The sequence below is a fragment of the Heterodontus francisci genome, chromosome 15 (assembly GCF_036365525.1).
Source record: "Heterodontus francisci isolate sHetFra1 chromosome 15, sHetFra1.hap1, whole genome shotgun sequence".
Taxonomy (NCBI): domain Eukaryota; kingdom Metazoa; phylum Chordata; class Chondrichthyes; order Heterodontiformes; family Heterodontidae; genus Heterodontus; species Heterodontus francisci.
In genome coordinates this window covers 42236028-42344530 of record NC_090385.1, presented here as the reverse complement: position 1 = coordinate 42344530, position 108503 = coordinate 42236028, and the positions used below count along the sequence as shown (strand labels likewise).

Sequence of the window (108503 nt, the reverse complement as noted above, 5' to 3'; positions counted from 1 at the left end):
CATTTGGCCCATCATGTCTGTGTCTGCTTTTTGGTAGAGCTATTCAATTCATCCTACTCCCCTGCACTTCCCCCATAGCCCTGCAAATGTTTTCCCTTCAACAATTTATCCAATTTTCTTTTGAATGTTGCTATTAAATCTGCTTCCACCATCCTTTCAGGCAGTGCATTCCAGATCACAACAACTTGCTGAGTAAAACATTTTTTCCTCATGTTGCCTCTGGTTCTTCTGTAAATCACCTTAAATCTGTGTCCTCTGGCTACTGACCCTTCTGCCATTGTAAACAGATTCTCCTTCTTTACTCAGTCAAAACCCTTCATGATTTTGAACGCCTTTATCAAATCTCCTTTGATTCTTCAAAATCTCTAAATTTCCTGTTGATACCAAATGATTGATTATATTTTTTTCAATATGTATACCATTCTATGATTCTATGTAAGAAATCCAAAACAGCAAAAACACACCAATGAGGAATGAGTAACCAGTCAAAAACCGATGAATCAAATCCCTCAATTGTTTTTCAAAATCACTTTTCACAAACCAGCAAGTATCACACTATCAATAGTGTCTCGACAACGACACGTTTGCATTTGAGAAGACAAAGGCTGGCTGAGAGACAGAAGTAAACTACCTAGTCTAACTGGAACAATGGGGGTGCTCACTGATTCAATTAGCAAGATTGGTTTTGCCAATAATGATGATCAAAAGACGTCAACACCCTTTGACTTTGAAAGAGCCATCCCCCTCCTCCCCCCGGCCCCACCCCTGGCCAAGTATGTTTGAAAGACCCTGAAGTTCAAATAACCCTCCAGGAACTGCTGTTTCAAACAAAGAGATGGTCACAAGACATACCTGCTGGTGTAACTGAGGTTTTTGAATTGTGCCTCAGAGAGTGAAAGAGACTGCAACTGAACTCCAAGAGAAAAGCACCTCCCTTTCTCTGTCTCTCTCCAGCAAAGTCCCAGGGAAACTGCAGAGGCAGCTGCTATGCCTCAAGACTACAGAGCTTTACAGGTGACCACCAAGAAGACAGATAAACCCTCTCTTTGACCTTCGGGAACCAGAGAAGCAAGCCTGCAATTGTGCACGGGGCCCCAATGAGGACTCCAAAACTTTAACTTCAATTAAGGACATTACAATCCAGTGTCTGAATTCCATTTAATTACAAACTTTACTTCAACCTCCCAACTTTTTCTTACCCTCTGTATCTATTTGTGTGTGTGTGCCTCTCGTGGATGCGTTGTGTATTTTAGTAATTTTAACCAGTTTAGAATGATAAGGTTAATAAACTTATATCTTTCTTGTTTAAACTCAAGAAAACCTATTTGATTGGTTCATTTGTATTTATATTCGAGGAACAGTGAGCAAGGGCTCACTGAGGTGGTAAGCTAAAATCACTGTGTTAAAAGAATAAACTCTGTTACGGCCAAACCAGAGAAGGGTCAAGAGGGGAGCCTGAGACCCCTTCCTCACCTGGTCGTAACAACTGCAAGAAATAATATTAACATTTTTTAAAAGACACAATTGCGAAAAGGTCAATAAAATCGTACATTTGTTATTTAATGGTGGAACTGCCAAGAAATGTTCCCAAAATACTGGACATAAAGAGCATGTCAATCAGCATTGGTAGGGCAAAAAGGCAAGTTTTGATTCAGAGTACGTATCCTTTATCAGAATTGAAGAATTAAACAGGTATTTTAGTAAGGTTAGAAAATTGAAGAGGGGAGAAAACCAACAAATACACCAATCATAGAGAGGGAGTTAATAAAAGCAAAATACTGCGGATGCTGGAAATCTGAAATACAAACAAGAAATGCTGGAACCACTCAGCAGGTCTGGCAGCATCTGTGGAAAGAGAAGCAGAGTTAACGTTTCGGGTCAGTTCCGAAGAAGGGTCACTGACCCGAAACGTTAACTCTGCTTCTCTTTCCACAGATGCTGCCAGACCTGCTGAGTGGTTCCAGCATTTCTTGTTTTTATTATAGAGAGGGAGTTAATGGGTTAAATGGCCTGCAACCTGATGAACAGAAAACAGTAGGTAGTAAAGACAACAATGCAAACATATAGAATTCATAAATGCCTATGTAAATAATGAGGGATGGCGGAATTCAAAGATATGGGAGAGGTCTGTACAATAAAAAACATGAGAAATAAAAACTGAAGAAAGAAAAGCCTGCAGAAGCAGAAAATATAAAATAAAAGTAATAAATGCAAGAGAAACACAGAGGCTCTTCCAATTGTGAGGAAAGAGAAAGAATGGGATCACATCAAGGGCTCAGACACCCTTCAGAATTGTGCTTTGATGAGGGTCTCCAATCTAAATGTCGCCTTGCCTCCCTCCACCCTAAACTGTGGCGGGACTATCAACAAATCGGAAGTGCAAATGATCCTAGTGGAAAGCCCTGTATTTGGGGATCCAACTGGGGACTTAAGGTGGAAGGTTGCATGGTGTCAGTTAAAACTTGACATATCAGGAGATATTAGGCCAGATGAGCAAAAGCTTGGTCACAGAGGTAGGTTTTAAAGAGCACGATAAAGGAGGATAGCGAGGCAGAGAGATTTAGGAAGAGAATTCCAGAGCTTAGGGCCTTGGCAGCTGAAAGCATAGCCACAATGGTGGAGCGCTCAGAGTCAGGAATGTTCAAGAGGCCAGAATTAGTGGAGTGCAGAGATCTTGAGAAGCTGGAAGACTGGAGGAGATTACAGAAATAGGGAGGAGAAGAGGTCATGGAGGTATTAGAAAACAAGGATGAGATTTTTTAAGTCGAAGCATTGTTTAACTGTGAGCCAATGTAGGTCAGCGGTCAAAGGAAGATGGGTGAGCAAGATTTGGTGCGAGTTTGGACATGGGCAGCATAATTTTGGATGACCTTAAGTTTATGGAGGGCAGAACTAGGGAGGCTGATCAGGATTGTGTTGGAATAGTCAAGTCTAGAAGTAACAAAGGTGTGGATGAGGGTTTCAACAGCAAATAAAATGAGGCTAGGGCTGAGTTGGGTGATGTTAGAGAGGTGGAAATAGACAGTCTTAGATCTAAATCAGGGGACACAATCACTGACCAAGGCAAGCAAATGGACCGCTGGGTGGAGCACGACCTAGAACTGTACTCCAGGGAAAATGTTGTCACTGAGACCGCCCTCAATGCAGGCCAGTCTCTGCCAGTCATGGATGAGCTGGATGTACAGCCAACAAAATCGGAACTCAGTGATGCCATTGATTCTCTAGCCAGTGGAAAAGCCCCTGGGAAGGACGGCATTACCCCTGAAATAATCAAGAGTGCCAAGCCTGCTATACTTTCAGCACTGTACAAACTGCTTTGCCTGTGCTGGGACAAGGGAGCAGTACCACAGGACATGCGCGAAGGCAATATCATCACTCTCTATAAGAACAAGGGTGACCGCGGTGACTGCAACTACTACTGTGGAATCTCCCTGCTTAGCATAGTGGGGAAAGTCTTCGCTCAAGTCGCTTTAAACAGGCTCCAGAAGCTGGCTGAGCGTGTCTACCCTGAGGCATAGTGTGGCTTTCGAGCAGAGAGATCCACCATTGACATGCTGTTCTCCCTTCGCCAGCTACAGGAGAAATGCCATGAACAACAGATGCTCCTCTACATTGCTTTCATTGATCTCACCAAAGCCCTTGACCTTGTCAGCAGAAAAGATCAGATGTCCACCAAAGCGACTAAGTATCATCACCTCCTTCCATGACAATATGAAAGGCACAATTCAGCAGAGCGGCACCTCTTCAGACCCCTTTCCTATCCTGAGTGGCGTGAAACAGGGCTGTGTTCTCGCACCTACACTGGGATCTTCTTCTCCCTGCTGCTCTCACATGCGTTCAAGTCTTGAGAAGAAGGAATTTTCCTCCACACAAGATCAGGTGGCAGGTTGTTCAACCTTGCCCGTCTCAGAGCGAAGACCAAAGTATGGAAAGTCTTCATCAGGGAACTCCACTTTGCTGACGATGCTGCATTATTTCACACTGAAGAGTGTCTGCAGAGACTCATTGACAGGATTGCGGCTGCCTGCAACAAATTTGGCCGAACCATCAGCCTCAAGAAAACGAACATCATGGGACAGGACGTCAGAAATGCTCCATCCATCAATAATGGCGACCACGCTCTGGAAGTGGTTCAAGAGTTCACCTACCTAGGCTCAACTATCACCAGTAACTTGTCTCACGATGCAGAAATCAACAAGCGCATGGGAAAGGCGTCCGCTGCTATGTCCAGACTGGCCAAGAGAGTGTGGGAAAATGGCGCACTGACACGGAACTTAAAAGTCCGAGTGTATCAAGCCTGTGTCCTCAGTACCTTGCTCTATGGCAGCGAGGCCTGGACAATGTATGTCAGCCAAGAGCGACGTCTCAATTCATTCCATCTTAGCTGCCTCCGGAGAATCCTTGGCATCAGGTGGCAGGACCATATCTCCAACACAGAAGTCCTCGAGGCGGCCAACATCCCCAGCAATTCTGGGTACTGCCTGTGTGGAGTTTGCAAGTTCTCCCTGTGTCTGTGGGTTTCCTCCGGGTGCTCCGGTTTCTTCCCACATGCCAAAGACTTGCAGGTTGATAGGTAAATTGGCCGTTATAAATTGCCCCTAGTATAGGTAGGTGGTAGGGAAATATAGGGACAGGTGGGGATGTGGTAGGAATAGGGAATTAGTGTAGGATTAGTATAAATGGGTGGTTGATGGTCGGCGCAGACTCGGTGGGTCGAAGGGCCTGTTTCAGTGCTGTATCTCTAAAAATAAAATTAAAAATATACACCCTACTGAGCCAGTGGCGCTTGAGATGGCTTGGCCATGTGAGCCGCATGGAAGATGGCAGGATCCCCAAGGACACATTGTACAGCGAGCTCGTCACTGGTATCAGACCCACCGGCCGTCCATGTCTCCACTTTAAAGACGTCTGCAAACGCAACATGAAGTCCTGTGACATTGATCATAAGTCATGGGAGTCAGTTGCCAGCTATCGCCAGAGCTGGCGGGCAGCCATAAAGGCGGGGCTAAAGTGTGGCAAGTCGAAGAGACTTAGCAGTTGGCAAGAAAAAAGACAGAAGTGCAAGGAGAGAGCCAACTGTGTAACAGCCCCGACAACCAATTTTATCTGTAGCACCTGTGGAAGAGTCTGTCACTCTGGAATTGGCCTTTATAGCCACTCCAGTTGCTGCTTCACTAACCACTGACCACCTCCAGGCGCTTACCCATTGTCTCTCGAGACAAGGAGACCAAAGAAGAAGAAGAAGAATGATGGTGTGAATATGTAGTAGGAAACTCATTTGGGGTCAAATATGCAAATGATCTGCTTCAACCTCAGACAGTTGCCAGGGAGAAGGATGGAGTTGTGGTTTAGAAATGAGGTTTGTGACGGGGACAGAAGACAATGATCTTCCCAATATTTAGATTATTAGCAGCAAAGAAGAATGTGTTTTCTCCATGTAAGCAGAGCGCTGAAGGTTGCAGCTGCTTTTCCACTTTTCGAAGGGGCTGTTCTTAAAACTCTGCTTGCATTTCCACCCCACCCCCCCATCCGCTCAATTTTTATCTTTGGTCACCTAGGTCAGGATTGTATGTATGGGCTTAAGTATTAGAGACTATCTGGTACTTGGAAGAGACACTGAAAGTAACTTTGTGTTTTGAGGAAAACACCAGACCTGGGGGTTGTTGTAAGGTCAGTTAGGCATATGCAGCAGCAGTGAACTGAAGTCTTTATTAAACACTTATTAACTCTTTGTTAAAGTTAAACCTGTGACTTCAAGTGTGATTCTTTGAGCCTGAGATGTGACAACCTAGTGCACGGGGGTTGGGGGGGGTGCAGTGATGGTCGGGGTGCAAGCAAGTCAGAGAGCCTCCTGGCCGTTTTGCTGCTGGTCCTGGCATAAATCAGCATCCACACATACAGGGAGCACAAGATCGATGGGATGGGATGGGATGCTCTGACCTTTAGTTCTGGGTGACTCTGGAACGGAATAATGCAATGTCCATGGGCTACCCTCAAGCTTTTTAAGAATGGTGGGCATTGCAATGATACAGGTTATGTTTTGATGATGGGAATGTCACATCTTCACTGGATACATGTGGTTTTAGTTTGTTGCTGCCGGTTATTTTTATGGTGCTCCTCTGGGTGGGGCGGAGTTGGGGTAGAGGGTGGGGGTAGTCACTTGTTGGAAACTGGTCATTTTTCTGGAATTTCTTCAGTGGTTCAGACAAAGTCGACTCTGCATCCTGGACATGTGCAGATTCTCCCCAAATTGCAAGTGTCCATTGTTGTGAAGAAAATGTGCGGGGGTTGCTAAGTTCTGGCATTACTGAAGTCATTGTTAAAACCAAAGGGCTGCAGTGCATCCAGCTATCAAGCGGCACTTGCATAGCAATAACCTGCTCAGTGACACTCAGTTTGTGTTCTGCCAGGGCCACTCAGCTCCTGAACTCATTACAGCCTTGGTTCAAACATGGACAAAAGAGTTGAACTCAAGCGGTGAGAGTGACTGCCTTTGACATCAAGACAGCATTTGACCGAGTTTGGTATCGAGGAGCCCTAGCAAAACTGAAGTCAATGGGAATCAGGGGGAAAACTCTCCGCTGGTTGGAGTCATACCTAGCGCAAAGGAAGATGGTTGTGGTTGTTGGAGATCAATCATCTCAGCTCCAGGACATCATTGCAAGAGTTCCTCAGGGTAGTGTCTTGGCCCAACCATTTTCAACTACTTCATCAATGACCTTCCTTCAATCATAAGGTCAGAAATGGGGATGTTCGCTGATGATTGCACAATGTTCAGCACCATTCGTGACTTCTCAGATACTGCAAGAGTCTATATAGAAATGCAGCAAGACCTGGACAATATCCAGGCTTGGGCTGATAAGTGGCAAGTAACATTCGTGCCACACAAGTGCCAGGCAATGACCATCTCCAACAAGAGAGAATGTAACTATCTCCCTTGACATTCAATGGCATTACAATCACTGAATTCCCCCACTATCAACATCCTAGAGGCTACCATTGACCAGAAACTGAACTGGAATAGGCATATAAATACCATGGCTACAAGAGCAGGTCAGAGGCTAGGAATCCAGCAGTGAGTACTCACTTCCTGACTCCCCAAAACCTGTCCACCATCTACAAAGCACAAGTCAGGAGACTGATGGAATACTCTTCACTTGCCTGGATGGGTGCAGCTCCAACAACACTCAAGAAGCTCAACACCATTCAGGACAAAGCAACCCGCTTGATTGGCACCCCATCCACAAATATTCACTCCCTCCACCACCGATGCACAGTGGCAGCAGTGTGTACCATCTACAAGATGCACTGCAGCAACACACCAAGGCTCCTTAAACAGCACCTTCCAAACCCGTAACCTCTACCAACTAGAAGGACAAGGGCAGCAAATGCATGGGAACACCACCACCTGCAAGTTCCCCTCCAAGTCACACACCATCCTGACTTGGAACTATATTGCCGTTCTGTCACTGTCGCTGGGTCAAAATCCTGGAACTCCCTTCCTAACAGCACTGTGTGTGTCCCTACCCCACATGGACTGCAGCGGTTCAAGAAGGCATCTCACCACCACCTTCTCAAGGGCTATTAGTGATGGGCAATAAACGCTGGCCTAACCAGCGATGCCCACATCCCATGAATAAATAAAAAAAGAGATATTACCATTGACGTTTGTTTTGAGCTTAATTGAAACTGTGTAGGATTCCAACGATGCAGAAGTCAGAGTAGGAATGGAAGTGATAAGCCACAGTTGCACTTCCAAACAGAATGGAGATGTTCAGAAAAGCATCACCTAATTTGCATTTGATCTCCCCACTGTAGAAAAGGCACATCATGGCCAGTTAATACAATATGCTAGATTGGAGGAAGTGCAGGTGAATTGTTGTTTCACATGGTTGTAGTGTTTGGGGCCCTGGACAGTGGTGTGGGAGAAGATGAAATCAGCAATGGTCTGTGACATGATGGCTTGGTGTTCAGTAGTGGGGCTATGGTCTGACGGAGATAGGAGTCATCAGAAAGTTGGTGTTCAACCTCAGCCATACACCTCCTTTATCAGCTGATTTAATAATGAACCTAGGTTGGAGCTCAGAGTTTGAAACTGATAAAGTGATATTAAAGAGTTAGTGTACATGGGAGGAAAATATTTTTTGCAAACATTTTTATGAGAAAAACATTTTGTGGAAAGAGTGAAGTGTACACAAGTAAATGACATAGAACTTACAGCACAGAAACAGGCCACTTAGTCTCTGCACCCGTGCTTATGCTCCACATGAGGCTCCTCCCACACTATTTACTTCATCTCACCCTATCAACATCTTCTCTTCCTCCAGTACTTATCTAGCTTCCCTTTCTGTGCTATTTGCCTCAACCATATTGCTATGTTTATGCCGTAGTAGAACTTTAGTAACTGCAGGTCCTGAACTCCTCCTGTGCAACATCGGGAGAGATCAAAGTTTTTTTTAAATAAACTCCCTGCTTAGGCTCCATACATGTTTATTTAACAATCACTTACCCAGAAAGTTGATAATCAAGTGCCCAGTCACATGTGTAACTGCTGCAGACAATTAAACCTCTAAGAGACTTGCCCAAGGGATAGAGTTGATAGGATGAAGACATTGCCCTTTTAATTTTTTTTTGCCGGGCCCGGAGGGGGCTTAAGACGCAGGAGGAAAGATACAAATACTCAATAGAGAGCATGCGTGGAAATTAGTAGTGGGTAAAGTTAGTTTGGAGAGTTTGAAACGGATTAAAGCGGAGGATATTTAAAGAGAGCGAGTGTTAGGAGGAAGAGCTGAGGGGTATAGGTTGGTGCATCAATGGAGAAAACACAGAAAGAATATTTGTTCAAGGTTTTAGTGATTGGAGACCTGGGTGTTGGAAAAACCAGCATCATCAAGCGGTACGTTCATCAGATTTTCTCCCAACATTACAGAGCAACCATCGGGGTGGACTTCGCCCTCAAAGTCTTAAATTGGGAAGAAGATACTATTGTTCGGCTACAACTTTGGGATATAGCAGGTAAAGATAATGCGGTTTCTCAATGTGCGAACCTATATGCTAAATTGGCTTTTTTAAGCATTAACGAATTTGGTGACTTTCTCCTGAGTGAACTCATTAAGGAGTGGTTGATAGAATTAAGCGTTTTTTTTTTCAAAATTGCTGTAGACTGATCCATAATCAAGTCAATTTGTGTTTTGTGAACAGACTAGTCACTTATTGGAAGTGACATTCACCATCCGAAAGTTAGCGGTGAGTGAATCATGCCAACTCATCCCGCTGCACATTCCCAAACTCGTACCAACACCTCTCGCTCTCTCAATCTGAAGGGAGGATCGATAACTGAGGTTGCTCAAGATTTTGGTTTATTGTAGCCGCCTCAGTAAACGGTTACCGCAGACTTGCGACTGGCTGCGAAATTTCACGAGTCTTTAACTATTTTAGGCGTCTGCCTGTTTATTTGAGGCGGGTGCGTCTCAGTGTAACGTGTACCGTGTAACTCGGATCCAGTTGAGCACTGGGAATAAGTAAGGCTCTCGGGGCTGGATGAGTGTTGCTGTGCTCTGGAACTTTACCTCCTTCAGGTCAGGGAAGGAGACAGGGGCAGACCAGAGCACCCTTGATGCTCAATGTTGCTGGTTTCACCTCTAATATAGAAGCAAGTCTAGCTGCACTAGTCCGTGGTCTATAGATTCAGATAATGTCACCAATCCTGGTACATGAGAACAGATCATTGGATGTGTGAGAGAATGTGGGGAGGTCTGTGTAGCTGGGTCAAAATCCTGGAACACTCTCCCTAAAGTATTGTGGGTGTACATAACTCATGGACTGCAGCTCACCACCACCTTCTCAACGGCAATTAAGGATGGGCAATAAATGCTGGCGTAGCTACCCATGACTCACCCCCCCCCCCCCCCCCATGAATGAATTTTTAAAAAGCTGTAAGGTTGGAACTAATGGATCTGATCAGTGCTCTTTGGCTCAGGAATGGTACCATGCCCTGAAGATAGCACATGTATGTGTATACAGCACGTTCTGAAGCTGTGAAACAAGGACCTGCGACTGGACCCGATGGCTCATGTGTCATGGACAATGGAACTCATGAGCTTGGAGATTTTCCTTTTTTAACATGGAAACCTATTCAGTTTGGCTTATGCTGTTCTCAAATGAAACTTTCAACTCTTGATACCATAAATATCCCTTGTATTTTACTATCTTCTGAGAAAGTTGGGATTCCTGAAGATTTTTATGCAGAGAGTGGTTAGGATCTGGAATGCACTGGGGTGTGGTAGAGGCAGGTTCAATAGAGGACTTCAAGAGGGAATTGGATTTTTATCTGAAAAGGAAGAATGTGCAGGGTTAAGGGGAGAAGCTGGGGAGAGTGGCACTAGGTAAATGGCTCTTTTGGAGAACCAGTGCATATATGATGAGCTGAATGGTGGCCTCCTGTGCTGTAACAATTGTGATTTTTGTGCACTTCAGTTTTTCAAGCTTCAAGTTTCTTGGAGCGGGGTTATGCGCACATTGAAGTGTCACAGATGACTGATTTAATAACTAGATAATGTTTGCTTTGGGGGATAAATGTTCAGGATATTGAATGTCCTTGCTCTTATAGTGCCTAGAAAGGAAGACTCTGATAAGAGATCAGAGCAGTGCTGAGTTTCCCCTCCAACCCAAAGATGAGGCAGTTACACAACTGTCCTTTTCCGACTGGGCATCTGGATCTTCGAGTCTGCATAGTCAAAACAAGATTGTGCATTTACCAGTGAACAATTGGAGTTTAGAAACTTAGTTCAACTTTGCAGTCAGTCAGTCTGACTCCAGTCTCCAGCCTTTTTAAAAGTAAAAGGACTGCAGACTCTTTCCCTGTTCCCATAGCCCCTCCCCTCTTCTACTGATTCAAAAGAAACTGATGTAGAAGTTATTTAAAGATTATTTGTCCAAATAAGCAAGTGATATTTAAGGCCTCAAGAACCAATGCTGAAAATATCCCCTTCATTTCAAATACATATTTTGATGAGCAGACAGTGCTAAAGACTAGAGGGCTGATGTTGTTTAGCTGTACGGGCAAAAACAGGCCTGTGGAATTACTGGTGACCACAGATTTTAAAAATGACTTCTAAAATGATAAATAGAATTAACAACACTCAAATTTGTCCTGCATTTTCATCTTGTTACTGAGGGATCACATGATTTTGGGCAAGCTGTAGTGTAAATATTCTGATGTGCAAAGTAGTCCAATTGTATGGGAAAGGCTGGATGGAGCAGAGAATCTTTATTTTTCTAATTTTTGTAGGACTCCATTTTGGTAGAGGAAAAAGTTCTCTAACCCCTGTAAATACAGTTTCCAATCTCTACATTTCAGGTATAGGTCAATTTTATGGTACTTTTTTTTTTAAACACTATCTATTTTAATGTCTGGTGTGACTCACTACCTTGTCACCCCTGGAATACAATATTTCATGGTAAACACCTTTTTAAAAAAAAAAAAAAATAATTTAACCTGTACACTTAAGTCATGTACCACAGCTGTGTCTTTTTATTTTGTTCTCCAATCCTGGCAATTTCATAAGTGCAGTGACTAGAATGTCACTTAAATGAATCTTCTACTTGTAGCAAAAGAACCATGAATTGTACAACGCAAAGGCCTTTCAATGCATTGTCTTTTCAAAGAGCAATCTAGTTAGTCCCACGCTTTTGTTTTCTCTCCAATATCCCTGCAATTTTTTTTTTCTCTAAGTATGTATCCAGTTCCTTTTTTTTTTTTTTGTTTTGCAAAGTGGCTGGAACTTGAGAACAAACCTTCACTTAGAAACTGTCTGAAGTCAGCTAGTTCTAATCCAGGAAAATGATTTATTTGATGTAAGCTTTAAAATATGTTTTTAAAAAAAAAAATATATGTATCCTCTGGCACTAGCCTACATAATGGGAACTGAGCTCACCAGAAGTTACTTCTGCCTGAGTTCCTACTTTTTTTCCACTGTAACATGGTGCTGCTTGTAACTACTTAACAGTTCCAACATTCAACTGATCGGGTAAATTTGGTCTTGTCTAATTCTGGAGGAGGTGTTTAAACCCTCTCTTGTAAAACACTGACAGTCAGCTTTAAAGGCTGTATGTAAATTGTATCTGCTAGTCATGATTTGTAGAGCTTGCCATCTCTACTAGTGTGCAAGTAGACTCCTTCCATATCTGCAGGTAAGGTGAAGGTCGGGAGCATGGAGAAGATGCCAAACAGAGTGGAGGCTAGGACGTAACCCTACTTGAACACTAGGTCAGACAGCAAACTCTATGATCATCATGGCTGAAAGTAAAGACAAAAACACATCAAATCCTGATCAGAGAGCTCCTCTATGCTAGTGCTGTGCTAGTTGCTCACATGGAAACTTGGCTACAAAGACTCATGGACTGTCTCTTCCATGCCTGTAACTTGTTCTCCTTGACTATGTGTCAAGAAAATAGAGGTGATGGGACAAGGAGTTGCATCTCTGCCTTGATTTACACTAAATAGCACCCCACTGGAAGTGGTTAGTAAATTCAATTTTGGGTCCATGATGACAGACAATCTGTTCCTTGATGCAGAGCTCAATTTGTGCATGGGATTACACCAAGCCTGTGTTCTCACCACCTTGCTGTATGGCTGTGAAATATGGGTGACTTGCAGCTACCAGGGAAAGAAGCTCCATAATTTCCATCTTGGCACACTAGGCCGGACGACCAGTGGGACACTCAAAACTCCACTTCAAAGATGCTTGCAAATGTGACATGAAGGCCCTAAATGTTGATTATCGCACTTTTAGATGTCACGAGCTGCTGAAAGAGGGAAATGGCAACACATCCTGTGGACTGGAGTGCACTACAACACCCAGTGGCTACAGCAGCTTGGCAACAGGCACCAATGTCAAAACAACCCACAGCTTTATGTGCGGCAATTGCGGTAGAACCTGCCTCAAGGATTGGCCTTCAGTCATCAGCAAAAGTGCCTCCCTTTTTTTTTTTTTTTTCCCCCCCCCACAAAATGGATTGCTTGCTGATTGTCCATCATCCTTCATAAATGAATGGATGCCAACACTGTCTCTGACAAGGGCATTCATTTAAGAATTAAGTAGAGAAAGGTCTACAGGTTCTCTAGGCTTTAGAAGTTATGATGGAGAAATCCAGGAATTCCTGGGGAAATTTTACCTTTTATACCCACACGCTTAAGTTGTGTGCAAAAATGTGATTCTTTGCTCAAAACTATTGAAGTTTTAAATTCATTGAAAAGGAATTAATTATGGTTAACAAAACTATAAATTACCCTTCATCTCCAGTTGCAAATTAAATCTGACATTTTGCTCTGGTAATATTGATTTTTTTTTTTTTGTCAAAGATTTGGTTACTGCTGAGGGGTGAAATTGATCTTTTTCTTCAGCTGTTGCTACACAATTTTTGCTTAATGTAGAGTTTGGGGGCAATTAAAAGATTACTTAATGTAGCTTTAGGCCCCCTGAATGAACATTTTCTAGGCTATGCCCAGCCATTGTTAGATGGAAGATAATTTTACAATACTTGCAGTCCATTTTTGAGATGAAATGGCTATTCTCGAACAAAATACAACTGGCATTATTTCTACATTTGCGTCATACTCTTGTAGAATTGCCAGTGTTTGGAAATACAATGGAGGGGTGTCTCATTAAAATTTGTAAAAGTGTGCTTGTGGCGTTTCCTTGTCGAGCTGTACTGCAGAGACATCTAAATTGTGGGCTACGTACAGCTACCATCCTTCAACCTAGTCTTTGCACTTGTATTCCTTGTTGGGTTGAACTTCATGTACCTGGATCTTTTAGAAAAGGGTGTTGGTGCTGTTAATCAATATTTGATCCTAAATCTACACATTAAGATTTATCAGCAACATGGGCTATATGCAAATTAATGCAAAAATAGATGTTGAACTTTGTATGCAGCTGTCAGTGATTGCACTCCTATATGGCTCATCAAGACAACATTGGATACCCTTGTTTGCTTTTAATTGAGCTTTATGTATAATAACCAGTGATACTTTGCACCAGCGTTCATTTGGGGGAACTTAAGAGTGGCTCATCACTTAGTATGGTAGATTGTAAGCATCAGACTAGAGGCAATGTGCTGTCTCTCTCCCAACTTGCCTTGCCACAGCAATGCATACCTTTTAATTGGGAATCATGCCTTTTATTTTTCTTTCCCTTCCAGTGAGAAAAGAATCCTGTTCAGAGCAGTAAAGATTAGAATGTTTAAGTAAAAATAAAACATGTTCTTGATCTCTACTTTTACTGCAGGTACTTTCCAGTTTTAAAATAGGCATTTTTTGTTCATGGAATGTGGGCATCACTGGTAAGGCCAGCATTTGTTGCCCATCCCTAGTTACCCTTGGCGGTGAGCTTCCTCCTTTGCATCACGGCAGTCCACCTGGTGCAGGTATACACCCACACGTTTGTTGGAGTTCCAGGATTTTGATCTAGTGACAGTGAAGGAACGGTGATATTTCCAAGTCAGGATGGTGTATGCTTTTGGAGGGGAGCTTGTAGATGGTGTTCCCATGTTTTGTTGCCCTTGTCCTTCTAAGTGGAAGAGGTCATGGGTTTGGAACGTGCTGCAGTGCATCTTGTGGACGGTACACATGCTGCCATTGTACGTCGGTAGTGGAGGGGGTGCCAATCAAGCAGGCGGCTTTTCACGGATGGTGTCAAGCTTCTTGAGTGGTGTTGGAGCTGCACTCCTCCAGAGAAGTAGAAAGTATTCCATCACACTCCTGACTTCTACCTCCTGTAGATGGACAGGTTCTGGGGAGGTCAGGAGGTAGGTTACTTGCTGCAGAATTCCCAGCCTCTGACCTCCCTTGTAGCCATTGTATTTGTGGCTCCAGTTCAGTTTCTGATCAGTGATGACCCTCAGGATATTAGTGGGAGATTCAGTGATGCTAATGTTGAATGTCCAGGGGAGATGGTTAGATTCTCTCGTTGGAGATTCATTGGTGCTTAAGTGGCAAGTAACATTCATGCCACACATCAGCCCAGGTTTTGTTGCATATGGACTGGTTCAGTATCTGAGGAATTGCGAATGCTGAAGAACACTGAACATCCCCACGTCTGACCTTTTTTTTAATGATGGAGGGAAGGTCATTGAAGCAGCTGAAGATGGTTGGGCCTAGGACACTACCCTGTGGCTGAGATGATTGGCTTCCTAACTTTCTTTGTGCTAGGTATAACTCCAACCAGTAGAGAGTTGCCCCCTGATTCCCATTGACTTCAATTTGGTTAGGGCTCTGAGGCCCCACTCAGTCAAATGCTTGCTTTATTCATTCATGGGCTGTGGGTGTCACTGGTTAGGCCAGCATTTATTACCCATCCCAAATTGCCCTTGAAGGTGTTGGTGTGCTGCCTTCTGGAACTGCTGCAATCCTTGGGGTGTAGGTACACCCACAGTACTGTTGGGACGCAAGTTCCAGGATTTTGACCCAGCTGCCTTTATTGGGGGGCAATCACACTCACTCTTATCTCGTTCAGCTCTTTACACCCTTGGTCCAAACCTGAACTAATAAGGTCAGGGGTCAAGTGACTGAATTCCAACTGAGCCGGCCAAAGACTGAAATGTTGGCATGAGTGAGAAGTGTTGAAATGGTAAGCAACTTGGAAGTTCAGGTCATACTTTTGCACTGAGTAGAGGTTTTCCGCAAAGCAGTCACCCAATCTGCGTTTGGTCTCCCCATTGTAGAGGTGACTGCATTGTGAGCAGCAAATACAATACACTAAATTGAAGGAAGTACAAGTACATCGTTCCTTCACCTGGAAGGAGTGTTTGGGGCCTTGGATGGTGAGAGGTAAAAGGACAGGTATTACAACTCCTGCAATTGTGTGGTAAGGGGACAAGGTGTGGGGGTGATGGAGGAGTGGACTAGGGTGTCGGAGGGAACGAACCCTTTGGAATGTTAACAGGAGGGGAACGGAAGTGTTTGGTGGTTTCCTGCTGGAGGTGACGGAGGATGATCCTTTGGATCTGTAGGCTGGTGGGGTGGAAAGTGAGGACAAGGGGGAACCCTGTCGTGGTTCTGAGGGGAAGGGGTGAAGCAGAAGTGCGGGAAATGGGTTGGACACAGTTGAGGGCATTGCCAACCACGGAGTGGGGTGGAATCCTCAATTAAGGAAAAAGGAAGATATGTCAGATGGTCTAATATGCATAAGCCCACTATCTCTAGAGATTAAGTCAAGGATGGGAAATGTCACAAATGGACCATTTTAAAAGCGAGAACGGTGGAAATTGGAAGCAAGTTGAGGTTTTCCAGTTTGGGGCGAGAGCAGGAAGTGGCACCAAAACAGTCATCAATTCACCAGAAAGAGGTGAGTAGGACTGGAACAAGGAATGTTCAACATATCCCACAAAAAGACAGGCATAACTAGGACCCATGTGAGTACCCATAGCAACACCGTTTACTTGAAGGGAGTGAGTGGAGTTGAAGGAGAAGTTGTTCAATGTGAGAACAAGTTCAGCCAGGTGGTGGATGGGGACTGGTTGGGCTTCTCCAAGGAAGAAGTGGAGAGCTCTCATTATTCTGGTGGGGGATGGAGGCCTAGGGAAATTGGATGTCCATAGTAGAGGTGGTTCCTTTTTTTTTTATATATTATAGATACAGCACTGAAACAGGCCCTTCGGCCCACCGAGTCTGTGCTGACCACCAACCACCCATTTATACTAATCCTACATCATTAATCCCATTCCCCTCTCACATCCCCACCTTCCTTCAATTCCCCTACCACCTACCTATACTAGGGGCAATTTATAATGGCCAATTTACCTATCGACCTGCAAGTCTTTGGCTGTGGGAGGAAACTGGAGCACCTGGCAGAAACCCACGTGGTTACGGGAAGAACTTACAAACTCCGCACAGGCAGTACCCAGAATAGAACCCAGGTTGCTGGAGCTGTGAGGCTGCGGAGCTAACCACTGCGCCACTGTGCTGCACTATTAATGGTTTGCAGGGGGTGGGGGCTGGCAGGAATATAGGGGCAAGTTTGCTTCAAGATCATAGAGTAGATGAGTAAAAACCCTTTTTTTGTTTTTAAATGAGGCTTTCATGAAACTGGAAACAAAAAACTAGCTAAATTTTGATTTTTTTTTTCAGGATGATTATGCTAGCTCCACATCCATGCAAGAGTAACCACCTCTTTAGGATGCAGTAACTGTAAACCTATTTTATTAGAATGAACAGTCCAAGTATCCTTTTCCAAGAGTGCAGTGTCCTAATAATTAGGATGTTGGTAGCCTCATCCAGGGAATCCAATGCAATTTCTTGATTAGCTAATTGGGATTAGAATGATTTGTGCTTTTGGCATTATGGCTGGTGCTGCTTGCAGGGAATTTGGGCTATTAATTGAAAGACTTGAGTGTCCTGGCAGGTTTATTTTAATAGCCTGGATACAGTCCTTTAGTACTATTTTTCTGTCATTGGAGTGGGGGAAATGAGTTTCACTGGGTGAAATGCTTTGTTTCTATGTATTTAGACTTCCCTTCTTTCCTCTGCTCTTCTGCATGATCCAGGACCAATTAGTTGTTACATCAGCCAGTTATGCTATACTTGTACCTGTAGATCTGTACTTTATATTTGGCATATAAATTGTATTTTATTTTCAATGGAAAATGCTGAGAAGTACCAAAACTTGGTTTGATTGCCTAGGAAAGGAATGTTTCTTCATCCCTCCCCATTTAGGAAGTTGATCTACACACATTTCTAAATTCGCCATGTCAAAAGTACTTGCTTTTCCCTAAAATGCAAGTGACGTGATGAATACGTCTTGTTTAACTTGTAATAAGTTTTTTTTCTTCTTTTTGAATTTTTTTTTCAAGCATTGTAATGGGCAAAGCCCTTGGGTTTCAGAGTTTAAACAAGACCATGAGAATATTTAAATGCCCCACCCCAAGAATATCCTCAAATTTCAGGTAATAGAATTGAGTTTTTAAACTTTGTCAAAGAGCTATGACTTTGTATTTGAGCCATTTCTTAGGCTGGCTGTTGGCATTGCTGCTTTCAGTTTTCTAGGTTGGTATGTCTAGAGTAAAGTGTATGTACATTGCTATAAAATGGAAGAGAAGGAATTTGTCATGTTAAGCTAGGGCAATTTTTTTTCTTGGCTTGTCTAGGGCAGCTATTTGACTCAGACTGAAGTGTTTTAGTGTTGCCTTCTATAGCATGCCTTGTGTTCTATCAAGTAGAATTTGGTTAATCTTATTTAGATCTCCGTCCCATGATCTGAGATCCTATGATGAGGCCACTGCCTGTTTTCAATGGGGGACAACCAAGTTTCTTTAGATTTTGTGAATGCCTTTAAAAGGGCAATGACCAGATTGCAATAAATGCAGCTTTGGCCTGAAGGCTATCTGGTTTATTTTTGAGGTTTTGAATGATCTGAACAGTACCCTGTCCAGCTTTTGTGAATCTAGGTAGACTGCCTGAAATTCAGGAACTTGCTTAGTTTTTGTGCTGCTGTTTCTGCCCTACCCCAAAGTTTGGTATCCATGTAAAGTGGGAGTTGTGCAGTTTTTTGTTGTCCACATGTCTGCAAACTCGCCACAAATATCTGGTGTGACACCAGGTCTTGTTAATGACTGGTGCATTTTTGCTTATCTGTAAAATGAACAGCTGTGCACTTTTCATTAAATTGAACTGTTCTGTTCTAAGCCAGTTTGTACCAAGTTCAGATGCAATAATATTGCAGTGGAAACTGGTGCGCATCTTGTATGCTGGTTGGGAGGTGGAATTGACTCCAATGCAGAAAACCTGGATTAACAAAATGGTAGGCTGAGCAAAAGTTTTTTTTTTTTTTTTGAGCCTGACTCTAGGAAGCTGGAATATTGTCCACCTGGTTCTGAATTGTATCCTCTGCAATACTTGTCACTTTTTTTTGTGTGTGCTCACATTCACCCTCTAATTCCATGGGCTTGGGTGGGAAAAAATCAGAGGTGAAACTGATCTTGTCTTTGTCCCCCAACAGCTACACGCCCACTTCTAGCAAGAACATTGGCTATTTGAGACTTTCTTGCACTTTCTTTCCCATATGTTCAATGCCATAGTTTGGGGGAAGAAAAGTCCTAATAATTGAAGTACAGGAAAGTGTATTTGAGGGTTGGAATGGAGTTGGTACTCTGGCCTTAACTGAGCTACGATTAGCACCAGCAGCTGGCTGCCACAGCTTGGGGTGGTGACTATCCTGGCCTTTCCTAGTAATGACTGCTGAAACTGAAAGCTAATGTGCAAAAATTTGGTTTGGCTTTCAATAAGCTGAGCCAAGATGCTACAGTGCAGTCACCCTCTCTCCTTGTGAGTGTTATTTCTGTCCTGACTTTTTTTTTTGGTCCCAATGCATGCATGACTGTTCAATATCTTGCAACCTCTTTCCTTCATCATTTTTAATTCCCATTTTCCATGTTAAAAGAAAAATACGTTGGGGTGGATTCAAAATCTGGTCTCTAAGCTGAAGGGTTAGTTTGCTATCTCTCATGCACAATTTAATTGTCATGTTTTTGTGGGGTGAGGAGGGAGGAAAATACAATTCTCAAACTTTTTTTTCCAGGGCAGGAACGTTTTGGTAACATGACTAGAGTGTACTACCGGGAGGCAGTGGGAGCCTTTATAGTCTTTGATGTATCCAGGGCATCAACTTTTGAAGCTGTTTCAAAATGGAAAAATGATCTTGACAGTAAAGTAAGGTTGCAGAATGGTAACCCGGTACCTGCAATCTTGTTGGCAAACAAATGTGACCAGACGAAGGAGGGACTTGGCAATACTTTGCCCAAGCTGGATCAATACTGCAAAGAGAATGGCTTCATTGCCTGGTTTGAGACATCAGCAAAGGTAAGAAGGTTTTTGTTTGGGGTTAGGGGAAGGGTTGCTTAATAATGGGGTAAAAGTTGTTCCTTTTTTAATTCTGGGGTCCGGTTTCCCCAGACTGATAGTCTACAGCTGTAAATTCTCTTGAAATGAGTCTAGGCAAACTTTTCAGACATGTACACATAATATGGTTTGGCACTGAAATTGTTTTTTTTTTACCTGGGTACTACACAGCTGGCTGGTGTAAGACATTGAAATGCCGTACTAGGTTGGCCGTGATTGCTGTTTTAACTTTTTTTGGGATCGGGGTGGGGTGGGGGGGGGGGGGGGTGGTTGCGTGTGTGCGTGCGTGCGCGTGTAGTACTTGACACATCGGTGGAGCCTTACTGTCCGGTACTACATCGGACCTGGGAGTCCGTCGCTGGGTCACAATCCTGGAACTCAGTTGCTAATGGCACTGTGGGGGTACCTACGCAGTGGTGCAAGACGTCAGCTCACCACTTGAGGGCAATTGGGGATGGGGAACAAATACTGGCCTTGCCAGCAATGCTCATCGCATGAACAGATTTCAAAATAAAAAAAATTCTTCAGTTGCATTCAATGAAGCTCATGTTCCATAGCTGTGACTTTTTGAATTGAATTATTGGCTTAATCATTAAAATAAAAGCAAAATACTGTGGATGCTGGAAATCTCAAATAAAAACAAGAAATGCTGGAAATACTCAGCAGGTCTGGCAGCATCTGTGGAAAGAGAAGCAGAGTTAACGTTTCGGGTGACTGATATGTTCGGAACAAGGGTTACTGACCCGCTACGTTAACTCTGCTTCTCTTTCCACAGATGCTACCAGACCTGCTGAGTATTTCCACCATTTCTTTTTATTGGCTTAATCATTTCAGGTTGGGGAAAATATGAATCAATTGTATTTTTTAATTCACTTGTCTGATCAGCTAGTTCAGTACAGACCAGAGTCAGATGAATTTCGAGGCTCTGGACACTAAACATCTGGGGCCCCTTTGCACATCCTTGCGATTTCCTTCACCAATCCATTTAAAACTCACTACAATGGTAACCGCCCAGACAACCAATTTTATCTGCAGCACCTGTGGAAGAGTCTGTCACTCGAGAATTGGCCTTTATAGCCACTCCAGGCGCTGCTTCACAAACCACTGACCACCTCTAGGCGCGTACCCACTCTCTCGAGACAAGGAGGCCAAAGAAAAAAATGTTAAGTGTCTTTATTGTAACTCTCTGCCTTGCCACTTGCTGGCAGTATTTTTTAAATCCAGTAGTTTTTGTATTTAATGTTAGGGGCTCATATTTGGCTGGGCCCCCATACTAATGCACCTGCCAAGGAACTTGGAACCCTCTTGATCCTGATAGTTCAGTTCAGTATTGTACAGTGAGACTTTGCTGTTGGAAGAATATACTGAGTAAAATGCAGGAGGAGCTGAATTCATGTGCTTAGTTATAGCTGAAATTCCTTTTTTGGCCAATAGCTGCAATATCCCCAGTCTTCATTTTGACATGTTTAATAGTTTTTAAACCTACAGTCTGAACTAGTTCAATGTTTGCAACATTGTTGCAAGGGGGAGGAGGGAATAGAGACCTGGATGGATGCAACTGCAATAACATGGAAGCTGGACACCATCTAGCAAAGAAATGTTGCGCTTGCTGCCACTGCGCCCCCCCCCCCCACCCCAAACCATCACTGGACTCTACCCAAGCACACTGGCTATAGGAGGCATTGCAGCAATTTTCCAAGGTTACTTTGGCACCCCTTTTACCACTAAGTAGGACAAGAGCAGCATGCTTTTTTTGGAATGCTATATATTGCCTGTCTCACAGACATATTCCCTCAGTTGCTGTCAATATCCTGGAATAACTGACTTCCAGTGTTCCCTGAAAGCTATCTGCACAAGGGCTGCAATGCAAGATGGTGGTCGAACACCTTGACAAATGTAATTTTATCAGTATTGATCAGGCACCCCAACAACTTGTATTTTTTATGTAACATCTTTAACATAATAAAATGGTGAAGACTTTTCCTAGTGTCCCAAATTAAAATTTGACACCAAGCCACTTAAGGAAATAAGAAGACAGAAGACCAAAAACGTAGTCAAAGTAGTAGGTTTTAAGGAGCATCTTGGAGGAAAGTGTAGTAGAGGTTTAGGGAGGGAATTCCAGAGCTTGAGGTCTTGGAGTTGAAGGCACTGTTGGCAATGGTGGAGTGACCTTAAAAATCAGGGGTGCTCAAGAGGCCAGAATTAGAAAAGCATAGAGATCTTGGAGGGTTGTGGGGCTCTAAACGAGGATCATAATTTTAAAATGGGAGTTGCTTAACTGGGAGCCATTGTAGGTCAGCAAAAAGGGTGATGGATGAACAGGTCTTTGTGCAAGTAAGGGTATGAGCAACAGAAATTTAGATGATCTGAAGTTTGTAGAGGGTGGAATGTTGGATGCTGGTGAAGTGTATTGCAATGGTCAAATCTAGAGTTAACAAAGGCATGATGGGATTTCAGCTGCAGATGAGCTGAGGTGGGGTGAAGTCAGGATGTTACAGAAGTGAAAATAGTCCATCTTGATTCCAGTCAGTGGTCCGAAAAAGACACTAATTTTCTCTGTTACACAATGGAGGAAGGCTTTATTTGATATGAATGGAAGTTCAGGAAGATAATTCACACATTGCTAATAACCTTGAGCCAAATATAAATTTGACAACATTCCTTCCTCCCAGAAAGTATTGGAACAGATGTTTGACGTGGTAATAACAGTTTCACTGGTATGCTATCATTACTCCACAAACTGATGGCAACTTCAGGAGTCTGCATATGTGCAGAATAACTCAAATTCCAAAAATAGTGTCGAGGTCTACACTTGCATAAGTGCACTATAGGAGCTCCCGCAGACTGCAATCTCTATTGCAATCATTTGACAATTTTCACTTCTACACAGTTGGTCTCGCTGTAAAAACACTTAAGTTGCATCTTGAAAGGTGCAACTGGGTTTTTAATGGCTTACTAACCAGAATGACTGCTAATTTTGTTTTTGGAGTGAGAAATTTCTCAGTCAACATAACTGAAAAACATTTCATTTTAGATCTTCTACCTTTAATCTAAATTTTCAGATAGTGAAATAATTGGATTAGGTGAAGGATATTTGATTTGCTGAGTTTGAATAATTCAATATGATTGGCTGCTTGCTGAATGTTAAGACATCCCCATGTTTTGGTGCCGGATTTAAATTGCAATCAGGACTGGACAAAATTGCTCAATTACTAGTTTTTTTTTTGTGGGCAGATTTCTTCAAGGTCAGTGGCAAGTACCCTTGCTTGGCCACAGACTGCAAAATCTGGGCCATTACCCTGGATACTCTTCTGCATTAAATTGCATCTGCCCATTCTACTAACCTGAATCTTTTTTCAAATGGCAGAGCTTGCTATTTGGCAAGCTGTGCACTTTTTTTGAGAGAATTTTCAATATTTTCCTTTTTTGCCCAAGATCAAATCATCCCAAAATGGATCCAGCACTAATCCTTTGGGTACACCCATTTCCAAGACATCCAATCTGAGCAACACCCATTTGCCCTAAATTGTCCAAATTTTTTTTTTAAAATAATGCTCCTGAGGAGAAACTTTATTGAATGCTGCCTTAAACCTATTCAACCCACCCCCACTCCCCTCCTCCATTCAGTTACTTCAAAGACTCTTGTAAAATGCAGTTTGCCTTTTTTAAAAATCCATGCTGTCTGTCCTTGAGTTATCTCTGACACTAAATGCTTACAAATTTTAATCATTGTCCACAAATTGATTAGCTAATAGCTTTACTAAATTTATCAGGTAGATGGCAGTATTATTGGCTGCCTCCCATCCAGTCCTCCAGCACAATTTTAATATAAAGCATCATTGAAAAGTTGACCAATTTCCTCCTTCTGACACAGCGAAGGGTGTAGCCATCCAGGCCGAGTGAATTATCCAATTTATTCAAACCAGTCCAAGTTATTGCTAATTGTTCCACAAACATTGTTCACCATTTATCTCCATTGTAATATCATCCAAACTTGACTTTGCCTCTTTTTTTGTTCCTGTTAAAATACAAATGTTATAATGCTTAAAGCCCTTGCTATTTGCAATACCCTTTTCATAGATTAAGGCAAGAGTGATGGCCCTTGACATCAAGGTGGCATCAAGGGGCCTGAGTAAAATTGAAATCCAGGTGGGAGTGGTGAAAGCTCTCCATTGGCTGGCTGGAGTCATGCATAATGCAAAAGAAAATGGTTGATTATTGGAGGCCAATCATCTCTGCCTCAGGCCCAAGCATTTTCGATTGCTTCATCACTGCCCTACATCTGTGGAGTCCGAAGTGATTGATTGATTGCAGTGTTCAATTCAGTTTGTAATTCATGCTAAAGCAGTCCATGCTTGCATGCAGCAAGATCTAGACAGCATTCAGGCATGGACTGATGTGTCAAGTAACATTGCATGGAATTTGTGTTGCATGAATGATCACCTACCAAGGAGAGTCTAATAACCACCCCTTGATATTCAATGACATTACCTTTGAAATTCCCTTACTGTAAACATCCTGAGGGTTATGATTGACCAACTTAACTGGACTAGCTGCATAAATACTTGGCTGCAAGAGCAGCTCCGAAGCTGGACATTCCACTGTGTAACTCCAGACTCCCCAATACCTGTCTGCCATCTACAAGGCTGAAGTTGGGAGTATGTTCCACTTGCCTGGATGAGTGGAGCTCCAACAGCACAAGAAGCTTGACACCATCCAAAACCAAGCAACCAACTTGATTGGCACATCATCCCACCACCTCTATCTAAAAACTCACCAAAGTTTCTTTGATAGCACCTTCCAAACCTGTGTTCTCTACCATCCAGAAGGGTGGTACCACCCATGGGAACAGCACCTGCAAGCTTCCCTCTAAATTGTACACCATTCTGACTTGGAAATCTGTTACTGGGTCAAAATGCTGGAACTCTCTCCTTTCACCACTGACCACAGACACCACACTATAGCAATTACTGAAGATGGCTCACTGGGGATAGGCAATAAATGCTGGCCTTGCCAGTACTGCCCACAAAGGAAAATGAGACTGGCAGTCAACATAAAAGGGCACCCAAAAATCATCTCTACTGGCATATAAATAGTAAGAGGCAGGGTGGGTCCTACTGGGGACAGAGGGTGATTTTATGCTGAAAGGCACAGTGCAAGGCTAGAATACTTGTAGTTTTTCAGTGTTTACTAACCATAAGAACACTAACAATATTGGTAGAGGAAATGGATGGGGTGAAAATTGATGGGCAGTACTAAAGGTTGACTGTACTTAAAAGTGGATAAGTTACCTGGTCTGATGGCTTGCACCCCAGGTTGCTAAAGGGTGTAAGGATATTCCTAGGAATTAAAGGCTGGTCAGTTAACATCTGTGGTGGGTAAAGTTTTTAAACAAATCAGCAGGCACTTGGTGAGGTTTGAATTAAGCAGCGCCAACACTGATTTGTGAAAACATCCTGTTTGACTAAGCTAATTGAATTTTTTTGAAGGGATGTTGTATGGATTGAGTGATTGTTGCGAATGGAAAGCAGTTTCCACGGGCATTCCACAGGGCTCAGTGTTGGGTCCCTTGCTGTTTGTGGTGTGAATAAATATTAATGATTTGGAATTAAACATGGGAGGCATGATTGGGAAATTTGCAGGTGACACAAAAATTGGCCATGTAGTTCAGTGAAGAGGATAGCTGTCGACTCTAGAATTATATGAATGGTCTGGTTGAGTACAAAGAACAGTATAGCACAGGAACAGGCCATTCGATCCTCCAAGCCCGCGCCGATCTTGATGCCTGCCTAAACTAACACCTTCTGCACTTCCGGGACCCATATCCCTCTATTCCTTTCCTATTCATATATTTGTCGATGTCTCTTAAACGTCGTTATCGTATCTGCTTCCACCACCTCCCCTGGCAGCAAGTTCCAGGCACTCGCCACCCTCTATATTTTAAAAAAAAAACTTGCCTCGCACATCCCCTCTAAACTTTGCCCCTCTCACCTTAAACCTATGTCCCCCAGTAACTGACTTTTCCACCCTGGGAAAAAGCTTCTGACTATCCACTCTGTCCATGCCGCTTATAACTTTGCAAACCTCTATCATGTTGCCCCTCCACCTCCGTCGTTCCAGTGAAAACAATCCGAGTTTATCCAACCTCTCCTAGCTAATGCCCTCCAGACCAGGCAACATCCTGGTAAACCTTCTCTGTACCCTCTCCAAAGCCTCCACGTCCTTCTGGTAGTGTGGCGACCAGAATTGCACGCAATATTCTAAGTGTGGCCTAACTAAAGTTCTGTACAGCTGCAACATGACTTGCCAATTTTTATACTCTATGCCCTGACCGATGAAGGCAAGCATGCTGTATGCCTTGACTACCTTATCCACCTGCGTTGCCACTTTCAGTGACCTGTGGACCTGTACGCCCAGATCTCTGCCTGTAAATACTCCGAAGGGTTCTGCCACTTACTGTATATCTCCCACCTGCATTAGACCTTCCAAAATGCATTACCTCACATTTGTCTGGATTAAACACCATCTGCCATTTCTCCGCCCAAGTCTCCAACCGATCTGTATCCTCTGACAATCCTCATCATTATCCGCAACTCCACCAACCTTTGTCGTCCGCAAACTTACTAATCAGACCAGCTACACTTTCCTCCAAATCATTTATATATACTACAAAGAGCAAAGGTCCCAGCACTGATCCCTGCAGAACACCACTAGTCACATTCCTCCATTCAGAAAAACACCCATCCACTGGTACCCTCTGTCTTCTATGACCAAGCCAGTTCTGTATCCATCTTGCCAGCTCACCTCTGATCCTGTGTGACTTCACCTTTTGTACCAGTCTGCCATGCGGGACCTTGTCAAAGGCTTTACTAAAGTCCATATAGATAACATCCACTGCCCTTCCTTCATCAATCATCTTTGTCACTTCCTCAAAAAACTCAATCAAGTTAGTGAGACATGACCTCCCCTTCACAAAACCATGCTCTGTCTCGCTAATTTTGTTTCCAAATGGGAGTAAATCCTCTCTAATAATTTCCCTATCACTGACGTAAGGCTCACCGGCCTATAATTTCCTGGATTATCCTTGCCACCCTTCTTAAACAAAGGAACAACATTGGCTATTCTCCAGTCCTCTGGGACCTCACCTGTAGCCAATGAGGATGCAAAGATTTCTGCCAAGGCTCCAGCAATTTCTTCCTTGCCTCCCACAGTATTCTGGGGTAGATCCCATCAGGCCCTGGGGGCTTATCTACCTTGATGCTTTGCAAGACACTCAACACCACCACCTTTTTGATAATGAGATGATGGAGACTATCAGCACTCCCTTCCCTAGGCTCATCATCCACCAAGTCCTTCTCTTTGGTGAATACTGATGCAAAGTACTCATTTAGCACCTCGCCCATTTCCTCTGGCTCCACACATGGATTCCCATCTCTGTCCTTGAGTGGGCCAACCCTTTCCCTGGTTACCCTCTTGCTCTTTATATATAAAAAGTCTTGGGATTTTCCTTAATCCTGTTTGCCAATGACTTTTCATGACCCCTTTTAGCCCTCCTGACTCCTTGCTTAAGTTCCTTCCTACTGTCTTTATATTCCTCAAGTGCTTCATCTGTTCCTAGCCTTCCAGCCCTTACAAATGCTTCCTTTTTTGTTTGACTAGGCTCACAATATCCTGTGTTATCCAAGCTTCCTGAAACTTGCCAAACTTGTCTTTCTTCCTCACAGGAACATGCTGGTCCTGGATTCTAATCAGCTGACGTTTGAAAGACTCCCACATGTCAGATGTTGATTTACCCTCAAACAGTCTCCCCCAATCTAAATTCTTCAGTTCCTGCCTAATATTATAATTAGCCTTCCCCCAATTTAGCACCTTCACCCGAGGACTACTCTTATCCTTATCTACAAGTACCTTAAAACTTATGGAATTATGGTCACTGTTCCCCAAATACTCCCCTACTGAAACTTCGACCACCTGGCTGGGCTCATTCCCCCAATACCAGGTCCAGAATGGCCCAATCCCTAGTTGGACTATCTGCATACTGTATCAAGAAGCCCTCCTGGATGCTCCTCACAAATTCTGCCCCATCCAAGCCCCTAGCACTGAGTCCCAGTCAATATAGGGGAAGTTAAAATCACCGACCACCACAACCCTGTTACCTTTACATCTTTCCAAAATCTGTCTACATATCTGCTCCTCTACCTCCTGCTGGCTGTTGGGAGGCCTGTAGTAAACCCCCAACATCGTGACTGCACCCTTCCTATTCCTGAGCTCCACCCATATTGCCTCGCTGCATGACCCCTCTGGTGTCCTCCCACAGTGCAGCTGTGATATTCTCCTTAACCAGTAATGCAACTCCCCCATCCCTTTTACATCCCTTTTACATCCCCCTCTATCCTGCCTGAAGCTTCTAAAGCCTGGAACATTTAGATGCCAATCCTGCCCTTCCCTCAACCTAGTCTCTGTAATGGCAACAACATCATAGTTCCAAGTACTAATCCAAGCTCTAAGTTCATCTGCCTTACCTGTTATACTTCTCGCATTGAAACAAATGCACTTCAGACCACCAGTCCTGCTGTGCTGAGCAACATCTCCCTGCCTGCTCTTCCTCTGAGTTCTGCTGGCCTTATTTACTATGTCGTCATTTATTTCACTAGCTGTCCTACTGCTCTGGTTCCCACCCCCCTGCCACACTAATTTAAACCCTCCCGAGTGACGCTAGCAAACCTTGCAGCGAGGATATTAGTGCCCCCCCAGTTGAGATGCAACCCATCCTTTTTGTACAGGTCCCATCTGTCCCTGAAGAGAGCCCAATGGTCCAGATATCTGAAGCCCTCCCTTCTACACCAGCTGCTCAGCCACATGTTTAGCTGCACTATCTTCCTATTTCTAGCCTCACTGGCACATGGCACAGGGAGTAATCCAGAGATTACAACCCTAGAGGTCCTGTTTTTTAACTTACTACCTAACTCCCCCTGCAGGACCTAGTCACTCTTCCTGCCTATGTCATTGGTACCGATGTGTACCACAACCTCTGGCTGTTCACCCTCCCCCCACCCCCTTCAGAATGCCCCCTGTCTGTTCAGAGACATTCTTGACCCTGGCACCAGGGAGGCAACACACCATCCTGGAGTCTTTCATGTCCACAGAAGTGCCTATCTGTGCCCCTGACTATAGAGTCCCCTATAACTATTGCTGTTCTGTGCTTTGTTCCTCCCTGCTGAACAGTGCCAGCTGTGGTGCCACTTCTCTGGCTGCTGCTGTTTTCCCCTGGCGAGCCATCTCTCTCTCATCCTCCCCCCCCCCCCCCCCCCCCCACCCACCCCCACCCCCAAAAAGTATCCACGGTATACTTGTCAGAGGGGGGATAGCCACAGGGGATTCCTGCACTGACTGCCTGCCCCTTCTAGCGGTCACCCATCTATCTGCCAGTAGGTGGATAAGTGGCAAATGGAGTTCAATCCACAGAAGTAAGGTAATGCATTTGGGGAGGACAAACAAAGCAAGGAATACACAATAAAAAGGAGGATATTGAGGGGTAGAAGTGAGTAACCTTGAAGTGCATGTTCACAAGTCTGAAGGTGGCAGGACTGGTAGATCTTGGTTAAGAAGGCATATGGAATGTTTTCCTTTATTGGCCAAGGTATAGAATACAAAAGCAGGGATGTAATACTGGAACTGTATAAAACACTGGTTAGGCCACAGTTGGAGTATTGTGTGCTGTTCTGGTCACCACATTATAGGAAGGACATAATTGCTCTGCAGAGAGTACAGAGGAGATTTAGAAAAATGTTGCCAGGGCTTTAAAGTTGCAGCTATGAGGAAAGATTGGATCAGTTAGGGTTGTTTTCCTTCGAACAGAGGAGGCTGAGGGGTGGCTTAATTGAGGGGCTAGATAGAGTAGATAGGAAGGACCTGTTTCCCCAGCAGAGAGGTCAGTTACCGGGGGCATGGCTTTAAGGTGATTGGTAGAAGGATTAGAGGGGACATGAGGGAAAAACCTTTTCACTGAGGGTGGTGGGTGTCTGGAATTTACTGCCCAGTCCAGTGGTGGAGGCAGAAACTCTCAACTCATTTAAAAGGTACTTGGATCTGCACCTGAAGTGCTGTAACCTGCAAGGCTTCAGACAAGGTGCTGGAAGGTGAGATTCGATTGGGCAGCTAGTTTTCTTTTTTCAGCCAGTGCAGACACTGGGCTGAATGGCCTTCTGTGCTGTTACTTTTTCTGATTTTAGATTTTTTTTTTTTTCTTTAGAGGCTAGTTAACAAAATTAACTCACGGAATAGGAAAGTTGGTGTTGGCTTGTTTTTTTAAAAAATGTCTTGACAGAACAGCGAATTTGTGGCATAGTTTTTTTTTTTCAGAATTGAGGGTGGTAGACAGGGGTGTTCCCCAAGGGTCAGTGCTAGGACTGCTGCAGTGGCAAATTGAAAATTTTACTATGCAACCAAAATTGGAGGTGTGGCAGTGTGGATGATTGACTCCAGCATGACCTAGTCTAGCAGAATGGGCAGACAGGTGGCAGATTGCATTTAATGCAGTCAAGTGTGAGGTGATGCATTTTGGCAAAAGTGATGGGGAAGGGTCATATGGACATAATGGCACAGATACGAAGAGTGTACAAGGACAGAGGGACCTGGGGGTTCATGTGCATAGATCTTTTTGAAGTTGGCAGGACATAGTGAGAGGAGTTGGGGAAACATCTGGTATCTTGGGCTTCATAAATCAAGGAATTGAGTACAAAATCTGTGAAGTTATGCTGAGCCTGTACAAAACGTTAGTTAGGCTATAACTACACAATTGTCCAGTACTGGTGGTCATGCTTTAGGAAGGATTGAGGGTGCAGAGGACATTTACCAGAATGGTTCCAAGGATGAGGGATTTTAGCTGCAAGGTTAGATTGGAGAAGCTGTTTCCTTGAAGCAAAGGAGATTGAAGGGAGAGTTGGTAAGCATACAAAATTCTGACCGATTTAGATAAGGTAGACAAATCAATCCCATTAGCTGGCACAAGGATGAGGACACAGATTTAAGGTTTTAGTCAAGATGTTTGAGATGGATGGTAGGTAGAACTTTTTTATGCAGCCAGTGGTAATGGCCTGGAACTTGCTGCCTACAAGTAGTGGAAGCAGATGGAAGATTCCAAAAGGAAATTGGATGGTCTCAGGAAATAAACTTGCATGGCTATGGGGATAGCAAGGAGTGGGACTGATTGCTGTATGGGGAGCTGGCATCGACTCGATAAGCCAAAGAACCTCCTGTGCCGTTGTGACTGACAAATCCAAGGATTCTGTTTCAACTTGCGCAAATGTGCTGCCACTTTTTAAAATCCATACATGTGCACACCACCATACCTCTTCTGCTCTTCCATTTGAAGTCTTGCTAGGTGCTTGAAATACCAGTATCCAAAGCGGTCCTCGTCCTTTTTTTCCTGCCCCATATGACAATGGGGACATGTCTCCAAGTGAAAGCTTTCTCTCGTGTAGAATAGCCCCAATTGGCCAGAATGGTCCAAGGTTCACCTATCTGCATCAGCAGAAATCACTGGATAGCAATCAGAAGCAGCAACCCTGTGTTTTTTTTTTTGTAGCTAACCCAAAGGGGTTAAATAAAGAAGGAATCTTGGGATGAAAACAAATACTGGAAATACTCAGCAGGTCTGGCAGCATCTGTGGAGAGAGAAGCAGAGTTAACGTTTTCTTCTTCGGAACAGGCAAATATTAGAAATGTCAAAGGTTATAAGCAAAGTGGTGGGGCAAGAGATAACAAAGGAGGTGGTGTAGATTGGACAAGGTCACAGAATAACTGACCAGAAGGTCATGGAGCAAAGGCAAACAATATATTAATGGTGTGTTGAATGACAAAGTATTAGTACAGATAGGATGTTAACGGACTGAAGATTGAACAGCAACAAGCACCAACATGAAAAAACGTTGGTTAAGCAAACTGAACAAACTAAGATGAAATGAAATAAACATAACAAACGTAAAAAAGAAAAAATAACTAAAATAAAAGTAAAATGGGGAGCCTGTCCTGTTCTGAATTTATTGAACTCTATGTTCAGTCCGGCAGGCTGCAGTGTAAATGAGATACTGTTCCTCAAGCTTGTGTTGATGTTCACTGGAACACTGCAGCAAGCCCAGGATAGAGATGAGAGTAGGGGGAAATGTTGATATGGCAAGCAACCGGAAGCTCAGGGTCCTGCTTGCGGACTGAGTGGAGGTGTTCCGCAAAATGGTCTCCCCAATGTAGAGGAGACCACATTGTGAGCAGCGAATACAGTATACTATGTTGAAAGTACAAATAAATCACTGCTTCACCTGAAAGGAGTGTTTGGGGCCTGGGATAGTGAGGAGAGAGGAGGTAAATGGACAGGTATTACCCCTCTTGCAATTTTGAAGGGGACGAGGTGGTGGGGGTAATGGAGGAGTGGACCAGGGTGTCGTGGAGGGAACGATCCCTTTGGAATGCTGATGGGAAGGGAGAGGAAGATGCGTTTGTAGTGGCATCACGCTGGAGATGGTGGAGGATGATCCTTTGGATATGGAGGCTGATGGGGTGGAAAGCGAGGGCAAGGGGAACCCTGTCATGGTTCTGGGAGGGGAAGGGGTGAGGGTAGAGGTGCAGGAAATGGGCTGGACATGGTTGAGGGCTGTGTCAACAACAGTGGGGAGGGGAATCCTCGGTTGAGGAAAAAGGAAGACCTATCAGAAGCGCTGTCATGGAAGGTAGCATCAGAGCAGATGCGTTGGAGACTGAGGAACTGCGAGAATGGAATGGAGTCCTTACAGGAGGCAGGGTGTGAAGAAGTGTAGTCGAGGTAGCTGTGGGAGTTGGGCTTATAATGGATCTCTGTAAATAACCTATCCCCAGAGATGGAGACCGAAGCCGAGGAAGGGAAATGTCAGAGATGGACCGTGTAAAAGTGAGAAGGGTGGAAATTGGAAGCAAAGTTGATAGTTTTCCAGTTCGGGGCGGGAACAGGAAACTGCACCGATACAGTCATCAATGTGCTAGAAAGAGTTGGGGGAGGGGGCCTGAGTAGAACTGGAACAAAGAATGCTTGACATAACCCACAAAGACAGGCATAACTAGGACTCATGCGGGTACCCATAGTGACACCTTTTACTTGTAGGAAGTATTTTTTGTTTGTTTCATTTCATCTTTAGTTCAGTTTGCTTGCCCTCTTTTTTTTTTCATGTTTGTGCTTGCTGTTGTTCAATCTTCAGTCCGTTAACTCCCTATTTGTACTAATGCTTTGTCTTTCAACACACCATTAACATATTTGCTTTTGCTCCATGACCTGGTCAGCTATTCTGTGGCCTTGTCCTGAAAGGTTAACTCTAATTTTCTCTCCACAGATGCTGCCGGACCTACTGAGTATTTCCAGCATTTGTTTTTATTTCAGATTTCCAGAATCTGCAGTATTTTTTGCTTTTAATTTAGTGCTTAATTCACTGGCACTTCTCCTCTTCCAGGAATGCCTACCTTGAAGTTCTGGGATTTTCGTTTTTTTACTTGCCTTATTCACCTTCATTGCTTTCTATTTCCCTCCTGGTGTTTGATCGTGTCTACCAAAACTCATTTTCACAGCCACATCTCCTTCCTCAGTGTCTTCGGCTCGAACTTATTCCACGTGGACTCCAACTGCAGTTTCACCCATGTTTTGAATCCACCCGGGAATACAGGTATCTCCGAGAAATACAACGTTCCTCGGACTGCTGTGCTCGCCGCATCCTGAGATCCACACTCAGTGCTATGCACTGCCACATGTACACACTGGACCTCTCTCCAGCAGCACTGTCTCTCCTTATCTCCGAGCGATTCTACTCTGCAGTTTCATTTCATCCTTCATCTCATCCAGTGCATTAACAACTTTTTTTTTTTTTGGTTTCCTTTTTTCAGATGTCAAGGAACGCAAGCTCCAGCAGCTTTTAGATTTAGAGATATAACACTGAAACAGGCCCTTCAGCCCACCGAGTCTGCTGACCATTAACCACCCATTTATACTAATCCTACACTAATCCCATATTTCTACCACATCCTCACCTGTCCCTATATTCCCCTACCACCTACCTAGGTAAGTTGGCCATTATAAATTGCCCCTAGCATATCAACCTGCAAGTCTTTTGGCTGTGGGGGGAAACCAGAGCACCCGGAGGAAACCCACGCAGACACAGAGAACTTGCACACTCCACACAGGCAGTACCCAGAATTGACCCCGGGTCGCTGGAGCTGTGAGGCTGCGGTGCTTGCCACTGTGCCCCCCTTACGGACGAATGCTCCTCCAGATCCTCCTTCCCCTTCACTGCCCTCTGAACCCACCCCTTCTGATCTGACCCCTTGCCTTGTATTCACTATACGCTCTGACCTCCCCTTCTCTGCTGCTGAACGTTCTGTACTCAGCAAAGGTCCCCTTGCATCCCCATCTCAATGAATTTTGTGCTCGGCACAATGTTGAGCTCCTCCGCCTCCAGGCTCTCTTCTTTGACCAGGAGTCCTCCCCCTGACCAGCAGACCCATTCACCCACCTCCAGCATTCTCCCTCTATCTGGACCCCTCCCCCTGGCCTCTTACCCACTCTTGATCTCTTCATTGAAAACTGTCTGCGAGACATTGGTCATCTCAATTTCTCTGCCCCCCCCTCACTCACTCTAACCTGTCCCCCTCTGAACTTGAGGCACTCTGTTTTCTCAGGTCTAACCCTGACATGGTCATCAAACCTGCAGACAAGGATGGTGCTGTTGTATGGCGTATTGACCTCCTACCTTGCAGAGGCTCAATGCCAACTCAGACACTTCTTCCTACCTCCCCCTGGACCATGACCCCACCACCGAACATCAAGTGACTGTCCACAGGACTGTCACTGACCTCATCTCCTCTGGAGATCTTCCCTCTACAGCTTCCAACCTCATAATCCCGCAACCCCGGATAGCCTGCTTCTACCTCCTTCCTAAAATCCACAAACTGGACTGTCCCGGCAGACCCACTGTCAGCCTGCTCCTGCCCCACTGAACTTATTTCTTCCTATCTTGACTCTATCTTTTCTCCACTGGTCCAGTCTCTTCCCACCTACATCCATGACTCTTCTGATGCCCTGCGTCATTTTGACAATTTCCAGTTTTCTGGCCCTAACCGCTGCCTCTTCACTATAGACGTACAATCTGTCCACCTCCATCCCCCACCAGGACGGTTTTAGGGCTCTCTGCTTCTTCCTTGAACAGAGGCCCAACCAGTCCCCATCCACCACCACCTTCCTCCTCCTGGCTGAACTTGTTCTCACTTTGAACAACTTCTCCTTCAACGCCCCTCACTTCCTTCAAGTAAATGGTGTTGCTATGGGTACCCGCATGGATCCTAGTTATGTCTGTCTTTTTGTGGGATATGTCAAGCATTCTTTGTTCCAGTTCTATTCAGGCCCCCTTCCCCAACTATTTTTTTCCCGGTACATTGATGACTGTATCGGTGCCGTTTCCTGCTTCCGCCCCGAAATAGAAAACTTTATCTACTTTGCTTCTAATTCCCACCCTTCTCTCCTTTTTACATGGTCCATTTCCGACACTTCCATTCCCTTCCTCGACTTCTGTCTCCATCCCTGGGGATAGGTTGTCTACTAATATCCATTTATAAGCCCACTGACTCCCACAGCTACCTTGACTACACTTCACGCCCTGCCTCCTGTAAGGATTCCATTCTCCCAGTTTCTCCATCTCCGACACATCTGCTCTGATGCTACCTTCCATGACAGTGCTTCTGATGTCTTACTTTTTCCTCAACCGAGGATTCTTCCCTGCGCCCCCCACTCCCACTCCCACTGTTGACAGAGCCCTCAACTGTGTCCAGCCCATTTCCTGCACCTCTACCCTCACCCCTTCCCCTCCCTCTCAGAACAGTGACAGGGTTCCCCTTGTCCTCGTTTTCCACCCCATCAGCCTCCATATCCAAAGGATCCTCTGCCATTTCCACCACCTCCAGCGTGATGCCACTACCAAACGCATCTTCCCCTCCCTTCCCCTGTCAGCATTCTGAAGGATCGTTCCCTCCGCGACACCCTGGTCCACTCCTCCATTACACCCACCACTTCGTCCCCGTCCCATGGCACCTTCCCCTGCAATTGCAGGAGGTGTAATACCTGCCCATTTACCTCCCCTCTCCTCACTATCCCAGACCCCAAACACTCCTTTCAGGTGAAGCAGCAATTTACTTGTACTTCTTTCAATGTAGTGTACTGTATTTGCTGCTGACAATGTGGTCTCCTGTACATTGGGGAGACCAAACGCAGACTGGGTGACCACTTTGCGGAACACCTCCGCTCAGTCTGCAAGCAGGACCCTGAGCTTCCGGTTGCTTGCCATTTCAACACTTTTTTTTTTTTCTCCCCCCCCCCCCCCCCCCCCTTGCTCTCATGCTCACATCTCTGTCCTGGGCTTGCTGCAGTGTTCCAGTGAACATCAACGCAAGCTCGAGGAACAGCATCTCATTTACCGATTAGGCACACTATAGCCTGTGGGACTGAACATTGAGTTCAATAACTTCAGAGCATGACGGGGCCCCCCATTTTACTTTCATTTTTAGTTTTTTTTCACTTTTTTTTTTATTTTCATAGTTTTGTTCAGTTTGCTCACCCACTCTTTTCATGTTTGTGCTTGCTGTTCAATCTTCAGTCCATTAACACCCTATCTGTACTAATGCTTTGTCTTTCAACACACCATTAACATATTGTTTGCCTTTGTTCCATGACCTGGTCAGCTATTCTGTGGCCTTGTCCAATCTATACCACCTCCTTTGTTATCTCTTGCCCCACCCCTGCTTTACTTGCTTATAACCTTTGACATTTCTAATATTTGCCAGTTCCGAAGAAGGGTCACTGACCTGAAACGTTAACTCTGCTTCTCTCTGCACAGATGCTGCCAGACCTGAGTATTTCCAGCATTTCTTGTGTTTATTTCAGATTTCCAGCATCTGCAGTATTTTGCTTTTATTTTAGAAGGCATTTTGGGGTTGTGGGTGGGGGGGTGGGGTGGTGAACAAAATGCTGGAAAAATAGATCAGTCACATCACTTATTGAAACTAATACTTTTGAGTGGTACCTCTTCTACTAGAGTTGCACTTAATCAATTGTCATTTCTGATCAACTAACTCCCAACTCTGCTCCTTTTCCTGTCTCTGGATCAGTTACTACTCAGTGTATAAATTTGAGTCAATGTTATGAATTTGGCTACTTAAGATCAAGAGGAATGTTTTCTGTTGAAATTGTGATCTGCCCTTTCTACACTTAATTTTTTAAACTGACAAGCAACTGGCATCTATAACTTTCTAGGTGCTTATCTGGAGGCAGTTTACTGTATTTCTAACCATTGATACAATTTTCCTCTTCTCCAGGACAATATCCATATTGAGGAATCTGCTCGCCTCCTGGTGGAGAACATCCTCAATGCTGAAGATGTTGACATTGCTCCTGCAGACCCTGACATTATCTCATCCCAGCAACTCTCGCAACAAAGTAATAATATCAGCTGTTCAGCTTGTACAAAGTAAAAAGCAATAATTGGATCAAGGACACCTTATTGGAAAGGGGTGGGAGGCTGTGGTTGGAGAATATCACTTAAAGATTGAAGGACAAACAGGTTTTCTGGGCCAGGAGCTGGAAGGGTGACCACTGCATGTGCTCAATGACTTGTACATGGTTTGAGAAATACTGGATTAGTGAAGGCCATTCTGGCTCCTTTAAAAGTTCAATATAAATTTCCCTAATTACACACATTCTGTTGTCTTCCACCCCCTCTGAATATTGAGCCTCCCCTTTTTTTGTTAAATTGAAATCCCTTTGCCAGGCTCTTTTCTACACCTGAGACCACCAGGGCTTTAAATTTCAGATGGTGTTGGTTTTATAAATTGATCGTTTTGCATTTTCCTGACTACAAGTGCATAATGTGTATAAATGCCCAGTCCAGCTGTCCGTTCAAACAACTTCTGGTTTGACTTGGCATTTTTTTTGAGGTGGGGGAAGAATAAATATAGAAAGATAAGTGGAAGAATGCTGTACAGCTGGGCTATGTCACTTATCCCCCCCCCCCCCCCTTCCCCTATTCTATCCAGACCTCTCCTTCTCACGACATGCTGTGACCTTTCTCTTAATGACCACCCACTTTTCCAGTGATGGGCAGATTCCAGCAGTGGGTTCCACATCAGGGTGTGTTCACCCAATAAACTGCATCCAGGAACTCTAACATTAGTGGAAAGCATTCCAATGTATGATCCATTTTCCCTATAATTTAGAGGTGATTACAGCCCTGTTGCAATTGAAGTATTGCTCACTTGCTGTGAATCTGAGTAATGCTCTGTTCAGCTTCTAAAGTTGACTCCATTGCACATAAACAAGCATTTATGGATAACCTTCCTGTATGCTAATTTGTTATAATAAAGTATCCAGTCACAGAAAATTAAGAAGTTTCTTTTTTGAAAGTAGGCAGTCTGATTTAGGTGAAGTGGAGAAAGGAACCTGTGCTGCTAATCAGTCCTAACTTCATGTGCTGTAGCTGAACTGCAATATATTTTTTTTTCTATTTTTGTTAGCCTGTGATCAGTTGGGTGGATTATGATTTTTTTTTTTACAACCTTGCCATTTGGGCATTCTTGTCCATGTTTGTACTGAATTAGAGGAGCAAACAGTAATGGAAATCCCAGTGGAATTTTGTGCCTGAGATATTTGCCTTGTTTCACAAGTTACTTTAGAGTGAAATGCTAAAGATACAAACATAAAATGTAATGTGACATGGGGAAGGATGCAAGTGGAGAGGGCTTGTACACCAGTATAAGATGTAAATTTGCATCCTATTAACCTTTTTTGCTTGACCCAATAATGGACATCTACACCACATTTGTTGGGAACTTAAATCTGTATGGTTTGATTTTCTCTTTGACATCTTTTTAATCAAGTGTTATCTTAAATATTATGAATCTTTCCATTTAATATTGGTTGAACAGAAGAGTATCTTTTTTTTTTGCTGTTGAAGTTGTCATCTCCTTGCTTCCCAACTAGAAATCTTCAGCTGACAATGCACATCTTGAATGATCTTGGCCTTTCCCTTCTCCACCACACCTGTCTTATTTTAGACTATTCAGGACTGCCTTTTGAAGTGATGTACCTGCATAATTTTTTTCCAGGGGTGAGAATTTTGAAATTTAACAATTTTCTGTGATAGTGCAGGAAGCTGACTTTGTATTGTTGCTATTTATTTATTAAACCTAGACTGCCTACCTGAAATCCAAATGGTTCTGTTTTTTTTAAAAAAAGTAGTTGGTTCACCATTAGCATCAAATATTGAATGAAGAGCATGCCAGGGACAGCACCACGCATAACATTTTTTTTGAAAAGTGTGAAGCTGCACCATAGCACTGCAGGTATAATCTAAAACACAGCTAAGCAATCCTACAACCAACAGATGAGATCAAAGCTCTACAGTCTAGGTGGATTCATTATGAATGAACGATACAGCCTCTTCCCTTAGTTGTATAAATGGTGTATGAATATCCCCATCCTCAATGGCAGAGCTCACCATGTGCAAAAAAAAAAAAGTAAGCATTTGTGACCATCTTCAGCCAAAAGTGTTAAGTGAAAGACCCATGTCCTCTTCCTCTTGAGATCCCAACATCACATGCCAGTGTTCAGCCAATTTGATTCACTGCACTTGATAGCAAGACACAGATGAGTGCACCAGATATAGTAAAGGCTATGGGTTCTGGTAATGTCTGAACACTTGTGCTCCAGAACTAGCTGCATTCAGTACAACTACACTGCTGAGATTTACAGGATGACTGTGGAAAATCTATGCCCAAATATGTCATGTCTAACCAAAAAAAAAGGACTCTGTTGTGTTGATAAGGTAAGCTTTTTTTATTTAAGAAGTTCTGTCCATTGGATTGCTAACCTAACAAGTTTTGACTTTTTTTTTGGTTTTTCAGTAGATTTGTTGGGAATTTAGAATAGAGGGAATGGAAGTTAAGGCAGTTGTATGTTCCTCCTGCAGAATGTGGGAGGTAAGGGTCACCAAGAGTGTCCCTGCTGACTGCATCTGCGGGAAGTGCACCCAACTCCAGCTCCTCGAGAACCGCGTTAGGGAGCTGGATGAACTTCGGATCATTCGGGAGGCGGAGGGGGTTATTGAGAGGAGTTATGGGGAGGTAGTCCTACCTCCTGGTAAAAGAAGTAGGTAGATGGGTTACTGTCAGGGGAAGGAGAGGGAACCAGCAGGCAGTGCAGGGATCCCCTGTAGCAGTTTCCCTCAACAGGTATACAGTTTTGGATACTGTTGCGGGGGATGACTTACCGGGGTAAGCAATGGGGTACAGGTATCTGGCACAGAGTCTGTCCCTGTTGCTCAGAAGGGAAGGGGGAAGAGGAGCAGAGCATTAGTCATTGGGGACTCCATAGTTAGGGGAACAGATAGGAGGTTCTGTGGGAATGAGAGAGAATCACGGTTGGTATGTTGCCTCCCAGTTGCCAGGGTTCGTGATGTCTCTGATCGTGTTTTTGGGATCCTTAAGGGGGAGGGGGAGCAGCCCCAAGTCGTGGTCCACATAGGCACCAACGACATAGGTAGGAAGAGAGATGGGGATTTAAGGCAGAAATTCAGGGAGCTAGGGTGGAAGCTTGGAGTGAGAACAAACAGAGTTGTTATCTCTGGGTTGTTGCCCGTGCTACATGATAGCGAAGCAAGGAATAGGGAGAGAGGAGTTGAACATGTGGCTGCAGGGATGGTGCAGGAGGGAGGGTTTTGGTTTCCTGGATAATTGGGGCTCTTTCTGGGGTAGGTGGGACCTCTACAAACAGGATAGTCTTCACCTGAACCAGAGGGGTACCAATATCCTGGGGGGGGAGATTTGCTAGTGCTCTTCGGGGGGGGGGGGGGGGTTTAAACTAATTCAGCAGGGGAATGGGAACCTAAAATGTAGTGCCTGTGTACAGGATGTTGAGTAGTGAGGTCGGGGATAAGGTTACAAGGACGCAAGAGGGCACTGGCAAGAAAGAACCTGGTTTAAAGTGTGTCTACTTCAACGCCAGGAGCATCCGGAATAAGGTCGGTGAGCTTGCAGCATGGGTTGGTACCTGGGATCTCGATTTAGTGGCCATTTCAGAGACATGGGTAGAGCAGGGGCAGGAATGGATGTTGCAGGTTCTGGGATTTAGATGTTTCAGTAAGAGGGGGGGGGGTGTGGCATTGTTAATCAAGGAGAGTAGTACAGCGACAGAAAGGACGTTTGAGGACTCGTCTACTGAGGTAGTATGGGCAGAGGTTAGAAACAGGAGAGGTGAGGTCACCCTGTTGGGAGTCTTCTATAGACCTCTGGAACTATTCTGAGATGTAGAGGAAAGGATAGCGAAGATGATTCTCGACCGGGGCAAGAGTAACAGGGTAGTTGTTATGGGGGACTTTAACTTTCCAAATATCGACTGGAAATACTATAGTTCGAGTACTTTAGATGGGTCAGTTTTTGTCCAGTGTGTGCAGGAGGGTTTTCTGACACAGTATGTAGACAGGCCAACCAGGGGCGATGCCACATTGGATTTGGTACTGGGTAATGAACCTGGCCAGGTGTTGGATTTAGATGTAGGTGAGCACTTTGGTGATAGTGATCACAATTCGGTTAAGTTTACCTTGGCGATGGGCAGGGACAGGTATATACCGCAGGGCAAAAATTATAGCTGGGGGAAAGGAAATTATGATGCGATTAGGCAAGATTTAGGATGGGGAAGGAAACTGCAGGGGATGGGCACAATCGAAATGCAGAGCTTATTCAAGGAGCAGCTAGTGAGTGTCCTTGATAAGTATGTACCTGTCAGGCAGGGAGGAAGTTGTCGAGCGAGGGAGCCGTGGCTTACTAAAGAAGTTGAAGCGCTTGTCAAAAGGATGGCGGCGGCTTATGTTAGGATGAGACGTGAAGGCTCAGTTAGGGTGCTTGAGTGTTACAAGCTAGCCAGGAAGGATCTAAAGGGAGAGCTAAGAGGAGCAAGGAGAGGACACGAGAAGTCATTGGCGGATAGGATCAGGGAAAACCCTAAGGCTTTCTATAGGTATATCAGGAATAAAAGAATGACTAGAGTTAGATTAGGGCCAATCAAGGATAGTAGTGGGAAGTTGTGTGTGGAATCAGAGGAGATGAGGGAAGTGTTAAATGAATATTTTGTGTCAGTATTTACAGTAGAAAGAAAATGTTGTTGAGAATACTGAGATTCAGGCTACTAGGCTAGATGGGATTGAGGTTCACAAGGAGGAGGTGTTATCTATTTTCACACTTTCCAAAATTGCTAAGTCCCCTGGGCCAGATGGGATTTATCCTAGGATTCTCTGGGAAGCCAGGGAGGAGATTGCAGAGCCTTTGTCCTTGATCTTTGTCGTCATTGTCGACAGGAATAGTGCTAGAAGACTGGAGGATAGCAAATGTTGTCCCCTTGTTCAAGAAGGGGAGTAGAGACAGCCCTAGTAATTATAGACCTGTGAGCCTTACTTCGGTTGTGGGTAAAATGTTGGAAAAGGTTATAAGAGACAGGATTTATAATCATCTTGAAAAGAATAAGTTCATTAGCGATAGTCAGCACGGTTTTGTGAAGGGTAGGTCGTGCCTCAAACCTTATTGAGTTTTTCGAGAAGGTGACCAAACAGGTGGATGTGGTGTATATGGATTTCAGTAAGGCGTTTGATAAGGTTCCCCACGGTAGGCTATTGCAGAAAATACAGAAGTATGGGGTTGAAGGTGATTTAGAGCTTTGGATCAGAAATTGGCTAGCTGAAAGAAGACAGAGGGTGGTGGTTGATGGCAAATGTTCACCCTGGAGTTTAGTTACTAGTGGTGTACCGCAAGGATCTGTTTTGGGGCCACTGCTGTTGGTCATTTTTATAAATGACCTGGAGGAGGGTGTAGAAGGGTGGGTTAGTAAATTTGCGGATGACACTAAGGTCGGTGGAGTTGTGGATAGTGCTGAAGGATGTTTTAGGGTACAGAGGGACAAAGATAGGCTGCAGAGCTGGGCTGAGATGGCAAATGGAGTTTAATGCGGAAAAGTGTGAGGTGATTCACTTTGGAAGGAGTAACAGGAATGCAGAGTACTGGGCTAATGGGAAGATTCTTGGTAGTGTAGATGAACAGAGAGATCTTGGTGTCCAGGTGCATAAATCCCTGAAGGTTGCTACCCAGGTTAATAGAGCTGTTAAGAAGGCATATGGTGTGTTAGCTTTTATTAGTAGGGGGATTGAGTTTCGGAGCCACTAGGTCATGCTGCAGCTGTACAAAACTCTGGTGAGACCGCACCTGGAGTATTGCGTGCAGTTCTGGTCACCGCATTATAGGAAGGATGTGGAAGCTATGGAAAGGGTGCAGAGGAGATTTACTAGGATGTTGCCTGGTATGGAGGGAAGGTCTTACGAGGAAAGGCTGAGGGACTTGAGGTTGTTTTCATTGGAGAGAAGGAGGAGGAGAGGTGACTTAATAGAGACATATAAGATAATCAGAGGGTTAGATAGGGTGGATAGTGAGAGTCTTTTTCCTCGGATGGTGATGGCAAACACGAGGGGACATGGCTTTAAGTTGAGGGGTGATAAATATAGGATAGATGTCAGAGGCAGTTTCTTTACTCAGTAGTAGGGGTGTGGAACGCCCTGCCTGCAATGGTAGTAGACTCGCCAACTTTAAGGGCATTTAAGTGGTCATTGGATAGATATATGGATGAAAATGGAATAGTGTAGGTCAGATGGTTTCACAGGTCGGCGCAACATCGAGGGCTGAAGGGCCTGTACTGCGCTGTAATATTCTAATTCTAATTATAAAAAAATAAATAAATTTAATTACCATACTATCTAAAGAACAGGCCATTCGGCCCTCCAATTCTGCACCGATCTTGATGCCTGCCTAAACTAAAACCTTCTGCACTTCCAGGGACCATATCCCTCTATTTCCATCCTATTCATGTTATTTGTCAAGATGCCTCTTAAACGTCGCTATCGTACCTGCTTCCACCACCTCCCCCGGCAGCAAGTTCCAGGCACTTACCACTCTCTGTGTAAAGACCTTGCCTCGCACATCCCCTCTAAACTCTGCCCCTCTCACCTTCAACCTATGTCCCCTAGTAACTGACTCTTCCACCCTGGGAAAAAGCTTCCGACTATCCACTCTGTCCATGCTGCTCATAACTTTATAAACCTCTATCATGTCGCCCCTCCACCTCCATCGTTCCAGTGCAAACTACCCGAGTTTATCCAACCTCTCCTCATAGCTAATGCCCACCAGACCAGGCAACATCCTGGTAAACCTCTTCTGTACCCTCTCCAAAGCCTCCACGTCCTTCTGGTAGTGTGGCGAACAGAATTGCATGCAATATTCTAAGTGTGGCCTAACCAAGGTTCTGTACAGCTGCAGCATGACTTGCCAATTTTTATACTCTATGCCCCGATCGATGAAGGCTAGCATGCCGTATACCTTCTTGACAATCTTATCCACCTGCGTTGCCACTTTCAGTGACCTGTGGACCTGTACGCCCAGATCTCTCTGCCTGTCAATACTCCTAAGGGTTCTGCCATTTACTGTATACTTCTCACCTGCAGGAGACCTTCCAAAATGCATTACCTCACATTTATCCAGATTAAACTCCATCTGCCATTTCTCCGCCCAAGTACACCACTAGTCACATCTCTCCATTCAAAAAAGCACCCTTCCACTGCTGCCCTCTGTCTTCTATGACCGAGCCAGTTCTGTATCCATCTTGCCAGCTCACCTCTGATCCCGTGTGACTTCACCTTTTGTACCAGTCTGCCATGAGAAACCTTGTCAAAGGCTTTACTAAAGTCCATATAGATAACATCCACTGCCCTTCCTTCATCAATCATCTTCGTCACTTCCTCAAAAAACTCAATCAAGTTAGTGAGACACGACCTCCCCTTCACAACACCATGCTGCCTCTTGCTAATAAGTTTGTTTATTTCTGAATGGGAGTAAATCCTGTCCCAATGAATCCTCTCCAGTAATTTCCCTACCACTGAAGTAAGTCTCACCAGCCTATAGTTTCCTGGATTATCCTTGCTACCCTTCTTAAACAAAGGAACAACATTGGCTATTCTCCAGTCCTCTGGGACCTCACCTGTAGCCAGTGAGGATGCAAAGATTTCTGTCAAGGCCCCAGCAATTTCTTCCCTTGCCTCCCTCAGTATTCTGGGGTAGATCCCATCAGGCCCTGGGGACTTATCTACCTTAATGCTTTGCAAGACACCCAACACCACTTCATTTTTGATAAGATGATGGAGACTATCTACAATCCCTTCCCTCGGCTCATCATCCACCAAGTCCTTCTCTTTGGTGAATACTGATGCAAAGTACTCATTTAGTACCTCGCCCATTTTCCTCTGGCTCCACACATAGATTCCCTTCTCTGTCCTTGAGTGGGCCAACCATTTCTCTAGTTACCCTCTTGCTCTTTATATACGTATAAAAAGCCTTGGGATTTTCCTTAATCCTGTTTGCCAATGACTTTTCATGACCCTTTTTAGCCCTCCTGACTCCTTGCTTAAGTTCCTTCCTACTGTCTTTATATTCCTCAAGGGATTCGTCTGTTCCTCGCCTTCCAGCCCTTATAAATGCTTCCTTTTTCTTTTTGACTATGCTCCCAATATCACGCGTTATCCAAGGTTCCTGAAACTTGCCAAAGTTATCCTTCTTCCTCACAGGAACATGCTGGTCCTGGATTCTAATCAACTGACGTTTGAAAGACTCCCACATGTCAGATGTTGATTTACCCTCAAACGGCTGCCCCAATCTACTCTCAATCATCAGCAAAATGATGGAAGGTGTCATTGTGCTATCAAGAGGCACAGAATCACTGCTTGGTTTGAGTTCTGTCAGGGTCATTTGGCTGCAGCTTCCTTCACAACCTTAGTCTAAACATGTACCAGAGGTGACAGTGGATGGCCTGCACATCAAAGCAGCATTGGACTGTTTCATAAAGGATCCTTATTAAAATTGAAGTCAATGGAAATTGGCGAAAATTCTCCACGGGCTGGAGTCCTACCTAGCACAAACGAAAATAATTGTGGTTGTTGGAGGCCAGTTATCTCAGTCCTATGACAGTGCAGAAGGAGTTCCTCAGGCCCAACCATCTCCATCTACTTTATTAATGACCTTCCCGCCAACAAAGTCAGTAGTGGGTGTGTTTGCAAGTGTTTAGTTCCATTTGTAATTCGATGAAGCAGTGTGTCTGCATGTAGCAAAACCTGGATAACACTGAGGTTTGGATGAAGAAGTGGCAGTAATATGTGACATGTGCCAGGTACTAATCCTCTCTGAGAATAACCATTTTCCCCTTGACATTCACCAGCATTACTGTTTGTTTATTTATTTAGAGATACAGCACTGAAACAGGCCCTTCAGCCCACCAAGTCTGTGCTGACCATCAACCACCCATTTATACTAATCCTGCATTAATCCCATTACCCTCTCTCATCCCCACCTTCCCTCAATTCCCCTACCACCTACCTATACTAGGGGCAGATTGATAGGTAAATTGGCCATTATAAATTGCAAGTCTTTGGCGGTGGGAGGAAACCGGAGCACCCGGCGAAAACCCATGCGGTCACAGAGAGAACTTGCAAACTCCGCACAGGCAGTACCCAGAATAGAACCCGGGTCGCTGGAGCTGTGAGGCTGCGATGCTAACCACTGTGCCACGGTTGCCAAATGCCCACCATCAACTTTGCAGGGGTCAAAATTCACTGGAAACATGACTAGCCACGTAAATACTATGCCTACAAGGTTAGGTCAGAGATGCTGAGTATTCTGTGGCAAGTGATTTCATCATCGCACTGTGCACAGAAGTTGCTTATTTCTGTCAGATATTGGGAGCCTTACAGCAGATGAGTTAACATTGGGCAATATACTGCTGCATCACAATGTCCTGATGGGACCTGGCAGAAGTCTGTGAGTGAGAAAGATACATGCCTCAGGAGCATGTATGAGGACAAGTGAAAGTTTTCAAAAGCCACTTATTTGTATGGAGATATGTGTAGTGTAGTACCATATTTGATGCAGCTTTCTAATTCCAGCCCTGCAAACTCTTGTTGACATTTTGTGTAATTAGAATATTATTGGGCTTGAATTGAGTATTTGCAGCTCTTTAAATGTGATCATACATTCACAAAGCAACATAATCACTTTATTTTCATTTTGCATAATTGTGGGCCACTGCTGAGGTATGAAAGTGGTTTGAAGCATTAATTTCGGGTTTGAAATTAGTCTGAACATATTGTGATGTCATGTATTTACAAAACAATGATTTTTAAATATCAGCATATGATCCTCTCTTCCTTCAGGAGTTGGTTTTCAAGGTACTGGCTTGGTAACTGAAAACAACACTAGGGAATAAGTGAAAGGCAGTAAGGGACATCAAAATGTGTAGCTTAGTTATTTTGTATTCTACAAATACTGTTTCTGCAAGTGAGGACACTCGACTATACAAGATTGAATCATTCAAGTAAATGCTGTGATATTTGTAAACTCTGATCGAATGCTCTGGAATATAGCCAGACCAAAGTTTTATAACAGGCTTTGGTCCTACCCATGCCTGACTTGCTTTCACATTTCTATTTCTGGTTGAGATGATCTGATTCTGCAGCTGACTCGTGACTGAAAATCTCATAACTCGGATTTGTCCATGAATTACTTGTGGGCCTTTTCCCTCTACTGGATGAATTTGGCATTTTGCGTTGTATAAATGGGTCATAAGATACAAGAATAAAGGGCTTCTGTGTTATAAACATCTATGATTCTAAATTGTAATATGTTATTGGATCATTAGCTGGAACAGGCATTCTGGTTACAATCCTTGCCCCTCAGCTAGTCCAGGCCATGAAGGCTGCTTTTTAGCACTGCTACCACTACTGGTTTAAAATTAGCAAGGTAGTTTTGTCCTAATCTATTTTGTTCAACTACTTACTGCAAAAACTGTGTCATAGGCTGAGCTCAACAGCTGATTTTTTTTAAAATCCAGTTTTTCTTAATGAGCTGTTTTTTTTTAAAAAAAAGCTTCTCATTGCATGTTCTAATCAGATGTTTCAAAGTGATTCCTACTTCTTTTAAAAAAAGTTGTATTTACTTCCCAATGATCTATCATTGTACAAAACCATATTTAAAGAGATGGTGCTTACTTTACCAACAACTTATATTTATATAGCACCTTTAACGTAATAAAACATCCCAAGGTGCTTCACAGGAGCATTATAAAACAAAATATGACACTGAGCCATGTAAGGAGATATTAGGTCAAATGACAAAAGCTTGGTCAAAGAGGTAGGTTTTAAGGAGTGTCTTAAAGGAGGAAAGTGAAGTAGAGAGGTTTAGGGAGAGAATTCCAAGGCTTAGGGCCTAGACAACTGTAGGCACAGCCACCAATGGTGGAGTGATTAAAATCGGGGATACTCGAAGTCAGCTTCAAATGAGTGGATATCTCAGGGTTGTGAGAGTGGGGGAGATTCTTAACATATGAACATATGCATTAGGAACAGGAGTAGGCTTTTTGAGCCTGCCCAGCCATTCAATAAGATCGTGGCTGATATGATTGTAACCTCAACTCCACATTCCTGCCTAGCCCTGATAATCTATCACCCCCTTATCAGGAATCTATCTACCTCTGCCTTAAAAACATTCAAAAAAATCAGCTTCCACTGCCTTTTGAGGAAGAGAGTGCCAAAGACTCCTAACCCTAGGAGAAAAAAATTCTCCTCATCTCTGTCTTAAATGGGTGACCCCTTATTTTTAAACAGTGATCCCTAGTTCTAGATTCTCCCACAAGGGGAAGCATCCTTTCCACATCCACCCTGTCAAGACCCCTCAGGATCTTATATGTTTCAATCAAATCACCTCTTACTCTTCTAAACTCCAGCAGGTACAAGTCTAGCCTGTCCAACCTTTCTTCATAAGACAACCCATCCATTCCAGGTATTGGTCTAGTAAACCTTCTCTGAACTGCTTCCAATGCATTTACATCCTTCCTTAAATAAGGAGACCAATACTGTATACAGTATTCCAGATGTGGTCTCACCAATGCCCTGTATAACTGAAGCATAACCTTCCTACTTTTGTATACAATTCCCATCACAATAAATGATAACATTCTATTAGCTTTCCTAATTACTTGCTGTATCTGCATACGAACTTTTTGTGATTAATGCACTAGGACACCCAGATCCCTCTGCATCTCAGAGCTCTGCAATCTCTCACCATTTAGAAAATATGCTTTTTTTATTCTTCCTGCCAATGTAGACAATTTCATATTTTCTCATATACTCCATTTGCCAGATCTTTGTCCACTCACTTAACCTATCTATATCCCTTTGTAGCCTCCTTTTGTTCTCTTTGCAACTTACCTATCTTTGTGTCATCAGCAAATTAAGCAACCATCCTTTGGTCCCTTCATCCAAGTCATTTATGATCCTAGGATGAAGTCCATCAGGACTCGAGGACTTGTCAGCCTGCAGTCCAACAATTTGCTCAGTACCACTTCCCTGGTGATGTCATTTTCTTGAGTTCCTCCCTTTCATTTCCTGATTTACAGAGATAAGGAGGGGCAAGGCCATGGAGGGATTTGAAAACAAGGATGAGAACTTTAAATTTAAGGTGTTACTTGACTGGGAACCAATGAGGAATTGGGAGTGGATGCCTTTTCTTTACAGAAATTCAAAGACCAGAGTTAATAGGCCATTTCTGCAGCGTCTTACTTTTTTCTGCTGCCATTTCGGTTTGGAGGAGTCTTTGTGACATTTTACTTCATACATACCAACCTGCAAGACTCAAATGTCAGTGATCAGCTTCAATAAACTGACAATTCAAAGAACAAAGTACAACTGAAACAATCCTGAATAACAATGTAGGCCAAGACCACTGAGTCAAGGCAACTAAAGAAGTTAAATTCCTTTTTAGTACTTTTGTTTTCAGGATATTTAGTCGCATTTTGGCATCACCTTCCACAATGTAGTTTGTTCTTTCTGCAAAAACTGAAGCCCAATGTCCCATATATGACATACAAAAATAAATATTTGCAGACTTGAGCTGCAGTTAATGCCAATATTCCATCAACTTAATTGGAGGCCAAAAACAAATGTACATTAGAGTAATTTTTTTGCAGTAGTGAATTTAGACATTGTTGATGGGTAAGAACCTGCAATCAGAGGCTGTAGCGTTGGACAGTACAAAGAGGGGGAGCAAAATCAGTCGTGAGCCACTGGACTTGGGTAAAATTGAGAGAAATCAAAGTACGGAAAGAATACAAATGGCCTTTTTTTTTATGCAGCAGATATCAGATTGCAACTGATACTTGCTTTGGGACTGTCAAGCTAGTTTAAGGACTTTTTTTGCCTTTCCTGGCAGTTTGCTTATCTGGAAGTTCATGGTACCCATAGGCTTTATGAAACAGTTGGTCTTTTCCTGTCCTTTTTGTCTGTTCATGTGTAGCATTATGTTAAATTCCTAAGCCTTCGCTGCTTTGTATTTGAGCAAAGGGAATGTCTACAAAAGTGGCTGAATGTTTACTTAGAGCGCAGCCTTCTTTTGCATTGTCAAACATTTAATTAATTCATTCATTAATTTTAAACATAACATTTCAAAAGGCAGTCTCTCACTGTTCTCAGTTGCACAGGTGGGTCTGTAGCTCAAACAGCTAAGGCTTCTTCTACAGCACCTTCTAAACCCACGCCCTCTACGACCTAGAAGAACAAGGGCAGCAGATGCATGGGAATGCCACCACCTGCAAGTTCCCCTCTAAATCACACACTCTCCTGACTTGGAACTATATCGCCGTTCCTTCACCGCCGCTGGGTCAAAATCCTGAAATTTGTTCCCTTACAGCACCATGGCTGCACCTACACCTCAAGGACTGTGGCAGAAGGGGGGTCATCATCACCTTCTCAAGGGTCATTAGGGATGGGCAATAAAAGATGGTCTTTCCAGTGCCACGGATGTATTTATTTTCTCCTCAGATTAAAACAGTGTGCCTTTAAGACTCTGTTAAAAACAGTGTACCTTTAAACCAGGGAGAGAAGTTTTGTATTTCTGGCGCACAGTGTGCTACAGCTGCACTTGTTACCCTAGGCAACAGCAGGAGAGAGAGGTCACATTGTATAATGTTTCCACTTAACTGTATATAAAACTGGCAAAAACTGGTCTGAATCAGTTTGTCTTGAGATATTTTCCAGCGAAGCATGCTACCAAAGAGCTGTCTATTTTCTCTCAGCAAAAATTCTACAGGGAGTTATGGGCCGAGTTGATTGCTTGTTGAGGAGGAAAAAAAAGCCCTTTCTTTTAAGACCATTTGTATTGCTGAAGGTAGTAAAACTCCTTTTCTTTACTTGCAAGCCAGGAAGTATTTGCTTCAAGATTGAATCTCTCTTGACTGCTTGTATTTTTTGGAATTCGCCGGTGTTTGATGCCTGGTGCAGCTGAAGTGTTTTGACTGCCTATTGAGAACAGACAATTTCAGAACCACAGAATCACAGAATTGTTACAGTGCAGAAGGAGGCCATTCGGCCCACCATGTCCACACTGGCTCTCTTGAAGAGCAACTCCCTCAGTTCCATTCCCCTGCCTCCTCCCCGTAACCCTGCACATTCATCCTTTTCATATAACTGTCTAATTCCCTTTTGAATGCTTCAATTGAACCTGCCTCCACCACGTTCTCAGGCAGCACATTCCGGACCTTAAGCACTCGCTGCGTGAAAAAGTTTTTCCTCATGTCACTTTTGCTTCTCTTACCAAATACTTTAAATCTGTGCCCTCATGTTCTCGATCCTTTCACGAGTGGGAACAGTTTCTCTCTATCTACTCTGTCCAGACATCTCATGATTTTGAATACCTCTATCAAATCACCTCTCAGCCTTCTCTTCTCCAAGGAAAACAGTCCTAATTTCTCCAATCTATCTTCATACCTAAAATTCCTCATCCCTGGAACCATTCTCGTGAATCTTTTCTGTACTCTCTCCAATGCCCTCACGTCTTTCCTCTAGTGCGGTGCCCAGAACTGGACGCAATACTCCAGCTGAGGATGAACTAGTGTCTTATGCAAGTTCAACATAACTTCCTTGCTCTTGTAGTCTATGTACCTATTAATAAAACCCAGGATACTGTGTGCTTTATTAACCGCTCTCTCAACCTGTCCTGCCACCTTCAATGAGTTATGCACATATACATCCAGGTCCCTCTGCTCCTGCACCCCCTTTAGAATTGTACCCTTTGTTTTATATTGTCTCTCCATGTTCTTCCTACCAAAATGAATCACTTCTCATTTTTCTGCATTGAACTTCATCTGCCACCTGTCTACCCATTCCAGCCCCAAAAACATACATTAACTACTCTTTGCTTCCTGTCACTCAGCCAATTTTGTATTCATGTTGCTACTGTCCCTTTTATTCCATGAGCTACAAGTTTGCTTACACGTCTGTTGTGTGGCACTGTATCAAATGCCTTTTGAAAGTCCATGTACACCACATCAACAGCACTGCCCTCATCAACCCTCTCTGTTACCTCCTCAAAATACTCCAGCAAGTTAGTTGCTGGCTTTCCTTAATTAACTCACATTTGTCCATGTGACTATTGATTTTGTTCCGAGTTATTTTTTTTCTGGAAGTTTTCTCACCACCGAAGTGAAGCTGACTGGCCTGTAGTTGCTGGGCTTATCTTTACACCCTTTTTCATCAAATCCACGTGAAGATTTCGAGTAGCATTTGTTTATTTTCACATTAGAATACCTCATCCATCAGGAATGTAGCCCACAAAGACTTATTTATTTATTTATTCTTCAACAGCTAATTAAAAAACACTTTCATAACCAGTTAACTACTATTTTTAGTGTATGTGTGTGAATGGTGAAGTTAGGTTAAAATAAAAAGTTATAAGGTCTTTAGACATAGTTTTATCTTAATAGTGTTTAAGATTTAGTTTTGATAATTAATTTGTTATTGTCTAAAGATACCTGGTTTGGTCTATTTTATTCTGGGGGTTACTAGAGTGTTTAATTTGGCTGTTTTCCAGCTGGGTGGGAAAACGTTAAATAATATGTTGCGACCTGTGGAATGACGGGACTGAATTGACAGTGCGTTGCTCCCGCCACGGTCGTTACACTAGTGATACTCACAGCCAATGAACAATTTTTTTCAAAAATTGACATGACCTCCTAATACTTGCTAAATTTTGAACTGATCTCAAATTGTAACTTCAAACCATGGTTGTGCATAAATATGATTTGAAGATGCAGTAGAAATGTTCCAACAGATAGGGGATAAAATATTGTAACATAGCCTTCCTCTGAAATACCTTATGCTGAGTTCCCATAGCTCAATCTACAGACACTAGTATATGCAGGTGTGCACATGCACATTTAGCAACATACAGCAAAAAGAATGTACAGTACCTAAATACCTTTACGATCTACGACCTTTAAAATTGTCATTTGAATAAAATCCTTATTATAGGCTATTAGTGGGAAATTACAACAACCATTCTTGTAGTTAAAGTGCATCATAGCAAACTTCATAGAAACTAATTTGAAAGGGGTGGGGAGGGGGAAAGCGAGGGGCAGATTTTAAGTTACTCCTCCAAGTGGTAGCACTCTAAAATCGCAAAACTGTACTTAGCGCCCTATTCCCACCTGCGGCTATTTTTCAGTGGACCTCTGCATGGGCAGCTTAGGTGCTAGTCTGTTTCAGGCAGGAGCCTCATTCTGTTATGGTAATTGTGGTTCTAAGGCAAACATAGGACCTTGATGCAATTTTAGGTAGTAATGGTTAGTGTGTAATGGTAGTAATGTGGAATGCATAGACAGAAGGTCAGCATAGAGTGCATCAAAAATTGAAGCTATGTTCCAAAGTATGCTTAACATTGTGACGATTGTTATGGGGATGCATATGAAATCAGTAGAAAAGGTAACCCCCCTCCCAAAATAAACAGGCACATGATAGTAACCAGAGGTGAAAACTGAGCTGGCTTGATAAAGATAGAACAAGAATTTCTGCCAATATTAGGCTTTGTGGGGTTGATCCAGAAGTTACAGTTTATATATAACTTATTGATGGAATGAAGTGAAGTTTGGGACTCCCTGTGAGAGTGCTTCAAAAGTGTTCAGTGCAGCAGATTCATTTCTCCAGTGTTGTTTAATCTGTCGACACCCCTGGAAAATACTTAAACAGGTACTGGTATTGAATTTAAGATGCTACATTTAGTGTAGCACAGTGGTATTCACTATGTGGTGAGACTGCAATAGGACATGAATTAACATGTGGTTCCTTGCACAGTGAATCTCTCAATTTTGCCTATATTATCAGGGGCATCCAACTATCCAAAGATTCTTTGGTCATGAATATCAGTGAGCCATGATTCCAGCAATTCTGCTTCGACATTGTCCTCCAGTGCTGACCATGCCACTGTTTGTGGGGTCAATAAGAGATAATTTTATTTGTACAGGGTCAGCAGGTGCTCACACTGCTATCTGTGCATTTGCACCACTCGTCTGCCCCATGCTACAGGAAACGTCAGTGTCTGTCTACTTTGGGGCAGGGTTGCCCAAGTGAACCAGGTGGTGTGCTGTGGGACTGATGCAGTTTTTTTAAATGTGCCAGTCTTCAGAATTTTTCTTAGGTGGTCAAGCCAACAGCATATTCAACTCCTTGGACCTTAATTTCTTGTCTATTATTGTGTCATGAAACAATCCACCTAGGTCCCAGTCTCAGCTGGTTGGATTTCAATAGATTGTTATAAGATTCTCAGCATTGTCAATGGCAATAAATGCATTCTTTCACTGAACTTATCAAAGTGGAACAAAGTCTGTTTAATAGTCACAAGATATTTTTGAAACCTTCCATTCAGGCAATCCAATAAACAGGAAGCCTGAAGAGAAAAATCAAATGTTCTCTGCATGACGACCGATATCACCTGCCAGAGAAATCAGTCTCTTCAGCCTAACCTATTAGACTAAATAAGTTTTGTAAAATCAAACAAAGCAAAAAATTGAATTGGATTTAAAAAGGCAGCCTCACCATCAGTACCATTTAATCAAACATGCAACATTGTGGTGGCTTAGAAATTGGTGGTCAGCTGCAAAATAGCTCCTTGTACCAGTTTGTGTCAATTGAATCAGCGTTCACAGTTTATATTACAATATCTTGAAATATTATTGTGCATCGACTGGCGTTAATCCAGTTTCCTATAAGTCAGATTTAATAAATCCTTTGGACCAGTGTCCTCCATGACCCTGCTGCCAAATTTCTCCTTCGGTTGGGTGACCCAGATTGGGGGGTAATCAGACAGTGAGTTATTGTGCCACTCTGTGTCCCCCAATACCATTTATGGAATTTTCTGCTGCAATTCACATTAGGCATGCAATAGGATTATGCAAATATGGGCAGGTGTATTGTAATCCAGCACAAATAATGGGAATACATCTATTGATATATTTCCCATAATCGGCACATTAGTCAAGCTGGGCTTGAGGAGTGTGATGCGTTCCTGACATCCAGGGTTACAATGGGCCACAAAGGGAGAATTTAAAAGTTGAAGAACTGCTTTGTCTAGCTGAATTACATGAGGCAAGGTGGGAGTTTTGAAAAAAAAAATTAGAAGGATTTTGAAGTGCCTTGGGATGCTTTATTACTGTAAAGGTGCTATATACATGCAAGTTGTTGTTCTTTCTGCTAATACCAGCAGAAATACCTGCTGAATCTAGCCAAATTATACAAATGAATCTGAGACTAGGAAATGGCCCTGTTTAGGGACACAAGTGGAAATCCATCCCTCAATTGCTTTAAAGGTCTACTGTGCTGGCCAAAAATCTGCTCCATAAGTTGACTGATCTTGATCTGGTTCTTGTACTGTTCAGTTACATAGCTACTTTTCACCTAGTACTGTCCCATTGTTATAGATTGGTCTTTTTCTAATATTTCTTCTCGTACAAGTGACATCATTTCACCAGTCAAAATCAAACCATGGTAGCATTTTTATATCTATACAGTATTATTTAAAAGCTGTAACCATGCTATTGCTCTTCAGAGGCTGCCATGATATACAAAATGTGTTTATTCATTTACTGCTGTTTTATGATATGCATGTGTAGAAATCTCCAGAAAAGTATTTTTTTTACAGTTTATGTATGTCTGCAAATATGCATACTTTTGAATAACATTCCAGGACTCAGTTGAGTGCTATCATTTTCTGTCTCTTGACTTGTTTGCTCAAGCTTTTGGTCATCTGCCGTGATATCTCCTATTTTGCTCTGTGCATAATTTTGTTTTATAAAGCTCTGGTGAAGTGCCTTAGGACATTTTACTAAGTTAAGGGGCACTATGTAAGTACAGGGGGGTTGGGGTGCAGGGTTGTTGCAGGATTGTGGTGGCACTGCTGAAATGATTGATTTTGAAATGTGTCAAATTGAATTGGGTGGCACAGTGGTTAGCACTGCAGCCTCACAGCTCCAGCAACCCAAGTTTGGTTCTGAGTACTGCCTGTGCAGAGTTTGCAAGTTCTCCCTGTGCCCGTGTGGGTTTCCTCCAGGTGCTCTGGCTTCCTCCCATATGCCAAAGACTTGTGGGTTGATCGGTAAAATTGACCATTGTTAAAAAAAAAATTGCCCCTAGTGTAGGTAGGTGGTAGGAGAATTGAGGAAAGGTGGGGATGTGAGAGGGAAAATGGGATTAATGTAGGATTAGTATAAATGGGTGGTTGATGGTTGACACGGACTCAGTGGGCCAAAGGGCCTGTTTTGGTGCTGTATCTTTCTATGACTATGAATTGACACATCATTTGAAGTTGTATTGCTATCTACAGAGCTGTTTTAGAGATACAGCACTGAAACAGGCCCTTCGGCCCACTGAGTCTGTGCCGACCATCAACCACCCATCCACACTAATCCTACACTAATTCCATATTCCTACCACATCCCCACCTGTCCCTATATTTTCCCTACCACCTACCTATAGGTACCTCATATACCTCATTTCCCGGCGGAGCAGCAGGAGAAGGTAGCGACTCTTCGGTGGGTGAGTGAAGGCATCAGGAGCTGTGTTTTAAAAGTAAGTACTTACTGTTTTACTTACTGTTTTCCTTGTCTTTGAGTTTCTTTTGGCGCCGGAGGAACCGGAAGCTGGTCGGCAGCGAGGACTCCTGGGTAGGTATTTTCCTTAAAGGTGCGGAGCTGAGTAAACCCGAGCCGCTACACATGTAGTGTCTCCCACCCATCCTCCTCCTCTAACATAATAATAAGACCCTTTTTACCCTCCTCCTCTAACCAAAAAGGACTGAGCAGGTAAGCTATTTACTGTTTTTGTTAATATCTATAGTTGTACTTAACTAAGGGGTAATTGAATAAAAGAAATGGCAGCCAGTGTAGTGCAGTGCTCCTCCTGCAGAATGTTCGAGGTGAGGGAAACCTCCGGTGGCCCTGCCGACTTCACCTGCTGGAAGTGCATCCGTCTCCAGCTCCTATCAGACCGTGTTAGGGAATTGGAGCTGGAGCTGGATGAACTGAGGATCATTCGGGAAGCTGAGGGGGTGATAGATAGAAGCTACACGGAGGTCGTTACTCCACAAATCAAAGGCAGCTGGGTAACAGTTAGAGGTGGGAAGAGGTCAGTGCAGGGATCTCCTGTGGTCGTTCCCCTCAACAACAAGTATACAGTTTTAGATACTGTTGGGGGGGACGGCCTATCGGGGGCAGGCTGCAGTGACCGGGCCTCTGGCACGGGGTCCTGCACTGTGGCTCAGAAGGGAAGGAGGGAGAATGGGAGAGCACTAGTCATCGGGGACTCGATGGTGAGGAGTACGGACAGGCGGTTCTGTGGGCGCAGGCGAGACGCACGGATGGTTTGTTGCCTCCCTGGTGCCAGGGTCCGTGATGTTTGTGATCGCGTCTTCAGGATCCTTAAAGGGGAGGGGGAGCAGCCAGAGGTCGTGGTGCACATTGGCACCAACGACGTAGGAAGGAAGGGTGGCACAGATGTTAGAAGTGAGTTTAGGGAGTTAGGCTGGAAGCTGAAAGCTCGGACGGACAGAGTTGTTATCTCTGGTTTGTTGCCGGCGCCACGTGATAGTGAGGCTAGGAATAGGGAGAGAGCACAGCTGAACACGTGGCTGCAGGAATGGTGTAGGAGGGAGGGCTTCCAGTTCTTGGATAATTGGACTGCATTCTGGGGAAGATGGGACCTGTTCAAACAGGACGGGCTGCATCTGAACCAGAGGGGCACCAATATCCTGGGAGGGAGGTTTGCTAGTACTGTTCGGGAGGGTTTAAACTAGTTTGGGAGGGGGATGGGAACCGGACTTGTAATCCAGGGACCAGTGGGTCCACTCAGAAAGACAAAGAGTGTAGTGAGGTATTGGGGAAGGTAGCACTGTCACAGAGGACAGATGGGCACGGAGAAGGGTTAAAGTGCGTATACTTCAACGCAAGAAGCATCAGGAATAAGGTGAGTGAATTGAAGGCGTGGATGGGCACTTGGGACTACGATGTTGTGGCCATCACTGAAACGTGGATAGGTGAGGGGGAGGAATGGTTTTTGGAGGTACCTGGTTATAGATGTTTTCATAAGATTAGGAATGGTGGTAAAAGAGGTGGGGGGGTGGCATTGTTAGTTAGAAATAGTGTAACAACTGCTGAAAGAATTTTCGAGGAGGATCTGCCGACTGAGGCACTGTGGGTTGAGGTCAGGAACAGGAAAGGAGCAGTCACCTTGATGGGAGTTTTCTATAGGCCCCCCAATAGCAGCAGGGAGGTGGAAGAGCAGATTGGGAAACAGATTTTGGAAAGGAGCAGAAGTCACAGGGTAGTAATTATGGGGGATTTCAACTTCCCAAATATTGATTGGCAACTCTTTAGATCGAATAGTTTGGATGGGGTAGTGTTTGTGCAGTATGTCCAGGAAGCTTTTCTGACTCAGTATGTAGACTGCCCGACCAGAGGGGAGGCAATATTGGATTTGGTACTAGGTAATGAACCAGGGCAAGTGATAGAGCTGTTGGTGGGCGAGCACTTTGGAGATAGTGATCACAATTCTGTAGCATTCACTGTGGTAATGGAGAAGGATAGGTATGTGCAACAGGGCAAGGTTTACAATTGGGGGAAGGGTAGATATGATGCTGTCAGGCAGGAACTGAGGAGCATAAGTTGGGAGCATATGCTGGCAGGGAAGGGCACGGTCGAAATGTGGAACTTTTTCAAGGAGCAGATAGTAGGGGCCATTGATAAGCATGTCCCTGTCAGACAGGGAAGGGATGGTCATGTGAGGGAACCGTGGTTGACAAGAGAGGTTGAGAGTCTTGTTAGGAAGAAGAAGGATGCGTATATAAAGTTGAGGAAAAAGGGCACAGGCATAGCTCTGGAGGGATACAAGATGGCCAGGAAGGATCTGAAGAAAGGGATTAGGAGAGCTAAGAGAGGGCATGAAAAATGCTTGGCGGGTAGGATAAAAGAAAACCCCAAGGCCTTTTACGCGTATGTCAGAAATATGAGGATGACTAGGGGGACCATAGGTCCGGTCAAGGACAATAGCGGGAGACTGTGTGTTGAGCCGGAAGAGATAAGTGAGGTTTTGAATGAGTACTTCTCTTCGGTATTTACGAATGAGAAGGGGTGTATTACTGAAGAGGACGGTGTGAAACAGACTGGTAAGCTCGAGGAAGTGCTCGTTAGGAGGGAAGATGTTTTGGGGTTTTTGAATAACTTGAAGATAGACAAGTCTCCCGGGCCTGACGGGGTATATCCAAGGATGTTATGGGAAGCAAGGGATGAAATTGCAGAGCCGCTGGCAATGATCTTTTCATCTTCTCTGCTGACGGGGGTGGTACCAGGTGATTGGAGGGTGGCAAATGTTGTGCCCCTGTTCAAGAAAGGGAATAGGAACAACCCTGGGAATTACAGGCCAGTTAGTCTTACTTCGGTGGTAGGCAAGTTGATGGAAAAGGTGCTGAGGGATAGGATTTCTGAGCATCTGGAAAGACACTGCTTGATTCGGGACAGTCAGCACGGTTTTGTGAGGGGTAGGTCTTGCCTCACAAGCCTGATTGAATTCTTTGAGCAGGTGACCAAGCAAGTGGATGAGGGTAAACCAGTGGATGTGGTGTACATGGATTTTAGTAAGGCATTTGATAAGGTCCCCCATGGTAGACTTATGGAGAAAGTCAGGAGGCATGGGATAGTGGGGAATGTGGCCAGTTGGATTAAGAATTGGCTAACTGATAGAAGGCAGAGAGTGGTCTTAGATGGTAAATACTCAGCCTGGAGCCCAGTTACCAGTGGCGTGCCGCAGGGATCAGTTCTGGGTCCTCTCCTGTTTGTGATTTTTATTAACGACTTGGATGAGGAAGTCGAAGGGTGGGTCAGTAAATTTGCAGATGATACAAAGGTTGGTGGAGTTGTGGATACCGAGGAGGGCTATTGTCGTCTGCAAAGGGACTTGGATAGGTTGCAGTGCTGGGCTGAAAAGTGGCAGATGGAGTTTAACCCTGAAAAGTGTGAGGTCGTCCATTTTGGAAGGACAAACATGAATGCAAAATACTGGGTTAACGGTAGGGTTCTTGAGCATGTGGAGGAGCAGAGAGACCTTGGGGTCTATGTGCATAGATCATTGAAAGTTGCAACTCAAGTGGATAGGGCTGTGAAGAAGGCATATGGGGTGTTAGCGTTCATTAGCAGAGGGATTGAATTTAAGAGCCGTGAGGTGATGATGCAGCTGTACAGGACCTTGGTAAGGCCTCATTTGGAGTACTGTGTGCAGTTCTGGTCGCCTCATTTTAGGAAGGATGTGGAAGCCTTGGAGAGGGTGCAGAGGAGATTTACCAGGATGTTGCCTGGAATGGAGAATAAGTCTTACGAGGAAAGGCTGAACATTCTAGGCCTCTTCTCATTAGAAAGGAGAAGGATGAGGGGTGACATGATAGAGGTTTATAAGATGATCAGGGGAATAGATAGGGTAGACAGTCAGAAACTTTTTCCCCGGGTGGAGCAAAGCGTTACAAGGGGTCATAAATTTAAGGTGAAGGGTGGGAGATATAAGGGGGATGTCAGGGGAAGGTTCTTTACCCAGAGAGTGGTCGAGGCATGGAATGCCTTGCCCGGGGAAGTTGTTGAGTCAGAAACTTTAGGGACTTTCAAAAGGCTTTTGGATAGGTATATGGATAAAGGAGAATGATGGGGTATAGATTAAATTGTCCTTGACAGAGGACAAAGGATCGGCACAACATTGTGGGCCGAAGGGCCTGTTCTGTGCTGTATGTTCTATGTTCTATGTTCTATACTAGGGGCAATTTCTAATGGCCAATTTACCTATCAACCTGTAAGTCTTTGGCATGTGGGAGGAAACCGGAGCACCCGGAGGAAACCCATGCAGACACAGGAAGAACTTGCAAACTCCACACAGGCAGTACCCGGAATTGAACCCGGGTCGCTGGAGCTGTGAGGCTGCGGTGCTAACCACTGCGCCACTGTGTTTATTCAGGGAATCCTACGAGATGGTATATTTCATTTGCACTTTGATACTGAGGAGAATTTTTCTTGGCATGAATTTAATGCAAAAGGATGCAAGTTTTTTTTTTAAACAAGGAAGGTCAGAGTAGGCTCATTTTTACCCAAAGGGTATTAGAGTTGTGGAACTAGTTAATAGGAACAGTCATTAAACGGAATGTTTAAGGGGCAAATATATGCATTTCTGGAGACAGAAGGGAAATGGTGTGAGTTTGATATCAATCAAAATTGAAGGATGTTCTTGGGCCTAATCCACTTTTTCCTATTCCTAAAAATTCTTACTTTTTTTATCAGTAACCTTCATGGCTCTTCATCACCCATCTTTATACAGGCCGAATTGAGCATCTATTTAAAACTGCAGCTGAACCTTGGTGGTTCGCTCTCTGCTCTCTTCTCCTTTGATCCAGCCTCTGCTCCCTAATTGATGGGGACCAGGGGAAGGGGGTGGAGTGCGGTGGGCTTCGGTATTGTATAACAAAAATTCCTCAGAAGAGGATTGAATCCAACATTAACAGATGGTCCAGAATTGTCCAAGACTGATTCAGACAATTTTTTGTTCTGAACTGCATCCTGCAGCATACCTTCAACCAGAGAAACTAAAAGTCATCAGGAACTTTAGTTAATAAAAAAAAAATCAAAATTCCTACTTGAAAACAAAATGATGATTCTTCACCTCCAACAATAACAAAGTTCACGAGTGAAAATCAAAACTTCTGCAGGGCGTAAAGTAGGCAGTAGAAAGAACTTCTTTACTCAAAAGTGATAAATATTTGGAATAATCTGCCAATTATAGTAAGAGTGAAAGACATTGGAAGCATTCAGATGCTTGGCTGGGTGATTTAGGGTATAGCAGCAAAATCGTCAAAGGAATTTCTTGTTAACTTTCTTGTGTTCTTGTGTTTTCTACATGTCTAAAATGTATATTCACATGCTGCTCTCTTACTTGGTGAAAGCTGCTTTCAGTTACCATCTTTTAGAAATGCACATCTTTAGTGAAAGCTGTAAAGATACTATATTTGCATTCCAATGTTTCATTTTTCTCTAGCACAGGAATTTTGAAAGTAAGCTTCAGAAAATACACATAATTTGCATAAAATAACATTTATAGCAAGACATTGAAGGAAAGCCAATTTATGGATCTGAACCAGTCTGATTTTAACTGAACTTTTATCATGCAACTTGCAATACCTTTGAGGCATTATTGTCTTTGTCTTTTAGTTTCTAGACAGCAGTAACAAACTAGGAGACACTTAGTTACAAAAGGGAATCTGAAGCTGTACAAACAATAATTACACAATAACGCAGTCAGCTCAGTGAGTATTGCTATGCAGCACAGTACATTTTGAGCACAATTTTGGGGGTCTGTTTATTTTTTTAATCTGCACCTTTTGCTTGGTTGATATTTGATGCAGTTCTTCTTCTAAACTGCTTCAACCCTGTTCAAAAACAAAACCATTTCACAAGTTCAAAGCAAATAAGTAACAAGACAGACAAAATAGTTAAAGGAAATGTTCTTTTTAAGTGGTGTGTGTTTTGGGGTGGAGGGATGGTGGGGTATGATTGGCCTGATCTCATGGTTGAAAGGATCCTGGGCAACAAAAGCCCAGCTTTGTTTTGGCAAGTGGGGAATTGAGTAGGTATATTTATGGAAGTGATTTTAATTGCCGGTTGGTATAAAATTTCCACCTAAGTTTTCAGGCACTGTCCTGTCTATAGAATTTAGTCCAAAAGCAAAATAATTGTTGAAGAACTTAACTTCTAAAGAAATGTGCTTTTGAAAAAATACTTATCAACGCCAATGCATAAATGACCATGCTCCCCCTTTGGCGGTGTTGGTGTGTTGAGTCTCACTACAAACTGTATGTGAACACTGTGGGTCAGTCCTGCCCTTCTATATTGAAGACATGTTAGCACCAACAAATGTGCTGTCACAGAAATGTGAAATGAATTCGAAGAAGAATGAATGAGTCTTTGATTAAGACTGATCAACATGGAGCATTGGCTGGCACTATTTTGCCCCTATTATTTTCATTTTTAACTCTAATTTTTCTTTTCACCTCCAGGACCAAGAATCCCTCCTTCCTTCCTTCACCCATTTTCTTTTCTATTATGTGAGGCTGGTCAAAATGAACAATTTGTAATGCAACACCAATATGCTGTGGCACAGACTGATGGTCTGACTAAAGTTCTTCCTCTACCTGCTGATGATTCACCCCAAAAACATTGTGCGTTTTGGAGGTCTCTGACTTTAAAAAAATACTATCAAGAAAAGCATCTTTTATACAAAGATTCCATTAATGCTGAATGGTGGCAATGCCCAAATCTGTGCAGTTTCTGATGTGAAAGGCAGTAAAATTTGGTTACTCTGTCGCAGGACAGTAGCTGGAAGGGGAAAGCATCATTCAAACAAAATGAAGGGGAAGAAAAAGCATGACCTAATAACTGAAGGTTAGAAAACAGTATTGAAAAGGACTTCAGATTTTCCTTTTTCCATCTTTTTGAAATTCAATTCACTTTGGGAACGGCACAGTGGCGCAGTGGTTAGCACCACAACCTCACGGCTCCAGCAACCTGAGTTCAGTTCTGGGTACTGCCTGTGCGGAGTTTGCAAATTCTCCCTGTGACCGCGTGGGTTTCCGCCGGGTGCTCTGGTTTCCTCCCACAGCCAAAGACTTGCAGGTTGATAGGTAAATTGGCCATTGTAAATTGCCTCTAGTGTAGGTAGGTGGTAGGAGAATGGTGGGGATGTGGTAGGGAATATGGGATGAATGTAGGATTACTATAAGTGGGTGGTTGTTGGTCGGCACAGACTCGGTGGGCCGAAGGGCCTGTTTCAGTGCTGTATCTCTAAATAAAATAAAGACTGTGCAAACTAGAGAGAGAACTGGACTTTGTAACCAAACACCATCTGCTTCTGAACTACTGGGGAACAACAAATGGCAACTTCATGTCAGTTTTCCTGGAATAGAGTTGCCATTAATCTGCTTTTTAGGCCAGACAATCCTTTATGATTGGTGACTCCAGAGTTACTTTTTAAATAAAAGTTGAACCAACAAATGTCTGATTTTTAAAATGAAATCCATTTAATTCACGATGACTTCTAATGTCAATTTTCAATGAATTGTTATCATCAGCTAGGAAAATGTGAAAACTTGAGCCATGACTACCTCCCCCGCCCCAATTCTGCACCCTGTTTTGTTTTCAACTTAGCAAAGGTGTCAACCTTACCCTGGACATACCAAGACTTAACGCTTTAGAGTTCCCCAACTTCTCATGAGTAACCTCGCTCTCTATGAAAAATGATGTTTTTAGGAAGGCAGCAACTGACTGTACTCTTGTGCGGGGTCTCAATATTTTTGAACCAATGTGCGGGGAATGGAAACATTTGGTATTGAATGTTTAAAATGGACAGAGCCATTCTGGTTTCCCCTGTGATGCTGTCTAAGGGCTTTAATTGGAACGACAATCGCTGTAAGTGCCTTTGATCCAGTAACAGATTTGTGCGTATTTCAGTGGTGTGATGCGTACTGCCACATTGTAATCTTGCTGCACCCCATTGAGGTCCACCCACTGGTGTCCCGAAAATATTCCAACAATCTTCCTTTCCCAGTTCTGTTTCTCTGGCAACCACAATTTGGCATACACGCCGGAACCACTGGAGCCCGGCTGGGCATCACAGTGCTGGTAGATGAGATGAGGTGTCTCATTGATTATTGGGCAAAATCGATACACCAGCTGCCCAGGCCTGTCGCTGTCAAATCCTGAAAAATGGATTCTGTTGCCAGCTACTTGGTCTGTAGATGGCATGAACGTGATCTCCATGTGTGGCCTGTCATGAGGCCTCTTCAATTCCAGCAGAGCATAGTCATAATCCATACTGAGGTCATTCTGAGACCGTATCCAACCCTTTGGCACCTGAGTGCGTTTGACACGTGACCACCTCGTCAATAATTTTGGTGGAATTTTGGAATTTTTTGCCAGTTGTGGGGTTTTGGGAATCTCTTTTAAAAACCCAACCTTTAACTTTTTTGCCCCCTTGACATAATCTTTCCCATCATGGATGCAATGCGCTGCTGTTAACACGTGTCTATCTGACACCAGGACACCTGTACACCCAGTGGAGATTTTCACAGTTGTAGAAAAGGGGAAGCTGAGCAAGAATTTTTTTCCACGAATATCAAATCTGCCATCCACCCCAAAAATTTGCCTCTTACGTCGTGACCGCCCAGGGGTGTACTGTTTCAAGAGGAGGGTACTCAGGTCAAAGTCAGGGATGTCCACCACAGTAAAGGTTCGAGTGCCATTTGTGTAAACTGTTTCATAAGAGAGATTTTCCTTTAAATCCTCTAAGGTAGGGTGAGCTTCTCTCCACAGGCACTCTTCATTGCAGTGGGTTGTCAGTTCCAGCCTGGCTTTTGCGGAGAATCGGGGTTTTTCCAACTTCAGTGTTTCTTGAGGACGGAACACTGGGATCTTGTGTCTGTGCCAGGTTGCGTTGGGATCTGTGGTGGACAATAGGGATTTGTTGGCAAAATACAGAATAATGGCTAAGAACTGTAACTGGTTCATTGTGAAGATTGAATACCTGTTCAAATAAAATAAGAAAAATATCCAATCAGTTCTTGTCAATATGGAACATAAAAATTTATATCCTTGGGTTTAAGTGTTTCTTAAAATGTAGGATTCCTATATTTTATGGGGAAAAAATTACCAGCATTATAATAGTAACATTTAATTTCAGTTTTTGCTGATTTACGCTGATAAATCACAAATTTCTTGTCTCCTTGTAGAATCAGAAAAACTGATCTCTTACCAAAAATCAGGTCCAAACGTTGCACACATGTTGCAGCTATAGATGCAGGTTGGAGAGCTTTAATGACTACAGTTATGTTAACAAAATAGATATGCTGCATACAGTTACATAAGAACATAGGAACAGGAGTAGGCCATTTAGCCCATCGAGCTTGAACTGCCATTCAATGAGATCATGAATGATGTGCAACCTAACTCCATATACCTGCCTCATCCAAAGATATCAAAGGATATGAGGCAAACAAAAATCTAATCAATCTCAGTTTTAAAATTAGCAATTGATCTAGCATCAACTGTCATTTGCAGAAAAGAGTTCCAAACTTCTCCCAACCTTTAAGTGAAGAAGTGTTTCCTAATTTCACTCCTGAAAGGTCTGGCTTTAATTTTTTGACTATGCCCCCTAGTCCTAGACTCCCTAACTATCAGAAATATTTTCTCCCAACCCAACCTATCTAAATCTTGAAAATTTCAATCAAATCACCTTTTTAAAAAAATTCCGGGGAATATAACCTTAACTTGTTTAATTTCTCCTTGTAGCTTAACCCTTGGAATGCAGGTATCATTCTGGTAAATCAATGCTGCACTCCCTCCAAGGCAAATATATCCTTCCTAAGGTGTGGTTTAACCTTTGTATAGCTAAAGCATAACTTCTACCCCCTTATGGTCAATTCCTCTAGATAAAAGGCCAGCATTCCATTAACCACAATATATAGTTCATAGCACACACTGCACAGTTAAACTTTAGCATGAACTATTTCACATTTCAGATATACTTTAAAAATATTTATTTATTACATACAATGATTGAGATAACAATTTAAATAAAAATTTTACAACTATAAATGTACTTTACTGCTAAAATACTTTGACAGTATTTTATGATCACTGAAACTTGTATTACTTTGCAAACTGCCATGAAGATCAATATAAGTAGTGTGTGAACTAGATAAATAATTGTTGGCATTTAGTTTAACTCTGCCTTACTGATTTTCTTGAGGTTTAGTGTTGTTCTATGTTTCTAAAGTAAAAATCATTTTTTTAACTGGTTTCTCTGGACTTATCCTGTTCTTTGAGCTCTAATGTTTTCACTAATTTTCTTTCATTGCTAAAATCAAAAATGAAGAATTCTTAACCTAGGTTTTTACGTTGACAATGAAAACTGGCTTTATAGGTCCTCAATTACTAATACAATATTATTATGATACAAGAAGGTAAACTGAGAAAAGTGATTTACAGAGAAATGTGAGAAGCAAAATTTGCCACGTCTTGAAATTACTGTTGCTGATATTAGTGACTGAACAATTAATGCATTCATATAATCCTTGGTATTTAATGATGACATTAACCAATTTATTCTAAAAGGACAAATACACTTTAAAATAATGAACATAGAAATACTGTCGGCCTTTAATGCTAATCCTGCAATCTGAAGCGAACATTCATACTTCTCCTTAATATTCTGTTGCTGTAATGTGTTTGGTTTCCTGCAGATGGAAGTAGACTTCTGGGAAACAGCCTGATACTACACAGTGTGAATGCAGCTCTTACTCATGAAGCAATAATGGAACTTTTTTCTTTCATTTAGACTAATCCTTTATGCCTAAAGGCAATTGGCTGCTGCCTGTGAAAGTTTAAGAGCCAAATTAAACTTATTTTTTTGGTACAGCCACCCCAAACACACACTCATAGTTCATTGTGAATATGGGAGCCTATGGGGACTCTGCAGAAATTCATTTTGCACATTACCTCCTAATATTTTAACAGGATCCTCATAACGAAAACAGTAGCAAATGCATAGCCAGTACGGGGACAAGATTTTACTTAACAGTTTTGAAAACAATTTATGAAATGACAGTGAGATCCTTGCCAACATTGTCATTGGCTACTGTAATATTGCCTATGTCCTAATATACTGACAGGAAAGCCATGTTTGCCTTTCTGTGTAAGTACTTCGCTAGGGCTGGAGACTCATGGTTATTGCACTTTAAAAGTACAGTTTATGGATCCAATTTGTTAAACTGTGTAATCTAATAATTACAACTCATCCGGAAAAACCACTGACGAGACGAACCCTGTTATATACACTGACTTCGATTTTCCGATTGCGAGACATCTCCAGAAGAGCGGGTTGCACTTGGTAGAGATATCCCTTGATCCTCACCACATTTATGGCCCCGGAGATTTCTGCATTTAGGAGGTGGGATCCTTGTCCTCTTTGAGAATTTGTGCTATACGTGGCGTAGAAATTTGCCTTTACTTCTACAGGAGTAGATTTTCCAATTGGACCTCTGACCTGGCAATAGTCAGGTGCTACATTATCAGCAGTTGCATGACCATTGACATACTGATCATGCATTGTGTGAGTGATTCATTGAGCCTGGATTGGAAGTTTGCAAAGAAAAGTGTCTAAGTGTTCTTTTAAGGGATAGTGGGTAAATTTAAAAGAATATGATCATTTTGCCAAGATGAGAACAAAGTAGCACAGTATTGCATTGTGTCTGCAAAGATGTGGAAGAAAAGGAATTTGAGGGTGTTGCTGTCACTGGCAGTACCAACCTTATGGTACATGTTAGCTGCTGATGCCCTTAAGCGATGGCATTCTGACCAACTAAATGGCAACAGGAATGAAACCACAAAAACAAAAAGTTTGGCGATAGCTTCAAGATGCGATAATGAATCTTGCTATAGAGCTGTTTAAATGCACTTCTAGAAACAGCACACCCCAGCAGCCCTGGCCACCTGTTTTCTACGGGTGGGCAGATGAGAGTGCAAAACTGGCACAAACACCAGGAAAATTGCATAGACATCTGTACCATGTCATTTTATTATAATTAACTGAAAGCCGTCGAGCACGTCTAGTGGCTTTACAAAACCTGATCAGGAAATTGGATTGGCACCAAATGGATGGAAATTTGGTATAACTAATTCCCTTTTCTAATTAGTTAATCTCTCATAACTGATTAAAAAATCAGATGTGTGTTGATCCTGGCTTCAAAAGAATTACCCACACTTCGCTAAGATGGCATATCTGTTTTCCACTAAAGCCATCTTAGCCTCTTGTGGCCTCTTGCAGTGAAACAGATAAATTAATACCAGTTGGTTCTGAATTACAGCCAGTGTTCTACTATGGTCTCTGCTCACAGGGAACTGGTTTCACATTACTCAAACTCATTTCACTTGAGACTCTTCTGAGTCATCAGAAACAAATATAGGGAAACTTTCATCTCATCAATCTGGCTTGGAATTGCATCCATGTCCCAGAGATAAGATGACATTTATCTTACTGACTCGTGACATCCAATTCACTAAATATATGGGAAACATTCTCTTCTTAGTTTCCATTCTTTAATTTTCACACTGTACTTGCTCTCTCCACATGTTGTGCCATTTATGGAGTTGAAAGGATGCTGCATTTGAGCTCAGGAATGTGCAAGAATAAACTGGAGGTAACTCATCTTTTCTCCTCTCTCACTGGCTTTGCTGTGGCCAAATGAGGACATCTGTCTGGCAAATCATGAGTGCAACCATTTCCTTACAAAGAACTTTCCAAGAAATTATCTCATTTATACAAGTGGGCTGGTGCCCATTAACAGTTCCAATGAGCAAAACAACGTGCAAGGAAATGTTAAAGATTGGTACTTTCAGTGAGAGTCACACATTTCTTCTGTATTGCATTTGTGGGCCAGTAAGAAATGTTTGGAATTAAGTGTACATTTGTGAAGTTACACTCTTAGTCAAATCCTAGAACCTAATCTTCCAATTTGATAGAATAATAATGGATTTATGAAATGTTTTCTCTTTTATGAGGCTTTGCCATAATTAAAGCATTAGCGTTCTATATTGGGAGTTCTTAATGATTTAATGAAAATATAGTGTGGAACTGAACTGTATGCAACATTAAAGTCTGAGGCTCCCTAATTGATTAATGCTTCATTAGTAGTAGGGGTCTTTCAATGCCTAAATCAGCAGGAGGTGGCTACTGATTTTGATTTGAATATGGTTCTTCACCCAATAGAACCACTAATGCTGTAGCAAAGTATCCCAGATGGAGCTTTTGCCCAATGGGTGAGGCAGGTGCTTCAGTTGTACTGGAAATGGCACTGATGCCAATGCAAAATATTCAAAGGAGCCCAGCCCCAAGAGGTTAGGGCATCAATGGTAAGCAGAGGGAAGTTATGCTTTTCCAAGATCTGCCCCCACATAAAGGGGGGGGGGGGCGGTAAAATTCTGGGGGGAGAGGCCCGCCTTGACCTACGACATTGAGAAGGGCCTGCCGCATATTACCGCTAGCGGGGGGACCTCAGTGCGCCCCCCCCCCCCCACTGCCTGGCGGTGGGCCCTTCATCTCCATATGTGAATTGACATTAAATATATTCAAATTAACTTACCTGCTGTCCCATACCGATTTTACGGCCTCCATTCGGCTTTCGCACGCCTTCAGAACTCTGCATGGAATTCCGAGGCGAGAACCTTGTGGGGAGTGGGAAGTAATAAAAATTTCAGGGCGAGAGGGGAGGAGGAGTGGAGAAATCAATTTTTACTGGTTGTGGGGGTGGTGGGAAGGGGTTGAGGGTGAAAGATTGAAGGATGGGGGGGAAAGTTCGGGTATTTGAAAAATCAATTCTTGGTCATTTTGTGCAATGAAATGACATTGGGAGGGTTGGGGAAGGGCCTCCATCAGAATTTCATATTTAATAAAAATTACTACTGATTTCCCTTTAGCAATTAAAATTAATTGTAAGGGCTTAAAGCCCTTTAAAAATGGCGCCGGTGCCTGCACGGTGACGCCGGACACCGTTGCCGAGGACACGGCTGCTACCCCCTCTATGTCATCGGGGGTGGCTGCTCTGCCTCCTCTATTTAAATGAGCCCCTGCGCGTAATATCGTGGGGCTCGGCGGCAGCTGCTGAATGTGGGCACGCCGCTGTGTTCAAAGGGCACCGCCACGGAGTGTGGTGCCCGAATAAAATTCATGCCAAAGAGTATTATTGAACATATTTGAAATGATGTTTGCCCATCTGTTTCCATTTCTCCCCTCAATAGCCTCTCAATAGCAAAAAAGAATTGATGCTCGCTTTGAAATTCATTGTCCAGCTTTAATTCAAACAATTTGGAAAAACAAATGGATATATAAGCCCTAATTTTCTTTGCATTTTCAACGAATTGGGGATGTTAAGTAGGTCCTGTCACAATTTATAACCTTGTCAGTTCTTTCCCAACTACTCTGAGGCAGCTGAAGGTGTGCAGGGGCCAGTGGGGGCAGAATTGGGGTGGGACCCATTAATGCCCAACACTTGCCTCTTTTTAGATATACAGTTTCCTACATTCTACATCCACCATCATTGTGCTGGACATCACAGGAGGAGATGGGGCTGGTGCAATGATGCAATTCATTAGACATCCCAGCAGGTCCCCCGCTGTTCGCCCAGGATATTGTATGCCTGCATGAAACAGATGTATAGTAGTGTCAGATGCCCTATGCCTACCAGCCTTTCTGGAAAAGAGCCAAATTTCATTGAAAGAAATCCCTCTTCATCTGTAACAGCAATCACTTCTACCCAGTAACTTTCCTCCACCACCAATTCCCTACTCATCCATCTAAACGGCACTCCAGCTGCACTGTTACTGACACTAGCACCCATTTTATGGAAATGTCTGTGATCTTGTGAATACAGATTGAGTCAGCAGGACTAGGGTGAAAGCCCTGCTCTGCCATGGTTATCTTCAGGGTCTTAGAGCTAGTGGTCACAAAGAAAAGTATCCTTCACGTTGGGCTGACAGAATCCCACTGAGGCATCCTGGGAAACTGTGAAGATGGCACATGCTCAGACAGCTTTCAGCTGCCAGTCATAGCTCTTAAAAAAAAAAGGTAAGCCCAGCTTTCAGGAAAGGCTGACATTTTAAGGTAAGAACATTAATGAAGGGGCACTAATATCCTGGCTGCAAGGTTTGCTAGCGTCACTCTGGAGGGTTTAAACTAGTGTGGCAGGAGGGTGGGAACCAGAGCAGTAGGACAGCAAGTGAAATAAATGAGGGGGAACTAGTAAATAAAGCCAGTAAGACTAAGAGGAAGAGCAGGCAGAGAGATGTTGCTGAGCACAGCAGGACCGGTGGTCTGAAGTGCATTTGTTTCAATGCGAGAAGTATAACAGGTAAGGCAGATGAACTTAGAGCTTGATTAGTACTTGGAAATATGATGTTGTTGCTATTACAGAGACTTGGTTGAGGGAAGGACAGAATTGGCAGCTAAATGTTCCAGGCTTTAGAAGCTTCAGGCGGGATAGAGGGGGATGTAAAAGGGGTGGAGAAGTTGCATTAGTGGTTAAGGAGAATATCACAGCTGTACTGCGGGAGGACAACTCAGAGGGGTCATGCAGCGAGGCAATATGGGTGGAGCTCAGGAATAGGAAGGGTGCAGTCACGATGTTGGGGGTTTACTACAGGCCTTCCAACAGCCAGCGGGAGGTAGAGGAGCAGATATGTAGACAGATTTTGGAAAGATGTAAAGGTAACAGGGTTGTGGTGGTGGGTGATTTTAACTTCCCCTATATTGACTGGGACTCGCTTAGTGCTAAGGGCTTGGATGGGGCAGAATTTGTGAGGAGCATCCAGGAGGGCTTCTTGAAACAGTATGTAGATAGTCCAACTAGGGATGGGGCCATTCTGGATCTGGTATTGGAGAATGAGCCCGGCCAGGTGGTCGAAGTTTCAGTGGGGGAGCATTTCAGGAACAGTGACCATAATTCCATAAGTTTTAAGGTACTTGTGGATAAGGGTAAGAGTAGTCCTCGGGTGAAGGTGCTAAATTGGGAAAAGGCTAATGATAACAATATTAGGCAGGAACTGAAGAATTTAGATTGGGAGCGGCTGTTTGAGGGTAAATCAACATCTGACATGTGGGAGTCTTTCAAACGTCAGCTGATTAGAATCCAGGACCAGCATGTTCCTGTGAGGAAGAAAGACAAGTTTGGCAACTTTCGGGAAGCTTGGATAACATGGGATATTGTGAGCCTAGTCAAAACGAAAAAGGAAGCATTTGTAATGGCTGGAAGGCTAGGAACAGACGAAGCACTTGAGGAATATAAAAACAGTAGGAAGGAACTTAAGCAAAGAGTTAGGAGGGCTAAAAGGGGTCATGAAAAGTCATTGGCAAACAGGATTAAGGAAAATCCCAAGGCTTTTTATACATATATAAAGAGCAAGAGCGTAACCAGGGTAAGGGTCGGCCCACTTAAGGACAGAGATGGGAATCTATATGTGGAGCCAGAGGAAATGGGCGAGGTGCTAAATGAGTACTTTGCATCAGTATTCACCAAAGAGAAGGACTTGGTGGATGATGAGCCTAGGAAAGGGAGTGTAGATAGTCTCCGTCATCTCATTATCAAAAAGGAGGTGGTGTTGGGTGTCTTGCAAAGCATTAAGGTAGATAAGTCCCCAGGGCCTGATGGGATCTACCCTGGAATACTGAGGGAGGCAAGGGAAGAAATTGCTGGGGCCTTGACAGAAATCTTTGCATCCTCATTGGCTACAGGTGAGGTCCCAGAGGACTGGAGAATAGCCAATGTTGTTCCTTTAAGAAGGGTGGCAAGGATAATCCAGGAAATTATAGGCCGGTGAGCCTCACGTCAGTGGTAGGGAAACTATTAGAGAGGATTATTCGGGACAGGATTTACTCCCATTTGGAAACAAATGAACTTATTAGTGAGAGACAGCATGGTTTTGTGAAAGGGAGGTCGTGTCTCACTAATTTGATTGAGTTTTTTGAGGAAGTGACGAAGATGATTGATGAAGGAAGGGCAGTGGATGTTATCTATATGGACTTTAGTAAAGCCTTTGACAAGGTCCCGCATGGCAGACTGGTACAAAAGGTGAAGTCACACGGGATCAGAGATGAGCTGGCAAGATGGATACAGAACTGGCTCGGTCATAGAAGACAGAGGGTATCAGTGGATGGGTGTTTTTCTGAATGGAGGAATGTGACTAGTGGTGTCCCGCAGGGATCAGTGCTGGGACCTTTGCTGTTTGTAGTATATATAAATGATTTGGAGGAAAATGTAGCTGGTCTGATTAGTAAGTTTGCGGATGACACAAAAGGTTGGTGGAGTTGCGGATAATGATGAGGATTGTCAGAGGATACAGCAGGATATAGATCGGTTGGAGACTTGGATTGAGAAATGGCAGATGGAGTTTAATCCGGACAAATGTGAGGTAATGCATTTTGGAAGGTTTAATGCAGGTGGGAGGTATACAGTAAATGGCAGAACCCTTAGGATTATTGACAGGCAGAGAGATCTGGGCGTACAGGTCCACAGGTCACTGAAAGTGGCAACGCAGGTGGATAAGGTAGTCAAGAATGCTTGCCTTCATCGGTCGGGGCATAGAGTATAAAAATTGGCAAGTCATGTTGCAGCTGTAGAGAACCTTAGTTAGGCCACACTTGGAATATTGCGTGCAATTCTGGTCGCCACACTACCAGAAGGACGTGGAGGCTTTGGAGAGGGTACAGAGGAGGTTTACCAGGATGTTGCCTGGTCTGGAGGGCATTAGCTATGAGGAGAGGTTTGAAAAACCCGGATTGTTTTCACTGGAACGACGGAGGTGGAGGGGCGACATGATAGAGGTTTACAAAGTTATGAGCGGCATGGACAGAATGGATAGTCAGAAGCTTTTTCCCAGGGTGGAAGAGTCAGCTACTAGGGGACATAGGTTTAAGGTGCGAGGGGCAAAGTTTAGAGGGGATGTGCGAGGCAAGTTTTTTTACACAGAGGGTTGTGAGTGCCTGGAACTTGCTGCCAGGGGAGGTGGTGGAAGCAGATACGATCGCGACGTTTAAGAGACATCTTGACAAATATATGAATAGGAAGGGAATAGAGGGATATGGGCCCCGGAAGTGCAGAAGGTGTTAGTTTAGGCAGGCATCAAGATCGGCGCAGGCTTGGAGGGCCGAATGGCCTGTTCCTGTGCTGTACTGTTCTTTGTTCTTAAAAAGCTAATTTTGTAATTGTCACATTATTGTTAAATATGTAATTTTTATAATACACGCCTGATTTTGATTCCTTGATTAACCAGCTGAGGAGAAAATATGCTGGATGCATTTTTAAGCGTATTGTGATTTGATTGCTCCACTAGTTCGCATATAAGGATTTCTCTAATACAGGTTGTGGAACTGGGAGATGCAAAACTGAGATGGCATAATGTTACAGTGGCAGGAAAGTGTAACTGCAGCATTACAAATTTGCATAAGCAGTTTCATCATACATGTTGATGCAGAAATTTATAATTAAAAATTTACCAGATAAATGTGACAAATGAGACAGTTGACAGAGAATCTGCACAATGTTAGATTAGTATATTAGATCGATAGATGGCTGTTCAAAAATAGATTTATAGGACAAAATAGTGGTTGTTTCAAGTATCAAATTAAAAATTACTGCTTTAATTAAAAATTCAGGAAACCACGGCCTAAATATGACTCAAAATTCAACTTTGTATTCTGAATTAAAAAATAAATGAAATAACAAAGCATAAAAGGGAAAATAAATCTTCCTAATGAGTGGTAGAATGGAAAGGTAAAGGTTTGGTGTGTGGCAGGATGATGATAAAACAATCTCTCTCAAGCACCAGTCCAAGAAACAATCTTCAATAGAAGGAAGCTGGCTAGAAAAGATGATCTTTTCCCATTCCACTGTTTCATGTTCCAATGTAGCCTGATAATAGGGTGGGAACTGATAACTGTGGAAGAGATAAATTTTAAAGCTGAAATAAAAACAGAAAATGCTGGAAATACTCAGCAGGTTAGGCAGCATCTGTGGAGACAGAAACAGAGTTAATGTGCATAAAAGGTCATCGACCTGAAACGTTAACTCTGTTTCTCTCTCCACAGATGCTGCCAGACCTGCTGAGCATCTCCAACATTTTCTGTCTTTAGTTCAGATTTCCAGCATCCACAGTATTTTGGTTTTGTAACTTCAAAAGCTGAGAAAGAGATGCAATGTGGAAATGGACTCTGAGAAATATAGGAGGCAATGAAGCCTAAAAGGGGTGGGCAACATGAACACAGAAAGCTGTGAGAATAAATAGTTGAAGTTGTGATGGTTGGCACTTTGAATGTGTAGGGGGAACGGACTTCAAAGCTTTTTGGGGAACAATTCAAACTCATGTCCTTGAGGTGAAACAATACTCTTCTAAATACGATTTCACCAAGTTCCTCTATTTGAGAAAGGCTTTAATCCCTTCTCTATGGGCCCAGATTTAGATGTCAATCCTTTTATTTAAAAATAAACTCCACATTGTGTTAATATATTTCTGGCCCAATTTCACATAGCAGTGGAGTCTGGTCCTGAACATACATCCAAAAGATAGTAGTGAGATAATAACATATTACCATGCTAATGACCTAGATATCTTTATACTACTTCATAAACAAGCTCTGAATCACTCTTGGAGGATATACACATGTTGCACACCTAAGTGCTGCATGAAAACTGGGAATTAAGCATAGAGCTGCCAAAGACCTGAAGGTTAATTCTTAAATTGGGACAAGCAACATAAAAAAATATAACTACTCCAGAAATTCTAAGTTGCTGTAATATCTATTTTCAAAGTCCTAATTGTATGTAGCTAATCCTGTAACATTACTCCTCTGTGGGTTCTTTCTCTGGAGTAATTTGATTATTAGCCAAAATAACAGCCCTTTCTTAAGTTGAACAGTTTTCTTTTTATGTAAATAGTATTTCAATATTTTTTAATTAAACCACCGCAGACAGCATTAATATATTCACCAGATTTGCGCTGCTTTATGCATTCTTTATTTTTTTACATTTGTGGATAACCCTTCCATCTGAGAAATATTCTGATTGATATAGATTGGACAGGACAAATATCATTTTTGAACCTGTTTAACTCTCAGTATCCTGTCATTTCAACTACCTAAGATTATCAGAGCTACTGTTTCCAGCCCAGACAATTTTAATTTGCCTTCATGTTTTTCTCTCCTTATCATGTTACTACTTTTTGAATATAATTTCTCTTTTTTCTCTTCCATTTATCCACCATCCTTTTCTTCATCTGCCTTTGCTTCCCGATTCTTTTTTCTTTCCCTTTTCTTCCACATTTCTTTACTGCCTGTCTCTGCTATTCAATGTTATATATTTATTTTCTCTCTCTGCCATATGTCCATCCATCAATTCCATTCCTTTTGTTTTGTATCTTCTGTTCATCTCAATCTTTGAACGGTACCATTGGTATCTGAATCACTGACACCTTAATCACCCATGACATCCAACCAACTCCACTGAAGCCACTTTTCTTGTGTCGGATAATCCTATCCATCCACAGACACTGGTCTCTGATTCCAATGTTATATTTTCTTGTCTTCTGTGTTGAAGCCTGATTTCTTTAAGAAGTGTTAATCTGCAATCTTGAACTTTCCATAATTGAAATAAAAGCCAACATACTGGGCCTCCACACATCTTTCAATCAAACACACAAGGGCTTAAAACAAATTCATACAAAGAGGACTTAATTGGAATCCTAGCTTTAGTGAATGCCCAAAAGACAAAAACAGCCATGGGTAAATGATTACACAACTGTGTCTTACTTCATCAAATAGGGCTGAATTGATTTTATTCTTGTATGGTCCTCAAAAATACTTTAAAAGAAAGGATAGGCCTTGTTAATCTGTTAATTGTGTATCAGTGGTTTGATTATATACAGGTGAAGGGTATTAATTGGGCTCATAGTTGACCACTTATAAGCAGACACTAACTGAGACTAGGGAATGGTTTTCAGTGAAGGGAACATGTTTGTAATCCTTTTATTTTGCACAATAAATGTGAAACTGAGTAAATATAGGCTCCAGAATTATCCTTCCATAACAAGCTTTCTGGAGTTTAGCAGGCCTTGATAGAAACTCCTCTAAAACTTTCCATTGTGCAATTACATACTTAAGGGAAGGCAGAATGCAAATATATGATTTCTTTCCATTATCAGATCTAATATTGCAGAGTTGCCCTCGGTATAGTACTAATATTTGGTTTTGGCAAAGTTATCTAGCTTTGCCTGTAAGTTAATGAGTTTTAAGCTTTGCTACCTTACTTATCGAATTGAAATTATTTTGGTTAGGAAAATATTGCACAAGGGATGACACTGTGCTCACTCTTAGGATTTGAGTTTCAATCAAACCCAAACTGGTGAGAAGCATATCCATTTTTTCTTGTATTAACACAGCACCTAAATGAAATGGGTTTGGCCTTTCTTAATCCACATGTTTGCAGAATAAAACTGATCAGAATTAAACACTAATTTGCACTATCAGAAATCAAGAGGATGGTTTGTGTGGGTGTTACGATCAGGTGAGAAAGGTGTCTCGGAGTCCATTTTAGCCTTCACCTGGTCTTACGGTAACAGGGTTTTGTGTTAAACACACTGTGTTTTAGCTTCCCCTTGGTGAATCCTTGTTCACTGCTTTCCAATTATAAGGCAAAGAAATGAGCACGAACAGGCTTTCTCAGGTTTAAAGAAGAAAAGTGAAATTTATTAAAACTTAAACTCTAATCCGGTTAACGCCTATGGATACACGCCGCACCCCACACTAGCACGTATATGCAATATGCACATGCAAATAGAGACAAAAAAGAGCACAAGAAAAATAGAGAGGTTTAAGGCAATCTCTGAAGAGGGGTTTTTGTTACTGTGCTTCGAGCTCACTGTAGTCCTTGCTTGTAGGTAGATCTTGCTTTTTGTTGGGGCCAGTATTCTTCTTAAACCTTGTTCACTGTAGGAGACTTTTCTCTTTTGGGGTTCATATGTCTTCAATGGTTTCTGAAGCTGGTGACAGAAATGAGAGCAGACAGGAGAGGTCTTATCAGTCCAGGAGCAAACAGCTTTCCGTCTTCAAATACTATTTCTCCAATTTAAAACTCCCCTGGTTGGCCAGCAGGTGGTCACGTGACCGACTGGTTTGACCAGGTCTCTTCTGTGTACTGGGGCAGGGACTGGCTCCTTTGTTCCAACACTGTCTGCTCGTATGAAAAAAAATGTCTTTCCAGCCAGGGGCTTGGCAACCTCTTGTAATAGGCCTTCTTTTCTTCCCAGTGACAATTTTAAAATTTAATGTCCATGTGGTGAAATATATGTGCCTCATTCTTGGCAGATAGGGGCCTGCATGACACCTCCACACCCAGGGGAATGACATGCAATTTTGAAAAAAAAAGTGCATTTCATTAAAAGGTTTGAGAGAAATATAAGATACAGAAAGAAAAACCATGCATTTCTCTCATTCGTTTCCATTCATTCATCACTCTTAAAGCTTATTAAAATAGTTTTTTCTGGGTGCCAATGCTGCTTTAATTTCCCCCTTTTTGGCATCCCAGTAGCCATGTGGTTGTTTGGAGAAGCTTTTCTTCAGTTTGCCCATTGCCATGACTGCCTAGGGTTTTGGTTCCTGTTGAGGTAATTTTTTTTTCAGCAAAGTTAGTAGTGGACAGGTCTATCCTGAACTCTCTTTCAGTGCTTTGCTGAGTCATGCAAAGGCATTTGACTTCAGGGGATGGGTGGTTCCCTTTTCCTCTGACTAAACAAAGAGAACAAAGAACAAAGAAAATTACAGCACAGGAACAGGCCCTTCGGCCCTCCAAGCCTGTGTCGATCCAGATCCTCTACCTAAACATGTCGCCTATTTTCTAAGGGTCTGTATCTCTTTACTTCCTGCCCATTGATGTATCTGTCTAGATACATCTTAAAAGACACTATCGTGTTCGCATCTACCACCTCCGCTGGCAACGTGTTCCAGGCACCCATCACCCTCTGCGTAAAGAACTTTCCACGCATATCCCCCCTAAACTTTTCCCCTCTCACTTTGAACTCGTGACCCCTAGTATTTGAATCCCCCACTCTGGGAAAAAGCTTCTTGCTATCCACCCTGTCTATACCTCTCATGATTTTGTACACCTCAATCAGGTCCCCCCTCAACCTCCGCCTTTCTAATGAAAATAATCCTAATCTACTCAACCTCACTTCATAGCTATCGCCCTCCATACCAGGCAACATCCTGGTGAACCTCCTCTGCACCCTCTCCAAAGCATCCACATCCTTTTGGTAATGTGGCGACCAGAACTGCACGCAGTATTCCAAATGTGGCCGAACCAAAGTCCTATACAACTGTAACATGACCTGCCGACTCGTGTACTCAATACCCCGTCCGATGAAGGAAAGCATGCCGTAGGCCTTCTTGACCACTCTATTTACCTGCGTTGCCACCTTCAGGGAACAATTGACCTGAACATCCAAATCTCTCTGTACATCAATTTTCCCCAGGACTTTTCCATTTACTGTATAGTTCACTCTTGAATTGGATCTTCCAAAATGCATCACCTCGCATTTACCCTGATTGAACTCCATCTGCCATTTCTCTGCCCAACTCTCCAATCTATCTATATTCTGCTGTATTCTCTGACAGTCCCCTTCACTATCTGCTACTCCACCAATCTTAGTGACGTCTGCAAACTTGCTAATCAGACCACCTATACTTTCCTCCAAATCATTTATGTATATCACAAACAACAGTGGTCCCAGCACGGATCCCTGTGGAACACCACTGGTCACACGTCTCCATTTTGAGAAACTCCCTTCCACTGCTACTCTTTGTCTCCTGTTGCCCAGCCAGTTCTTTATCCATCTAGCTAGTACACCCTGGATCCCATGCGACTTCACTTTCTCCATCAGCCTACCATGGGGAACCTTATCAATTGCCTTACTGAAGTCCATGTATATGACATCTTTAGCCCTTCCCTCATCAATCAACTTTGTCACTTCCTCAAAGAATTCTATTAAGTTGGTAAGACATGACCTTCCCTGCACAAAACCATGTTGCCTATCACTGATAAGCCCATTTTCTTCCAAATGGGAATAGATCCTATCCCTCAGTATCTTCTCCAGCAGCTTCCCTACCACTGACGTCAGGCTCACCGGTCTATAATTACCTGGATTATCCCTGCTACCCTTCTTAAACAAGGGGACAACATTAGCAATTCTCCAGTCCTCCGGGACCTCACCCGTGTTTAAGGATGCTGCAAAGATATCTGTTAAGGCCCCAGCTATTTCCTCTCTCGCTTCCCACGGTAACCTGGGATAGATCCCATCCGGACCTGGGGACTTGTCCACCTTAATGCCTTTTAGAATACCCAACACTTCCTCCCTCCTTATGCCGACTTGACCTAGAGTAATCAAACATCTGTCCCTAACCTCAACATCCGTCATGTCCCTCTCCTCGGTGAATACCGATGCAAAGTACTCGTTTAGAATCTCACCCATTTTCTCTGACTCCACGCATAACTTTCCTCCTTTGTCCTTGAGTGGGCCAATCCTTTCTCTAGTTACCCTCTTGCTCCTTATATATGAATAAAAGGCTTTGGGATTTTCCTTAACCCTGTTTGCTAAAGATATTTTATGACCCCTTTTAGCCCTCTTAATTCCTCGTTTCAGATTGGTCCTACATTCCCGATATTCTTTCAAAGCTTCGTCTTTCTTCAGCCACCTAGACCTTATGTATACTTCCTTTTTCCTCTTAGCTAGTCTCACAATTTCACCTGTCATCCATGGTTCCCTAATCTTGCCATTTCTATCCCTCATTTTCACAGGAACATTTCTCTCCTGCACGCTAATCAACCTCTCTTTAAAAGCCTCCCACATATCAATTGTGGATTTACCTTCAAACAGCTGCTCCCAATCTACATTCCCCAGCTCCTGCCGAATTTTGGTATAGTTGGCCTTCCCCCAATTTAGCACTCTTCCTTTCGGGCCACTCTCGTCTTTGTCCATGAGTATTCTAAAACTTATGGAATTGTGATCACTATTCCCAAAGTAGTCCCCTACTGAAACTTCAACCACCTGGCCGGGCTCATTCCCCAACACCAGGTCCAGTATGGCCCCTTCCCGAGTTGGACTATTTACATACTGCTCTAGAAAACCCTCCTGGATGCTCCTTACAAATTCTGCTCCATCTAGACCTGTAACACTAAGTGAATCCCAGTCAATGTTGGGAAAATTAAAATCTCCTATCACCACCACCCTGTTGCTCCTACATCTTTCCATAATCTGTTTACATATTTGTACTTCTATCTCACGCTCGCTGTTGGGAGGCCTGTAGTACAGCCCCAACATTGTTACCGCACCCTTCCTATTTCTGAGTTCTGCCCATATTGCCTCACAGCTCGAGTCCTCCATAGTGCCTTCCTTCAGCACAGCTGTGATATCCTCTTTGACCAGTAATGCAACTCCTCCACCCCTTTTACCTCCCTCTCTATCCTGCCTGAAGCATCGATATCCTGGGATATTTAGTTGCCAATCATGCCCTTCCCTTAACCAAGTCTCAGTAATAGCAATAACATCATACTCCCAGGTACTAATCCAAGCCCTAAGTTCATCTGCCTTACCTACTACACTTCTTGCATTAAAACAAATGCACCTCAGACCACCAGTCCCTTTGCTTTCATCATCTGCTCCCTGCCTACTCTTTCCCTTAGTCACGCTGACTTCATTATCTAGTTCCTTACAGGCTTTAGTTACTACCTCCTTACTGTCCACTGACCTCCTCATTTGGTTCCCAACCCCCTGCCACATTAGTTTAAACCCTCCCCAACAGCGTTAGCAAAAGCACCCCCAAGGACATTGGTTCCAGTCCGGCCCAGGTGTAGACTGTGGGGAAGGAATCTTTGTTAATCTCCCCTTTGTTCTCTGGGACATTCCTGCCTGCAGGTATGTGTGCAGACTTGGCTGTACTCTCCTGTGACACTTCGACTAGATGAGGCATCACCCTCATGGTTTCTGTGCCCCCAGAGGTCTCTTTGTCTCTGCAGGTTCCTCTAAATGATGTTAGCAACTCTGGTGAGGTGCTTCGAGAATCTGCACATACATAGGAGGATGTGGGGTCTCACTTTTCAAATTTCTCGGGGTTGTCTCACCAGACAGTAAGAGTTTTCATCCAGGATTCCTCCCGGACTTCCTTTAACCTGCCCTCTTGGTCACCTTTTTCCCTTCTCTTGCTAAACTTTTGCCAGCTGTGTGCCTGCCTGTCCCCTTTTGTTCTTGGCGGGGGTCCCTTACAGTTCACCAATCCCTCGGCTGGAGGGTCCTCTTATCATGGGTACAGGACCTAGGGGTGCAGGTTTCACTGTAGGTTGGGATTTCCTCTCAAGCTGGCACATGTGGCAACTCCTGCAGTACTCCAGCACCTTTTTTGGGGAGTTTTGGCCAGTCAAACTGCTGTCTTATGCGGGCTTTGGTCTTTCGTATACCGGCATGCACAGCCACTGTAGTCTCGTGGGCCCTTCTTAATATTTCTCCCCGGTACCGCTATGGTACCACTAACTGGTGAACTACTGTCCACTCCTTGCCCTCATGTCTGTGAGGAGAACTCCATTTCCTCATCAGGACTTCATTCCTTAATTAGTAGCAGTCAGGGACTCCCTCTGCTTCACTTTCAGACTGGGTAGCCTGTGCTACTCTTGCAATACTGGGTCGGCTCACTGAGCCTCGGCTAGGAAAAGTCCATTTAGTTCACTCCCTGGGTCTCCTAACTTTCCAAAGAAAGTCTCGGCCAGGCAGACCTCATGGTCATCTGCCTGCAGTGCCAATGCAGTCTCCTCTGGGGGAGCTGCTTTGATCATGGTCTGATCCACTACACATTCAGAAAAACTGCAGGGGTCCGTCTCCCACCACTGCCCTGTCTCTCTGACCTCTTGTGGTCTTTCTTTCACTACTGGGGGGCGCTGCCACCTTCACCCCACCAGATCATTACCTAGGAGCAGGTCAACCCTGTCCACAGGCAAACTAGGGACAATCCCTAAGGTCACCGGTCCTGAAACTAGATCTCAGTCCAGGTGCACCCGGTGCACAGATACAGGCATACGCTGCCCTCCAATACCATTCACTTTTGATGTTTACTGCACTCTCTGGGGGAAAGTTCAGGCCTTTTCTCAGTAAAAGGGATCTAGCGGCCCCTGTGTCCCTGAGAATCACTATGGGCTTGCTGGCCCCACTCAAGGGGTATGTGGTTACTTTCTCTTCAAACACAAAACCCTAATAACCTTCAGGAATCCTATTAACTTTTCCTGCACTGGCCGTAGTAAGTTTCCTGCATTGCACTCTAACTGCAGTAAAAGCCACAGCTTGCTCTGCGCTTTCCATCAGGGTCCCGTCTTCACTGAGCGGGTATGCCCTGATTAACCCTATCAGTTTTCTCTTTAGTTTCCAGCAGTCAGATTTCAAATGCCCTGTCTTATTACAATGGAAGCACACAGGTCTCTGGGTCTCACTCTTGCTCTCAGCACCTTCTTTTTTGGCTGGAGTAGGGCCCCTATGTCTCCTGCTTTCCTTTCTCTCCCAGAATTGCCTGGGCAGAGATCACCTTCCCACCCTTTTTTCTTTTCAGATTTGTGCGGGTGATTAGGAAAGGTTCTTCCCTGGGAAACCAACTTGTAAATTAAAGCAAACTCATCATCCAGAACAGCCACTTGCTAGGATCCCTGAACCCGCTGCTCCTCTACATGGGTCTTTATTGAGAATGGGAGAGAGTTTTTAAATTCCTTTAACAGAATTACTTCTCTGACAGTATCATAGCTGAGCTGTATTTTAAGAGCCCTCAGCCACTGATCAAAAGCCAGCTGCTTACTTTTTTCAAACTCCAGATAAGTTTGATTAGCTTGCTTTTTGAGGGTTCTGAACTTTTGGCGGTAGGCTTCGGGTACTAATTCATATGCCCCGAGGACAGCATTTTTGGTCAGTTCATAATTTGATGAACCCTCATCTGGCAACAAGGAATAAACCTCATGGGTTTTTCCAGTTAGCTTGCTTTGTATTAAAAGAGACCAGGTCTCAGCTGGCCACTTTAGCTGCCTTGCCAGTTTCTCAAAAGACACAAAAACACTTCCACATCTTCCTAATTGAATTTTGGAATTAATTGAGTGAGTTTTAGCAATTTTGTACCCAGCCCTGAATTCTGCTCCTCCATATTGGCCATGCTTTCACTGGGATTACTTTGTCACCCCCTAGCTAACTCAAGCTGCTTCAGCTCTCTTTCTTCGGATTCTTTCTGGAATATTCTTTCTCTCTCTCCTGCCTTTCCTTTTCCTCTCCTTCCGGAAGTCTCTCTCTTTCTCCCTCTCCTGCCTCTCTCTCTCTTTCTCCTGTCTCTCCCTCTCTCTTTCCCTGTCTTCTAATTCAGGTTTCCTTTGTTCCAGTTGTATCTTTGCTGGCAGTACCCTGTCTGGGTCTACTTCTAACACTGCTTCTGCTTCTTCAGATTCAAGGTAAAAATGGTTGGCCACTAGCCTTAGGAGTTCAGACTTCCTAGCCTTGCCATGTACAGTGATCCCACACTGCTCAACCATTTTTCCCAACTCCTTCATTGACAGTGCTTTTAACTTATCCCAAGTTACTTCACCCTGGCTTGGAGAGCTACTCACTTTAGTTGCAGACATGTTAGTATTCAATCACACACAACCACAAGAAAACCTGTATTAATCTTGCTCTTTTTTTGATTGGGAACAATTTGGCTTCCCACATTCAATTTCTCGTTTGTCTGTGGGTAAAATGCCGGACGCTAGCATCCAAATTTGTGTTACGACCAGGTGAGAAAGGTGTCTAGGGGTCCCTTCACCTGGTCTTACTGTAACAAGGTTTTGTGTTAAACACACTATGTTTCAGTTCCCCTTTGGTGAATCCTTGTTCACCGCTTTCCAAATTTAAGGCAAAGAATTGAGCACAGACAGGCTTTCTTAGGTTTAAAGAAGAAAAGTGAAATTTATTAAAACTTAAACTGAAACTCTAATTTGGTTAATGCCTATGGATACGAACATACGAATTAGGAGCAGGCGTAGGCCACTAGGCCCTTCGAGCTTGCTCCGCCATTCAATAAGTTCATAGCTGAACTGATTACACCACATTTCCACCTACCTCTGATAACCTTTCACCCCCTTGCTTATCAAGAATCGATCTTCCTCTGCCTTAAAAATATGCAAAGACTCTGCTTCCACCGCCTTTTGAGGAAGCGAATTCCAAAGACTCACGACCCTCTGAGAGTAGAAATTTCTTCTCATCTCTGTCTTAAATGGGCGACCCCTTATTTTTAAACAGTGACACCTAGTTCTAGATACTCCCACAAGGGGAAACATCCTTTCCACATCCACCCTGTTAAGACCCCTCAGGATCTTATATGTTTCAATCAAGTCACCTCTTACTCTTCTAAATTCCAGTGGATACAAGCCTAGCCTGTTCAATCTTTCCTCATAAGATAGCCCGCCCATTGAAGGTATTAGTCTAGTAAACCTTCTCTGTACTGCCGCCAATGCATTTACATCCTTCCTTAAATAAGGAGAGCAGTACTGTACACAGTACTCCAGATGTGGTCTCACCAATGCCCTGTATAGTTGAAGCATAACTTCCTACTTTTGTATTCAATTCCCGTCACGATAAATGATAACATTCTATTAGCTTTCCTAAATACGTGCTGTACCTGCATACTAACCTTTTGCGATTCATGCACTAGGACACCCAGATCCCTCTGCATCTCAGAGCACTGCAATCTCTCACCATTTAGATAATATGCTTCTTTTTTATTCTTCCTGCCAAAGTGGACAATTTCCCACTTTCCCATATTATACTCCATCTGCCAGGTCTTTGCTCACTCACTTAACCTATCTATATTCCTTTGTAGCCCCCTTATGTCCTCTTCACAATTTACATTCCTACCTATCTTTGTGTCATCAGCAAATTTAGCAACCATACCTTTGGTCCCTTCATCTAAGTCATTTATATGAATTGTAAAAAGTTGAGGCCCCAGCCCCCTGTGGCACACCACTTGTTGCATCTTGCCAACCAGAAAATGACCATTTATGCCTACTCTCCGTTTCCTGTTAGCTAGCCAATCTTCTATCCATGCCAATATGTTACCCCCTACACCATGAGCTTTTATTTTCTGCAATAACCTTTGATATGGCACCTTATCAAATGCCTTCTGGAAATCTAAGTACAATACATTCATTCGTTCCCCTTTATCCACAGCACATGTAACTCCCTCAAAGAACTCCAATAAATTGGTTAAACATGATTTCCCTTTTACAAAACCATGTTGACTCTGCCTGATCACCTTGAATTTTTCCAAATGCCCTGCTATAAAGTCTTTAATAATAACTTCTAACATTTTCCCGAAGAAAGATGTTAAGCTAACTGGCATGTAGTTTCCTGCTTTCTGTCTCCTTCCCTTTTTGAATAGAGTTACATTTGCTATTTTCCAATCTAACGGAACCTTCCCCGAATCTAGGGAATTTTGGAAAAGTTAAACTAACGCATCAACTATCTCACTGACCACTTCTTTTAACACCCTAGGATGAAGTCCATCAGGACCCGGGGATTTGTCAGCCCGCAGCTCCAACAATTTATTCAGTACCATTTCTCTGGTGATTTTAATTTTCTTGAGTTCCTCCCTCCCTTCCATTTCCTGACATACAGCTAATACTGTAATTATTAATTCCCCAGACTCACTTTCTATAGGACTAATGCTCACTTTGTTAACTCTTTTTAAATATCTATAGAAACTCATACTATCTGTCTTTATATTTCTAGCTAGCTTTCTCTCGTACTCTAATTTGACCTTCCTTATTAATCTTTTAGTCATTCTTTGCTGTTTTTTATATTCTGTCCAATCTTCACACTGCACCCCACACTAGCATGCATATGCAAAATGCACATGCAAATAGAGACAGAAAAGAGCAGAAGAAAAATAAAGTAGAGAGGTTTGAGACAATCTCTGAAGAGGGGTTTTTATTATTGTGCTTCGAGCTCACTGTAGTCCTTGCTTGTAGGTAGATCTTGCCTTTCCTTGGGGCCCAGTATTCTTCTTAAACCTTGTTCACTGTAGGAGACTTTTCCCTCTTGGGGTTCATATGTCTTCAATGGTTTCTGAAGCTGGTGAGAGAGATGAGAGCAGACAGGAGAGGTGGTGCCAAGCCAGCTACGAGAGGTCTTGTCAGTCCAGGAGCAAACAGCTTTCTGTCTTCAAATAAAAGCAAAATACTGCAGATGCTGGAAATCTGAAATAAAAACAAGAAATGCTGGAAATACTCAGCAGGTCTGGCAGCATCTGTGTAGAGAGAAGCAGAGTTAATGTTTCAGGTCAGTGACCCTTCTTTGGAATTTCTGTCTTCAAACACTGTTTCTCAAATTTAAAACTCCCCTGGTTGGCCAGCAGGTGGTCATGTGACTGACTGGTTTGACCAGGTCTCTTCGGTGTATTGGAGCAGGGACTAGTTCCTTTGTTCCAACACTGTCTGTTAGTATGAAAAAAATGTCTTTCCAGCCAGGGCCTGGCAACCCCTTGTAATAGACCTTCTTTTTCTTCCTAGTATCAATTTTAAAATTTAATGTCCATGAGGTGAAATATATGTGCCTCATTCTTGGCAGTGGGGGCCTGCATTACAGTGGGAAATGAAAAAAATCATACTGATTGCAGTAAGCTGAAGTTTTGAAGTTGGCATTGAGCTGCATTTCTAGGGGCAGTGTTGAGGGAGATTTACACTGCATCTATTTCATGTGCTTCCCAAACTGGGCTTGCTTGATGGGACAGTGTAGTAGGAGTTTTGTACAGCATCTAATTTATGCTCTGCTTGATTTAGCAGTGCTTAATGGCTATCTTTGGAATTCTCTAACCCAGAGTGCTGTGTATACTCGTGCTGAGTATTTTCAAGACAGAGGTTGATAGATTTTTGAGCACTAAGGGAATCGAGGGATATGGGGATTGGACAGGAAAGTGGAATTGAGGTACAGGATCAGCCATTATCTTATTGAATAATGGAGCTGGCTTGAGAGGTCATATACCTTCTCCTGTTCTTATTTATCATCTTCTTAAACTGGGTATTCTCCAGAACTGAGATGTCTCACCACAATAATGATGTCTGAGAATGCAGTACCATATTTTTCTGGAGTTGAGCTGTTCTGGACTGGCTTCTGAAGTGGTTTGATGTTGTGTCCTCCATTGCCATAGCAGTGGTGCAGCAAGAAAACTTGACAGTGCGGGTCTCTGTTCAGGTAAGATATTTGATGTTTTAAAAAATATATCAATGAATTTTTTATACCATTTTTGTTTTTCGATTATAGGGGAGTACTTTAAACAAAGCACCCGCCCCACCCCCCCACCCCAGACTTACTTTCCCCCTTGACATAACTAAAGGTGGTGAAATATTATGGCTTGATGAACTAAATATAGCCAGTTGAAAAAATGGAAATTCAAGCCTTATTTTCTGTTCTTGATCAATGAGGGAGCGCTGTATTCTTGAAAATCCCGTCTTTTGAATGAGATGTTAAACCAAGGCCCCTTCTGCAACATCAGGTGAAAGTAAAAACAAAACATAGCACTATTTGAAGAAGAGCAGGGACATTCTCCAGGTCCTGGCCAATATTTATCTTTCAATCAGCACCACAAAAACAAATTATCTAGTCAATTATCTCATTGCTGTCTGTGGGACTTTGTTGCAAATTGACTGCCATGTTTTCCTATATTACAATAGCAACTGCACTTTAAAAGTATTGAATTGGCCATCTTGGCTGTGAATCAATTAAGGCAACATATAAAGTCAAGATCCTTCTTCCAGACATGTATCCTTTAGTCCAGTTTCTTTCAATTTTAATAGTGTGCCTCCCTTGTCCTGTGCGCTGTTATACCTGTCAGGCCTTATTCTTTGTCACATTTTGGGATATTCAACCATTATGCTGCAAGAAGATTTAACCCTCATTGTTTGCTCAGAAGACAGGCCACATTACTTAGACCAGTCTATCTGGCTTGGTGAACACATCTCCCTGCCCACACCCAGCAGCTGCAAAGTGGGTTTTAAATGTTTGTGAACTCAATTTAATTTAAAAGCAACATTTTAAAATAAATCATAGGATCCGTCTATGGCAAAATGGTCAAACATCCCTCATCTGTGTATTTCCCACTAATCCTGCACGTTGAATCTCAAATTTACTTCTGCCTTTTATATATATTTGTGGGTGCTTTTACTACACTTAAGAGCCCTTTTTCTATCTCATTCCTAGTTTTTAGTTTCAATTTGAAGCTGTTTTTACTGTGCATGAAGCCCATAATAGTGCTGCAGACTTCTTGATCTTAGTAAGTCTTGGAAGCTTTACCTTTGACTTGCAGTGGATGTATGAGATCCAACCTCCATAGTTTTGCACAATGTAAAAACACCTTTTAAACAATATGTTTAATTCCTACAGTAAATTCTCCCTCTGATGTTCTCTGATGTACCACCCCTCACTACACTTTCTGACATAGCTTATACCCCTCATGGTAACATATAATCCACACCTCTCTGTGCATTTTCTGATATACTTCATGCCCCTACTTTTAACACTTTGCCTCAGACATGCTCTTTAAATTCTGATTTACTCCATGCCCCTCACTTTAATACTTCTGATATACGTACTTACATTTTAAAAAAATTCTTTCATGGGATGTGGGTGTCGCTGGCAAGGCCAGCATTTGTTGCCCATGCCTAATTGCCCTTGACAACTGAGTGGCTTGCTAGGCCATTTCAGAAGGCAGTTAAAAGTCAACACTTTGCTATGGGTCTGGTGTCACATCTAGGCCAGACCAGGTAAGGCCGGCAGATTTCCTTCCCTAAAGTACACTAGTGAATCAGATGGGTTTTTATGACAATCAACTGATAGTTTCATGGCACCATTACAGAGACTAGCTTTCAATTCCAGATTTTTTAATGAATTGAATTTATTGATTAATTGAATTTAAATTCCCCCAGCTGCCGTGGTGAGATTTGAACCTGTGTCCCCAGGGCATTGGCCTGAGCCTCTGGATTACCAGTGTCAGTGACATTACCACTACGCCACCGTCTTCCCAATGTGTTATTGTAGCCCTACATTGAAACAATATCTGATGTACTGAACACCTCTCGCTGTTTGATCTAATCCTCACTGTAGCCCGTTCTGATATACCCTGTGCCTTTCACTGTAGCATACTCTGATATATTCCACATGCATCATGGTAATGTGGGATATATCTGATATACACCACAATATTCATTATGACATTTTCTGATATGCACCACCTGCCACACTACTCTCTATAGGATGCATTATATTGCCCTTATAAGACAATGTTACAGATCTAAATATTTTCTCCCCTTATCGCATTAAAAAAACACTTGGATATGCATTTAAGATGCTGTAACCCACAAGGCTACAGACTAAGAGCTAGAAGGTGGGATTAGACGGGCTAGCTCTTTTTCAGCCAACATGGACATAATGGGCAGAATGGCCTCCATCTGTGCCGTAAATCTGTCCATGTTTCGATGTTTTCCCTCCTAAAGGTGCTAACTTTCAATTGGGCACAGTTTCACAAGCACTGGCGGTTTTCCAATACCTCACCCAAGCGACCATTTGTCATGTGCATGCCTTGATAGTGACTGTAAACAAGCTAACACTGGAGCTCATCACCACCAATCTCAGTCCAGCTGTCACCTGATATTTATACACATGTATTTTCCTTGTAGCAATTAGGAGTGGAAACCCAATCTGATTTATCACCCCCTTAACCCTGGTGTGCAAAGGCCAATCGCAGTACCCCTATTGTCAACTTGATTGAGTCATCTGAGTGCTTAAATGACTCTTTGATAATTTGTAGGCTTTAGACATGGTTTAGTTCTGGATTAAATATTGTGCAGTATGATTAACACCGCAAAGTATCAGAAGGGACCTGGTAGGAATTCCAAATATGTTTTGGTCAAATACTTGTAGTGAAAATAATGACAGAATTATACATTGCACAATTTGTGATCAACTGTTCTTTCTTCCCGTGCTCCTTCATGGTCTAGAAAAATTCCACTGAAATTAAGCCCTCTTAAATCAACCATTTCCCTCTGCTGGAACTATTGTTCATTGTAGAGTATTTCTTCCCAGGTCTCAAATCTACCTGTGGCTAAATAGTAACATAGCTGACTTTCTCCAAGAGGACTGCTATTACTGCTCTGATGTACCTTTCCTTCCCCATTTCGAGGCGGGAGGAACATACCTGGCCTGTAGTTGGTATTTCCTTACAGCAGGATAGCTGAGATGAGTTTAATAGGTTCTACCACTAACAAGGCACTATGTATCACCACTCCCTCTCTGATACTCCACTGGCAACTAGTGGAACTAATCTTAAAATGACCAGCTTTTCAGAAAACCATACAAAGTGAAGCCATTTGGTCCATGCTGTCTGTCAGAGTAACCACCTCCTCTGGAGATTTCTACTCTCATCCAAAATTCATGTTCTTTCCCCAAACCCTTTGATACAACTCTTCAACTTTGATTGTAGTAATACATTCCATACCCATATAACCATTTGTGTGAAAGATTCCTTCCAAAATTCCTTCCTTTAGATTCCTAAAAGAATTCTCAGTTTATAGCCCTTCATTACTAAATTACTGAGATTGGAAATAAAATTTTTACTATTTATTCTCTCAAACCTTTTCAAGATTTTGAGTATTTGCACTCAGTCCCCTTAACCTTTTCTCAGGCAGAGCTGTAACAGCAAGCAACTTGTTGCATAATTAATGGGTTGTGCATTTAGCTGCTCAATAGCACAATAATTTTTGACATCAGCCACAGATGTTTATTGTTGATCTATACTTTGTACATTAGGAATCCTCCAAAAAAAGGCTGTACTCTTATCCTGAAATCTGTGTCTGGAGTCCATTAACAGGCTGGCACATTTTATGGCATATCTGTGGTCTGAATGTTGAAAACCTTTTGAAGCCCACAGGTTTCCAGAATGATTAAATATTTTCCAAGGAAAGTTCTATTTGCATTGGACTTAATGACTAAAGGACATATGAGTACAAAAGTGTGTGTGTGTATAGGGAAGTGTGTATATACGTGTGAACTTGTGTGCATGGCAATGTACAGAGTTACTTGGCCAATTATCCTAACAGACTTGTTGAACCACAGTGTAGTTACCAGGCAGATTGGTCATATCAATGCCATTTTCACCCCACCCTCTTTGCTACAATAGAAGAGCTGCAGCTATGATTTTTTAAATCATCTCTTTTCTCCCCTCCACTCTTGAGCTGACATTTACCAAGGTAGAGTTCCAGAGGTACCTTGCCCATGTGGCCAATGATCATGCATAAACCTAGACTGTGACTATTTAGCTATGGGAAACATCAAAGTCAAACTTGATCCTTTCTTCAGCTAACAGCACACACTGCACTTTCCAGCAAGGCTTACTGGAGAATGGTATATCTGATTGCATTTCTCCCTTTATATTTCAGTGGCATTGAGGCCAATTGCAGTATTCTCACCACCATTCTGGTTGAGATCAGTTAACTCAGAACAGACAGCAAATCAAACCTCAGACTGTCCCAAAAACATCAATGTTTTTTCATTTCCATCAAAATGAAACACTAATATAAACCAGAATTTATCCTGTATGTTCAAATGACAAATGTTTTGAATTATCTTGTTTATTCTCTGCCTTTTAAGTTCTGGTTGAAGTTCTCATAAATGCAATGAAATCATGAAACAGCTGAATCTATCATGCAAAGTGGTGAAAACTACACTGTACATCACACAGAGGTTCTGATTATTTGAAATGGATCAGGAATTTTAAGATTTAGACAGAATGAGAAGATCAATTCCTTAATAGGTAATGGACTATATATTCTGTATTTGAACTCATCATCCAGAGGAACCAGAAGGTCCTTTGTTCCAGTACTCTAAGTTCCTTTGTTGATATGTTATTAGTTGACTGGCAACTGCCTCAATCTCAGTAAAGGTGACAAGGTATCAGTCCAGGATTATAATTTACTAGTACATTAAAATGACCCATCTGCTACTGCACTCACAAGTGTTCATTGTGCCCAGTTCTGTCCTTAAATATGCAATGCATGTTATAGAATCCCTAACTTCATATTGAAAGGGACTACTGCCTGTAATGGTGTGTTTTGGCCGCCCTGTGATAGGCCTGTTCAAGGGCAATAAATGCTGTCCGAGCATCCCATGGATGAATTAACAAAAAGCAGGAATGCTGTTGTAAATGAGGTGGTAAGCATCATTATATTAGGTCAAATTTTCAGGTAGGCTTGGCTCCTTGAGAAGCTTAAACTGCAGCTAGTGGAATTTTCAAAGATGTACTTGAAAATGAAATCTTCTTTTTGACTAAGATAAAATAAGTTAGTAGCAGCAATCCTAATTGACTGTTTCTGCTTTCTCCTAACTATATACATTTATTTTGAAATTGGAACCCTTTTAAATTTCTAGGCATTTCTCAATTTAACCTGCATGTTAGGGTAACAGTGATGGTGCATCTGGTGCTGTGTCTTACAGTCCGATATACCAGCTTGCCATCCAACAGCATTTGCAATAGCACGATCCATAATTCAATGATTGCATCAGTGTTCATATTTAACATTCAAAGAGTTTATATTTGTGTTGGACTTGCAATTACTTGGTCACCATGGTGCCACATAAGAAGGGTGCAGGTTTGGTCCTCTATCTCTTCTTTCTTTAAGCAGGAGGGAGTTCAGAGGAGACCAGGCAGCATCTCACATTGAGAGGGGAAAGAATTTTGGAAAGGGAGTTGTCTCTTGGCTATAGTTGTTCACCTCCAAGCAGCTGTTCAGAGCAGCAACAGCAGAGCCCTGGAACAGGTCATCCACCTGCATTCTCAGCTGCAGTTAGCTTGTGGTGTAAAGAGACCAGGGACTAGGGATAAAATAGAGGAAATGATAATTCCTGAAAAAGCCATAAATTAAAAATGAACAGTTTTAATGTCTCATTGAGTTAATGCACTACCTGGTGTGAAACTGAGTTATACTTAACAGGAAGGTTTTATCCCAGGTTTGAGCTGAACTAGTTAATCTCAAGCACTAGAAAGCTACAGGCTGAGCTCAATGCCCCTGTGTTAGGGAGAAGATGGTCAGCCTGAGTTCTCATTCCAGATCACTGTCAAGCGACTCCTGCTGGAAAGTGCTTATGTGTGGACATTGGATGAGGATAGGAACAGGTTTGACCATGCTGTCTTCCATGGCCAAATAGCCTGCCACTACTTACTATCCAGACTCATACACGAAGAATGGAAATTTGGATCAAGTAGCAAACGGTTACTGGCACTAGTGGAATCGTACTCAAAAGAAGTTTAATTTCCTGCGAGGGGAAGGATAAAGAAAAGGGGATAAAATTGGGAATCTCACCCCCAACCCCTCACCCTTCAAAAAAATGGACATGAAATGAAAATTGAACATGCAATCGCAGCACATTCACACGTGATGTAAACTTACAGTTGTTGCCAACCTGGCTGCAGTTAATGCTGAATTTTTCAGAACATTCTGTTATTAACTGTTCCAGAAATTGGAACTATCCCAACACAGCAACTCCTTCCTGTTAAACTCCACAATGAAGTGACAAGACTCTTTTAATTTGAAGAGGCACCATCTGCATGAAAGAGTATGGCAACATTTTTGAATGGAAACAGGAAGAGCCAGAGTTACCAGCTGTCATTTTGGCATAATAATGCCAAACAGAAAAAATATAGGGCTGGATCTCGGAAGCCAATGGGGGCGGACCCAGAGGTAGGCAGGCCTGGAATTTCCCGCTGCTGACCAGCGTGCCAGTTTGCCAGCATGTTCCCGCCCCCAAGTTGTTTTCCAAAAGGTCGGGTGGGGGATGATACAGCTACCCACCTGGAGGTGGAGGGTGGCCAATAAGTATATAAGGGGCCTATTAAGGCCCCTCTCCCGCACCAACTGGAATTTGGCAAACAGGCCCCCTGCCGTGGCTGAAAAATGGCCAGTGAGAGGAGGTGGCCTCTCGGCAGCACACCAGAAAAGGGGGGGGGGGGGGGGAGGGGGAATGGGTGGCGGGGATGGGCAGTACTCCAGTGGACTTTTTTTAAATCCCACAGCCACAACATCTAAATGACTACAGCTGTGGCCGCAGGCTGCCCAGTCTAAGGACTTCCCTCCACAATGGCAGTCTGGCCGCTGTGGACATTTTTATTTCTAAACTTTTTTAAAGTATTGACAGGGCACCTCCAACTTGAGGTGCCCTTTCTGTCCCTTACCTGCATTGGCAGGCTGCCGCTCTCTCAGTGCTGCAGGGTCTCGCTTTGGCCCTTAATTGGACAGCGAGCCTGCCCTTTGGCCACTGATTGGCCTTTTGTCTGAAAATTGCTTCCAATGTGGTGTGTGGTCGGGACCTGGAAATGATCCCGACGTCGGGGGTCCCGACACCCACCAAATGTCCAGCCCATAGTTTCCAAATAACCAACAAATAATGTTTGCCAAACACTTTTTTAATGAAAACATTAATATTTCTTCTAAACGTTCATAAATACTAGCAGCACTATTGCGTGCCAAACTAATCAGACCACATTCCCTTATGTACAAAATATATTAATCAGTTCTCTTATTTTTCTACAAACACATATTTTAAAGTAAAACAGAAAACTGTGCAAATACAAATCAGGCTAGATCTGTATCTGAAAGAGGAAGGACAGTTAACATTTTAGCTGGGACTCCATCAGGATTTGCAATGAGGTTTTGACAAAAGGTCTCCGGCAAAAATGTTAATCTTTCTTTTCTTCAGGTGTTGACAGACTTGTTGTGTATTTCTGGCTTTTTCTATTACAGATTTTCTGTCTGAATTATTACCACAAGACCAGTACAGCTTACTGCAGAACAATAAATGAAGAAAGCTACTTGTATTATTTGCAGAGCTGGGACAATTTATGACTTCAGAAGTTTCATGCTGAAACATGTTAATTTCATGGATGCTTGAGCTTCATTCTTGTTTTATCTTGCGTTCCCTGCAGAGTTTTTACTGGATATCATTTACACTTTAACTAAAGCACCTGGTAGGAGCCATTCCTGAACTCTTAAAAGACTGACCTTATTCCAAGGAACAATTACTAGATTCATAAGCTGAAAATGACAGGTAGGGAAAGGGAGTAAGGACCACAAAACATGCACTCTTAATGGAGAGTACACTTATTTTGAATTGCAAGCAAAGATACACCTGATACAAGCTCTGACCCAGTGATTAAATTCCAGTGGAGCAATTCACTTCCCATTCACCCCCATTATATGGAATTGTAATGGATCAAACCTCTTCCCTTCATTCATATTGTTCCGTATTCAAATTGACCAAACTCTTTTACTGCTCACTGCCACTGTGTAGAAATCCTACTCAAACTGTTATACTGAAATACAAAATTATCCTGATTCACAGTTGTCACTCAATTATTCAGCTTTGAAATTGCAGTTGATGAAACACATTTGATCCACTGATATCATCTGGAGTCAGCAGCACAATTTAGATGATTAATCAATTTTTAAAAAATGTTTATTTTTTTCTTAATCCTTACTTTCTTCAATTTTCCCTTCCTTCTACAATCTAGAGACTTTTAAAACCCAAACTTGGCATCCTTTCGCCGTTACTTCTTGACGTACGTTGTCTTTTCTTCTACTCTTTTCAACATTGACAGCATCCTGCACTGTGGGCCTTGGTCACTTACCTGGGCTTTTTGCAATAAAAAAAAACTTTTTCCCTAGTTAAGTGTAAATTGTTGAATTCAAATTATCATTCTTAGTAAAACAGTCATTCAATGTTCTTAGAACTCAGTTGTGTTAAATATTACCAGCAGATGTTACAAGCAAGTTACTGAGTTTCATAATTCTATCCTCAATACATTGTTTAAAGAACACAAGCACTTCATTCAACAGTACAATAATTTAAAAATCCTTACCTGTATCTTTAAGGAAACAGAATCACAGTTCTTTGTTTAGCTCCTGTTTGTGTGCGATACAGTTTAAGTTCAAATCAATTTCCATTTCACAAATCAATTGTCTCCTCTCTGTCTTTACTGCTTTAAGCTAGTATCGCTTTTTCATGTCGACATCCAGCTCAGAATTCTGCCTCTGGGGTTAGATCTGGCATGCTATGCCAAGTCCAGACTGCTGAAAACTCTTTCTGCTGCTCACAGACTCTAGTTGTGTTTGAATATTTCTTCCTCACTGGCTGTGTGGGAGTTTGCATTTTAAATCTCAGTTTCCTATCATGGCCTTGAAAGGTTTCCCCTGCGGTCCTAGTGCCTGAAAGCTGATGGTCTGCATTATAATACAACCTCAAAACTATAGATGTTTCACTTCATCTTGTTTCACACATCACTGTTTTGCTGTGCTCCATATCTTTTAACAGGTGCCATGGGACATTTTACTACATAAAAAGCACTACATGAATGCAAGCTGTGTGATATATAGCATTTTAATTTATTTTGGTACTTGTATCGATGTGTACTTATTATGGTTTATTGTTTAATTATTGTATGTCAAAGCATGTTTCAAAGAATTCCTTTAAAAATACTTTTCATTGCTTCTCTATTCTATATATTGGCACTTCATAATTACAGCCATTTTCCTGTTACAAATACTCTGTCAGTCCTGAGGGATATCTGATGGTCTCCCATACTCTTTCTATGATTCTGGAGTCGTGTTAATATATTGTAAGAAGTGCAAACAAATTTTGGTCTCTCAGTTGAAATTTAGGTATAATGAAGTGGTGGAGATGGATATATTGAGAAACTGGTGATTAAAAGAAAAGGCACTCTGAAGGATTGGAGATGGTACTGAGAAGCTGATGAGAAGTTCTATTTTTCAGTTCAGCCAAAATAAAACAGTAGCTTAAACCAGGATAGTTGACAGGAGAAATTTTCCAGCTGTTCTTCCACAATCTTTCCACTTTTGGCCCTGCTACTATATAAATATATGAATTCTTGCATTGCAAGCCATGAATTGCTGTTGACTATTCCAGTCTAACCATTTCAGTTGAACTGTGCCTATATAGATTGACACAGGCATAATGCAGACACTGGTTAATTTGAAAGCTATTACTTACAGCTGAGATGTTATCAGTCTTTGTTTTACACAAATACAGGAAAATAAATGGAGACACTTCTACAAATATATATAGCTATATATAATATACACTTGCACATGGATAAAAGTGTAGCAGTGACAACTTATATTTATATTTTGCACCTAAAGTAAAAGAAGAGTACATTACGAGGGGAGAGATATAATTCGAGTGGGAAAATATAGAAGGAGAAAGGCCAAAGGCATTATTGAAGAGAGATTTTAGGATGTTTTAGAAGGCAGGAAGAGAGATAATAAGACAAAGAGATTTTTGCAAGGCCTTTAAAAAGGTAGATATTCCTGTTTTGGCAAATTGCCTTGTATCTTGGTAATGTCTGAATAACTTCCGGATTAAGAGATTTTAAAATAAGTACTGCTGATGCATCTGTCATGTAATGTCCTGGTCTGGCAATGGACTCATCCATAACATAATCACTAATATCACTGTATAAACTTAGGCACTGAACTGGGGTGAAGGCGGACTGTTCACTCCTTTTGAAGAGTTTAAGTTTTCATCCCTGATGCACAGTCTCCCAAGAGAGGATTGGTATTAAAAGGATGAGTCCCTTGAGGGTGCTTAACTAATCTTAATGTCTGTCCTACTTAACCCTTTAATCAGAGGGATGTGGATAGAAGCATTGAGTGAAGGGATGGGCACAGCCTATTTCTTTCACAGGGTACCACTTGGATGCACCTATTGACCCCAGTTTTGCAGTTTAAAAAGTGTTTTTGGGCAGTGAAGTCTGACAGATTTAAGCAGCATTTCAGTTTAAAATGGCCTAATTCATTGGCGAATGGAGAGGAATTTTTGAGTGGGGCAGGAGGATAATGGAAATGTTGGGAACATTATGACTCAAGGCTCAAAGAATGACTGGTCTATTTACATTCCTCTTGTCATATGTACTTATTGTACCTTGACAACCGCCCCCAACCTTTCTAATGTCATTGTGAGACTTATACAAAACCCCATCGTTCATTCTCCAGTTTCAGGATTAAAGTTCTTTATCCTTTGGGCAAAACCATATTGATGTATTCTGGGTTCTATATACACAGATTTGGTTACCATCGGGTGCAGCTAGGTAACTAACCACTAGCTGTTCAATTGATGTATATTCTTCACTTAATCGGCTAACCCGACATCACCTCATACCAATCATAAATGAATAAAATGCTAGTGGATTAGGAACACGTCCTCACCATTTCTCCTCTGTTTTGAATTCTTTAAAGGTAAGATTGCTTTCATTCCAACACAATGCTTTACTGGCAGACTGAATTCCCCATGATGGAACAATTTTCTAACATTAGATTGGCAATGATTTTAACATCTGCACTTCAGCATAAAAGGTTTTCTCTAAAGCGTCTTCCATTTTTAGGAAAGAATTTCATTGTTCAGTGAGACTATGCCACACCCTGTGTGTGTGCTTTTTCATTTAATCAGTTCTGCCCCCAGGAATATTGAAATAATAGCTAATGTACCTGGGCTGAAGTCAGACTTCTCCTGTGTTAAAGAGCAAAAGTGACTAATTCACTCCAATCTGGTACTCTACAACTTGTGTGCATTTCTATCAGCCCCCTTATGTTTTCAGTCACACTTTTACTGTACAGCTTTACTGTGTCTCATTTCCTTAACATGCAAAATATACACAAGATAAAAAAGATATGGCTCATTTCAGCCTGGTGCTGTACAGCTTTTGTCTGTCTCATTGTCATCCTGTACAAATTTAGACTGAATCTCACACTGGTTGAAATTTGTACTGAATTTCACACTTAGGCCAGGAACATCCTTGGAGCTGCTCTTCCACTGTGTCTTCATGGGAAGAGCCGTGGAACTTCTGTAAATTTTTTAAAAATTCATTCATGGGATGTGGGGGTCTCTGGCTAGGCCAGCATTTATTGCCCATCCCTAATTACCCACCTTCTCAAGGGCAATTAGGGATGGGCAATAAATGCTGGCCTGGCCAGCGACGCCCACATCCCATGAAATGAATTAAAAAAAGAAGGTGGTGGTGAGCTGCCTTCTTGAACCGCTGCAGTCCATGTGGGGTAGGAACATTATGCTGTTAGGAAGGGAGTTCCAGGATTTTGACCCAGTGACAATGAAGGAACGGCGATATAGTTGCAAGTCAGGATAGTGTGTGGCCTGAAGGGGAACTTGCAGGTGGTGGTGTTTCCATGCATTTGCTGCCCTTGTTCTTCCAGGTGGTAGAGGTCGCGGGTTTGGAAGATGATGCCTAAGGAGCCATGGTGCGTTGCTGCCAGCTTGTAGGTGGTACACACTGCTGCCACAGTGCATCAGTGGTGGAGGTAGCGAATATTTGTGGATGGGGTGCCAATCAAGCAGGCTGCTTTGTCCCGGATGCTGTCGAGCTTCTTGAGTGTTGTTGGAGCTGCACTCATCCAGGAAAGTGGAGATTATTTCATCACACTCCTGACTTGTGCATTGTAGATGGTGGATAGGCTTTGAGAAGTCAGGAGCTAACCTGCTCTTGTAGCCATGATATTTATATGGCTACTCCAGTTCAGTTTCTGGTCAATGGTAACCCCAGGATGTTGATAGTGGGAGATTCAGTGATGGTAATGCCACTAAATGTCAAGGGAGATGGTTAGATTCTCTCTTGTTGGAGATGGTCATTGCCTGGCACTTCCATGGCACGAATGTTACTTGCCACTTATCAGCCCAAGCCTGGATATTGTCCAGGTCTTGCTGCATTTCTGTACAGACTGCTTCAGTATGTGAGGAGTTGCGAATGGTGCTGAACATTGTGCAATCATCAGTGAACATCCCCACTTCTGACCTTATGATTGAAGGCAGGTGATTGATGAAGCAGCTGAAGATGGTTGGGCCTAGGACACTACCCTGAGGAACTCCTGCAGTGATGTCCTGGAGCCGAGATGATTGACCTCCAACAACCACAGCCATCTTCCTTTACGTATGGGTATGACTCCAACCAGTGGAGAGTTTTCCCCCTGATTCCCATTGACTTCAGTTTTGCTGGGGTTCCTTGATGTCATACTCGGTGATACGCTGCCTTGATGCCAAGGGCAGTCACTCTCACCTCACCTCACCCGCCCGCGTGGCGTCCGCTACTCTTCCAAGTAAATTACAATGCAGTTGTGGTGGCTGAGGTCTGTAATTGCTGACAACGTTCCCACCTTAAATGAGACTTACTTTGATTTTCATACGAGTGAGATTTACATGAACCAGAGAGGAGTGAATTGTACGGCATGTGTGTCTTGGTGCCAACTGTGTACATGTACACTTGAATAATAGGGAATAACTCAAATTTAGTCCAAGTCTCATTTTCTGTGTGTGTGCGCGCATATGTGTGTGCGTGTGTGAGATATTTTAGCATTTCAAACTTTTTGCCATTGAGCTAAATTTAGTTCACAAGTGAAATTCAGAGTGGCATGACTTGCAGTTATAAATTGAATTTCAGCCAGGGCATCTAAACCAGTGTGCTGGGGATGACGAAAGATAGTTCGGCATTCCAATGATTTTTCACGGTCATTGTTGCTGCATCAACTCTATTCATTTGAATGCCGCAGTGGTGTTTGCTAAGTTAGCCTCGGAATTATGCTCTTGAGATTAAAAGCTGACACTGAAACTAGATTTTTTAAATGAGAGCTGTAAATGGAGTCAGATTGTCAGGGGTTGAGAAGGATCAAATATGGGACAGATAAGTGAGAAAAGTAGTTTCAAATGAAGTAAGGCAATGCATTGAACTATGGTAGCATTAGCAAGTTTGTTATTTTTATGTTATGAAAAAGTTATTGATGAAAATAAATTAAACCAATCAGAACTGTATTTGTTCACCTGATGGGATACAAAGTAGCTTAATAGTTTGTAATAAGTATTATCTCACCAAGTGTTCACTCAGTCACCTTCGGAGTGATTGAAGAAATAAATTTACGAAAGACATGAGTATCCAGTTCAGATCACAAAGGGATGTATTGTTGCATTCCTGGGTTATGTTATCATACAAGTAGAGAGAGTGCAATGTGAGTCAACATAAAAGTAAATGTGCCTAGTGTCACTGGAACCAAGAAGGCATCTAGAGTAGCTTGAATTTGGGATGGTATGATTCAGTCTAAATCTGCACTGGTGTTGACAATGAGATGCATACAAGTTACAGAGAATCAACAGAAGTGAATTATTCCATCTTACATGGTGTGTGCAGTACAGGTAGAGGAAACATAGACAGATTGGAATGAATGCCCCCTTTTTCCCAGTGTTCAGTGAATGTATACAGAAGCTCACTTTGAGACACATGTGAACCATAAAGGAATTTCTCCATTTTTAGAAAGGAAGTATAAATGGCATTGGGGTTGGAGTAGGAGAGGCACTGAGTGTGAAAGAGAGACGTCGTCCGATGGAGCATGAAATAAATTTGTGGGTAGGTAACCCTAAATAATCCCGAGCACACTGGAGTTGGCAGGTTCCTTAGTGGCGGGGGGGGGGGTGTGGGGGGGGGGGGGGGGTGGGGGGTGGTGGTTAGGAAGCAGTCACATGCACATGTTATGGGGGACTTTAACTTTCCAAATATTGACTGGAAATACTATAGTTCGAGTACTTTAGATGGGTCAGTTTTTGTCCAGTGTGTGTGCAGGAGGGTTTTCTGCACAGTATGTAGACAGGCCAACCAGCGGCGATGCCACATTGGATTTGGTACTGGGTAATGAACCCGGCCAGGTGTTAGATTTAGATGTAGGTGAGCACTTTGGTGATAGTGATCACAATTCGGTTAGGTTTACCTTAGCGATGGGCAGGGACAGGTATATACCGCAGGGCAAGAATTATAGCTGGGGGAAAGGAAATTATGATGCGATTAGGCAAGATTTAGGATGTGTAGGATGGGGAAGGAAACTGCAGGGGATGGGCACAATCGAAATGTGGAGCTTATTCAAGGAGCAGCTACTGCGTGTCCTTGATAAGTATGTACCTGTCAGGCAGGGAGGAAGTTGTCGCGCGAGGGAGCCGTGGTTTACTAAAGAAGTTGAAGCGCTTGTCAAGAGGAAGAAGGAGGCTTATGTTAGGATGAGACGTGAAGGCTCAGTTAGGGCGCTTGAGAGTTACAAGCTAGCCAGGAAGGATCTAAAGGGAGAGCTAAGAAGAGCAAGGAGAGGACACGAGAAGTCATTGGCGGATAGGATCAAGGAAAACCCTAAGGCTTTCTATAGGTATATCAGGAATAAAAGAATGACTAGAGTTAGATTAGGGCCAATCAAGGATAGTAGTGGGAAGTTGTGTGTGGAATCAGAGGAGATAGGGGAAGCGTTAAATGAATATTTTTCGTCAGTATTTACAGTAGAGAAAGAAAATGTTGTCGAGGAGAATACTGAGATTCAGACTACTAGGCTAGATGGGATTGAGGTTCACAAGGGGGAGGTGTTAGCAATTTTGGAAAGTGTGAAAATAGATAAGTCCCCTGGGCCAGATGGGATTTATCCTAGGATTCTCTGGGAAGCCAGGGAGGAGATTGCAGAGCCTTTGTCCTTGATCTTTATGTTGTCATTGTCGACAGGAATAGTGCCGGAAGACTGGAGGATAGCAAATGTTGTCCCCTTGTTCAAGAAGGGGAGTAGAGACAGCCCTGGTAATTATAGACCTGTGAGCCTTACTTCGGTTGTGGGTAAAATGTTGGAAAAGGTTATAAGAGACAGGATTTATAATCATCTTGAAAAGAATAAGTTCATTAGCGATAGTCAGCACAGTTTTGTGAAGGGTAGGTCGTGCCTCACAAACCTTATTGAGTTTTTCGAGAAGGTGACCAAACAGGTGGATGAGGGTAAAGCAGTGGATGTGGTGTATATGGATTTCAGTAAGGCGTTTGATAAGGTTCCCCACGGTAGGCTATTGCAGAAAATGGGGTTGAAGGTGATTTAGAGCTTTGGATCAGAAATTGGCTAGCTGAAAGAAGACAGAGGGTGGTGGTTGATGGCAAATGTTCATCCTGGAGTTTAGTTACTAGTGGTGTACCGCAAGGATCTGTTTTGGGGCCACTGCTGTTTGTCATTTTTATAAATGACCTGGAAGAGGATGTAAAAGGGTGGGTTAGTAAATTTGCGGATGACACGAAGGTCGGTGGAGTTGTGGATAGTGCCGAAGGATGTTGTAGGGTACAGAGGGACATAGATAGGCTGCAGAGCTGGGCTGAGAGATGGCAAATGGAGTTTAATGCGGAAAAGTGTGAGGTGATTCACTTTGGAAGGAGTAACAGGAATGCAGAGTACTGCGCTAATGGGAAGATTCTTGGTAGTGTAGATGAACAGAGAGATCTTGGTGTCCAGGTACATAAATCCCTGAAAGTTGCCACCCAGGTTAATAGGGCTGTTAAGAAGGCATATGGTGTGTTAGCTTTTATTAGTAGGGGGATCGAGTTTCGGAGCCACAAGGTCATGCTGCAGCTGTACAAAACTCTGGTGAGACCGCACCTGGAGTATTGCGTGCAGTTCTGGTCACCGCATTATAGGAAGGATGTGGAAGCTTTGGAAAGGGTGCAGAGGAGATTTACTAGGATGTTGCCTGGTATGGAGGGAAGGTCTTACGAGGAAAGGCTGAGGGACTTGAGGTTGTTTTCGTTGGAGAGAAGGAGGAGGAGAGGTGACTTAATAGAGACATATAAGATAATCAGAGGGTTAGATAGGGTGGATAGTGAGAGTCTTTTTCCTCAGATGGTGATGGCAAACACGAGGGGACATAGCTTTAAGTTGAGGGGTGATAGATATAGGACAGATGTTAGAGGTAGTTTCTTTACTCAGAGAGTAGTAAGGGCGTGGAACGCCCTGCCTGCAACAGTAGTAGACTCGCCAACTTTAAGGGCATTTAAGTGGTCATTGGATAGACATATGGATGAAAATGGAATAGTGTAGGTCAGATGGTTTCACAGGTCAGCGCAACATTGAGGACCGAAGGGCCTGTACTGCGCTGTAATGTTCTAATTCTAATTCTAATTCTAACACACCCTCCAAGTCAACAGTGTGTTATGTTTGAATGATGGATGATTTTTTTAACTTTTAGAAAAAGTTCAATTCTGTATAATTCAGTTTCTTTGTGTATTTCGCATTGTCTATTGCATATTGTTCACTGTTAAATTTTAGCATCAGAAAAGAACAGAAAAAAAAGCACCGAGTGAGAAGAGGCTATTTGCACATCTAAAATGCTGTTGTCACAGATCAGGTACAATCCATTCCATTGTGGACGTGCCACTGCCTCTAAACTGAGGAAAGAATGTGCAGCCCATTCAATGGTGGATCTAAGAAAACTCCAGAACATATTTCTATCCTGGATCAGTTGCTTTTCTCGGCCTAATCATTCCATAGGCACAGCAGCTTTGGTCATCATGTTCCACATCAGCATCCAATCATTTGTCTGTGCTGAGCTGTCAATACTATTCCTAATGAGATATTTCTGTACTTCATTTCTAATGCTGTTAATCCAGTCACCAATCTCTGCAATCGAGAGATGACCTTTTTAAGAGGACCGTTTGTGCAAACCCTTGCAATACTGCTTATTAAATGACCAAATTTCACCCATTCAAATATACTTGTTCATTTGTGATAGTGCTGTTTTTCAAGTATGGGTATCATATTTTGGGTAGGGTGATCTCTTCAAGAACACCCTGACGCAGATCCACGCAGCCTGCATCTGGGCTCGCCAGCTAGACTGCTGGCGATGTGTATGTATTAGTCCCTGTCCATGTAGTTGATCCTGGTCTTCAGTCGTCTCAGCCATCCTTACCATTGCACAAAGACCTTGCTTCGCTCGGTTCATGTGGTAGTCGGTGTGCAACGGCCACCCCACGTTAAAAGAACCCACACACAGGTAACTTCCACCCCTTCAAAATGAACCGCAGGACCTGGAATATCAGGACTCTTCTGGACAACCCCAGCAGCGACAGACCTGAATGCCACACCACTATCATAACCTGAGAACTCCCCCACTACCACATTGATATCACTGCCCTGAGTGAGACACGGCGGGCAGGGGAAGGCCAGCTCAAGGAACAAGGTGGTGGATACACCTTCTTCTGGAAAGGTAAACCAGAAGAAGAGCGCCGACTCCATAGGGTTGGCCTTGGCATAAAAAATGAACTAACCAACCAATTTAGCGAGCCCCCTTGTGGATTAAACGATTGTGTCATGACCCTTCGGCTCACCCTAGCCCAGAAACAGCATGCCACAGTCGTCAGCATATACACCCCAACCCTAGAAGCAACAGATGAGGCCAAAGAGGATTTCTGTTCCAGCCTTGATCAATTGTTGTCCCGTGTTCCCAAGGGAGACAAGCTGATCCTCCTCAGAGACTTCAATGGCAGAGTTGGGAGGGACCTTTGGAAAGGTGTGATTGGCAAGGAAAGTGTTGGAAGGGCTAACATCAATGGAGTCCTCCTTCTGATGAAATGCCTTGAACATGGCCTGATCATAACGAACACACTGTTTCATCAGAGAGACAAATACAAGACCTTAAGGCAGCACCCTCGCTCCAGGCATTGGCATTTGCTTGACTATATCATCGTCCGAATGAGGGACCGCAAGGATGTTTGCATTACCCATGCCATGATAGGAGCCGATGACTGGTGGACCAATCATCGCCTAATCCGAGCTACTATCTCCATAAACCCAGTTCCAAAAATGACAACGGCAGCAGAAGCACACAGGAAAATCAACGTTGATGGCATCAAGGACTCTGTGAAGAAAGACCTACTCAGGCAGTGTCTTAAAAGCGACTTGGTGAAGCTCAACGTTCAGGAACCACAGAATGACCACAATGTCTGGTTTGCCCTCAAAGCTACCATAATCAGCACTTGCGAAGATATTCTTGATTTCTCGAGCAGGAAACATCAAGACTGGTTTGACGAGAACAATCAGGAGATCCGGGAGCCACTAAATCGCAAGCGCAAGGCGTTCCTGAACTGGAAGCATGACCAAAATTCGAGGGAAATAAAGCAGGTATACAGACAATTGAAGGCCGAGGATCAACAAAAAACCTGTGCCCTAAAGAACAACTGGTGGGCTGAAAGAGCGCAGGAAGTAAGCAACTCGCTGACAGCTATGACATGCGTGGATTCTTCAGCGCAGTCAAGACCATTTACAGCCCAACTACCCAAGGGTCTACCCCAATGAGAGGAAAGAATGGAGTGGTGCTGATCAAAGACAGAGAGGCAGTTAGCACTCATTGGAAGGAGCATTTTGAAGATCTTCTCAATTGTGACTCAGTCCTCGACCACATTTCATAGCATGCTACCTGCCACGACCTCAGCACAACCCCAGACCGACATGAGATCGAAAAGGCCATCCAACAGCTAAAGAA

General features: G+C 43.0%; 2 protein-coding genes across 4 annotated transcripts; one reads left to right on the top strand and one right to left on the bottom strand.

The window, feature by feature from the left end:
* The first annotated feature begins 8424 nt into the window (after positions 1 to 8424).
* LOC137377877 (ras-related protein Rab-38-like) lies at positions 8425 to 39158 on the top strand. The gene is made up of 3 exons (XM_068047947.1): positions 8425 to 9015; positions 19575 to 19855; positions 37274 to 39158. Exons 1-3 carry the CDS (start codon positions 8814 to 8816, stop codon positions 37427 to 37429), a joined length of 639 nt encoding a protein of 212 aa, XP_067904048.1. The 5' UTR covers positions 8425 to 8813; the 3' UTR covers positions 37430 to 39158.
* Positions 39159 to 62398: 23240 nt separating this feature from the next.
* Positions 62399 to 98264, bottom strand: prss23 (serine protease 23). Of its 3 annotated transcripts, none has more exons than XM_068047946.1 (2): positions 68326 to 68379; positions 62399 to 66009 (listed from the first exon to the last, which is right to left on the bottom strand). In XM_068047946.1, the coding sequence occupies exon 2, from the start codon at positions 65991 to 65993 to the stop codon at positions 64875 to 64877; it is 1119 nt and encodes a 372-aa protein (XP_067904047.1). In that variant the 5' UTR covers positions 65994 to 66009; positions 68326 to 68379; the 3' UTR covers positions 62399 to 64874. The 3 variants fall into 3 exon arrangements, with proteins under 3 accessions (XP_067904047.1, XP_067904046.1, XP_067904045.1); XM_068047945.1 differs by lacking the exon at positions 68326 to 68379 and adding an exon at positions 98029 to 98264 and having other exon boundaries at positions 62400 to 66009; XM_068047944.1 differs by lacking the exon at positions 68326 to 68379 and adding an exon at positions 68398 to 68471 and having other exon boundaries at positions 62400 to 66009.
* Between the last annotated feature and the right edge of the window lie 10239 nt (positions 98265 to 108503).

What these genes read in the sequence shown, in the direction of transcription:
- LOC137377877 (XM_068047947.1), top strand. Translation starts at nt 8,814, where the DNA reads ATGGAGAAAACACAGAAAGAATATTTGTTCAAGGTTTTAGTGATTGGA. An exon ending in ACAACTTTGGGATATAGCAG is followed by an intron (nt 9,016 to 19,574) that starts GTAAAGATAATG and finishes TTTTTTTTCCAG; the next exon opens with GGCAGGAACGTTTTGGTAAC. An exon ending in GGTTTGAGACATCAGCAAAG is followed by an intron (nt 19,856 to 37,273) that starts GTAAGAAGGTTT and finishes CCTCTTCTCCAG; the next exon opens with GACAATATCCATATTGAGGA.